Source organism: Hyperolius riggenbachi, chromosome 2, assembly GCF_040937935.1.
Source record: "Hyperolius riggenbachi isolate aHypRig1 chromosome 2, aHypRig1.pri, whole genome shotgun sequence".
NCBI classification, from domain to species: Eukaryota; Metazoa; Chordata; class Amphibia; order Anura; family Hyperoliidae; genus Hyperolius; species Hyperolius riggenbachi.
In genome coordinates, this window is record NC_090647.1 from 322,750,825 (window position 1) to 322,895,003 (window position 144,179).

The 144,179-nt window shown below is 45.5% G+C and overlaps 1 protein-coding gene across 2 annotated transcripts; it reads left to right on the forward strand.

Annotated features, from left to right (window-relative positions):
• Window positions 1-15,155: 15,155 nt before the first annotated feature.
• Window positions 15,156-97,676, forward strand: ARID1A (AT-rich interaction domain 1A). 2 transcript variants are annotated; one of them, XM_068269234.1, is made up of 20 exons: window positions 15,156-16,685; window positions 44,544-44,744; window positions 45,138-45,551; window positions 66,219-66,332; window positions 70,016-70,256; window positions 70,703-70,792; window positions 70,871-71,065; window positions 74,246-74,531; window positions 77,483-77,622; window positions 77,737-77,846; window positions 81,898-82,107; window positions 82,226-82,430; window positions 82,570-82,702; window positions 82,841-82,995; window positions 83,106-83,241; window positions 83,321-83,437; window positions 83,522-83,612; window positions 85,598-86,486; window positions 94,472-94,602; window positions 94,705-97,676. In XM_068269234.1, the coding sequence occupies exons 1-20, from the start codon at window positions 16,020-16,022 to the stop codon at window positions 96,349-96,351; spliced, it is 6,171 nt and encodes a 2,056-aa protein (XP_068125335.1). In that variant the 5' UTR covers window positions 15,156-16,019; the 3' UTR covers window positions 96,352-97,676. The 2 variants fall into 2 exon arrangements, with proteins under 2 accessions (XP_068125335.1, XP_068125336.1); XM_068269235.1 differs by having other exon boundaries at window positions 70,898-71,065.
• The last annotated feature ends 46,503 nt before the right edge of the window (window positions 97,677-144,179 follow it).

Here is a 144,179-nt window from a genome sequence, read left to right on the forward strand (position 1 = left end):
GTGACAGGGAGCCCCTTTAGGGAGTGAGTGAGTGCCAGGGAGCCCCTTTAGGAAGTTAGTGAGTGCCAGGGAGCCCCTTTAGGCAGTGAGTGAGTGACAGGGAGCCCCTTTAGGCAGTGAGTGAGTGACAGGGAGCCCCTTTAGGGAGTGAGTGAGTGACAGGGAGGCCCTTTAGGTAGTGAGTGAGTGACAGGGAGCCCCTTTAGGGAGTGAGTGAGTGCCAGGGAGCCCCTTTAGGGAGTGAGTGAGTGACAGGGAGGCCCTTTAGGTAGTGAGTGAGTGACAGGGAGCCCCTTTAGGGAGTGAGTGAGTGCCAGGGAGCCCCTTTAGGGAGTGAGTGAGTGAGTGACAGGGAGCCCCTTTAGGGAGTGGGTGCGTGCCAGGGAGCCCCTTTGAGTGACAGGGAGCCCCTTTAGGGAGTGAGTGCGTGCCAGGGAGCCCCTTTAGGGAGTGAGTGAGTGCCAGGGGGAGCCCCTTTAGGGAGTGAGTGCGTGCCAGGGAGCCCCTTTAGGGAGTGAGTGCGTGCCAGGGAGCCCCTTTAGGGAGTGAGTGAGTGACAGGGAGGCCCCCCCTCTAGCCGCCGCCGCTCCCCCCCTACCTCTCAGCAGACCTCAGGAACAGCGGCGACCCGACCAGATGTACGAGCGGGCACTGGACGCACCCGCTCGATATGCGGAAGTGATGTCACTTCCGCATATCAGTGCGGGCGCTGGGTCCTAGCGCCCGCACGATTGGTCGCCGGCTCGCCGCCTGATCCTGAGGTCTGAGACTGTCAGTGACGCGGCGGCTGGAGGGAGCCGCTGAGTCTTGACAGAGGGGGCGGCCGGGCGGAGATCCGTGGCACCCCAGGACAGATTGGGGGCACGTGCCCCCCTAAAACAGGGCTAGCGACGCCCCTGTGTACAGGTGCCCCTGACATTATTGGACTTACAAACAGCTATCTACCCTGATGAATCAATACTGTTATAGTTGCAACAACAAAGTTTCTGCTCTTTTTTCCCTGTCTGTAGAACAGAACGGATCAGATCGCTCAGTAGATAGTCAAGCACCATACAACTATGTTTTCCTAAAATGATTCTAAACAACGTTTTCGGATGACAGTCATCTATTGGGTTTTTCCTTCCCATTCTCACAATTTAGTACACTAGAGCTACCAGTGTGTTTTCAACTCCCTCCTCTTTATTATCCTTATTAAGCAACTTAACATAGGCCAGGTCGTATGGAAATACACTAGTCATCTGAGGTTGGTTAATTTTGCATCAACAGAAACCCTTCCCATTGAATTGGAGACTTTATGGCTTCCCTTGAATGTGGAGCATCCGTCTTCTCCAAACCAGGTGTATTTGTGACTTTTAAAAACAAAAGGTTAGATACTTACCTCAGTAGAGAAAAACTGCTGGATAATCCAAAGGTATCCCGCATTTACCTTGGGCTTGCCCCCTCCAGCTCTGGGATCTTCTGAACTTATCCGACAAGGGCTTGTGGAATAGGTTTATGCAGCTGCGCTCCCATCTGTGAACAAGTGTGGCCGCACTCCTCAGGCGCATGATGGCCCATAACTGCTCAGTACTACAGAGCAGTATGTGCACGGCCTTTTCCTTCATGCAAGAGCAGTTATGTGCTACTATGCAGGCTCTCTGACACTGCCCCTGCGTTTATGGACAGAAGCGTGGCTGTTATGAGGAAGAGGGTCCTAGTGACCAGCTGTGGTGTGCAAGATGATCAGAGCAGCAGGATCCAGAGGCTTCCCTCCACTGAGGAAAGAGGTGGAAATATTGAAAGGTACATCATATGAATTTTGCCTGCTAAGACTCTGGAAGAATATTATCGATCAGGAACAATTCCACACATTTGGAACAATGAAATGCAAGGCTAATGACTGTTCTTTGATAACAGAAGGAGTTCTCATTGTAACAACCAAAGATTAAACAGATGGAAGAGGAGTTAAAAAGTTTGATGATTTACACTGGTAAAAAGTGAAGAAAGAGGAATTAAGGGTTTAATGCTGGGAATACACGGTACGTTTGTACCGCACGACTGAGCCATTTAGATGGCTCGATTGATAATTTCCGACATGTCCGATCACCCGCCCGATCGATTTTGTGCTCGATACCGCATGGGGGACAATGGAAGAAGATAAGGAAAACGAGCAGAAGATAAGAGAATCGCCCGCAGGGTCGAGAGGGGAATCGATCGGGCGGCATAATTGAGCCGCGGAAACGCACCATGTATTCCCAGCATAATACATAAGAACAACAAATTTCTTCATCTAATCTTCCATCTGACTGGGCTCAAAAGGAGAGGGCTTGGAGGAGAGAGGCAAAGAATAGGAAAATATATCACAGGAGAATAGCAGGACACATGATATTAAAAGCATAGAGCTGTGTTCCCACTTATGTCAGACCCCATGAGGCCAGCAGGAGCTGACAGTGTAGCGTCCGCTCCAATGGTCTGCCGTGGTCCGGCTATAGTCCAGGGCAGATGTGTTACCCCCACAAGCTATATGGGGGAAGCATCCACCTGGCCCGGGATTATTGCGGACTGCACAGAAGGTCCGCTTACTAAACGTATACCGTGGATCCATTATAGCGTGACAAGTGTGAATGGCTCCTTTTTATAAAATTGGAACCATTCACTGTCCATTTAGCAGTGAGCGGAGAACGGACAAAAAAGTCTGTTCTAAGCTCAAGTGGGAACAGAGCCTTATAGTCAACACTTTCTCTTAGCAGTTGCCTGAGGATGGAGTCAGTAAGGGCTATCATTGCGTTCCCTCTGCCTATTATCCTGGGTTGTTTTTTTTTGTAGGTTTTGATTTTAAGGTTTACATACTCTTCATCTGTTAAACTAAAATACTATTGAAATATTCCTAGGAGAATGACAGTTTGCAAATCTAAGGAATAAAAGTAATTTTCACCTCATTCAAACCTAATATTTTCATGAATAGGGAGGAAAAGGACATCTAATAACTTCATTGTAAAGGTCGGATAGGAAGAACATAAGGGAATTATCAAGAAGTTTTAAATCAGGATGATACCATTTATTGGCTAACTAAAAATGAATAAAAATAAGCAAGCTTTCGGCCTTGCAGCCTTCGTCGGGCTTATATCCTGTTAGTTTGCAGGCTGGTGGTACAGACAGCTATATACATGCAACATCAAAAGGCAAACCAGATATTTTTTCAAGCATAAATACATGTCATTAAGATGCCTTAATTCAAACAGACCATCAAAATGGGGTTAGAGGTTGTTAGCTGAGATAAGGATCCTTGTTTACTCCATGCTCACAGACATGGGATTAGGATTGACCCAGAGGTATCGTAAATTCTTAGTTCACAAGTTCAGCTAGAATGGCTGAGAAAGTTCAAATATCATCAGCCTCATACCAATATAAAAAGTTTTGTCCTTATTCAAACCCTTCTCCACAGCTTTGAACCAATTTATAAATTTTGTTTCTGCTATTAATCGATCATTTGACGTTTTGAAGCCACCCTTCAGGGCAATGACATGAAGATCATCCATGCTGTGTCCGTTGGACCAAAAGTGTGTAGCAACTGGGAGTCCAGATTTGGTATCATTAATAGTGTGCCTGTGTCCATTCATACGTTTGCGCAGAGTTTGTCCAGTTTCTCCCACGTACATAACATTGGGGCATTTAGCACTAGAGATGTAGCGAACGGTTCCAGGCGAACTTTGGGGGTTCGCGTTCGCCTGGAACAAGCGAACTTTTGCGGAAGTTCGATTCGCCCCATAATGCACTATGAGGGTCAACTTTGACCCTCTAACTTTGACCCTCTGCATCACAGTCAGCAGGCACATTGTAGCCATTCAGGCTACACTAAGCCCTGGAGCCCCACCCCCCCTTATATAAGGCAGGTTTGCCGGCCATTACACCCACTCGTGTGCCTGCTAGAGACAGACTAGGGACAGCTGCTGCAGACCTGTTCTCCTAGGGAAAGATTAGTTAGGCTCTTGGCTTGCTCCTGGCTGATTGTTATTGCTAAAATAGCACCCCTCAACAGCTCTTTTGAGAGCTCTAATGTTTTCCTGATGTGTTTTTTTTTGTGTGTGTTTCTCACTGAATTATACAGCCCTATCTGTTGCAGCTGGACCTTGGTAATTGTTATTACTGTGCCAGCCAGGCCCTTCCTAACTATCTATACTGGGACACCTACCTATGCCTACCTAACTACTGGGGCACCTACTTACCTATACGGGGACACCTACCTACCTACCTATACTAGGGGACCTACCTACCTATACTGGGTCTCCTACCTATGCCTAGCTAACTACTGGGTCTCCTACCTATGTCTAGCTAACTACTGAGGCACCTACCTACCTATACTGGGACTTCTACCTATGCCTACCTACCTATACTGGGACTCCTACCTATGCCTAGCTAACTACTGGGACACCTACCTATGCCTACCTACCTATACTGGGTCTCCTACCTATGCCTAGCTAACTACTGGGACACCTACCTATGCCTACCTACCTATACTGGGTATCCTACCTATGCCTAGCTAACTACTGAGGCACCTACCTATCTATACTGGGACTCCTACCTATGCCTACCTACCTATACTGGGTCTCCTACCTATGCCTAGCTAACTACTGGGACACCTACCTATGCCTACCTACCTATACTGGGTCTCCTACCTATGCCTAGCTAATTACTGGGACACCTACCTATGCCTACCTACCTATACTGGGTCTCCTACCTATGCCTAGCTAACTACTGGGACACCTACCTATGCCTACCTACCTATACTGGGTATCCTACCTATGCCTAGCTAACTACTGAGGCACCTACCTATCTATACTGGGACTCCTACCTATGCCTACCTACCTATACTGGGTCTCCTACCTATGCCTAGCTAACTACTGGGACACCTACCTATGCCTACCTACCTATACTGGGTCTCCTACCTATGCCTAGCTAATTACTGGGACACCTACCTATGCCTACCTACCTATACTGGGTCTCCTACCTATGCCTAGCTAACTACTGGGACACCTACCTACCTATACTGGGACTCCTACCTATGCCTACCTACCTATACTGGGACTCCTACCTATGCCTAGCTAACTACTGGGACATCTACCTATTCCTACCTACATACAAGAAGATAATAAAGGTTGTTGCTTCATTGTGGGCAGACCAAATTTGATCAGCTGGACAGTCACTGTTGTTCTATCATTGAGCTACCACAGCCCGGCGACCATATGGGCTTGAAAACCACCACGGCCTACACTCTCGCCATGGTGCGCATCAGTCCAGCATGGCCGTCACTACGTAAACAGCTGTTTGTGGTGCGTTACACAGTGAGTTTGGTGCGTCAGTGTGAAGCAGAACTCTAATTACACTCCCTGATTGATGTATACACATGCAAGATGTTTTAAAGCACTTTAGGCCTGCAATTTAGCATTCAATGTAATTTCTGCCCTTAAAACGCTGCTTTGCGTCACATCCAGATTTTTCCCCGGGACTTTGGGCATGTATCCCACTCCGCCATGCCCCCCTCCAGGTGTTAGACCCCTTGAAACATCTTTTCCATCACTTTTGTGGCCAGCATAATTTTTTCTATTTTTCAAAGTTTGCATCCCCATTGAAGTCTATTGCGGTTCGCTAACATTTTGGCGAACCGAACCTTCCGCGAAGGTTCGCGGACAGGGTTCGGGGAACCGAAAATCGGAGGTTCGCGACATACATGATCAGATATACCAGATTGGTGGAACCACAGGAAAATGTGCCTTGTACTCTGTACTCCTGTTGTGAACCTGGTATCGTTAACCTGTCAGTGGAGTAAATGTGTCTGCAGGTACCACATATTTTTTGTCGGCAGGGTGATGTTCCGTTTTGTTGAGGCCTATTCAAAGAACTCCTGACAATCATCTGTTTTAGATTGTGTGGTTGCCGATATGACAAGAGTGGAGGTTTAGGGAATATCGTTCTCAGTCTGTGATCCTTGTGTAAAATGTGATGAAGTTCCTTAACAATCCTCTTTAAAGGGACACTGAGCTCACCTTAAAAATGAAAATAGTACTCACCTGGGGCTTTCTCCAGCCCAGTGCTGGTCGGGAGGTCCCACGACGGTGTCCTGGCTCCTCTCCTAGTCCCCACTCCGGAATGGCTGCCCGGCGGTAGCCCAGCGACACTCGGCCGAGTGTCGGGCTCCTTCTTCCACGTATGACGCGGCTGATGTCACCACGCCGGCCGCCTCGCGTAATCACGGCAGCCGGCGTGAAAGTACAGCGCATGCTTTCACGTCGGCCGCCGTGATGACGCGAGGCGGCCGGCATGGTGACGTCAGCCGCATCATACGCGGAAGGAGCCCGACACTCGGCCGAGTGTCGCCAGGCTACCGCCGGGCAGCCATTCCGGAGCGGGGACTAGGAGAGGAGCCAGGACGCCGTCGTGGGACCTCCCGACCAGCACTGGGCTGGAGAAAGCCCCGGGTGAGTACTATTTTCATTTTTAAGGTGAGCTCAGTGTCCCTTTAAGATTTTCAGGTGTGGGTTGTAGGTGACAACCAAAGGGAAACGTTCCTCTTTCTGGTTTTGCTTATATTTCAGGAGTTCAGTCCTGGGGATGATGCTGGCTTTCCTGATTCGGGCCTCAGCCATAAGACTGTAACCTTGTTTAATGAAAGTGTTCTTAAGGCAATCCAGATGCTTGTCTCTGTCCATCCTGTCAGAACAAATCCGGTTGTACCTTATAGCTTGGCTGTAAATTATAGAGTTCTTAATGTGCTTGGGATGAAAACTGTCATATCTTAGGTATGTGGGAAGGTCTGTAGGTTTGCGATACACAGAGGTTTGTTGTTACCCCTGATGTATATGGTGGTGTCCAGAAAGTTAATCTCTGTGTGAGAGTAGGTAAGTTTCAATTTCATTGTAGGATGGAAGGCATTGAAGTTCCTGTGGGAATTATGGACAAGTTTAGCTCAGGAGAAAAAAAAAGGCTAAAAGATCATTGGAAGATATCAGGTTAAAGAAGCAGGTATGGGAGAAGCAGTAGTAGTAATGGACGCCCCAAAAATGTTTCAGTAGAGAACAGATCAGGAAGTAGGGGGATTCCACACATCTGTTCAAAAGCAAATAAAATAAACTGATAATGCCTATGGCAGTCGGTATAATTTATGTATTCCTCAACATCAGAATATACAAGAATTATCATGTGCTTCACCCCTCCTTTTTGAGTTTCCTTCCAAAACACATCTGTCACTCTCCAACCTTTGAAATCTTTAAGTGCTCCTTCAAAACTCACTTTTTCCGAAGGCATACAGTCTAAATTAGGCCATTACTCCTCCAACCTCTGTCCCAAGTTGTACTCCTTACAAGATTACATAACAACACACTGCCTCTAGGTATGTATAGTATATACTACCTCACCTCTTGTTATCCCACTATGACTTTAGATTGTAATCTCGCAAAGGCAGGGCTTTCTCCCCCTTTTTAGAATTTGTTATACATTTTATTCTTCATGTTACATTTGTCACTGTAATTACTATGTCTACCAACCTGTATTTAGTACCAGTGTCTATATTTGGTGTATACCATTGCCTGCATTATTATGCATCTCATAGTTGTTTATTATGCTCCACTTCTGTACCCGTTGTGCAACAGATTTTTTCCTGCTCTTTTTGCTTTGGTTTTAAAGGGAACCTAAACTGAGAAGTATATGGATCTTTCCTTTTAAAATAATACCAGTTGCCTGACTCTCCTGCTGATCCTGTGTCTCTATTACTGCTAGCCACAGCCCCTGAACAAGCATGCAGATCAGGTGCTCTGACTATAGTCAGACTGGATTAGCTGCATGCTTGTTTCAGGTGTGTGATTCAACAACTACTGCAGTCAAAGAGATCAGCAGGACTGACAAGCAACTGGTATTGTTTAAAAGGAAACATCCATATCCCTCTCAGTTAAAGAACAAGCGACACCCATGCTAACCTAGAAATAAAAAAACACATATATAAGTAGATAAATACTACTTCTACTGACATAACAGATGTATTGTGCTATTTTATAAAGTGAATTTTATAAAGGAAAAGCAGAAAATCCTATTCTAGGCAGTGGCCATCTTGCCAAGCTAATGCGAACATCATATCCTTCCTGACTCTTGTTTCCCCTCCCCCCTGCCTTCTCTTGCGCATTGGTATTCATTAGCTGCCCTCCTCCCAGAGTCTTCAGACACTCCCACTGAGGTGTATACTAGGACTTGCACTGTCTTTTTTTTTTATTTACACACCAATCACTGAGTCACCTTAAGCAGCCCATACACTCAGCCGATTTTCTGGCCGACCGATCGATCGCGATCGATCGATCGATCGATCGATCGCAAATCGGTTGGCCAATCGACCGATCGACGGCCGATTTCGATCGATTTCGATGGATTTCCATCGAACTAGCAGGGTGGAAAATTTAGGTCGATCTGATGAGATTGCTTATCAGTTTGCATTGGCCTTAATGGAAATCTGATGGCAAAAAAATGCCATCAGATCGAATTTCAACAGATTTCAAACTGAAATCTATTGGAATTCTATCCTGGTAAAAAATGTTCTAAAAACGCATCAGATAGATCATCAGATGCATTTCTTATCTGTCTGCTGCCAATCTGACGAGTGTATGGGCACCTTTAGCCTTGCTTGTAAACACAAGTGATCAGAGAGTGTTTCTGATAAGCAGCTAGGAAGGGAAATAAATGGAAGAGGAGTAATATATTATAGATAAAAAGAACTCCCAGCATTCAACTCTTTGGCACTGTTTGGCACTAGTGCCAGTGCTCCTAAAGTATGTGATAACTCCAAACCATAACAGCAGAAACAGTTTTGCAAGTTTTGAATGCAGAATAACCATCTTTATCACTTAATACACTCAGACTAGTTGCTGTTGAAATTTGATTTTTATGGTGACAATACCGCTTTAAGGTTCCCTTTAACAAAATTGCTTTATTGGTTTGTGCAGCTAACAGTGGAAAAGACTTTCCCCTTGTGAAAATAAAATGGAGCAGTAAGGGGGCTAAGGAAAATGAAGATATATAATATAATTAGTATGGTTCAAGCTTGTTTTATCCTAATGGCGTAAATAAAGATGGGATTTGTAATGTACATACGGTATTTATTTCCCTGTGCTTAACTGCTTATGTGTGGTTCCTACAGTATGTCATGGCATTTACTTTGCTGATGCGATCACTTTAGCATTTGAACATAGAGTACCCATATGTTGCCTTGACTGTGTACCTTTTTAAAAGTGCAACTGAACTGATAGGGATATGCTGCCATATTGATTTTCTTCTAAACAATATCAGTTGCCTGGCATCCTGTTGATCTCCTTGGATGCCGTAGTTTCTGAATCACACACACTCTGCAACAACCAAAAAGCTTATCCAGTCAGATTTAAACGTCAGGGCAGCTGATCTGCATGCTTGTTCAGGGTCTATGGCTAAAAGTATTATGCATAGTACACACCATACAATTTTCTGTTAGATTTCACTGTTAGATTTTCTGTAAGATATTCTGTAATTAGATTATTTTCTGTAAAGTACTGGTAGAGACTGGTCATTGTCTCTGGTGCATTGTCTTTTGGTTATCTCCTGCCGAGTAGAACAATGCTTAAAGGGACTCCGAGCTCAAAATAAAAAACGAAATTGGTACTCACCTGGGGCTTTCTGCAGCCCAGTGTAGGTCGGGAGGTCCCACGGCATCCATCTGGCTCTTCTCCCAGGGCCTGGCCAGAAATGGCTCTCCGGCGGCTCCCGGCGACACTGGGCCCGAGTGTCAGGGCTCCTTCTTCCTGAAACGTCACGTCTGTCGTCACCACACCGGCCGCCTCGCGTCATCACGGCGTCGGGCGTGACAGTATTGTGCATGCGCGATTAGCGCCGTACTGTCATGCCGGCCGCCGTGATGACGCGAGGCAGCCGGCGTGGTGACGACAGATAGATGGTCCAACATGTTGAAAATTATCTATCTGGGAGGTAAATCTAACAGAGAATCTTACAGAAAATTGTATGGTGTGTACTAGGCATGATGCTGGCCATACACTGCGTCGAGGGAGGCTTATCAATGGAGCCCAATGGCTCGATTGATAATATCCGACGTGTCCGATCACCGCGGGGATCGATTCCGCGCTCGATACCCGCGGGCGGATAATAGCGGCGAATAGAGCAGAAGATAAGAAGCACCAGCGGGGACGAGCGGGAATCGATCCAGGTGCACGCGTGGACGAGCGGGGACGCGGCGGGAGTTGTTCCGGCGGCTAATCGGCCGCCGGATCGACCCGTGTATGCCTAGCATAATACACAGAGGATTAGCAGAACAACTGCTTTTGTGACATCAATACCTCCTTCATAAGGAATAGCCATATAATATAGTGACGTGACAATCAGCGTTTTTAATATGTCACCAGAATCAGTTTCATTGGTACTATGTAGTATCCCTGTCTCATACAAAGGAATCCAAGCACCCAACAAGAGGCCTGATGAGTCAATATATGTAATTGCGAGAAGATGATTCTAGAGGAGGAGAAATCAATGGATAGGTAGGAGGCACTCAAGTGGCTTTTAAACTTGTGTTTATCAAATCTCAGCAATACCCCAGTGAATAAATACAATTGTATGTGCACCCTACCCAGTCGTGGGCACACCCTCCTGGTCAGCTGACCAATTACGGCATCCAATCAGTCAAGAGTTTATTTAACTCTTTAACTACTTCACCCCAAAGCGTTTTTTACCCTAACGGACAAGAGCGATTTTCACCTTTCAGTGCTCATCCCTTTCATTTACCAGTAGCTTAATCACTACTAATCACAATGAAATGATCTATATATTGTTTTTTTTTTCACCACCAATTAGGCTTTTTGGGGTTGATATTTGTTTTCAGTAATTACTTTATTTTCTATGCATTTTAAAGGGAAAAAACAAGGAAAAAATGAAAAATACACTATTTCTCCAATTTCATCTCCTATAGTTTTAATATAAAAACTGCTACTGTACATAAAACCCACATATTTTATCTGCCTATTTGTCCTGGTTATCACAACGTTTTCATTATGTCCCTAGTACAAAGTATGGTGACAATATATTATTTGGAAATAAAGGAGTATTTTTACTGTGGTGTTTTTTTCTCTCACTTATCTCACGTACACAGGGACGCACGTGCACGCGCACAGAGGCAGGAGCACTGTTTGACTTATAAAAACGTCCTGGAGCCGTTAAAAGGCTCTAGCAGGAAGTTTTTTATAAGTCTGGTTGTCATTAAGTGGTTAAGGGTACACTTAAAAGGCACTACACATGCATATCTACCTTTTAAGTGTTGTGCACAGCGGAAGTGACTTACGAATCTTTCAAGCACCGGTCTTCTCACCTACAGCTACTAGCAACGTTATGGCATCTTCATACGGCTCCTCAGCGTGTCACCTGACCCGCATCGCCCAGAAGATTTGGAAGTTAATACAGATGTGTGCACCCACTCTGCCTTTCAAATGGGGGGAGGGGAACTTGAGGAACTTTATAAATTAATAATAAGAATAATGAATAATGGAGAGCTTTGTATGATAGAGTTATTAACCACTGAACTTTTATACTATCAAAGACAAACACTTATATTGCGCTTTTCTCCTGGCGGACTCAAAGCACCAGAGCTGCAGCCACTATGACGCGCTCTATAGGCAGTAGCAGTGTTAGGGAGACTTGCCTAAGGTCTCCTTACTGAATAGGTGCTGGCTTACTGAACAGGCAGAGCCGAGATTCGAACCCTGGTCTCCTGTGTCAGAGGCAGAGCCCTTAACCAGTACATCGCTATGCTCCCTCCTTCTCACTGCCTCAGTCACCACTATTGGCAACACCTTCACATAGTTTTCTATTGTAATGCTGGGAATTGTTCTCTGATCTCTATTGTTGTTTCTACTTTGAGTGTAAAGGTGCTCATACACTGTGAGACATTCCCCGGCAGAATTGATCAGTGTGATCGAATTGCAAGTTTGTTTTGCCAAACATGATACTCGATCATATTTTTCAATCAATTTCTAGCAGAAATGGCTGACATTAGCAATCAAGTGGGACTTTTTTAATAGTCGACTGGGGGCCGTGCGGAGAGTAATCTATGCGGAGGACCTAGAGCTGGTGCTAGGCCCCCTAGGTTTCTGCTGTATCCAGAATGTTGGTGCAGTGAAGCGCTTTCACACTCCGCTCTCTAGCTGGCATACTCCTGTGTGCCTCTTTCATCTTTCAGTGCTTGTAGTGACCCTGCCAGAGAGGGATCTATTGGCTGCCCATACACTGCACACAGATTTTGAACCGATTTCAGCATTAAATAGATTCACAACCTGTGGAGCTGCTGCTGCCTCTGCCTGCCTCGCCTCCCCTAGCCAGCAGCAATACATCCTGTCCTGAGCGGAAGTTCAAATAGTAGAGGGCGCTCTACTGTCTAAACTTCCCCTTCTCACAGGACGGGACAGGAAGTGAAGAGAAGTAAGCCAGCTGGAGAAGGGACAGCACGGACCTAGGGACTCGCGCCGGCAGACAGGTGATGTATTGCTGCATCGGTCGTTACCAAATCGAACAACGCTAACGACGCACTCCTGACCCGCTGGCGATAAAAATGTTCCACCTGGACAGATCGACTGAATCTATCTATTTTGGGTGGAAGTTGGTTGATCGGTCAACATTTGCGTTAATGATTTCACAGCAGGCTCGATCACAGTGATCGAATCTGCTGTATATCGACGGGAAATCGACGTAGTGTATGGGCACCTTAACAATTGCCTCTGCTGACAATCGAGCGTGTGCACATTAGCCTGGTGGATACATCTGATCGATGGCCAAGAGCATTGTTCTCCCCACTCATCCACCTCCCGCGTGACATCACTCCTGTGACAGGGTAACCGTGAAACCTGGTCGGATTGGAGAACGTGCAATACTCTATTTCACTGGCATTTGGCTGATTTCACTGACTTTGCAGAAAGCACTTATACAGTGCAGATTTTATTGAAAGCATGTATATGCATTTGAGTCCTGTGTGCAGGGGCCCAAAATGTAAGCAGATTTAAATGAACGTATTTTATTGTGGATATAAATAAATGTTGTGCAATATTTTACTGCAAAAGCTATTAAACTGTTGGTGGTTTGCTGTATTTGTGGTGATGGTCATCTGTAAGTTTGTTTATTGCACGAGGTGACATCAGGTTTTGCAGACATAATAAGAGCACAACGGAATTAATAAAGATACTGTGATGTAACACTATATTGTTTTGTTTTTTTAAACATGCCTATCAAACTTAGAGCCTTCCTGCTTCTGCTACACAAATTTATTTAAAGGACAACTGTAACAAGAGGAATATGGAGGCTGACATATTTATTTCCAGTTGCCTGGCAGCCCTGCTGGTCTATGTGGCTTCAGTCGTATCTGATTAACACTAGAAACAAGCATGCAGCTAATCTTGTCAGATCTGACAATAATGTCAGAAACACCTGATATGTTGCATGCTTGTTCAGGGTCTATGGCAAAAGTATTAGAGGCAGAGGTTCAACAGGATTGGCAGGCAACTGGTATTGTTTAAAACTAAAATATGGTAGCCTCCATGTCACTCTCATTACAGTTGTCCTTTAAACTCCAAAAATTGCAGTGTGGCTGGGCAAGGCAGACAATATTTAATTTTATAAAAAAAAAACAAAAAAAAAACCATTTAACAAAGTTAGATTCTACTTTTGCTCAGGCCTCTTTTCCAGAGGTGGCTAAACTGCAATTACGTGCAGGCAAATGATAGTGTTTGGTGACACAGAGCATCACATTTGACACTTGGCAGCGTTATAAAAACTTTTCCCCCCCTTAACCTCATGAAACGGACTGACCTGGTATGAAACTAATGATGCCAAAAGGTAAACACTGAAAAAAGGCATCCTGCCCACAATAAACAAAATGAGACAAGCACCGAGTACGTTGTCCTATCACATCAAATATTTAGGCCTAATATGTTAGTTACATTTGGCTAAAACAAGTTTTGCATTATAAACAATGCAGCCATGTTATTTATGGAAAATACCAAAAATGAAACTAGTCTACAAAAAGCCATTGTTGTTGCCAGACACTTTTTTTCTGAAAATAAGGTAAATGACATTGCTCCATTTGGCTTACTACTGGGAAATAAAATATTGCATGCTACCATTCCCGAGAGGTTTAATGCACTGCACTGCTTTCAAAAATGTGTTACTTTCAGTGTCTGCAACCTAGCAACTGTTAACTTTATATCAAAATCAGTAGATGAACAAGTATCCCTATTTAAAATCAAACGTCAACGTGCTTTATTGACTTGGTAATATTTGTTGGAAACAAAAAAACAATGTGACATGTAAGCCCATAATTCAGCCGTAAGAAACACAAACACAGTGTACTGCTTCCTTTTAAACACAAGTCAGCAGCAGTGTGTCTGTGTAGAAAAAAAACATGAGAGGACTCGTGTCACTGTCCACTAGTGTCGCTCCCTGCACTCTCCTGGCTGCAGTTGCCTCCTCCCTCCTTTGTCTAGAGACCTATTTACCCGCCCCTTCCCACTCATGTGGGAACGCCACTCCTGGTTTTGTACGCAGCTTCGTCAGCCCCGATGCATTGTGGTCTATCCCGGCCAGTCAGAGCGCTTGAGAATGAGGATCCAGGCGACGCAAGTGCCCCTCCCCCCCGACGCTCTATTTCTCCTTTGTGCCTGCGTCTAGGGTCACAGGAGGAGCTGTGATATATCATCTTTTAGCAGCATAGAGGAAGGTTCTCCACGGCACAATAATGCAATAAATACCCTATGTATACAGAGCTGTTCTTTGTGTATGTACAGTACTTGTTCTGTATATAAACGTGATGCAGCCATTGCTGAGCAGCTTGTTGCCACATAGGACACGGTGTGGTAGGGTTTCCAGGGCTGCTTGTCGCCAGCAATGGCTGCAGAAGGCTCGTTCATACTCTACACATGTGTGACATCCCGATATGGCTTGACCCGTACACACGGCACTGCGAACACACAATGAGCTCAAGCTGGAGGACACACACCTTGTGACGTAGTCGCGTTCTCAGACGCCCTACGACGTCATGTGATCTATCTACCTCCCTCCGGGTTCCCGCGCTCCTCCCCGGGTCTTACTGCCTTAATTTGCCTTTTATGTCGGCCCATAGGAGACAATCGGGAACTCCAGGCCCTAGTTCCACGTCCAGGTCTTAGTGACCAGCCTTGGCTTCGCTTGCGCATGGAGCTCATTCTCCGTGATCCAGCGCCAGCCCTTGCTCCTCTCTCATTGTATTGGGATACCTGTGCTGACTCCGGATCCCGGGCTTTTGCGAAACCGGGGAAGTGCTAGCCTGCCATCTTGAATCCAGCGCCGTGTTTTACCAAACTTCCAGTTCCAGTCTATTTGAAAGCCCTCCAACCCGTAACCCAGCTCCTGTTTCCCGTTCTGCCATTGCTATGTAAGAGAGCGACCAATATCCGTGTCTTGCAGCCTTCGCTGTCGTATGCCTGCTCTATAGGGCTCCACATCATGGAGGCATTCTCCAGCGCCTGGCCAGAATCCAGCTCCCGGGTCTACTGTGACTGTGTGCAAGTACTTAAATAGCTGGCCTATATTCTGCTGCCCGTGGCCCGGCTGCACACCCAGATCCAGTCTGTCTGATCCAGTTCCGGGACTTGCAGCCTCTCACTTTCTTCATTCTGCTCCGGGTCCGGCCTCAACTTCCCGTCCAGTCTTCCAGTCCGAACTTTCCTCAGTGAGTGATTCTTGTGCAGGAAGCTGCCAGCCCGGCTCCCACCTCGTGTTCCACTAGCCGGGTCTTGCGGCCTCATCCTCCCCCCAGTCCAGGACTCCCAGCTCCGCGCTTTGCGGCCTGTCTCTCCTCCTCCTCTCTCGGTAAAATGGCCTCTCCTCCTCCCCTCCACCGCCTCGTGTCCGACTAAGCGGCCCCCCCTCCCCTTCTGTCCGATCCTAGCCCGACATCCGGGGGGGGAAGGCCACCTCCATCCCCACCTTCCTTGCAGCGCTTCATGGCCGCCCAGGTAGCCCCGGCCTCTGGCCCCAGCCTTGGGGGAACCCCGCCCGCCGCCGGTCCCGAATTAAAGAAGAGCCCCGGGGACCCACCTCCGTCTTCGGTTGAGTCTCAGCCCGATGTCCAGGCTCCGGCTTCTACGGACTCAGAGCCGCCCGAGGCGGCCAACGGAACCCGAGCGGCACCGACCTCTTCGCTTCAGGAGCCCGGAGATGCGCCTGCGGCCTCCGCCGCCTCATCGCACCCGCCCGGTGGATTTGGTTTCTCCTCGTATAACCGGGGAGTCTTCCAGCCTGGCCTGGGCCTGGACTATGCGCCCCCCAATGAGGCCTACAACTCTTATCCGGCCTACCCGAATCGGGCCTACCAACCGGGATACCCCCCGCCTCGCCCTACCGCTTCCACAGGCAAACCCCCGGCTCCGGCCTACCCTCCCCCTCCTCGCTTCGGGCCCGCGCAACCAGCAGCTGCTACACCGACTCTGAACCAGCTCCTCACAGCGCCCAGCCCGGGCCGGGGCTACCCGGCCTACCCAGGGGGAGACTACGGCGAGCAGCACAAAGGAGCCGAAGGCTATGCCACTGGCTGGGCCGCCGCTCAGAGAGGAGTACACCCGCCCGGGAGTCCGGGGAGCAGCGGGCAGGCCATGCCCAGGACGTCTCAGGTAATCTGCCATGTGAGGCCTCAGCGCACAATGAGCTCTGCTGCTGCTGCATTGTGTGTCGGGCGGCCTTGTTTTGTCCGAGGACAGAGGCTACATGGGAGGGAGATAAATGTGTCACTGCAGTTCTATCGGCCTGAGCAGTCACACAAGGGGCACATTACACGGGCTGTGGGGGTGATGGTGGTAGGTGGTGAGAGGAAGACTGTGGGGAAGCGAGAGCCAGTATTGTGTATGAGGGGACTGTGTGTAGACAATGACACTGGGTCCTCAACAAAACATTTCTCCTTTGCATTTGAGGAAATAGCAAACTAATTGGCGAATCAGGTTAGGTTTGTTGCTTTCATGTGAGCAGCTTTTTTATTGTTAGGTTTTGATATAGTTCATAAGCTAGATTTTTGATTTGTCTGGAATATCTAATTGAAGAACTGTGTAAGTGGCAAACTGTTAACTTTCAAGATAAAGAAAAAAAAGTACACTTCATCTATTGTCTTGTGGATGGTGTGTCCTGTTGGGTTTGTCATCAGTCTTGTACATACACTGAGCATCCATCCACTGTTGTCATATTTCTGATGTGTTTTTAATACACACAAGGTCTCAGTCATTTAACATTTCAATATATAATACACTGACCCATCATACAGTCTTGATCAATTTACTTTAAGGTAAAAGCCATGGGCTCTTCTTAGTTTGTTTTTGTATTTTATTTAAAAAAAATCTGTTTATACTTGGACTGGTCATACCTGGCCATATTCCTTTTGTAAACAATCTTTGTGTGATTCACGTGGCCTCGCCAAATTGCAGTAGGACGTTCTGCAGTGTTTGATGGATGGGATGTTTTAGCTAGTGTTGCCATCAAAACAGCTAGATATTCTTTGAAGTAAATGGCCTTTTCTAACTTCTGTCATACCTGAAAGACATTTTGGTAAATTGACAGGTTTTTTTTTTCCATTAGAATGAGGATCAAAAGTGGGGTACTTTATACCTATTTTATATGTATAGTTTATCCCAGGAGCCAGGGCACTTTTAAAAAGTATAGTTGACTCCTATCGTTTGAAGTCTTTATCAGTGGTACTGGCTCAAAACAAAAAAAAAAATTCTGGTGGTTGCCTAGCCTTTCTTGAGCATGTACTTTACTTTTCTCAATAGTTGTAGAGGTAGTCAAAGACACCCAAACGCTGTGAGATCGTTAAAAATTTTATGCAGCATAGAAATGATTAAACAAAATCCACTGTGCACTTGCAAGCTGTATGAAAACTGTAATTCTGTGAAAAACGTGTTTCTTGCTGATGTCTCTAATCTAACATTTATTTAATTGGTTTATTATAAACCAGCAAGGGGGCACATTACATCACTCCCTGTTACCCCTGCACACCCGATTGAGCAAGTCGGCCCTACATCTTGCAGCATGTCTGGTTAATTCGACTTATTTTGGCCTGAATTTGGTCGCATTGTTGTTCAGGCATGCACTTGGCGGCACCGATTTTCATCCCATTATAATAAAGGAATCTGATGGTCTATTGGCAGCTAAGTTGCCTGATGTATGGCCACCTTAAGTGTCAGTGGATATGGTAAAACAAAGAACAGTTGTACTGATTCCTTACCTTTCTTGTTGGGGCGAAATTATTCACAGAAAGGCTTGTTTCACACTGGGGCGTTGTGTACCCTGCAAAAACAAGATTGCAGCGGAGGGAAAAAGTCAGTACATAAGTATGCTTCACTGCAACTGTTAACACGAGTAGCATGCCCAGTGTTATTCCAATGGATTTGTTGTACTGCATTAGCACCAGTGTAAACTTTCCATTATAATAGAATTGTTTCCTATGTGATTATATTCTCCGCAACGTGTCAGTGAAAGTAGCCTGGTACACATATTCAGTTAATGATTGGCCAATCACTGATCAATGTTACCACCTCCATGTACTATGAGGGTAAGCAGATATTGAATACTATGAGCAGATTGTGTAGGTAAACCCTCATACTACATGGCGTGGCCACTGTACTCTGAATAGCAGCCATTATTCTAGTGACAGCTTTGATAGGCTGAGGCTTTTTAATCATATTTTTTTTACTGTAATTTTGTACTTTTTGCATGCTAAGAAACTACCTTATCTCATCGAATTTTTCCTATTAATAAAGCAATTGATATCTACATTGCTACCATTTATTTCCTTTTTACACTCATACTACATGGCGGTGGTAAATTTGGTCAATCATTAGTGAAAGTGTGAACCAGGCTTAAGGGTACATCACACATCCAATTTTACCAATTCCATGTAGTGAGAGCTTACCTACACAATCTGTTCAAAGTATTCGAAATCAGGTGGTGCTCATGCTACATGAAGGTAAAATGGAATGTGTGTGCGCTCCATTATGCTTGGGAATACACGGCTCGGATCGCTTTGCCGCTCTATTCCGGATTGAAGTGAATGGAAAAAGATACGAAAAACAAGCGGCAGATAAGAGAATTGACTGCGGAATCGAGCAGCGAAAACGATCGAGTGGCAAAATCGACCCGTGTATTCCCAGCGCTAGATCCAATATATTCACATGTGGGCTATAGTAGATAACGTGATTGGAACAGTTTCCTTAAAACAACATTTCTTTTTGGTTTTTAACCACTTGCCGACCAGGGGTGATTTGCCTGATCTGTGCTGCGTGGGCTCTCCAGCCCGCAGCACAGATCAGTATTATGCCAGGGCGATCAGACTCCCCCCCCCCCCCCCCCTTTTTTTTTTTTTTTTTTTTTCCCCCCACTAGGGGGATGTCCTGCCGGGGGGGGTCTGATCGCCGCCAGCCATCTACGTTTTGCGGGGGGGGGGGGCTCCTCAAAGCCCCCTCCGCAGCCATTTCCGCCCTCTGCCTCCTTACCTCCCTCTCTCCGTAATGCGCAGGACGGAGTTCCGTCCTGCGTGTTGAAGGATAGGCTTCCGCCTATCAGATGCCGGCGATCCCCGGCCAATCAGAGGCCGGGGGTCGCCGATCTGCCCTACAGCGCTGCTACGCAGCAGCGCCGTAAGATGTAAACAGCGGGGATTTCTTCCCCGCGTGTTTACATTTTGCCGGCGAGCCGCGATCGGCGGCTCTCCGGCTGTTCACAGAGACGCCCTCTGTGAACTGACATCCATGGTAACCCGCAGACGACCAGTTTACGCCAATCGGCGTTAGCTGGTCGTCAAGAGGTTAATATGGTCACTCAGTTGTCACTTTTTAGGCACCCATTGCTTAATTTAAAAGAATTTCTAGGAAAGTAGAATTTTTTTTTTTTATTTTTCATTCCTATTCGTTATACTACTTTTCAGTGCTTGTACATTGTCAGCTTTGCATCCATTGCCTATGACAGTCTGCTGACAGCTGATGGCCCTCTTCATGGTAGTAGGCGGGCTTATATGAATTTATTGGTAACTGCTGCCATGACCATTGTATGTTGCTTCTGCTCAACAACTTGCATCAATGCAGTTAGAGCACCATAATCTAAAGTTAGCCATGTATCTAGCGATATTTTTTTTTTTTTTTTTTTCTCTCCCCCTTTCCTTCAATAGACTCTCTGATACTTTATTGGGCTATCAACTTCAGTGTGGTTCATCAAGTGGATTGACTAGTGATCTTATGCGATTCTCCTTCACTATCGATCTGACCAATGTTGTGCCTCCATGCTCTGAATGCAAAAATCGATTCTTAATCGAATGAAATTTGAACAGTAGCCAATTCCTGTGCTATCGACTGATTTCTTCCATCCTGCTCGATTGACAAAGGTGGCTGATTCGACAAATCCGCTAGTTCGATTTGGGGTACTGGAACACACTTTCTTTCAATATGATGAATAAATGGGCGATCATACAGACAAATTGTTAGATATATGCCCACCTTTAGCCATTTGTGAGCACGTTGAATCCAGCGGAGGAGATTTGGGTGCCACCATAGACCGTAATAGGAATTATGGCTTTAGCAGCGCACACTGAGTAACTTCAGCGCCGCCAGAAGACTGAGCTGAAGTTACTTGTTTAAAACGCTGTAATTTGGCCGCCAGCAATGGCTGGAAGCTGAATTACATCATTTCCCACCATCCACGTTGACCTGGATGGGGAATGGTAATTAATGCCGCCCGGACTTGTGCAGGAGCAGACTAAGCCATATATTGGCTGTATCCTGCGCCCAAGTCTCCCAGCGGCGAATTTCATATGTATGCAGCCATTTGGATTTTTAAATCGTGTGAACAAGCCTTTGTAAAGTTTACTTTGTTATATTTGCTATAGTCCTTCTTTTCCTATTATACTTTTAAGCTGGCCAGACTTTCTGATTGAGGAATAGCATCAAATGCAACATTTACTATCCAGATTTTTATATTAATCTTTGGAAATTCATGACATTTCGGCTTGGAGTACAGAAGTACGCACCTGCAGTCTGTCCTGCTACCCTCACTTTTACATCTCTATGTTCATTACAGATCAATAAACCATCAAAACATCTTGAAAGATTTAGTGAAGTGACACTGAAAAGATTTCATGCAGATTTAAGCAGTAGTTGAATCTATTTGAAAAACTGACTTGTGCAGATTGAGGCTGGGAACACACTTGTCTGTGCAGAAAACCATGAGTTTCTGCGTTTGTTTTAGAATTTGTGAGTTTGTTTTAATCTCCCTTGCAATTTGCCCAAGGGAGGTGGGCTTCAGGTGGGTGGGCAATAGAGGACCATGCATTTAGTGTGGTACATCAGATCTTTCGGGCAATGGTGGGACCTGTGGACACACAAATCTCTTTGCAGAGGTGGCCCTGTATTCATTTGGCTTCCTATGGTTACTTAAAGGGAACCAGAGCTGAAGCACCCTCACATAATTTTTTTTTTTTTTTACCATATATATCAGAGGGAACATTAGAGAAAACACCTACCCTGCTGTCTGTTTCATTATTTACTGTTCAGATTTCTTCTTATCAGCCCTAATAAAATCCCAGACTGAGCATTCAGTCTGGCTTTGTTCAGGAATCTTTATAGTGGAGTCTGTCTTCTGTGCTGTTATTGCGCGCGCGACCTGGTGGACAGTGTCGTGCGCAGCGGGTTACGGGGGGAGGGGCTGGGGTGCGGCGGCATCGCTAGCATAGTTGCCTCAGTATAGGGAGTTTAGTTGCCCCAGTATGGCTAGTGTAGTTACCCCAGTGTAGCTAGTATGGGGCCCCAGTATAGCTAGTATTGTGACCAGTATAGCTAGTATAGTCCCAGTATGGGTCGGTAGTGCCCTAGTATAGCGCCCAGTATAGCTGAAATAGTGTCCAGTATGGGTAGGTAGTGCCCCAGTATAGCTAGTAAAGTGCCCAGTATAGTGCCCCAGTATGGCTAGGCTAGTATAGTTACCCCAGTAGAGCTAGTATAGTGCCCCAGTATGGCTAGTAAAGTGCCCAGCATGGCTAGTATGGTTACCCCAGCATGGCTAGTACAGTGCCCAGCTATAGCTGGTATAGTGTCCCAGCATGGCTAGTATAGTGCCCAACTATAGCTAGTATAGTGCTCAGTATGCGTAGGTGGTGCGGCCGCCGCTTCTGTTACCGTATAGGCGGGTGGCTGCTTCCGGATTCCCCCATGTGCCTCTCTCCTTCATGAAGTACTATCTCCTCCTATAACAGCAGCGCGTCTTGCGTCTGCTGTAAGGAGGGAAGGAGGTGGGGCAGCGGCATATCGCAGCTACCATGGGAACCGCTGCCCCGCCTCCTTCCCTCCTTACAGCAGACGCAAGACGCGCTGCTGTTATAGGAGGAGATAGTACTTCATGAAGGAGATCGGCACATGGGGGAATCCGGAAGCGGCCGCCCGCTCATAAAGTAACAGAAGTGGCGGCCGCAGGGGGGAGGGGCAAGATGACAGACCTGCCGCGGCCCAGCTGGACCTGCCAACGGACCGGCAGTGGGCCGCGGCCGGTGGTTGGGGACCCCTGCTGTATATGGTAAAATACATGAGGGTGCTTCGTCTCTGGTTCCCTTTAAAGGACATCCAAGGTGAAAATAAACTGAGAAAAACTGTATTCATTATCCTTCTCTTCTCCTAAAAATTACTCCAAATCTATGAATTATTGACCCTTTCTATCCCTTTCCTGCTCTCAGAAGCCATTTACTGCCTGGAAAGTATTTATTTTATGGCTGTAATTACTAATCAGTAAGGGTTATAGTCTGACCTGATCCTGACCTGGACAGAAACTGTCACTTGCATACCTGATTCTTTCAGGCAGAGAAAGAAGAAAGACAGCCTAGTTATTTGTGTACTTGGCACTGTACATACACATGTTTACCCTGTGTCACATGTGACCTCAGTTGTCCTTTAAAGTGAGCCAAGCACCATCGCAAACTTTTATGAACCTTCTTAACTGAGTATGCACTTAAGGGGGTGGTGGTGGTAGCATCATTACTTATGGGATGCTGCATCTCTGCCCCCTGCCCACCCCATCCTATTGGAATGTGTCATCTTTGCCTTTGACTTGCTGCTGCGATCAGTTTGTATTTTCTCTGTAGCATTGTGTGCACTTGCACTGTAATGCATGCAAGAAGATGGTCACGGCACTACATCTCCTGGCATGCTGTGTAGCGCATGCACAAAGCTACTAGGAACATTAAAACTGTGTTCACTGGGGCAAGTTGATAAGATGGCGCATCCCAAAAGGGAGGTGGGAAAAGAGGAGCAACGCCTCATAGGTAAGTGGTAATGATGCACACCTTTATGGGGAGGTTCATTCTTAAAAAAAAAAAAAAAAGTTTGCGGTGGTTCTGCTTGCCTTAATACTTGGGGTTTGTTTTTGTTTTCCCTCTCGCATGCAAATTCGGAAGCAGCCTCGGCTGCAGTTCCCTGTCTGAATTTGCATCTGGGGAGTTTCTCCAAATCACCCCTAGTGAAAACTTGCCTTAAAGTGTGTAACTGTCGGGCATAAAATCAAAAATCAATTATTTCTTTTTATCTGGTAAACAAGTAATTAGGATACTAACCAGGCAACCCAAAAATTAAAATCACTGTTACTTTTCTTGTTGATGAATGATCATTCCACAGGTTACCTGACTCTTATTTGGTACTCTTAGCTGGACTAGAATACAAGTCGACCTCATGTATAAGTCGACTCCAACATTTGACCCTCTCAAGCAGCTCAAAGCAGTAATCCCGAGTTGGATCCATTGGAGGTGTGGAATATGCAGGGCTGCCGCAGATCTATCCAGCTGTATCATTTTTAGGGTGTGGGGTGTGAAAGCTTGTGAAAAAAAAAAACTGCACCGCTTTTGGAAAAATAATCTGGAAATAATCATTCCGCCAGGGAGGTTAACCTCTCCTGTCCCTTACGTGCAGGCAGTAATTCCTCCAGGCCCCTAAGTGCACAACAGTGTTAATTGTTGTGGCCAGGACTTTCAGATCTGTGCTATCTTGGCATTTCCATTATCAAGAATGTGTCAGTTACCACTGGGTAAATTGCTGCAAATGGGAATGTTACTAATGGTACACACGCTACTCAGTGTGCTTGTGACGCGTGTGTAAGTCGACGCCCCTATACTTAGTGAGTCAGGCCTAAATTTCTTGACTTGTACTTGAGTATATGCAGTAATAGCACTGTTAAAAAAAAAGTTGAGTAAAATTGGCTATAGATATTAATGAAAGCTGGGTCATGAAGCCAGAATTCAACCACCTGGAGATGTTCATTTTGGAATGTTGCAGCAGGAATAGGAGTGTTAGTTTGGTTTCCAATTCTTGTCACTGGATTGGAGTGAGGTTTCAAGCTTTCATATGGATTTTCTGCTGTTTGTCATAGTCAGCAAATCATAACCTGATCTCAAACCAAATTTGAAGAATGTCATCTTATGCTGTGAATAGAGATGGCGTGGGCCATAACTATCTGCAAACTGGCCTCTTGTGGAGCAGAGATGTGATCACCCTAGATGGTAGATGAGTTTTTCAGTCATGAACAAATAGCTTCTGGGTGCACATACCTCATTTTTAAACTTTATAATGTTATACAGTATGCAATACATTACACACAAACACTAGAGAAAGCGTGTGGACCTGCCCCCATGATGTCATATTTCCACCGAATATTCTTAATGGTGGGTTAAGGAGAATAAATTGCTTCAATGAATTGTGTGCTGACCCTTCTTTCTATCTTATGCATGTATTTAATTTTGTATCAACAGTTCCAGCTAGAGATGACTTTAAAATCCATATTTTGCCTGTTTCCTGCTTTACAAAGGCTGGAATTGGAGGCAGTACTGGATATTTGTGCTGATATAAATGACTTATGGAAAATTCTTACCCCACAGTTGATTAACTTATCAAGCCAACAAGTATGAATTGCTAGCCCTCTGAATCTGACTAGCTCTGTACAAAGTTCCGATGAAAAAGAGCCCAACCTGTCTAATCAAATTTCATATCTAATCACAAATACAGTATAATCCTGTTATAGTAAACTGGCATGTGGTAGAACTTCGGTTATAGTAAACAAAATGTCCAGGACTCAGTCAAGCACCATTATAAATGTGTGGGAGTAATGCCGGATATAGTAATCCAGGATAGAATATAACTTTGGTTATACTGAACTTTTTTTTTTTGAGGGGGGGGGGCTCTGGGGTATTCTCTATCTGGCTATAGAGTGGGCGGCGTGTCATGTCAGAGACCTATGAGTCGTGGTGGGCGGGCTGGCAGCCATTTGTAGCCTGCTTACTATCTGGGTACTACTTGGGGCCAGTGCATGGAATACATTAAATGCTCCTGTCAGTGCATGGGCAAAAGACCCCAAGCTGCATCTACTGGTGATGCCTATGCTTTCTGTGTAGGCTGCAGACTGATTTACTGAGTGCATTGCCTATCATCTGTGACTTGCTTGTCTATGGCTGCAACGCTACAGTATCATCCAGGCTGCAAAGACATGTGGACAGAGGAGCGCCTTATTGATATCTGCATTAACTAGTGGGACCTATGCGTCCTGTGCAAGCTCTTACATGATTGTTCCATGCAAATCCCTGAATACTGAGCACTGTGCATTTTGATCTAGCTTAGATGCTGTCTGTATGGAAGCATTGAAAAGACTCCCAATTATTGACTGAATTAAGAGACAGTACTACAGTACGCTTTACGCTCAAGTGACAATTTTTGATATAATAAGCTGCTTGGCCCAGTCCCGTTTTAGTTTACTATAAAAGGAATTCTACTGTAGCCCTTACTGAACAATTTGTGGACTTCTGTTCTTTGAATGCACTTAAAGCGGATCCGAGATGAAAAACTAACTATAACAAGTACAGTGTTCTCCCCAGAAAATGTTTCCAACCGGGTGGCCTGAAAAAGTAGCCGAAAGGCAGGTTCGGCGCTTCTCTGCACAACTCTGCTTACAGCATAGGAGGCAAGCTGATGATAGCCGGGTGGTCACCAAAATTAGCTGGGTGGAGCATTCGGCTAAAAGAGCCTGGGGAGAACACTGAAGTAACTTGTCTATATATCTTATATAGACAAGTCTAGCTGCAAACAGCTTCAACAGAATTATTTCTTCCTGTGATACAATGACAGTGGCCATGTTCTGACAGGCAAGCTGATCTGCATCTCCAGCCCTCAGCCTATGACAACCTAATTCTCCCTCCTCCTCTCTGCCTCTGAAATCTCTGGCTAGTAACACCTCCACCTCCTCCTGCCCAGGCTGAGCTCCCATAAGCCCTTGCTACTGTCTGAAAATGCCATGGCACCCTGAAAAGCTGTGGGCGAGGGTTGTTTAGTTTATAGGGAATTAGAGTATTAAAACACAACCAAAAAAGTATTTTCCCTATAAACTATATGAAAGGAACACAATTATGGAATGAGTAAAAGTTTCTCGGATCCCCTTTAAGGGATCTGAACACCTATCTTATAAAAATGCATAAAACAAATCCTCCCTCAAATGTGAGGTAAATAAAGATTGGTGATGTTGTTGACAGGCATTACTCAAAAGAATCCTAAGGCCCAAAAAAAGCAATTATACTAAGGGCTTCCTTAGGCCTCTTTAGTCTGTAAGGCTGTGACGCCATGTTCCTGGCCTACCCGGGCTCTTCCTCCATTTGTCGCCAGTCCCGCTCTACTGTGCATATGCATCCCGACCACATGCGCTAAAATTGTTGGGAGCAAAAGTCCACGCTTGTACAGTACCTGCCAACTAGGGCAACTGGAGGAGACTGGCCCGACCAGTAGTGGGGGTGTTTCAGAGCTTACTGGGAGGACCTTTAAGGGAGCCCATGGCCTTAAGGGGGTGGGGGGTTTGAATGGAGCCTCAGGTACCGTAAGTAAAAATGCTTTTAATTTTTTTTTATTATGTGTCGTACACTGAGTCCTTGTTCACATTGGAAATCGTCAGCGCTATCGCAAGTGCTGGCGATTTATGGGGGTAATTTTGAAAGCACTGTTTTTTTATTTATTTTTCGCTCAAAAAAGCACTTTTCTAAGCGCTTTTGTGGGGGATTGTTTTTTCACTTCCTTTTTTACCCAGAAATGAATAATTACAATGTATTTATTCATGAAAGCGCTTGGAAAATCATCATACAAAGTGCTTTGCGATTTCCCTATACCTTCCATTGAGCCAAAACGCTCAGAAAATGGTACAAGTACCGCGTTTGCGATTTTAATCGAACACTGTCATAGGAAATAATTGCGCAAGCACTTTTACAGCCATTTCTAAAGTCGCTAGCGCTTAAAACGCTCATAATGTGAACAAGCCCTAAAAGAAACCAGAGATGATAAACCTATAGAGGCTACCATATTTCCTTTTAAACTATATCCGTTGTTGGGCAATCCTGCTGATCCTTCTGGTCAGTAGTGTCTGCATCACACGCCTGAAAGAAGGCAAGCAGCTAGTCTTGTCAGAAACCTCTGATCTGCACGCTTGTGGTCTATTTTGTGTATGGGTATGTGGCTATGTGCATTCAATGTTTGCAACCTCTTTAGTTACCTATCTGGCTCTGTCAGCTCATGCTGAAGTGCGAGTACATTTTCCTTCCCCTCAGTCAAACTAGCAGAGCCATACAAAATGCTGGTGCCCCTGGTTAGCTGCTGAGTAAACTGCCCATATGCCCAGTAACAAGGATCCGGATAAGGGATGTTACTGACCAATGGACCAGTGTGCTGCATCCCAGGCTTACATTTCACACAGGAGATGGAACAGGTAGACAGCAGGTTACCAATTTTTAGAACATGGTAAGGACTGGCACCCACAAGCAGCACTTTTTTTTTTTTTTGTTTTTTTGTTAAGCGCTTGTTGTTTGAAAAACTCTTGCTAATGTAATGCTGTGTGTGTGTAATCTTGCCCGAGGTATGTGTTCAACAAAAAATTGCATACTTCAAGTGGGATCACACAAAATGCATTACATTAGCAAGAGCTTTTCAAATGACATGCCTTTTAAAGCTCTGCGAGTGGGTCCGAGGCATAAAGGTATGCACACTGCAGTGTTAGTGCCATAGTACAAGTTGGACAGAGCCAGACGGGTAAGAACTTGAAGCAGAACTGAACATTTAAAAAAAAAAAAAAAAAAAAAGCTTCACTTACCTGGGGCTTCTGCCAGCCCCCTGCAGCCGACCTGTGCCCATGCAGCTTCAAAGCGCTCATCTGTTCCCTGCCACAGCTCCCTTGTCTTTGTGCAGTGGATACTTGACTTCAAATCTAGGTCCACTGCATCCTGGCCACAGGTATCCTGTTACGCGTTCCAGTAGCTAGGAGCATACGGCGCTGTGGGAGAAAATCTCTACTACGCCTGTGCAGTACGCCCCCCGCAAGGGGAGCATGAATGAGGATGCGTGCGTCCATGGGCCGCGCAGTAGTATCCAACTGCAAAAAGTGAAAGTCCGCGGCGTGGGAACAAAGGATTGTCTACAAGCTGCATGGGCACAGGTCGACTGCAGGGGGCTGGCAGAAGCCCTAGGTAAGTGAAACTTTTTTTTTTTTTTTAAATAGCATGCTCTTGTAGGAAACAAAAAGGCACAGGGAGACCGGGAGCCCAATCTGGTGTATTATCAAACGGCACCAGAGGAAATGTGTGGAAAAAGAAATATACTCAGAAAATTGGGTCACTAACAGCAACCACTCATCTGGCATGTGAGGAAGTACCATCCTCACTCGGCCTTGTGTCCAGCAATGTGGTAGGTTGCAGCTCCAAGGAAAAAAAGGATATCACACCTGGGATGCTTCCAAGCATGCACTCCCCTGGAGATGACTGAGAGAAGGAAGGAGACGCCTGTAGACTTATAATAATTGCAGTATTTGTATAGCGCCTTTCTCCTGTTGGACTCAAAGCGCTTGCGAGGCAGCCACTAGAGCGCACTCAGTAGGCAGTAGCAGTGTTAAGGAGACTTGCCCAAGAAACTCCTTACTGAGTAGGTGCAGGCTTACTGAACAGGTAGAGCCGAGATTTGAACCCAGGTCTCCTCTGTCAGAGCCCTTAACCATTACACTTCCCAGCCACACTTACGACTGTATTTATATAGTATAGGGATAAGTTAAAATAAAGTAAGGTACTTATATTCTTACCTTTTTAAAGGAGTCAGACTCACATGCAAGGTAGCGGTAAAAGCTTCTCAAATTATATTAACTGTCCAGTCCTGGCACTCAAGACTGCACAATTTCCCTGGGCACACCCATAGACCTGAGGAAGCAGCTGTGGCCGTGAAATGTGCTGTCAATTGTGTCAAATTAATAAAATTTGAAAAACTTTTACTGCTACTTTGCATGTGAGTGACACCTTTTAAGGTAGGAATATCAGTACCTTACTTTATTTTAACTTATCCCTATACTATGTAAATGCAGTCATAAGGCTACAGGCGCCTCCTACCTTCTGTCTCATGTTTTAAAAGGTTCTTCAGTTCCGCTTTAAGCGGCTTGCCCCAGATAAACATTTAGGCTTGGTTACCACTTGTTGCAAAATCTACATGTTGGGTATGTGCTCAGGGCAGGAAACGGATCCAAATGGTAAAAATACAATTTACAATGTAAATTTTTACATGTTTAAAAAAACAAAAAAGAAAGTCCTGGCTTACTCCACTTTTCCAGACAAGCAGATGCTTTGCCCTTAGTGACCTCAGATGCAATGCCACCATGTGATAAAATGGAATGGGAAATGAGCCTTTGATGGGACACTTGAGGCCCCATTCACACTTGCGGTTTGAGTCTGCAAGTGTCCGGGGGCCCGCAAAGAAACCGTACGGGTCTCTGCGGTGGCCACAAGTTGCCACCAGTTGCGGATCTGGAATGTATCAGTTCCGGCTACAATAAAGTAGAGAAAGGCACCGGAAGCATGGGGGATACCGGCGTGTAGTCAGGTCCCCCCAAGTGGCATAGGACCGGTGCTGGAAGCATCTGGTCCTATTGCCAGTGTGATGAGAAACATCCGTTTCTCACTGCACAGCATGGCCTCATGTTAGGGTCAGCACCCGGGCCGGATGACCGGACCCGAAAAATAGCGCATGTTGGCAAACTGTCCGGATCTGTTCCGGCTCCGTTCTGTACGGAACGTACACATGTGAATGTCCACATAGACCTTGCATTGCTATGCGGAACGTACGTTCCATTTGTACAGTATACGGCCCGGATCCGATCAGGCGGATCCGGACAGCGAACGCTAATGTGAACCAGGCCTGAGCCAGAAAAAAGTTTTACTCACCTGGGGTTTCTACCAGCCCCCTGCAGCAGTCCTGTGCCCTCGCAGCCCCTCACTAATCCACTAGTCCCCCGCTACCAGCTAGTTTCGTTTTTGCCGACAGGACTGGCAATGCGTAGCTTTCTTTTTAAGCAATGCCAGTTGGCTGGCTATCCTGCTAATCCTTCGCCTCTAATCCTTTTAGCCATAGCCCCTGAATAAGCATGCAGCAGATCAGTTGTTTCTGACAAGGCTAGCTGCATGCTTGTTTCTGATGTTGTTCAAACCCTTCTGCAGCCAAATAGATCAGCAGGACAGGACAAAAATATGGGAGGCTTTAAATTCTCACTGCGGTTGTTTTTTAATGCACACCCCCCTGGGCAAAATGGTCTCTACCACAAATACAAATCGTAAAATAATTAGAAAGCAAGCAGCTAGAAACATACAAATATTTTGAAGCAAGGAAGACTTAATTAGATACTGAACCTGTAGTGACATAAAAGGGACATAGAAAAAACTTCTCAATCCCAGAGAGCTTTCCTGGTCTACTCTGTGTCCTTGTTGCAGCACTTTTCCTCCGATCAAATTATTCAACCTGCAGCTCATAGGGAATCGGCCCTCTCCGGGCATCCTTCGTAAGTACTTGAGTTCTTTCGAGGAAGAGCGGCATGTGTGTGGATGCACTTGTCTTCAGAAGCACTCAGGAATCTTCCAAAGCCTTCCAAGAAGTCCCGAAAGTGTCAAATTTCGAACAGGGAACAGTGGTAGAATAAGGAGACGGGGAGAGGACCAGGAAGGCTCTATGAAATCCAGAGGCTTCCTTAGGTGTGTATTGAAGTCTTTATTTGTATGTATTCAAAAATACAATTTTATAACACTTTTTATACAGTATGTAGTGTGCAAGAGGCCTTATATGACTGCAGGAAGGGCACTTACAGGAGTTGCGAGGTGAAATAAGCTTATTTTTTTTTTTCCAGCCCCTAGAAATAATGGAGTCCCTTGCTGCAGTTGCAGTCTTCTCCAGCGTCCCACTGTCAGCCAGTAATAGATCGCCAACAGGCTTATGCGTGGGGGCGCTCGTTCTCCGCCTGCTTGTCGACGTGAGCACAATTGTGGGCAGTGCATGCGCAGAAGCCACTGACCCCCATTGGGTCGCGTTCCATTACAGGCTGACAGCGGGACGCTGGAGAAGATCGCAGCTGTAGTGAGGGATATATACAATTCTAGGAGCTGGAAGAATCCCCAGGTAAGAAAGCATATGCTTCACCTCGCAACTCCTTTAAGCAAATTTAAAGGCACATACTGTGCTATGACGTCTCCTGCTCAAGTACATCAGAAGCTTAAAGGGGTTCTCTTGTATGTATAAAAAAAAAAGATAGAAAACCCAGGTAAGTGTCAGTTTTATCGGCCCCCTGCAGCTGTAATTTCCCACACTGTCCTCCTCCGATGCTCCATTTCCTGCCGCCGGTAACCTGCTAATTATTCGTCTAACTAGATGAATAGAACTGCGACTGCACAGCCGTGGCTTACTGGAAGCTTACTTCTCATCGGGAGCGTAAGCCACGGCTGCGCAGCCGCTGTTCTATTTGTCTACATAGACTAATAATTAGCAGGTTACTGGTGGCGGGGACCGCAGCATTGGAGGAGGATGGTGTGGGACATTACAGCTGCAGAAGGCCGATAGAAACCTCAGGTACGTGTCCGTTTTTACTATGTGTGTATGTGTGTATGTGTGTATGTGTGTATGTGTGTATATATATATACATATACATATACATATACATATACATATACAAGAGAACCCCTGTAAAACCGAATGCAGAAGCAATTTTGGTTCCACAAATTTAAAATACATGTTAGCAGGGACATTGCATGCAAGATGCACCCTCCCTCAATTGCACAGGTAGGTTTAAAGCAGTGTGTATACAGTCATTCCAAAACTGCATCCCACAATTCATTCTCTCTCTCTGTCTCTCTCTCTGTCTCTCTCTCTCTCTGTCTCTCTCTGTCTGTCTCTGTCTGTCTCTCTCTCTGTCTCTCTCTCTCTCTGTCTCTCTGTCTCTCTCTCTGTCTCTCTCTCTCTGTCTCTCTCTCTCTGTCTCTCTCTGTGTGTGTGGCCTCTCGGTTTTCCAGGCGTTTGTTACAGAAGCTGTTCAGTAACAGCTTTACAGTAACAATATATGAAATCTGCTACACAAAAACGCTCCAAAAAAAACTCTAAACCTGCCTAGAATCGCTCTGAAATCTGCTTCAAAAACCTCTAGCGTTTTTATGGATATGCTAGAGGTTTTTGGTGTGCACTGGCCCTATGTGTGGTATAAAAAAGTGCCTTGTGCAGCATGGGAGGGATGATTTTTATTACTGGTACGCAGAGCTACCCCCCCCCCTTTTCCCCCCTTATATACAGTAGATACCAAACTTTATCCTGATCTCTAATATTTCACTTTGAAAATCGCTGCCAAATGCCTGCTATTTGGCCTCAATTATATTCTTGTTCTCTGAATGAGAATCTCAAATGCATTTGCTGCAATTTACATTGTGAAACCATTTCACTCTGTTTTCTCTGCTCTCCACTAGGCTGCTATGCCAGAGCTGTCGGATCCTGTGTCTGATCATTTGCTCAGTATAAGATTATGGTGCTGATAATTAAAGCCTGATATTTCAGCAATCTTACCTCCTACCCAGTTGTCCTGGTTCCCCGCAGTTCCGCTCTGTTTTATTCAGCCGCTGTGCTCCTCTAAATGCTGGCCGACTGGGTTAATCACAGGCTACTGCGCATGCTCCTTGATGGCCTTTCCCTCACTGGGAGAGTTTGGTGCATGCCCAGTAGCAATTTTTACAAACTGTGCTAGGGCAGACCACTCAAGTCCATGGGAGCACACTTTGGAGGCGCGAGGCACAGGGTTTTGTGTGCTGCTTTCAGCAGGGCTGTGGAGTCTGAGTCGGAGCAATTTTTTGCTCCGACTCAGTAACTGCAGGACAGACTAGCAATTGACATAACTGTGGAAAAAAAAAACTGACGCATAGTAAAGCTATACACTTTTTCAGGATGCCTTTCTTTTTTTTTTTCCCCTCTTACCCTGGTATCAGAATCACTGCATCATTATCCTGGTATCAGAATCGCTTCTATTTCGCCAAGTATGACAGATGACGTACTCTGAATTATTTGTGGTTCACATGGAATAGACAGTGAACATAAGACGGGCATTTATGAATGTACAAGACACACAACACAGGTGTTTACATATGTGCAAGACTGATTTACAGATGTGCAGTTGTACATATGGAATAGTTCTATAGCACCGCACCAACGGGAGGAGCTCGAAGCAACCACTGCCTGGGTGGGAGGAGTTGCGGGATATCCTGGGGGCTCTCTTTCATCTTATTAGAGTGGAGGAGATCGAGAGTTGGTAGGGGAGAACCGATTTTGTCCACCTCTCTAACGACCCTCTGCAGTTTGTCACTGTTATTGATTGTTCTATTGATCATTTTTACCCTGTAATGTTATATGCATTTTCTTTAATTCACCCCCCCCCCCCCCTTTTGTCTATGGTGGACTTAATCCCACCTTAGAAAATTGATTGGACAGAAGGCTGCAATTGAGCATCTCTACGGTCTTTCCACTGCTTAACCACCTGCTGTGCCGTGGGTCTTTTCATACTCCTATTCTGCCAAGTCCCCGACCACACGCTTCTCACAGGGTAGCAGCTTGAGACTAATGGGGTACAGGTAACGTTTACACAGCCCACTGTACCAATGTAGAGGGCTAGTGAACTTTAACATGCAGAAAGTAACTTTTTCATATGAAAGGATATTGGTGTGGTGAGATTACACCAAAAATACATTTGCAGTACTGCAGAGGAGTTTGCAGCAAGACAGTTCATTTTGTTAGAGAGCTGCACTGATAAGTTGGGTCCTGATGATTTTAGAATTACCACAATAAACCAGCATGCCTACGGACTGTTTCGGATTGGTTGATCCTCATTAGTGCATGGCATGGATTAATGTGGCTATATGGAGTAGGACTTGAAACACCCAGAGACTACCCAGCAAGCTACCCCCAGTATAGATGATGCTCAAGGCATGTTCCTAAGTGGTATGCCTAGAGATGACACTGGGGTGTGGTGTAAATAGATCACTGTAGGAAATATCTCATCAGGGTAATGAGTGGCCAGAGCAAGAGGGACAACACCGTGCTTTTATATGGTCAAATAGAAAATGTTTGTAACAACTGCCTCTGAACAGCCTCTTGTAATGAGGGAGATCCCAGTACGTGTTTGTTTGAAATTGGTATATGTTTCCTATTTGTAATGCAACCATATTGGAGTTAGAGCATTAGATGAAGGGCACTGTCAGACTGTTTACTCTTCACAACCCTGAATGCAATGCTGTAATTCAGAGTGAATAGCTTTTTGCTTACACCACTGCATCTTCACAGGCCCCTCATTCTATTGCAACACATTTCAGTGGTTAAAGTAGCCACGTAACTACATTGGCTACAGTGTTCTCCCCAGAATTTTTCTCCTGCCGGGTGGCATGAAAAAGTAGCCGGGTAAGGTTGGATTTCATGGAGGGGAGGGGGGGTTACTGGGAGGGGGGTATCAGCAAGGTGGAGTGAGGGCGACAACTGTGGAGGTCAGCACAGCTGAGTTGGGATTCCCTGCTGCTCTTCGGAGTGGTGAAGGGTGACCTTGGCAGGGCAGAAGTGGCAGGCCTGGCAGCCACCTAATTTAGCGCTTGGATTGCGGCCTAGTCCAGGGCAGCAGAGTGGAGGCTTCGTGGCCCTGGGTTGCTGCAGCGGGATTGTGTGAGGGGCCAAGGGGTCCACACAGACCTGTCTGGTGTCCTGGGCAGCGGTGATTAATGGAGGATCCGGCGGCAGCAGACACAGAAGAACTGGCAGAGGACGACAACCAGAGGGACCTGGTGCAAGGATTTCACCCAGTGGCGGCCTGGAGCAGTTCGGAGCAGTAGTGAGGTGGCAGCTCAGGTCCAGAGATGAGCTGGTAGACCGATCATGCCAGTGATGCTTCCTCGTCAGCGGTTCTGATTACAAGATCGGACGCAGCACGATCATCTGATGCCACTCGTGAGGTGATGTAGCAGCGCCAGGAGGATGTGGAGTAGCAACGGCAGGAGGATCCGGTGTAGCGCAGCATACGTATCCTATGTAGTGGTAGCAGGAGTAGGGGACACAACTTCCAGTTAGCAAGCCACATGGCCGGTGCCGGGGAAGTCTCTGAACACGTGACTTGGCCTGCTGACCACGTGGACCCAATCAACTGGTGGTCGGTAGCCCAGTGACTGCAAACCTGGGCACTGTGGGCATTCTGAAGTCCCTGCATCCTTCCCTGTAAACTAGGGGAGACAAAAAGCTGCCAAAAGAAAAAGTGAAGAAATAGAGCTCAGAGCACTGTGGCTACCGGCACCTTCTTGTTACTATGTAGAGGAAGAGGAAGCACTTCCCTCTCTCATCCCTGCGGGTTGCCGATGATGTGGAGGTCTGACTATACAGACGGGCAGTGCAGCTGAACTAGGGACGGCTATGCGAAGGGAGACCCGCTCTGTGCAAGCGAACGGGGAGCAGCACATATTAACGCAATGGCAGAGCAGTACTGTATGCATGCAGGCGGGGCTTTAACCACCCTGGTGGTATTGACGAGCTCAGCTCGTCCAGGAAAAACTTGCTGAAAGCGGTATTGACGAGCTGAGCTCGTCAATACTGCCAGGGAGATTTCTTGTGTCTCTGCCCCGCCGGCTGCACTTTTCCCTCATCAGAGGGATTCCCCAGGATGGCTGGATGCCTGTCAGCACGCTGTGGGTAGCGATCTGTGCTACCCACAGCGTGCAGAACTAGCATCCAGCCACCCTGGGGAATCCCTGTGCAGCCATCGGAGCAGAGAATGTGCTCAGCAGCGTGCGGGATTCCCCTTTTGTGCTGCGGGTGGCTGGTGCGGGGATCCCCTCTGTGGGGGGAGGGGGGGTGTCCCCTGCTGTGCTGCGGGTGGCTGGTGCGGGGATCCCCTCTGTGGGGGGGGGGGGGTGTCCCCTGCTGTGCTGCGGGTGGCTGGTGCGGGGATCCCCTCTGTGCGGCGGGGGGTGTCCCCTTTTGTGCTGGCTGGTAGTGGCCGGTACCGGCGGGGATCCTCTCTGTGGGAGGGGGGGGCATCCCCGTACTGTGCGTGCGGGTGACCCTGTAGTGTGTGTGGGGGGCGGGTATCCCCCCTATGGGGCTGGTCTTGGCCGGTCGGGGACACCCCCTTCTGTGCGGGGGGGGGGGGAGGTGGGTGTCCCCTTCTATGAGAGCTGTGGGTGGCCTCTCCCTCCTCCCTCTCTGTCCCCCGTGCCCCCCTCACCCTCGATCCTGTGTCTCCCCCCCCCCCCCCCCCCTCGAGTCTCCCCCCTGTCAGTCAGAAGCCCTGCTTTACTCACCTGAGGGCTTTCTCCTGCGCTGGCCGAGATGGACACCCTCCATCTCCATCGCCGAAGTCCCGGTCTCTGTAATTACAGTACGCGGCTTGGTGACGTCACCAAGCCGCGTACAGTAATTACAGAGAACACGAGACTTGGCGATGGAGGAGGAAGTGCGCCGCTTCCGCCGCAGGAGCAAGCCCTCAGGTGAGTAGTAGATCAGGGCTTCTGACAGGGGGGAGACACGGGACTGGGGGGGGGGGGCACGGGGGATCGGAAGGGATGGGGGGAAGAGGAGGGAGAGGCCACCCACAGCCCTCATAGATGGGGACACTCACCTCCCCCCCACCACAGAAGGGGGTGTCCCCGACCGACCATGACTAGCCCCCATAGAAGGGGATACCCCCCCCCCCCCCCACACACACACACACACAGAAGGGCCACCCAGCCACCTGCACGCACAGTATGGGGATTCTCCCCCCCCCCCCCCCCCACAGAGGGGATCCCCACCGGCCACTACCAGCCAGCACAGAAGGGGAGCCTCCCCACAGAAGGGACACCCGGCCAGAGTCAGGGAGCATCGGGGACAATGGGGGGGGGCAGAGGCACCCGCAAACCTGGCTCCCTAGACATATGACTCCCTACACCTGGCTGCACATCTGCCTCCTATACACCTGGCTGCACATCTGTCTCCTATATACACCTGGCTGCACATCTGTCTTCTATACACCTGGCAAACATCTTGCTCCCTATATACTGTACCTGGCAAAACATCTGGCTAAACTATTCCTGGCTAACTATACCTGGCTGCACATCTGGCTAACTATACCTGGCTATACATCTGGCTAACTATACCTGGCTATACATCTGGCTAACTACACCTGGCTGCACATCTGGCTAACTACACCTGGCTATACATCTGGCTAACTATACCTGGCTATACATCTGGCTATACATCTGGGTCTTATACTCACCATTGGCATGCTGATCCCTCGTCGCGTACCTCTGATAGCTTCCCCAGTGCCTTCTTCCATGTCCCTTGGCGGATTTTGCTTCTCCCATGGAGATCACATGTCCCCCGTCGATCGGCGTTGATGGAACCAGTGTCACACAGCATCATCAAAATCTCGCAGCAAACACTTTTTTTTTTTTTTTTTAAATTTAATTCAATACAATAACCTGTATTGAATTCAATATAAAAAAAAAGATTGCAAAAAAAAATTGGTTGAAAATTATGGGAAATTAATTGAACCACTTTTTTGCACGGAAATCCTGGGGAAATAGAACGCCAGGGTGGCTACTAGCACCCGGGGATTCAAAACAGCCGGGCAGCCCGCCCGCCCACCTAATTTAGCCCTTGGGAGAACACTGGGCTATTGATCTGCTCACATGATCTTTCCCTGTTCATCATTCAGCTGATGCAACTTATGAAATGGCTTTGTGTGCAAGTAAACAGGCAAACCCTGCATTTAATTCAGGCTGCTGTAGACTAGAAATTGCCAACAAAACTACTAATTACAAATTGCAGCTTCCAATCGGGCCAGTGAAAAGCACTTCATTCAGATTTTTACTGGCCCAGTTCCAAGTTGCCTGCAGTTTGTATTAAACCTGCATGCAAGCATTAGTTGCTGAGATTGTGCTCTATAGGTAATTCTGGTCAGGGCTGTGTAGTTGGTACAAAAATCTTCCGACTCCAGGTACCCAAAATGACTCTGACTCCCTAGTCTAATACCAGGGCTGTGTAATTTGTACAAAATTATTAGACTACTCAGTTTATGAAATCACTGACCCAAAATTGCTCCAACTCCGACTCCACAGCCCTGGTTATAGTAAGTGATGTGCTAATAATTTTGATTTTCTGTAGTATTTGTTTGGTCTGTTTCCACTTTTCAGCGCTTTGCTGATCGCCGGTGATCAGCAAAGCACTGCTGCTAATGTATCCCTATGGTACTATTCTCATTGCAGCAGATTGCGATTTGCATAGATTGCAGTGCTTTGGGGGCACTTGCGATGTGATTCTCATTCTATTGAATGGGAACCACAATGCAAATAGTGGCAAAATTGCGTATTGCGTTCCGAGTCTGAAATAGCCCTTAGTCTAGTACCTAGATTCTCAATGTGCGGTACACATACCCCAGGGGCTACTTCTGATGGTTCCAGGGTGTACTCTGGCTTGATATACTTAACTAAGAATAACCATTTTAGAGGTGTTTTTTTTTTTTTTTTTTTTTTTTTTGAAAATGATAAATCTTATTTAAACAACTCCAAATTAGTGTTTTAACTGATTAAAAGCAATAGTAAATGCTTGGAAATGGTTTAGAACCAATTATCATTACTATGATTAAATATTTATTTTTCAAGGGGTACTTGTGATAATGTTTACTATTCTGGGGGTACTTGGTGAGTGCAGGGTTTTAAAAGGGGTACATGCATACAACATATTGAGAAACACTAATCTAGTAATCCTACTTCCTATGAAAAGAGCCCTAGGGTCCGTTGATCTACCGCTATTCTTGTCCCGCCACTGTGCCTTAAAGCAACTCTAGCACCTTTTTAATGTAAAAATATCAGAAACCAACTTGCCCCCTAAGGAAGTTTCGTAAATAGGTGCTGCATGGGAAATTGTGTTAAATTAACTTTACTCCCCATGCTTCTAACAGAGCAAGCATCCATCTTGCCACAGTTTAGAGTGCCTGCAATGTTCCTCATGTCCCCGGCTGGAGCATGCAAGGAGATATCGTGTTCCTGACCACTGGTGCATGCAGTCATTGTCTTTATATCTCCCGTCTGGGACATGCTTGCACCAGCAGTCAGGGATACAATGGAAATCGTGGCTACTTTGAACTGCGGCATTGATGGCTCCAAGATGCATGCCCTGGTAGAGAGATGTCGGCTACGGAGCAGCCCATGCAGGCAAGTTAATTTTAACGCTGTATGAAACAGGCCTATAGGTGTCTGCCTACCATACTTGTTAAAGTAAACTAAGCAGCTCCTGGCTTCAAATAGCTGCAAGGGCTGCCATTGTTCAGAAGCTCAACCCCTGCTGTTTTACAACTAGCATTGTCCAGGCTAGGTGTGAAATTCAACTGTAACTGATGTTTTCTGTTTGAAGTACAATGGGGGTTTGTTTGTGGTCAGTTAAGTCAAAGGTGATTTCTTATCTGTGTTCCACAATCTCCTGCTCAGCGACCCGCAGGTCCTTGACGGACAAAGTGGCTATTTTAACCCTTAGATGTAAAAAAATGAGGTAAATTGAAAGTTTTTTTTTTTTTCTAATAATAAACCACATTTTTAGAATGCATTTTTAATTTGCTATAGAGCTGCCCTGGGTGTTAAAAATGATGCTCGGTTCACTTTAACTATTGCAGTAGATAAAGGGGTGTTGGGTGCCTAAGCATTTTCTTTATTACATGCTTGGAATAAGAACTGGCACTGTGGTGTAGTGCTAAGGTTTCTAGGTTAAATCTGGACCAGGACTCTAGCTGCATCAGTTTGTATGTTTTCTCTCCGTGTGTGTGTTTTTGGTTCTTGTGGTTACTCAGGTCCCCCACATACCCCAAAAAATATGTTCCGATTGTAGTCTAAGGCCAATATGTAAGGGTACAATTAACCTACTCCAATGACTGACTATTGTGTGGATTAGACTGAGCTGCTCTGAGAAACACTATGTACACTATTTAAAAGTGCTGTGGAAGATGTTAGTGCAATATAAATACACAAGCCTTTTATTAAAAATGTTGCTAATTCCTCAGCATGCTTAGGCCTGGTTCACATCTGCAAAATGAGCCAAAAGGATCCGGTCTCCGCTTCACCGGATCTGGATGGCTCAGTCCGTGGCTCGGTTCACATATGAAAACTGATCTGATCATTGATCGGATCCTTTTTCGTTCAGCAAAACATACCTAATTTTCTGCAGCAGCCGGCAGTAGAGGGTTCCTCCTCTTCCGCTGTGACTGCACAGCGCATCATGTGACTAGTCACATGACGCGGAACAAGACGGAAGCATCTACCGCCGGCTGCGACGGAAGATTAGGTGTGTGTATAAACCCTCCCTAGCCCATCCGCCCCACCTGCACCCTCCCGTCACTAGATTTGCATCGGCCCATGCCCCCATCCCCCATGGAACAGTCAGTTTCTTCACTAGTGTGAAGAAACGTTCCGTTTCCCATTGCCCCCAATGCTGCAGCATTTTTGTCCGGATCCGTTCCGCTAAACAGAACAGTCCGGAAAATTAGGGCCTTCAGAAGTTTTTAGGTCCGGGGACCAGAACATATCCGTACCAACGGATGCATGTGAATGGATCCATAGGTTAACATTGGATCCATTCACTTCCTTTCCGTTTGTACAGTATACGTTCCGGTTACGTTCCGGTAAAACACGGGCCTTACAACCAGGCATAGAATAAGACAAAACACAACACACAAGTGTGGACACAAGTGTCCAACCGCCAAAGATATTTTATTCTTTATTAAAATTTGAAGTCACATACACATGAATAAAGTACCTCAATTCTGATATGAAATGTTACATATAATCTGATATGTACATCAAAAGGACCAATTGTCCCCTAAAACTGCCAATAAGCCTCCAATTTCCTCAACCCACCTAATCATGAGGGGACCGTACCGCTGTTAATCCACTCCAATAATTGGTTCATCTCATAATCAAAGCAATAAACTCTTGTCCATCTGTCAAATGGTGAAACGGGGACACAGGGTGTACAACCACAATGGGATATTGATGAACTGTATCACCCCACAACAATGGATAACCATAACCCTGCAAAAAACCCTGCGCTGCCCCCCCCCCCCCCATCCCCCTGCAATCACAACAGCCACGTAACACATTCACTATAAAAGCCTGAGGTCGTCACCCCAGCAGTCAAAGTTGGTGTAAACTAAAGCTGGTAGTCATAGGTGGCATAAATTGAGTCTATAGGCTCTGAGATTATTTCAAAATCCTTTCCTCCGCTGATACTTGGAAGTTACTGTGACTATATAAATGCATAGTCTCATCAGATGATGTGAATAAAGTTCCAGATCAGTGTCCTAATACAGATACACCACTCCGAGAACTTGCTAAATGTGAAGTAATCAGATGCAATAATGAGGACTCAGATGTTTAAATCACTTATGCATATCGGTGTTCTCCCCAGAATTTTTTTTCCAGCCGGGTGGCATGAAAAATTAGCCGGGTGGGGCAAGATGAGAGAATGCAGGGCTGGTACTTCTGTAAGCAACTCTTCTTACAGCATAGGAGGAGGTGAGCCGATGACAGCCGGGTGCTCACCAAAACTAGCTGGCTAAAAGAGCCTGGGGAGAACACTGCATATACTCAATTTGTCCACAAGAACAACTTCTTATAGTAAAATCTGTTCCTTTTTTTTAGTTTTGAAAACCGTTCTTCTGGGGAAACAATGCTGAGATTAGCATATTGGAGATGATGCATAAGACCAGATATCTCTTGCGCATGTCCATATGGGGAACTAAATGTCACATCATCTAAACGTCATAAGTTGCAATAAGCGTGACAGCCCACTCCCATAAGCCATGCATAAACTGCGGTACACCCCTTTTATAGTTACCAACTCCTGAAGAACTGTAAATTGACAGCAGGGTTATTGTGATCCATTGTTGTGGGGTGATACAGTGGCACAGTTCATCAATATCCCATTGTGGTTCTACACCCAATCATGAGTTTATTGCTTTGATTAGGAGATGAACCAATTATTGGATTAACAGCGGTACAGTCCCCTCATGATTAGGTGGGTTGAGGCAATTGGAGGCTTATTGGCCTTTTAGGGGACAATTGATCCTTTTGATGAACTATTATTATTATTATTATTATTATTATTATTATTATTATTATTAACCTTTCATATCAGAATTAAGGTACTTTATTCATATGTTACTTCAAATAATTTTAATAACTGAGAATAATATCTTTGTCGGTTGAACGACATATACTGGTAGTGGTGGTTTGTCTTCTATTGTATTGACCAGTGCTAGTACCCGCCTATGTTGCATACGACTATATGTTTACAGGTTAACGTTGCAATTCTGATTTTCCCTGGATGCTATCAAAACAAAAAAATACGCCGCATGCAGTACCAAATCAAAATTGCAAATCGGAATTTGCATGTAGTGTGCAAGAGGCCTCTGAGATGGACAAACTCCCAGCATTCCCCAGCTGGCTGCAACCATTCCTGTATCTTATTGTCGTAAAAGTCGGTTGCATGTTCAAGCCTTGAGAGAACCACTCCTATGTCACCCATAGTCCTACCAGACATGTTATTTTTGATAACCGGTCTGATTCACACTTTATGCTGTTTGTCCACTAGCCAGTCTGTCAAACTAGACTGTTCAAGAATGCTATGATTTTCTATGTCCCTTTTTTATAGACCTATCCTGTTTGCTGGAGCAGTACTGTATATGATTTGTACAGATGCACTGGACTCATGTACACAACTTAAGGCTCAGTTAACAGTTATGTACCAATTTATGCTGGCATCCGGGCTGAGCTCGATCCTGCAGGGAGACCATGGGGAGTGAGCATTGTAGTCTCTATAGAGATGGGAAGAGGGATGTGGTGTGGTGTGCTGTGGAGCAATTTCCGATGGGCAGTGTAAGAGGTAGTGTTGGCGTTCGAATCGAGGTTTCCTAGTTTGGTCTGTCCACCAGTTTAGTGTGGTGTGCAGTGTAATTCGGGTTTCCAAATTCTGAAACCCAGATTCGAATGCCAATGCTAGTGAGGTAAACTGTATGCTCACCGCTGTCCTGAAGACCTGGCATGCCGGATCTGTAAGGGACTACAGGAAACACCTGTACATGCTATATCCTTAGATGAGATGGTTCCCTCGGCCAGGTTCTGGCTACTGTGTATATAAGGATTGGATGATCCATATCTTAAAAGCAGAGCCATCAGAGTATACAGTTGAAACTTGTATATTTATAGGATAAACGATATACTTTATGGCATACGTATGTAGTTAATTTGTATAATAGTTTGCCTTGAAGCTGCTTGAACTTTGTTTTATTATTTTCATGCTTTCCCTGAGCATTTACTTCTACATTTTTGGTTTGAGCAGTGGACTGGTCATTTCAGCTTCCCATGTGACTCTTTAAAGATCTGAGCCTGTTTCCTAACTATTATCTTTCACTTTGAATCCATTCTTGGCAGAAATGCTAATTAGCCATGTGTCCAAATAGCAATGCCAGAACCTGCCTCCTCCTGTTTTCTTTCTTTTGTGCATGGCAGGAGCTTGGTTAGGTGTGGCTAGTTCAGGAGGGCAGATTTAGAGCTTGCAATAAACGACCCCCCCCTCCTCTTACCTCATGTCCCCGGAGCACAGATCCTGTCATTCATTGCCTGCCAATGTTCAACACCAGACAGCCGGCTCTTGGCCGCACTTCAGATGGGTGTACAGCTGGGACCTGTTACACTTCGGCTGTTTGCCCTTCCAGTTATAAATAGCTCTTACCGCCAGCCTTCATCAGAATAGTCCCAGAAGTAATAAGCAGGTTAATTACTGTGGGAACACGGGCCGTTCGTGTAGTCTCCCTTCAACACCGCCTGCACTAAATTCTACAGCAGATAGCGCTAGCTGACTGCAGCTGTCGGATTACTGACTGAGCATCATCCTGTTTCTTAGAAAGCAGAATTCAATGGGGTTCTGTGATGCTGAGCATAATTTAAAGTATGATTTATAAACTGGATGAAGTATGTAAGAGTGTTTTTAATTGGATCTGTAATTTATCAGTTTTGAAATACAATTTGGCAGATGAAATGTAAATGTTAAGGTGCAGATTTATGAGTACACAGTATGAGAAATTTTCAATTGTCTTAACAGCCTTCCAGTCCCATGGATCAAATGGGAAAGATGCGACCCCAACCATATGGCTCCACTAATCCTTACAGCCAGCAGCCAGGACCTCAACAAGGGCACTCTGGTTACCCAGTGCAGCCTTATTCTTCACAGACTCCACAAAGATATCCAATGTCCATGCAGGGTCGGCCTCAAGGGACAATGAGCATGCAGTATGGACAACAGGTACAATTTTGTGTTTTTTTTTTTTTTTTTTTTTATGCCATAGCTCCATAGCCTCCCTTGTCTATATGGATGCCTCCATTTTCAATAGCCACATGCTGCAGGTGTTAAAATTCCTGCTCAACTATCCATTCTCCCTGTCCACCGCGAAGTAAGCCGGGTATGCGAGATGCATGTCGGGCGCTGTAGTTCATTGATGTGGTTACATCTCCTGGTCGAGAAATGTAACCACATCAATGTACTTTATATCCCGGCATGCATCGCAGCTGGTTTAGGTTTTTTTTTTTTTTTTTTTTTTCCCCCCAGATCTCTTTACATGGTAAGCAGAGTTCTGGCACATGAAGCATGCATTATTCATGGATTGCTAAGATTTTTTTTTTTTCTTTCCCTCTCCAGATTTCTTCATATGGTCAGCAGGGCCCAGGGTCTTACACTCAGCAAAGCCAGTCTCCATACTACAACCAACAAGGTCTCCACCCTCCACAGCAACAAACGCCACCACAGTCCCAGTATTCTCAGCAGCAGCCAGCTCCACAGTCTTACAGCCAACAGCAAGCAACTTCTTCTCAGCCACCCTCCAACCAGCCTGTGCAGCCCAGTTTCACCCAGCAGCAGCAGCAGCAGTCACCATCTCCTTCACCCTACACACAGCAACAGCAGCAGGGTCCCCCCTCTAGTTCACAAAGCCAGTCACCATATACCCAGCAAGCTGCTCAATATCCATCGTCTCAACAGCAAGGGTCATCCTATTCATCATCCCAGACACAGCAGGGGAATACCTATTCCCAGCAACGCTTCCCTCCACCACAGGTAAGAAAACCTAGTTCTTTTTGGTGGTTTTATTGTGTTTTGGTTTTGTAGTTTTTGATTTAGCACTATTCCCTTCTATGGTGGCATGCACAGATGACCGACATGGTCGCATAACATAAAGTTTGTAGACAAGGGATGTGTTGGTGACCAATAAAATGCACAGCAAGTTTATAAACCGAAAATGAACCCTTCCCTCGTGGGATTACAGTACCGGAGTGGGGAGGAAATTAAGGCTATTCCATAAGGTGTTTATATGGAGGGTGCCTTTTTAAATCTAATTATGCAAGAAGCAGAGCTAGGTCATAGCCTGAATGGCCTAGGTTATATTGTAGGTGGTTTATCAAAGGCAGGCTTTTTTTTTTTTTTTTTTTTTTTCTTTGGGGTATGCTGAAAAGTTTTAAGGATTGAAGAATGACTGATGTGTTTTTTTTAAGGAAATTTTAGAAAAGTGGAGCGTTTTTGTAAACGGGTGGTGATTTTTAGGGGAGAACTGAAAAGGTTTGTGTGTGTGGACAGCAGTGAGAGGATGTATAGTGGAGAAGAGATGTATAGTAGAGAATTTTGTAGGTTAAACTTGATGCACGTGCTGGTTTAGACTTAGTCGAGTTTGGCTATTGAGGACTGAGACTCTAGTGTGTTTTTGGAGCCCTGTCCCAAAATGATGCCTCCTAAAGATCCAGAGAGGCCAACTCCCAAATGCAGTATTCTCACCCTGGCCACCGGAAGCTGCTCTGTCGTGCATTGCTCCTTTTCCCCCTTCCATAGCAAGAGATGCATCTGTTTGACACTCAGCCCCAAGCTGCCACCTAAGAGTTTAAAGCTAGTTGTAAAGTTGCAACACATTATAATGCAACAAAAAAGTGGTAACGCACATTAACGCTGCGTTACCATTGCGTGAAGTAAAGCATACAGGGTCACACCCCTAAAAAACGTCATCACGTTGGCCTTTTGGAAAATTGTTGGCGGTGTGGAGAACCTGGAGGCGACTTGCTTCACATTCTATGGTCTTGCCCCAAAATTCAACATTATTGTGAGAGGGTCCATTTTTGGGTGGGAAGAATTTCTTCCATTTCGCTGCCTTTTACACCTGAAACTTTCCTCCATGATGTCCCCTTATCCTTTAAATCCTATAAACTATGCATACTTGTCCACTTGATTGATGCGGCTAAAGCAACCATTTCTTTCTCTGGAAATCCACAAATACCCCCCCCCCCCCCCACACACACACGATTAAGCAATGGTGGGAAAAGGTTCTCTTTATTGCCGAAATGGAAGAAATTGTTCTCACAGCACAAATGGGTCTGATCAATATGTTAAAACCTTGGCCCTATGGTATGATTTTAGAGATTCCCCAGAGTACAAAGTGTTTCCCAACACCTTGAACTTACAGGTTTCTGCCCTTATTCCTAAACTGTTAATCCTTACGCTACAATTGCTTAAGAGAATTTGTTTCGGCCTTTTTCTAAACCATATAATCTTGAATCTGCTTGTCATAATAATCTCCATTTTGAATTCTATACCCTGCAGATATTGAAAATATTGCACCTTTGTTTGTGTTATAAGCACAATAATATTTCTTGTATGTACCGAGTACTGCTTTTTTTTTTTTTTTTTTTTTTTTTTTTTTTTTGTGTGTGTGTGTGATCTCAATAAAAGCTTGAAAAGTTAACAAAGCATACAGGGTCAGTTACCATAACGCTACGCATTACAATGCGATGTGCACGCCCCATAGGCTTAGCATTGCAGTTCGGTAAGCTGAGTTATAAGTCTATAACGTGGCACTGCAGTGTCCCACTGTGAACCTAGCCCAAGTCCTGATCCCTGCGGGCAACCGTATTCTTACATGTGTCTCTAGAATTAGGAGTTTGATGTGGATCCTCTGGTTAACTAGCAGCCAGTGAACAACTTATCAAAGAGCAGAAGCATTTTAGTGACCAAGTTAAGTGTAAAATGTAGGGATGCTGGTTTGTTGACCACAGAACAGGATTTTGCAGTAGTTGAGGTAGAATAATTTTAGGGCATGCACTTGCATGTTTGTAGTGTTAAAGGGACACTTAAGTCAAACAAAAAAAATGAGTTTTACTCACCTAGGGCTTCCAATAGCCCCCTGCAGCTGTCCGGTGCCGTCGCCGTCTCCCTCCGATCCTCCTGGCCCCGCCAGCAGCCACTTCCTGTTTCGGTGACAGGAGCTGACAGGCTGGGGACGTGAGTGATTCTTCGCGTTCCCAGACACATTAGCACCCTCTATTCTGCTATATGGTATATGATATATGCTATAGCAGTATAGATGGTGCTATTGTGGCCAGGAACGCGAAGAATCACTCGCGTCCCCAGCCTGTCAGCTCCTGTCACCGAAACAGGAAGTGGCTGCTGGCGGGGCCAGGAGGATCGGAGGGAGACGGCGACGGCACCGGACAGCTGCAGGGGGCTATTGGAAGCCCTAGGTGAGTAAAACTCATTTTTTTTTGTTTGACTTAAGTGTCCCTTTAACCACTTTGTCCTCCTTGACGTATAAAAACGTCAGGGAGGACAGGCGCGCTCCCGCGGCCGATCGCGCGCGTGCACACGCACTCCTGGCCGCGGATTCGGTAGCCATGGAATCAATGTATCGGGCTATGGAGCCCGATCACTGATTCCTCTCCCCCGCTGAAAAAGCGACAGCTTCTCTCGGAAGCTTCACTCTTTCTGAAGCTGTGTCCCTCTAAGCGTACATTGTACGCTTAGAGTGACGTCATGTAAACAAACTCGAGATTGCCATCTTGTGGCCAAAAAGTAAAACTACAAGTAAATGTAATAAATTACAATACACAAATATTACCCCAAATAAAACACTTTTATATCCCACCCTCCCAAAAATGCCCACATAAAATGTTTAATTAAAAAAAACAAAACATTACTATAAAAAATAAAAAAATAAAAACACATAAATATTTACGTAAGGGTCTAAACTTTTTAAATATCTATGTAAAGATGAAATATTTCTCTCTATTTTTTTTTTTTATAAGCTTGTAAATAGTGATGTATGCAAAACGGAAAAAATGCTCTTATTTCCAAATAAAATATTGTCGCGATACATTGTGATAGGGACATAATTTAAATGGTGAAATAACCGTGACAAATGGGCAATTACAATACGTGGGTTTTAATTATGGAGGCATGTATTATTTTAAAACTATAATGGCCGAAAACTGACAATGAATGTTTTCATTTTTTTTCTTATTCTTCCTGTTAAAATGCATTTACAGTAAAGTGGCTCTTAGCAAAATGTACCCCCCAAAGAAAGCCTAATTGGTGGCGGAAAAACAAGATATAGATCAGTTCATTGTGATAAGTAGTGGTAAAGTTATAGGCTAATGAATGGGAGGCGAACATTGCTCGGATGCATAAGCTGAAAACGACTGATTTTTTGAAGATTTTGGTGCAGACTCCACAGCCCTGATGGAAACCGTGGAAAATGATCAGTTCTGCTTTATTCATGTTGAGTTGTAGTAAGCAAGAGATTATAAAAGCAGGTACAGCAGAAAGGGGAACTCAAAATTAGAGGGAATTAAGTTCGGGAGTCAATGAGGTAGAGTTGTATATTGACTGCAAATAATTAAAGCCAAATTAACTTCCTGATACTGTGTTTTGAATGGAGAAAAGATGGGCTAAGTAGCTCGAAGGTTCCCCTACAGAGGTTGTGTAGAGGAGATGTGGTTCAAATATGTCAGTGAAATAGTCCAGAAAGTGAATGCCATTTGCTCCTCCAAAAACGTAACTGTGGGTTTAGGGCCTGTTTCCACTATTGCGAATTCGCATGCGTTTTTCGCATGCGAATTTGCATAGCCAATACAAGTGGATGGGACTGTTTCCACTTGTCAGGATTCCTTTGCATTTTTCTGAGCAGAAAAAAATCTGCACGGCAGAGCCATCAGAATTCGCATACCAGTATGCGAATCACATACAATGTATTTAATAGGGAATTTGCATGCGGTTTTGGTATGCAAATTTTCATGCGCATTTGCATGGAATCAATGGGAAAGCACACAGGCACTGCCATGGTTAAATCCGCATACATCGTCATCCATGCGAATTCGCATAAAAATTTGCAAACAGCATGCGCAATTCGCATCCGCATGCAAATGTTTACCGCGGCGATTCGCACCGCACAAGTTGAAACGGGCCCTGAGTGTTGTCCAACCAAACTTAGAAGACCAAGGAGATCGATGGTCTTTGGATGTAGCTGTTACATCGTTGGCTTCTGTGGAAAGTGCTGCTTCTGTGGAGTGGTTGGAGCAGAAGCCAGACTGGAGTTGACCAAACGGGGACTTTGAAAGAGACTCTATGTCCCCCTGGGTGGGTACCTTCCTTGGGAGGGGGGAGCCTTGGTGGTCCCAATTGGGCTTTCCCCATCCCTGTAGCTGCAGGCAATCCAGCCCTGGCTCCCCCAAAGCCTCCTGCTATCCTCCCTCGACAAGGCTTGATGTATTTACCTTCCCTGGCTCCAGCGGGTGGCACTGTTGCAGCTCTCGGCACGGAAATAGGTGTTTCCGTGGGATTCCAGTTGGGTCCACTCTACTGCGCAGGTGTCTTACGCCTGCACAGTAGAGCGGACCCCACTGGAATTGGCTACTTCCGTCTATTTCTGAGACCAGAGCGGCGCCTGCGCAGAAGCTGGAAAGGTAAATATTTACGTACTCTCCGTTTCTGGACCCTCAGTAAGACCACCGTGGGACAAAGGAGGATGGGGGAAGCCTCGATAGGATCCAGGGGCATACAATTTTTTATGTATGCATGTATGTATGTGTATATGTAATTTTTTTTTTTTTTTTATAGATTCTCTTTAAGAGAAATTACTAGCTAAAACCATATGAAGAATGTTGTTCCAGTAATCAGGATGTGAAGGGAGAACAGAAATGGGCAGTAGTTGGGGTTTTATTCTTCTGCATGCCTTTTTTATTTAAAGAGAATCTGTACTCTAAATTTTTTACAGCAAAAAGCATACCATTCTATTCATTATGTTCTCCTGGGCCCCTTTGTGCTGTTTCTGCCACTTTCTGCTGCAAACCTGGCTTGTAATTGCTAGTTTTAGGCAGTGTTTACAAACAAACTAGCCAGCTTGTGATAGGCTCACATAAGCAGAGTGTGTGAGTCATACAGAGACTGCAGGGGGCCTAGAGGGGGGGGGGGGGGTGTATAGCTTCTACCAATCACAAGCAGCCCTGCACATTCAACACATTCCAGCCTTAGCCCGACTGTGCGGACAGAAGAAAACAGATTAGATCAAATAACAGAGATAACACAGCCACTGTGCAATTAGGAAAAGCTGCAGTAATGCTGGGTACACACTATGAGATTTTCTGGTCGATTTACTGTCAGATCAATTATTTCCAACATGTTCGATTTGCTTTTCGGTCGATTTCCAAGCATTTTTCGATCGATTTCCGTGCACTTTAACCAGTTCACCCCCAAGGGTTTTTATCCTAATGGACCAGAGCAATTTTCAGTTGTCAGTGCTCCTCCCTTTTATTCCCTAATAACTTTATTACTACTTATCACAATAAAATGATCTATACCCCGTTTTTTCCGCCACCAATTAGGCTTTCTGTGGATAGTACATTTTGCTAAGAATTTTTTTTATTCTAAATACATTTTAATGAGAAAAACAGAAAAAAAAGAAGAAAAAATCATTTTCTCAGTTTTCAGCCATTATAGTTTTAAAATTAAACATTCTCCTGTGGATAAAACAAACACGTTTTTATTTGCCCAGTTGTCCCGATTATTAAACAGTTTAAATTATGTCCCTATCACAATGTATGGCGACAGTATATTATTTTGAAATAGAAGTGTTATTTTTCTGTTCTTTTTTTTTTTTTTTTTCTGGCCATAATTACAAGCCCCTATGTAATAAATTAAAATTAATTTCCCCCCATAAAATATAGAATAAAAAAAGCGGAGTCCCTAAGGCAACTTTTTTTTTGGGGGGGGGGGGGGGGGGTGGTAGTGTAATTTTATTGATGTGTATATACTTGAAAATTCATGTATTTTGTAGGTGTAATATACTTTTTGGCCACAAGACGTTATAGGAAGTGTTCACTTTTTTTTTTTTTTTTTTTTTTTTTTTTTTACTATACTTGATTTAATTGTTACGTTTCCTGTTTTTGTGAATGGACGTAGCTGCTGTTCGCGGTCACGTCCATTCACTCCAGGCACTGCGATTGGGTAGAGGACCGTTCGGTCTTCTTCCCCAATCACCCAGCACGGGATCCCGACGGGAACAGCGGCGGTAGCGGCGCGCACACGGCGGTAGCAGCGGCGGGAATGCGCGACGTATTAAAACGTCATGTTGCCGTTTAATAGCGGTAAGCATGACGTTTTAATACGATAGGATGCCGTTAAATGGTTAATAGGAAATAGATCGGAAAATGCTCGGAAAACTATCGGAAAGCAAATCGAACATGTTGGAAATAATCGATCTGACAGTAAATCGACCAGTAAATCTGTGTGTACCCAGCATAAGACAGAGCACATTAGAACAGGCAAAGGAACTTATAGGATAGAAGAACTAAGGCTGAAAATTTTGATACAGAGTCTCTTTGAGTATGTATGCTTTAGGGCCTTTACACACTGAAAATCGCACTACTTTTATAGTTTGCTAGCGTGTGTTTTGCCACCATCGTGGGTTTGATTGCAGTGTGATTATGATTCCCTATGAGGGGGGAAAAGCCGCAGGAAGGTGTGTTTTTTTTTTTTTTTTTGGTTTTTTTTTTTTGTGTTGTTTTTTTATGGGAGATTGCTAAACAAATTGCATAGAACTGTGCTTGCTATGCAATTTGCATGCACCCTATCTGTTTAACCCAATTGCAAATGCAGGAAAAATGCAGCAAAGCACTACATTTGTGATAAGGGGTTGAGCAACAGAAAAGGGGATGGTATTGAATTTGTTCTAGTTTCAAACCACTTTACAAAACCTAATGTGACATGCTGAGGCTCAAATCTGTCGAGGGTAGAACTGAAAAATCTGTGTGGTGACAGTTGGCCAATGAAATGCAAATCTATTGATGCAGCTTTATACCACATTTTTATGGGAGATTATGTAGCTTGAAAATGGACCTGTTGAATCTCATCTCTGCTTTGTTTGGTCTATATTTCAAGCTGCTAAGTACATAATTTGCTACCAAATCTGCCAGGGATGGTCAGTAACCTGCAGAGAAGCCAAAAAGATGCTAATAGTTTTGTTTAGTGTGCAGAATTAATTGGTAGGCTGGAATTAGGCCAGTTGAAAGGCCGGTCCTGCATTGCATTCCTACCACGTGATCACCATTAAGGGGCCCATACAACTACCGATTTTCCCGCCGATATACAGCCGTTTCAATCAGTGATCGAAATGGCTGTGAAATCGCCGTGCACACCGCTGACAGAACGATCGATTTCCGTCCGAAAACAATCATTCACGTCGACCCATCCATGCAGAAGATTTTTCTCGGTCGCCGGCGGCTCTGGAGTGCGTCGTTAGCGGCGTTCTAATGCCTGACGACCGACGCAATCCAAACGTGTGTCCAGGAGCACCCACACCAGGCTCAAAGATTTCAATGAGGCGTGCCCAAATCCTCACCCTTGTACCGAAGGGTCCACAGATCAGACTTCCACAAAGATAGGCACCGCACTCCAGAAGTATTTATCAGCTCTTATGCTTTATTGCATGAAAAAGTGACAGGCAGCGACAGCCCGCTGTTTCAACCCATATGGCCTTTATCAAGTTGCCAAAGTGTCATATACACAAACCTTAATCAAACACCGTTTATATACCCCCTGTTCCGCCCCTAAGGCGGAACCCCCAAGTGATATGCAGATAGGGAAGGTAGCGCGGACCTGATGGGGAACTTAGGATACATTCAAATCCTCCAATCAAATCATATGCCAAACGCACACCTACCAGGTATCCAATCCCATAGGGGAACCGCTGGTGTCCTTCCATTGGCTCAATAGACAGTAATGCTCGCATCACGCTCCCAGCACTTCCGCAATCTAAGCGGAAATACGTCATCGCCGGTCATGTGATCCAACCACATGACCGGGCACTGGAGCCTATCATCTGCGCTGAACGTCCCGGCCAATAGAAGCAGCCAGCCTCGGCTCTAAACAGTAGGAGGCGTGTGTAGTAAAGGGGATGCGCTCACAGCCAATCACGGCAGCGCCATCACCTAGCAACCATAAACCTAAATAAAACCACGCCATACTCACAACTGCAGCCGAGTTAAAGGTACCTCCATGTGGATAGGATGTTTCACACTCACACTTCCCTCTGCATCTGTAAAAGTTAAAAAACAAATACAATACATAAGTAACCTATAAATACAGATATGATAAAAAGCGCAAGCAGCAGAGACCAACACCTTATTATTCAATAATGTTAAATACAGAAGCTTAGATCATATTCTTTATTTAAACCTGCTGGTCCAGTGGCATTTAATCTTTTGATCCACCCCGCCTCCCTGCGTAGTAATTCCTTCTGTCTATTGCCCCCTTTCCATGTATGGGGCACCCCATCAATTGCCATAACACGTAACTGGGAAACATTATGGTTACATCTCGTAAAGTGCTCTGCAACAGTATGCTCAGCCGATTTACCCCTGATAGTGGATTTATGTGAAGAGATGCGGTCCTTTAAACGTTGTGTTGTCATCCCAACATAAACAAACCCACAGGGACACTTAAGAAGATAAATAACATGACTGGAATCGCATGTATAATGATTGCGAATTTCATATGTGGTCCCTGTGGTGGGATGACAAAACTGCCTACCCCTGATCACACTACCACACATGTGGCAAGATAAGCAAGGATACATCCCTCTGTTATTAGGAAGTTTACCCGGTACATCACTCTTTTTAGGCCGCAACTTATCACGCAATGTTGGTGCCCGGCGAAACGACATAAGCGGGGGATATCTCAACTCAGGTACCCTTGGGAAACCATCCCGCAGGATATTCCAATGGCGACGAATACAGCGTGCGATCACATCGCTGCATGTATTGTAAGTCGATATGAAGGGTAAACGAGGTATGTTCACCCTCCTATGTAGTAACCTCTTCCTCTGTTCACAAGGATTCGGGTAACCCCGTACTCTAAATTTCTCCGTCAGTTCCCGCCTACGTTGAGCTGATGTATCGGGATCACTTACAATTCTCTCGATTCTTTTAACCTGACTAGATGGAATACTAAGTTTGGTACCCACAGGATGGAAACTCTGAAAATGCAAGACAGAGTTCCGATCCGTTGGTTTTGTATATAGATCTGTAACTATCTGAGAACCCTCTCTTTTTATCCAAACATCCAAAAAAGAAACCTGAATTGGATCAGCGTGAGTTGTAAATCGGATGTATGGACACTGTTCATGGACATCTTCGACAAAGGCATGTAGGCTCTCACGTGACCCCCTCCACACGCAAAACACATCATCTAAATACCTCCACCAGCATAATGCATGCCGGCGGAACATGGGATTGAGATATACAAATGTCTCCTCATATAAGCCCATATAGAGGTTAGCGTAGGAGGGGGCCAAGTTCGAGCCCATAGCAGTGCCCTGCCGCTGTCCATAAAATTTGTCCTTAAATGAAAAGTAATTGTACTTCAAAACAATTTCAAGAAGTCTGATCAAAAATTTCCGCTGAGCAACTGTGCAGTCAGTCTGCATCATCAAAAACCAATCGATTGCCTCTACACCTCCATCATGAGGGACGACCGACCGACGCAATACAGCGGTAATACATTACCTGCTCCTGCCGGCGCGTGTCCCCTAGTCTTCTTCTCCGCTTCGGGCTCCAGAGCCACACAGAACTTCCTGTCCCGGCAGGAAGTTTAAACAGTAGAGCGCCCTCTACTGTTTAAACTTCCCCTGGACAGGAAGTTCAGTAGCCGGAGCGGAGAAGACAGCGGGGACTCGCGCCAGCCGGAACAGGTAATGTATGCGGGGGGGGGGGGGGGGGAGGGACAGCAGTGGCAGCTCCACAGATTGTGATCGGTTTCAGGCTGAAATCTATTCACAATCTGTTTGCAGTAAAGGTGGCCATACGATCCCTCTCTGATCAGATTCGATCAGAGAGGGATCGATCTGTTGGCCGAATCTGATGGCAAATCTAACAGTGTATGGTCACCTTTATTTTTATGATGGCTTGTGCATGCCTCTGCTGCAAACCTCACAAGTTGAGCTAGTCTCACATGCTACATGACCCTTCGCTTTTACAGGTGTCCCCCCTGATGTTGCATAAAGATCTGGCACGCAGGCTGTATTTCCTTCCTTACCCCACTCGTTAGAAACTGCTCAACTGATTGTTGTGCCACTGTTCCTCCCTCCCCTCAGTAGAAAGATGCATCCCTTGTCCGTACCCATGGGATGTGCATATATACACTGCTAATACTCGCAGTGTTGCCTAATGGGATAGAGCTTGATCCTGATGGGTGAAACTGACTAGCTTTAAAGCGGTACACGATCTGGTTATATATGTTCATAGGGCATTCTCTGTAAAGGCTGTGCTCACCCCACCCGGAGCAGATAGTGCCGTGTTCTCTCCGATGGTGCATTGTGGTTCCCTTCGAGTGCGGATCGTGTGTGCGTGTGTCTTTCTCTCGATTCCCTTCCCCCCCCCCCCCCTAGGTTTTTATGGGAGAACCCATCCACCTGTCCCAAAACAAATTGTGCAGGTGCAACTCAGTTCCCACTTGTACAAGTGTGAATGGATCCTACTGATGACATAGGATCTGTTCTGTTAAAAAGAAATCTAAAATGTTGATTGCTGTATACATCCAACGGCCCATTCTTCATGTCTCCTTGGGCCCCTCATATTCTCCTTCTAACAATACATACTGTAATTTGGTATCACCTTTGCTTTGGCATGGGCACCCACTGCTACCTTAGTAATGCAATTTGGAAGGTTCAAAGTCTTGCTCCCATTGGCAAATAGGAGAGTTGCCTTTATGGGAGGAGCTTCTATTTATCTTTGGCTTTGAAAGTAATATCTCTTTAGAGAGAGGATTAGTATTACACATTTTCTCAAAGGGCCTTTTATGTAGTTGGGAAGTAACTCGGAGGAATTGAACTGTCCCTGTTCACTGCTTGCCCTCCACCCGTCCACTAGTAAAGCATGTTGATGGGGAAGCCACCATGTGTTTTCTCTATAGGTGTATATTAATGGTGTTTGGCCTTAAAGGAGTTATCTGGCAATTGTAAGCAAAATAAGTGCTACTTACCCGGGGCTTCGTCCATCCCCCAAGCTCCCAGCATGTTCCTTGCTGCAGCTCCGCCGTCTGCAGTAGTTCTGCGCCTGCTCAGTCGGCCGGACGTCCTCGCCGGGGACTGGGAGGCGGGAGCTGCAGCGAGGGACATGCTGGGAGCTTGGGGCTGGACGAAGCCCCGGGTAAGTTGCGCTTATTTTGCTTATAAATGCCTGATAACTCCTTTAGAGGAACTGTTGCAAAAATCTTAAAATTTAAAACGCATACAAATAAGTACATTTCTCCCAGAGTAAAATAAGCCATAAATTACTTTTCCTATGTTGCTGTCACGTACAGTAGGTAGTAGATCTGTCATTACTGACAGATTTTGGACTAGCCCATCTTCTTATAGGGGGGTTCTCATGGTTTTATTTATTTTTAAAAACACTTAATGAATGGTAGTTTCTCCGTCCAACTGCCAAAATAGTGTGCAGCGAACAGGGAGGCTGGCCAGCATCTTCGTATAAATAATTTTCAGGGAATGTCTTTATAAGGAATAAAGGCCATGCTAAGAATCTCCCATGGACAGATGGACTAACCCAAAACCTGTCGGTAATGTCAGAATTCTACCACCTACTGTAAGTGACAGCAACATAGGAGAAAAGTAATTTATGGCTCATTTTACTCTGGGAGAAATGTACTAATTTGTATGCGTTTTAAATTAAGATTTTCGTGACCGTTCCTCTTTAAGCATAATGGTTTTTATGCCTTGTAAAATTGCATAATTTTAGACAGTAGCAGTAAAGGGCATTGATGGTTACAGTGTTAGTTACATAGTTAGTTTGATTAAAAAAAAAGACATCCATTCATCAAGTCCAACCAGAAAAAAAACTAAAATAATAAAAAAAAATCTTGAACCTGCACATATCCCAGTTGATCCAGGGGAAGTCAAAATACCTTACAAGGCCTGGGCCAATTAAGGCAGCCATACACTGGTCGATGTGCCATCAGATCGACCAGCTGACAGATCCCTATCTGATCGAATCTGATCAGAGAGGGATCGTATGGCTGCCTTTCCTGCAAACAGATTGTGAATCGATTTCAGCCTGAAACCGATCACAATCTGTTGTGGTGGTGCTGCCGCCGCTCCCCCCGCCGGTATACATTACCTGAGGCTGGCTCCCGGGCGTGATGTCCCCGTCATGTGGCACCTCCGGCTCCGGCATCCGCATAGAACTTAAGCTATCACACCAGTGACAGCGGAAGTTCAAATAGAGCGCCCTCTAGTTGTACTTCCGCTGTCACTGGCATGACAGCGGAAGTTATACGAGGATGCCAGAGGTGCCATGACGGGAGCAGTGACGGACGGGATGCCCGGGAGCCAGCCTCAGGTAATGTATACCTGATCGGATCGGCCGCCGCTAGCGACGCGCTCCCTACCCGCGGGCGATCGAGGGTAATTTCCCGCACGGCGCGATCGACGGACCGATCCGATTTCGGGAGGAAATCGGATCGGCGGGTGCGTGTTGCGCGAACGATTGGCAGCAGATTCGATCCCAGTGATCGAATCTGCTGTCGAAACTGCCGCAAATCGGGCCAGTGTATGGCCACCTTTAGCCTTAAAAGGGAAAATTCGGTCCCAACTCCAGATGGCAGTCAGATAAATCCCTGGATCAACTCTTCTGGGACTTGCCTAATTATAGCCGTGGATGCCCTTTAATGCAAGAAAAGCGTCCAAGCCCTCTTTAAATGCAGATATATAGTTTGCCATAAGAGGGAACTGCAGCCTTCTTAAATATTCAGTTATGCCTGTTCAAGGGTGTTTAAAATTAGAAACTGTATAAAAGAGTCTGAAGCCTTAAAAATTACCACTTTATTTCAGAATGCTCTTTAGCCTTAAGAGCAAAGATGATTTGCTGCATTCCTGTGGTCATACACTGACTTTTACTCGTGATTCAAATGAGGTTTAATTACAGCAGGTGTGCGCCGGGGGATGAAAGGGTTATTTACCCATAAATCAGCGTTCTCCCTGCGCTCTAAAAGCGGTCCATGTATCCACCTTCCGGCATAAAGGAGGAAGTGACTGCAGCGTAGCTTGGACACGACTAATAGGACGCTTGGAGCGCACGGAGGACGCTGATTTATGGATAAACAGCCCTTTTATCCCCTGCCGCACACCCAGGGCTGTGGAGTCGGTACAAAAATCAACCGACTCCTCGACTCCGACCCCTCTAATTTGCATATTACTATCCTGTTGATTGAAAGTATGTAACATGAAATTTGTCTCTTAACTGCCAACGCTTTGGAATTTTAAAAGACAACTGAAGTGAGGATATGTAGACTGCCATATTTATTCCCTTTAGTTACGAGTTAACATTCATTATCCTTGCCATGTTGTCTCCTAGGCTAGATACGTAGGATTTCAATTGGGCGAAATATAGGAAGTGTGACTTGGGGATACTGTATAACGCTCTCAGTTCTAGGAAGTTATAAAAACTTTTTTCTTTTCATCCTTCTCAGGTATCCTTTCATTCGTAGTCACCAAACCAAATTTTAACGTATCAAATTATTTGATTTCATGAGCAATAAAATCAACTGTACTGCCGCAGTTGATTTATGTACATTTGCATAAATCAGAATACACGCAGAATTATTTCCATCTCATTGACCATCTCTATTAGTGACACGGCTACACATCAGGCTTTATTCTTACAGCATAGACGTTATTTAGTGTATATATGAGATTCCTCTGTACACATCATATATACAGTCACAATCAGATGTGTATATCTGACTTTAAGAATACGGGGACTGCTTTATTGAAGCAGCACAAGTAACTAATTTTGATTGGTTTATTTCATTTTGTGGACTAAGCACAGCTATTACTGTATGTATAAATTATTTATAATAACTATTATCTGAGAAATAGAACATTTTATCATATTTTCTATTTTAATTAGTTTAAATTCATTCGGAGTCGGTGCATTTTTTTTCCCGACTCCAGGCACCCAAAATTGCTCCGACTCCACAGAACTGCACACACCTGCTGTAATTAAACCTCATTTGAATCACGAGTAATTACTCGTGACTGAGGTCGGAGAGCATCCCTGCTTCAGACTCTTAAGGTGGGTATACATGTCAGATAAAAGTCTTTGGAAAATGAAAGATCACAGACCAATTTTACCCCCTTCCATGTAGTATGAGAGCCATACTCCACACAGTCTTTTCTATGGAGCTGAACTCTACATCAGAAAAAAATCTTTGCAAGATGCTGCACACAAAGATGCTGTACAGACACAAAAGATCAGTATCTGCAAAAGATCTGTTCCTGCCAAAAATCCATTCCTGCAAATTGCAATGATAGTCTATGAGGTCTGCAGATCATCATACACACATGATTTAACTGACATTCATCTGCAGATCAAGCAATCATCCGCAGATCTGAAAATCCATCTTGGTGGATCTGATCTGCAGATGAATGTCAGTTAAATCATGTGTGTATGATGATCTGCAGATCTCAAAGACTATCATTGCAATTTGCAGGAATGGATCTTTGGCAGATACAGATCTTTTGCAGATACTGCTCTTTTGTGTCTGTACAGCATCTGTGTGTGCAGCATCCTGCAAAGATTTCTGTCTGATGGGGAGTTCAGTTCCATAGAATAGCACGTGTAGGTATGGCTCTCATACTACATGGAAGGGGGTAAAATTGGTCTGTGATCTTTCATTTTCCAAAGACTATAGTCTGATGTGTGCATGCACCTTAAGTCTATGATCTCTGCAGATCTCATACACACCTTGTTTAACGGACAATTATCTGCAGATCAGATCCACCAGGATGGATCTTCAGATCGGCAGATAATTGTCTGATCTGCAGATGAATGTCCGTTAAACAAGGTGTGTATGAGATCTGCAGATATTATAGACTATGCATGCATTTTGCTGGAACGGATCTTTTGCAGATACTGATCTTTTGAATGTGTACAGCATCTTGCAAAGGTTTTTATCTGATGGGGAGTTCAGCTCCATAGAATAGACTGTGTAGAGTATGGCTCTTATACTACATGGAAGGGGGTAAAATTGGTCTGTGGTCTGTCATTTTCCAAAGACTTTTATCATCTGATGTGTGTACCCACCTTTAGTCTTTTCGAATTCCTAACTTTGAATTCTTAACCCATTTGCGTTCCGTCGTTTTTTACTTGAGAAATGTTCACCTCCCATTCATTAGCCTATAACTTTATCACTACTTATCACAATGAACTGATCTATATCTTGTTTTTTCCGCCACCAATTAGGCTTTCTTTGGGGGTACATTTTGCTAAGAGCCACTTTACTGTAAATGTATTTTAACAGGAAGAATAAGAAAAAAATTGAAAAAATTCATTATTTCTCAGTTTTCAGCCATTATAGTTTTAAAATAATACATGCCTCACGTATTGTATTTGCCCATATGTCCCAGTTATTACACCGTTAAAATTATGTCCCTATCACAATGTATGGCGACAATATTTTATTTGGAAATAAAGGTGCATTTTTTCCGTTTTGCATCTATCACGATTTACAAGTTTAAAATAAAAAAAATATAGAAGTATTTCATCTTTACATTGATATTTAAAAAGTTTAGACCATTATGTAAATATTTACATGTTTTTTATTGTAATTTTTTTTTTTTTTTATTTGGGTAGTTTTGGGAGGGTGGGATGTAAACATGTGATTTATAATGTAAATGTGTGTTTGAATTTAATTTTTTTTACTTTTAGTTGTAGTTTTACTTTTTGGCCACAAGATGGCGGCCATGAGTTTGTTTACATGACGTCACTCTAAGCGTAACATGCTTAGAGCGACGTATGGGGTACGATACAGCCAGAAAAAGCGAAGCTTCCGAGAGAAGCTGACGCTTTTTCAGCGGGGGAGAGGAATCAGTGATCGGGCACCATAGCCCGATACACTGATTGCCTGGCTAACGAACCACGGGCCGGGAGCGCGCATGTGATCGGGAGCGCGCGCGCGTGATCGGCCGCGGGAGCGATCATGGTTCCTGGACGTAGTTTCTACGTCCAGGAACCAAAATAGGTTAAAGTACTCCTGAAAATCAGGGCTGTGGAGTCGGTCCAAAAATCCACCGACTCCGACTCCTCAGTTTAGGATTCCTCCGACTCCACGACTCCGACTCCTCTAATTTGCATATTACAATTTTGTTGATTAAAAGTATGTAACATGAAATTCGTCTCTTAACTGCCAACGCTTAGGAATTTTACAAAACTGAAGTGAGGATATGTAGACTACTATATTTATTCCCTTTAGACTAAAACTAGTCCTTGGTAAGAGTACTTGTAAAAGGTACAAACCGGAACAAAGAACATCTATCAGGCCCTAGGCAATGTAGGTGTGGGTACATGTAAGTATGATGTGCAGGTACTCTGCAGGGGAATGAGGAGATTGTAAACAGACAACACCTCTGTGTTCAATGTGCACAGCATTCTCAGTGGATTCCCTGCAGCTCTGTGGGGAGTGCATATGTAGAGTATAGTACTACTGTGTAACAAAGTAAACCTGAGACAGATGAAATTAAAGTTTTATACATACCTGGGGCTTCCTCCAGCCGCCTTCAGGATAATCAGTCCCTCGTTGTCCTCCTCCACCACCTGGATCTTCTGCTAAGAGTCCAGGTACTTGAGCCAGTCAGGCGTAGTGCGCATGCACACACTCCGCCGCCAGGAGCATACTACACCTGTGCAGCAGTATTGCGCAGGTGCAGAATGTTCCTGGCTGTGGGAGCGGCATGCGGCCGGACAGCGCTGACTGGCTGAATTACCAGGACTCATAGCAGAAGATCCGGGTGGTGGAGGACAGTGAGGGACTGATTAGCCTGAAGGGGGCTGGAGGAAGCCCCAGGTATGTATAAAACTTTACTTTTCATCCGTCTCAGTTACCCTTTAATTTGTAGTCACCAAACCAAAATTTTAATAACATATCAAATTATTTGATTTCATCAGCAAAGGGAGTGCATACATTTGCATAAATCAGCATCAATGCAGAATTATTTCCATCTCATTGACCATCTCTATTAGTGACACAGCTACACATCAGGCTTTATTCTTACAGCATAGATGTTATTTAGTATATATAAGAGGTTCCTGTGTACACATCATATATACAGTCACAATCAGATATGTATATCTGTCCTTAAAAATACGGGGACTGCTTTTTTGAAGCAGCACAAGTAACTAATTTTGATTGGTTTATTTCATTTTTGTGGACTAAGCACAGCTATTACTGTATATATACTGTGTATATATACATTATTTTTAATGACTATTATCTGAGAAATAGAACATTTTATCATATTTTCTATTTTAATTACAGTTACAAATTCATTAGGAGTCGGTGCATTTTTTCCCGACTCCGACTCCAGGCACCCAAAATTGCCCGACTCCACGACTCCGACTCCGACTCCACAGCCCTGCTGAAAATTAAAAACAAAGTCAGAAAGGGGAAGCTGTAGTCACAACAGTAGACATTCACAGTCTGCTTAAACTAATACCACACAAATGTTTTTATTGAACACACCATATAAACATTCACCGTACAGGTGGAAAAGGTATGTGAGTCTAATCAATAAGATGAGATTGGAGGTGTTGGTTACAGCTGCCCCGTCCTATTAAAAAAACGCACACAACAGTTTTGGGTTTGCTTTTCCCAAGAAGAAAAGAGCTCTCGGAAATGATTAAAGGGGCACTACAGCGAAAAACTGTAAAATTTAAAATATGTGCAAACAGTACATTTTTTTTTTTTTTTCCAGAGTAAAATGAGCCATAAATTACTTTTCTCCTATGTTGCTGTCACTTACAGTAGGTTGTAGAAAGTGACAGGTTTTGGACTAGTCCATCTCTTCATAGGGGATTCTCAGGGATATATTTATTTTCAAAAGCACTTAGTGAATGGCAGTTTCTCTGTCCAACTGCCAAAAAAACTGTGTAGCAAGCAGGGAAACTGACCAGCATCTTTGTATAAATCCCTTTTAGGGAATATCTTTATAAAGAATAAAAGCCTTGCTGAGAATCCCCCATGAAGAGATGGACTAGCCCAAAACCTAGCACTTGTGTCAGATTTCTACTGCCTACTGTAAGTGACAGCAACATAGGAGAAAAGTAATTCATGGCTCATTTTACTCTGGGAAAAAAACATACTACTTATTTGTCTGTTTGCACATATATTAAAGCGGAATATAACCCTGCATTTCAACTTTGCTCTAAAACATTATTTACAGTATATTCTATGCAACCAGCTTTTTTTTTTTTTACTAGACCACCATTGAAAGGGTTACACAGAGCTTTAAAGTTCCTGGAGAGAACTGCAGATGCATCCGAAGCTTACATAGATACATTTATGTAAACAAAATGTATCTAAGTGTTGAATGTGACTCACTCTCTCTGACTGAGGAGCTGGAGGACAGCCAAAGTGTGTAACATTTATCACTTGTTACATTCTATTTAGTTAAATGTATCTATCTGAACTTCTGCATATCTCTCCACTGAACTTTAAACCTCTGTGTTTAACCCTTCCAATGCTGGTCTAGCTTGCCGTAGTGCCCCTTTAAGAATTGATGACTTGCATAAAGCTGGAAAGGGTTATAAAAGTATCTCCAAAACCCTTGCAGTTTCAGTCCACTGTAAGACAAATTGTCTATATTTGGAGAAAGTTCAGCACTACTGCTACCCCCTCCCTAGGAGTGGCTGTCCTGTAAAGATGACAGACTACAGCGCGGAATGCTCAATGAGGTGGTGAAGAATCCTTAAGTGTCAGCTAAAGTTTGCTATCATCAAAGGAATAAATGAAGTTTTTGTTTTTGTTTTTTTTATCAAGACATTTTGCTGGAGAATTTGAGGCCATCTGTCCACCAGCTGAAGCTCCACAGAAGACGGGTGTTGCAACAGCACAACTATTCAAAGCGTAGAAGCAAATCAACAAATTGGCCTAAACAGAAGAAAATACACCTTCTGGAGTGGCCCAGTCAAAGTCCTAACCTCAGCCCGATTGAGATGCTTTGGCTTGACCTAAAAGTTATTTACACCAGGCATCCCAACAATATTGCTAAACTGAAACAGTTCTGTAGACCGTTGTGCATATCTGATCTGCAACTACGGGAATTGCTGCCAAAGGAGGTTCAACCAGTTAATAAATCCAAGGGTTCATATACTTTTTCCACCTGCACTGTGAATGTTTACATGGTGTGTTGAATAAAAACATGGAAACATTAAGAAACCTTAAATTATTTCTGTGCTATTAGTTTAAGCAGACTGTAATTGTCTATTGTGACTTGGATGAAGATCAGATCACATTTTATGACCAACTAGTGACTTAGCCCGTTTCAAAACGGGCTAGGTCTGTCACGAATACCGCCGCGCGCATGCACGCGCCCATTGCACGCAAACCTGACGCACGCGCCCACCCGCCTCTTCTGGCCCCGCCCTCTGGCACTCTGCAGTGTCTCTGCGTCTGTCCCTGCACATGCGCAGTGCAAAAAAGCACTGACGCAGGGACATTAGGGTTGTATTATATAGGATTTGTGCAAAAACCCATATAATTCCAAAGGGTTCACATACTTTTTTTTTTTTTTTTTCTTGCTACTGTAGATTATCTGACTAGAAAAAAAGTACATGTTAAGGTGTCATAATTAGTTTTTTTTTTTTTTTTTTTTTTTTTAGCTGTGGGAAAAATCTTTTAGCTTACAGCAAGCAACTCTATTTGAAAATTGGTTGTCCAAAATGTACAAGTTTGGTACTAATTTTTCAACTCTTATTTTTAACTACCTAACTGCTGCGTCAAGCCAATGGTCGTGATCGCCGTGGCAGCCCCAGGACCGCCTAACGCCCATTGGCATCAAGTCCTAGAGCTGCAGTTTAGCAGGGAAACGCATGCGCGATCGCTCCCTGCCGGTTTGCGGAGCTCCGTGATCAGCCCATCACGGCTAGCAGGCAGTTTTCTGCTGAAAGGGGAAATAATTCCCCTTTGTTTACCTTTGTACAGCGCTGCACGGCTGACACTCCGCTGTCCCCCGGATTGGCTGGCAAATGGAGCCCTCTCATAGGCTGATGCCTATGAGAGGCGGAGATGAGTGCCGATCGCCTCCCTAAGGCGATTAGGACGGCACAGGGGGGAAGGGAGGAAGGAAGGAAAAGCTTCTCCTTATTTAGGATATAAAAAAATTGCAGCAGCGATCAGATACCTCCGGCAGAGTGTCCTATTAAGCACAACAAAAGGAGGTAAAAATCGTGTGCGCGAAGTTGCAGGGCTGTGCAGCAACCTGACCAAGCTGCACAGCCCTGTATTGTGAAAAATAGCCTGGTCTTTAGGGGGGTGTAAGCCTATGGTTAACCTATTCTGTAAATGTGCGATACTCATACGTGAAATGGATTTCATTGTGCTTTATATACCTTTTCAATACATTTTTTTTTTTCTCCTCTCTAGGAGCACTCTCAGGATTCCTTTACATCCCAGGCTTCATCAACACCATCTCTGGGTTCCAGCAAAGGACAAGATGAACTTGGTATGGGGATGCAGCCAAGGCCCTCTAGCCTTCCAGTGAGTAAACCACCTTCTACTAATATTGAGGTATTTTTCCCAGCAAAACTTTCACTCCATTTTCACAAAAGTGTTTGTACAATATATCGCTCTGGAACAATACTTGTGGCTGACAAAGCATCTGTGTTTTGGTACTCCAAGATGTTCAGTTGCAGTGATTTTACACTAATTTCCTTAGTTGGGTTTGCAGTTATTTTCTTTCTTGTTCATTGGAGGACACAGCAGAACCATCGTGATTATAGCTTGGCCTATAGCAGGTTGAACCCAAGTAGGTACAGTTCAGACCCTAGGCCAGTAATGGCTAACCTCGGCACTCCAGCTGTGGTGGAACTACAAGTCCCATGAGGCATTGCAATACTCTGACAGCTCTAAGCATAACTCGGGGAGGCAGAGGCATGATGGGATTTGTAGTTTTGTCACAGCCGGAGTGCTAAGGTTAGCCATCACTGCCCTAGGCTATACCCAGCAGCATGGACACTAAGTTAGAAGTTCAGCTTGTTAGATGATTTTTTTTTCTTTTGTGTGTGTGTGTGTGTGGGGGGGGGGGGGGGGGGGTTAAATGTCTTCATCTTTTTATTTTTGTGCTTTCGAAGCTGCACTTCTGTCTTCTACCTCCGGAGGACAGAATGTCTGCTTCAGAGGTAGAAGATAGAAGTGCAGCTTTGAAAGTCTATTAGCTGTGTGGTGAAAAAAACGTAACAACGGAAGCCATGGTACAAATGGTAAAGGTTTTGACTTCAGACCACATCATAGGCTCTAATCTAACTTGGTTGATGACATGCAGTTGCCTGTAAATGTATTTAAGAACAATTGTATACACTACCCAGTACTGGAGTTTCCTAAAAATGAGCTGCGTTGTCAGCTGAGGGATCCCTCAAACCCTCACAAATAACAAATCAAATCGTATAACAATTCTGACACGCGCTCTGGTTCTATAGCTCAATTAATATTTATTTTGCATCTCATATACTAAAATCCACAAGAAAGATAAAAATAAGCCAATACTACAAACAGATCTGTAATAAGACACCCCAAACATCCAAGCTCACCCCTTACACACGTTCACACCATGTAGAAGGGCCCTTCTATCTCAACCCTGCCTCTCAGTATATATAAAAGGGGGCGGGGTAGATGAATGTTAAGGATGGCACAAAAAATCTATGTATATATAAAAATTGCATTAATATAATAAGAAAGAGATGAAAAAAACCTATGACAAACCCTCCTGAAGAAGGCCAACGTTAATTGGCAGAAACGCGTAGAGGTTTCTTTTTTATTGTCATTTTTTGGCTTGGATCGTGGACAGGTGGCGAGCCGCAGTAGCGCGCAGCGGCCGCCTATGAGCAGAAGTTCAACGGATCCTTGAGCGGTGACGTCACCCGTAACAGCCAAGATTCAAACTGCAGCCAGCCCGGAGGAAGTGTGACGAGCGGACCCGTGAGTTTGACACACGGAAGTGACGTATGCGCACTCTAATCTTACGGCGTGCAGAGCAGTAAGGAGACGGTTCACCAAGAGGCAGACTTGAGTCTGCGGTGGAAACTATCGTGGGGTTTAGCAGATCCATCTTGCAATAGGACCTGTTGCGGAACTGTAAGTTGGATTACATGACTTTAAGCTGGAGAAAGAATATATGATCGTACAGCCTTGGGAAACAGACACTTGTTGAAAAACGGGACAGGTTCCCTATGAAGTTGTTTGAAGATACAACCCCCCCCCCCCCCTTTTTTTCATCTCCTCTTTCTTATTATATTAATGCAATTTTTATATATACATAGATTTTTTGTGCCATCCTTAACATTCATCTACCCCGCCCCCTTTTATATATACTGAGAGGCAGGGTTGAGATAGAAGGGCCCTTCTACATGGTGTGAACGTGTGTAAGGGGTGAGCTTGGATGTTTGGGGTGTCTTTTATTACAGATCTGTTTGTAGTATTGTCTTATTTTTATCTTTCTTGTGGATTTTAGTATACGAGATGCAAAATAAATATTGAGCTATAGAACCAGAGCGCGTGTCAGAATTGTTATACGATTTGTAAATGTATTTAGCTGCATGCGAGAAGCCTGCAGAAACACTTCTCTGAAGTGTGTGAGCCGAGTTATAAATCGGCTGTGGGCAGAGAGAGGGAGGCTGATGTCAATTAGTGATGGGCTGGCTGTTCCCTGCTCTCTATTAAATAGAAACTCCAACCAAGAATTGAACTTTATCCCAATCAGTAGCTGATACCCCCTTTTACATGAGAAGTCTATTCCTTTTCACAAACAGACTATCAGGGGGCTTTGTATGGCTGGTACTGTGGTGAAACCCCTCCCACAAAGAAATTCTGAGTACGTACTCTTGGCAATTTCCTGTCTGTGAACCCTGTTGCATTGTGGGAAATAGCTGTTTAAAGCTGTTTCCAACTGCCAAAACAGCAAGCAGCAGCTACATCGCTTGCCAGCAGTAAAAATGTCACCATGTGAAAAATGTCAAAATATAAATTGGGGATTTAAAATATTTTACAATGGGCAAACACTGACTAAATTATTTATACATAATTATTGTAAAAATGAAGCACTTTTTTTATTACATTATTTTCACTGGAGTTCCTCTTTAACAGCTTAGTTACTTCACTAACCCTTCAGAAACGGCTGATTCACTGACACAGATCAGCTGTTTAGAAGATAAAAATGGTGTTGAGTCGTCACCCCCCCGCCCCCCCCCGTAAGGCAGATCGGCGATCCCCGGCCAATCAGCGGCCGGGGATCGCCGCCATGTGACAGGGGACCGCCGCCATGTGACAGGGGACGTCCTGTCACTGGCTGCACAGGACGGATAGCGTCCTGTGCAGCCCCGATCACCGGGGATGACAGGTAGGAGAGGGAGGGGGGAATTTCGCCGCGGAGGGGGGGCTTTGAGGTGCCCCCCCCCCCCCCGCAACATGCCAGCCAAGAGGAGCGATCAGACCCCCCCCTGCACACCATCCCCATAGGGGGGAAAAAAGGGGGGCGATCTGATCGCTCTGCGTGCTGCCTGATCTGTGCTGGGGGCTGCAGAGCCCACCCAGCACAGATCACAGAATACTGCGCTGGTCCTTAAGGGGGGGTAAAGGGTGGGTCCTCAAGTGGTTAAAGGGAAGGTCCAAGCAAAATAAAAAAAAATTAGTTTCACTTACCTGGGGCTTCTACCAGCCCCATGCAGCCATCCTGTGCCCTTGTAGTCACTCACTGCTGCTCCAGTCCCCCGCTGGCAGCTTGCCGACCTTGGAGGTCGGCGGGCAGCATTGCGTACATTTTTTACGCATTCCCGCTAGTGCAGGAACAGTAACACATACATTTTTACGCATTACTGGTTTAATGCGTAAATTTTTTCACAAATTGAACCAGTATTGCGTAAAAATGCATATGTTAATGTTCCTGCACTAGCGGGAATGCGTAAAAATGTACGCAATGCGTCCCGCAAGCTGCCAGCGGGAGACTGGAGCAGCAGTGAGTGACTACGAGGGCACAGGATGGCTGCATGGGGCTGATAGAAGCCCCAGGTAAGTGAAACTAATTTTTTTTTTTATTTTGCTTGGACCTTCCCTTTAATGGGTCATGTTAATGCATGTGAACTGATTTCACATGACTTGCGGAATTGCAGAAAATGTCAGCACCATATAAATGGCATATCATTAAATACTGCTTGTCTGTGAATTCTCAGGATCTCTCTGGTTCCATTGATGACCTCCCAATGGGTGTTGAGGGTGCTCTGAGTCCAGGTGTCAGCACTTCAGGTATTTCCAGCAGTCAGGGTGAGCAGAGCAACCCAGCCCAGTCTCCATTCTCTCCTCATACATCACCCCACTTGCCTGGCATCAGAGGACCTTCACCTTCACCTGTAGGTTCTCCAGCGAGTGTGGCACCTTCTCGGTCAGGTCCACTCTCCCCAACATCTGTTCCAGGTTAGTATGTAAATGTATTGAAATTTTTAAAATGTACTTTTGTGAAGCAGGCAATGGCAACTGTTAAAGCTAGTGCTGAGTAGTTCAGCAATGCCGTTCAATGCTTACCACTCCCTTTTGCCTTTTCCCATTGTATAGAGGAGACTGCAGCATCCTCCCTCTGCGAATTGTTGTCCCACCACTTTGCTGTAAACGCAGTGCTGTTATCCATGTCCAGTGGTCCTGGCTTATAACGAGCCTGCACTATTTAGGGGTAGGTTAGCCTGGACCACTGCATGTAGGATACCACCACAGTTAGCAGGGAGGAGAGGCAGGGTGAGAAAGACCGCACACCTTACTACTGTACAGAAAATGCCAACCGGGAAGCGATAAGCAATGGAGGCCAGTTTTTTAATTTTGATAAATTATGGTTGCATTCTGACATTTTTTAAATTCACTACCATCAGGAACACAAATGCCTCCACGTCCTCCTAGTGGCCATTCTGATGGCTTAATTCACTCTGCCATGAACCAGGCTGGCCTTGGACAAGAGAGGGGTAAGTAGTTGGTTTGTTGTTTGTTTATTTAGCTTCCATTTGCAACGTGTTAAATGTCACTGATTATTTCTATTAAAGCTGTCACGATTTGCCTATCTTCAACAGGGTACATGCAGAGGAATGCACAAATAACTCAGTATGGATCCCCACAGCCTGGCCCAGCACTTTCTCCAAGACAGTCGACAGGGACACAAATGCATGCTGGAATGGGACCCTATCAACAAAACTCTATGGGGAGTTATGGGCCTCAAGGCGGACAGTATGGTCCCCAAGGTGCGTATTGCTTCACTACAAAATGGATTTGCTCAAAAAGTGTTCTCCTACATTGTTTTGCTTAAAGAATGCATGAGGCAAAATAAATTACTGCAGATTTACTTACCTGGGGCTTCCTCCAGCCCCTAAAAATCTCTCTCTCACCGCTGTCGGCCACTCTTCTGAGGACCACTCCATAGTGGGTTGGCGGCTTCTGCACATGCCCGAGTGCACGCACTCACAGTCTCACTCCTGTGGCCAGGATCTTTTTGCGCAGTTGCTACTGCTCCTGCACAGAATGCTTCCGGCTATAGGAGCTTGACGGCAAGTGGTAAATGCGCAGATGCTGCCAGCTCGGCCGGGTCTTTACCTGCTACGGAGGAGACCTCAGAAGAGTGGAATTGTGGCGAGGGACAGACTCCTAGGAGCTGGAGGAAGCCCCAGGTAAGTATTTATAATTTATAATTTTGCCTTATGTATAATGGGAGCCTGTGCTAATGTTTCATCCACTACTGACTTCAAATCTCTCTCACTTCAAGTGTCCTTTAAAGGAACACTGTAGGGGGGTCGGGGGAAAATGAGTTGAACTAAACCGGGGCTTCTAATGCTCCCTGCGGACATCCTGTGCCTGCGCAGCCACTTACCGATGCTTCGACCCCGCCTCCGGTTCACCTCCTGGAATTTCAGATTTTAAAGTCTGAAAACCACTGTGCCTCACTCCCGCTGATGTCACCAGGAGCGTACTGCGTGGGTACAGACCATACTAGGCCTGCGCAGTACGCTCCTGGTGACATCAGCAGGAGCGAGGACACGGCAATGCAGGCGCATTGGTTTTCAGAAGTGAACCGGAGGCTGGGTCGGAGCATCGGTAAGTGGCTGCGTTGGCACAGGATGTCTGCGGGGAGCATTAGAAGCCCCGGGGAAGGTCCACTCATTTCCGCCCGCCCCCCCCAGTATTTAAGTAAAGCGTTTTATATGCAGTCAGTTACGTATATTTATTTATAAAGTAACTTGCTACTAGATGCTTCCAGGAAAAAAGGATCCCAAACTGCTGCTTCATAAACTCCTTCACAAAGGTGCCAGTGCATGAACCATATTGCAAAGTAGCATGGTCTTATTTGAAGGTGAGCAAGAGTTTCGAAGGTCACTGAAAGTAGAGTGTATGGGAGCATTGTCTGTTTCTAAAAACATATTGAATAGGGTGATCCAACTGTAATTGGTACAGACATGCAGATGAGTTAAATTATTTTGTAGTATTAGAAATAAACACTACATTTCTTTTTTCTTTCTGGTAAATATATACATGTTACAAATTAAAACATGGCTTGTTTAGCACTCCACCCACCAGTGAGAAGGGAAAACTTTTTTTTTTTTTTGGGTTGGTAAATTCAAGACTGGCCTCATTTTGATGCTGTGTAGTAAAGATAGTCAGGCACAGTAGAGAATAGTACCTACTCCCTGGAAGCTTTGCTATTCTGTTAGAAACTAGAGATAATTTACTGCAGCAATAAAGCAGCTGCTTTCTGCCCATCAGCAAACGTAAAATTAATGTATGGTTTTTCCTTTTTAAAAATTAAATTTTTTTGTGTTAAATGAATACTTAAGTCATAAAAAAAAATGACATTTACTCACCCGTGGCATCCCTCAGCCCCCTGAAGCTGGATGGTGCCCTCGCAGCCCCGCTCCGATCGTCCTGTCCCCGCCGGCGGCTACTTCCGGGTTCGGCGACAGCCGCTGACAGGCATTGTCAATTTTTTTTTTTTTTTTTTATGACTTAAGTATTCCTTTAAGAACGGATACAAATGTACTCAAATGCTACCATAGCAGAGCCCCGTTATCCGGGAAATCAGGCAACCAAGTCTTAACTAACAGGCATGCTTGACAACTTGGACCCCCCCTTTTTTTTTTTTTTTTTTTTTTTTTTTTTTTCCCTTCCCTGTGTGTTCTGGGGAGTTTGCCTGGCATAGAATACTTGCTAATCTTCCAGCAACGTTCTGCACCACCTGGGGGTGGTCATTGCGGCGTCCGTGCACGCAAGTCTGCATATCACATGGTCCCATTCGAACACCGTGAATCCAGCGCAGGAGACTTGGGCGCAGCTGGCGCCACCATAGGCTGTAATAGGAATTACGGCTATAGCAGCGCACAGGGAGTAACTTTGGCGCCGCCAGAAGACGGAGCTGAATTTACTTTTAAAACACAATAATTCTGCTTCCAGGAGGCCAAATTTCATTCCCCACCATCCATGGCGGCCTGAAGGGGGAATGGTATTTTACACGGCCGGGAACTTGTGCAGCAGCAGGGTCAGCCATATACCGGCTGTATCCTGCGCCCAAGTCTCCCGGCGCCGATTCCTCTCGTACGCAACCCCATTCGGGTAAGCTGACACTCCGGCTTGCCATCGGAAATCAGCTAGGAGCCTGCCAGGTGATGCAAGAGGTCGCTGGAGGATCTGTGGCAGCTTGCTGAGTATTCTGCATGCTCCTCGGGGGAGACCAGTGCTTTTTTTTTTGGCTGGTTGCTCAAGCAATCGGCAAGCACATGTATGCGGCATCAGGCAATCCCTGCCAGCGTCTGATACCGGGGACTATGCTGCATGCTGCCTTGAAGTCAGTAATGCCATCTAAATATGCTAGAAATGTTGCCAATATTGATTATTTAGCACATTTAGATTGTAAGTGGTTGAAGCAAATCTGAAGTGTGGAAACTCATACATAAGTAGAGGGAAGGCTCTGGATACAATAGAGCCTTCCTGGTCCTCTCTGTCCCGCTGTTTCATGCTATTGAAGGTTAAACAACTTCATTCCCTGGTTAAAGTTATTTGGCCTGCTAAGTCTTCTGTACTCTTCTGGTAGTCTTTGAAACTACTTGCTTCCAGATTAGTTCTAAATAGGGGTGCATTTGAACTGCACATGTATGAGCCAAGTACAGATGCACTGGGCACGTGCATGCATAGTATGGATGCACTCTTTGGAAAGCTAGTAGTTCTGAAGACTGCCTGAGGAGTACCGAAGAGCTCTGCGACCTAGTAGGTCAAATAGCTTCAGGAACAACGGATGGGCATAATACTGGGAAGGCTCTGTGGTATCTACTTGGGTATGTATCAAACCTGAAGTAGGTTTCCTCACCTCAGGTTCCCTTTGATTGAAAACTTTTGTGAAGCCTTATGGTAACTGTCCACTTATTTCCTCTTCCATGCAGGAGGGTATCCACGACAGCCAAATTACAATGCTATGCCTAATGCAGGTTATTCTGGAGGTGGAATGACTCCACTTGTTACAGGTGGGCAGATGCATGGTCAGGGAGGGATGCCACAGTACGGAGGACGTATGGGCCACTCTGCAATGGGCAACCGCCCATATGGGCCAAACATGGGAAGCATGCCACCCCAAGTAGGATCTGGGATGTGTCCTCCACCTGGTGGTATGAATCGCAAAGCACAAGATTCTACTGGTATGCATGGCACTGCAAATTCCATACAAAATAGGTAAGAGGCTGAAGCAGTATTTAATGGTGAATATTATTATTTAGCAACCAAACTACCTCTTACGCTAACCTGTAACAAAGTAATTCTATTTTTTTTTTCTTTCACTGTGGTGTGATGGAGTAGCCTTGTGGATTAAAAAGACAGAGGGGATACAGAAAATACATAAACCGCTCAGTTTGTGTGTGTACTGCCTATTGTACAGTGCTACACAAGATGTTAATGCTTTTTAAATCGGTATTTTTCTCCACCTCAAGAAAACCAGTTCTTGTGTGTTCCACAAGTTTCCCTTTTTTATGGCTTAAGTTTGTAGTGCAATGCTGATTTGTGATATATGAAAGACTTGTGTAACCAGGGTTTACGGTGCAGGATGTACTTGTACTTCTCAAGTTTTTGCCAGGCCAGCTTTTCAGTCTGCAGTGTAGTTTCTCTTTGCTTATATTTTCTTCTGATCTCTAGTGTAGAAGTGATTTGTCCTGTCTGCTCTACATGCTGATTTTTTTTTAAATTACTTCATAACTAGTGCCCAATTTGAGGTTATGTACAGTGAGTGTATTATCAGTGATGATCCATCTGAGATCTTCTGTTCAGCATCCTTTACTAACCAATAGATTAATGCTTGGTACACACCATGCAATTTCCTGTTAGATCGATGGGTCAAATTGATAATTTCCAACTGCTCTTATGTTTCCGATTTTTTCCAATATTTGTGCAGAAATTATCAGAAAACTGATTGGACCTGTCGGAAATTATCGATTCAGATCGTCGATCGGATGGGAAATTGCATGGTGTGTACCATAATGGTTGTCTCAGGCGAGATTTCAATACCAGAGCATAGGTTAACTATAGAAAAATCAATGTGCAGTGTGTAACATTTACAGTGTTCTCCCCAGAAATATTTTTCCAGCTGGGTGGCCTGAAAAAGTACCGGGGGGGGTGGGTTAGAGAGATGCAAGGCCTGCATTTCTCTGCACAAATCTGCTTACAGCATAGGATGATGACTAGGCAAGCCGATGACAGCTGGGTGCTCGCCAAAATTAGCCAGGTGAAGCACCAAGCTAAAAGAGCCTGGGGAGAACACCGATTTACCTTGTAAATTTTAAATTTTGAAAGGAGTATTAGGTGGAATCCAGTAAAAATTATGTATGTATATATGTCACTTCACCCGATAGGATCTTTACCACCTGAGCGTTACGATGCTCAGAAGGTTTTGCATTGTGACTAACCCCACCTCCGTGCTTATTTACTAGCCAGCACTAGGCTAGCTACTATTGTTTGCCGGCACCTCCGTAACCTCCCCGATTGCCTGCTGGATACCATACCATGCCGGGATCGATAGGCGCAGCCTCCCCGCTCAGCTCCAGTCTTCACAATGGGGAGGATCAAACATGTCTTGATGTCATGCGCAGTCCCGATCCTCCCCATAGTGAGGACCGCAGCTGAGTAGGAGGCTGCTCGATCGCTGGATCCAGGCATGGTAATGTATCCAACGGGCAATCGGGGGGTGCCGGCAGACAATACTAGCTAGCCTAGTGCTAGCTAGTATCTAAATTACACATTTAAATAAATAAAATCATTCCGGCGATCCCTGATGTGCAGCAAAACCTCTGCAGCGGCATGCCTGACAGTGTTGGGCGTACCGCTAAGGAGGTTAATGGTTGTTATAACTGCCAGCATCTTTGGTAGCCAGATGGCTTTTGAGAATGGCAGTTTGTGTGGAGGAAAAAAAAATAGCCAGAGCAATTCTTTCAAGGACCTTAAAACCCAGTTCCAGGAGTTTAGCGTGAGTTTGACTTTTTTTTTTTTTCCTCCTTCCCTCCACACAACCTACCATAGACTAACACTGGAGAGGGACAAATGGCAGTCCAGACTGCACTACTTCCCTACTTATAACCATAACTCTTTTGTGTGTGGAAGGTTGAATAGGGGAGGGTTAGTGGCTGCAGCAATCATGCTTCTCCACCAGTAGAGTGAAAGGGACAGTGTGTGGCTAACAGTGTTGTCCCCTGGTTCTTTTAAACTGGTGCTCACCCGGCTAATTTTGGTGAGTACCCAGCTGTCATTGGTTCACCTCCTCTTCCTCCTATACTGTAAGCAGAGTGGTGCTGGCCCATTATGCCCTACCTAGCTACATTTTTCATGCCACCTGGCGGGAGAAAATTTTTGGGGAGAACACTGGACTAAACGTGCCACACCCCCAGGTAGTGCATGATACCTCCCTCGAGTGCATATAATTCTTAACGAGTGGAAGTCCAGTAAAATGGCCATTAACCAGCTGGGCGGTATGGACGAGCTCAGCTCGTCCATTACTGCCGGAGGCTGCCGCTCAGGCCCTGCTGGGCCGATTTTAATGAAATAGAAAGGAGCACACGCAGCCGGCACTTTGCCAGCCGCGTGTGCTACCTGATCGCCGCCGCAGCGCGGCGATCCGAGGTTCCCCCCAGCCGCCCGAGCCCAGCGCAGCCGGACCAAACAGTTCCGGCCAGCGCTAAGGGCTGGATCGGAGGCGGCTGACGTCAGGACGTCGGCTGACATCCATGACTTCACTCCGAAAGCATAACAAGAAGGGCTGCTCATCGCGGCCTTTCTTGTTACTTCTGATCGCCGGAGGCTTTCATGCAGCCAACTTTCAGTTTGCTGCATGCAATAGTTTTTTTTTTTTTTTTTTTATTAAAAAAAAAGTCTGGTCGCCAGCCTGGCGATCTTAATAGAACGCCAGGCTGGTTAAAAAGAATTACTGGCCCATCAGCTTTGACGTTCATTCGACAGCTTGGATATGTATTATTTTTATATGTTGCAAACCAAACTGTTAACATGAGAAAATAGTATTTTTTATGTTTGTTTGTTTTTAACATCTAGTCAACTGCTAGAATTGATCTTCCTTCTGTGGAAATGTATTTTAGTTTAAAAAAATGCAATGTCCTACTTGAGAATGTGTGCATTTTGAATTATAGGTCTCCAGGTTATCCAAACATGAACCAGGGTAGCATGATGGGAGCAGGGCCACCTTATGGCCAAGGAATGAACAGCATGGCAGCAATGATGAACACACAGGGACCTCCCTACATGGGAGGCAATATGGCCAACAACTCAGGTAACCTTCGTCTTGTTGATTAAATGAGATAACTTTACATACTAGTTCTTTTTTTACCTAAACTGTTAACTCTGTTAACAACTGTAAGGTTCATTAAATGCACATGTTTTTCAGGCATGGCTGGCAGCCCAGAGCTGATGGGACTGTCTGATGTTAAATTATCACAGACTCCCAAAATGAATAACAAAGCAGACGGGACGCCTAAAGCAGAGACCAAATCAAAGGTACCTGGCTTGTTATGGTGGTTGTGGTAGTTTTTTTTGCAGAAAAAGCTTTAACAGAAAGCTGTCCTGTTATCCACTTCACATCCAGTGGTTGTGTACACTTTATGGACCAGACCTGCCATTGCAGCTACCATACATACGCTAATCTATAAACAGATTTATACACGCAAAAGGACAGGTTACGGTTGACTCTATGATAAACCGAGAGAACATTTTATTCTACCACAATTACTCCTCCCAAGCATACTGGTTTCCCCCCATTGGTCCATTTGACTAATTTAAAAAACTAAAAATAAGCTTTACTCACCTAGGACTTTCTCCAGCCCCTTGCAGCCGACTGTCCCACGCTGTCACCTCCGCTCCTCACCGCTGTACCGCTCTCGGCGATCGGTATTCAGGCCGACCGCGGGGTCGGCCTTACTGCGGCTGCGCAGTTCGCCACAGCTCATGTGGCCATGATTGACAGCAGCGATTCGTGCAGCCGCAGTAAGGCCGCCTCCGCGGTCAGCCTGAATACTGAGCGGTGAGAGCGGCACAGCGGAGGTGACAGCGTGGGACAGTCAGCTGCAAGGGGCTGGAGAAAGCCCCAGGTGAGTAAAGCTTATTTTTTGTTTTTTCCCTGAGAACTATGCCCTGTAATAGTGCCACCCAGTCTGTTGCATGCATTATTATATTCATGCATTCAGGAACCAATGCACCCAGTTGTCTCCCTCCTGATTCCTGTTGGCCACTTCTGGTCTTCACCTTTATGCTACTGAATGGCTCATATCATACTGTCATTTTTCTTGCTTCATGTAATAATCCAACTGGAGAATGGTGGTGGAAGATTAAAGGGGGCCCAAACCTGAATCTAAACGCACAGGGTACATGGCAAGGCAATATTTTCACGCTATAGTAACAAGAATAAGGAGACCTAGGGAAGGAGAGGGGATAATGGACGTAAGGGAGGGGACATTCTTGGGTACTCTCTTCAGAATTCCCCAGGGCTGTGGAGTCGGAGTCGTGGAGTCGGAGTCGTGGAGTCGGGCAATTTTGGGTGCCTGGAGTCGGAGTCGGGAAAAAATGCACCGACTCCGACTCCGACTCCTAATGAATTTGTAACTGTAATTAAAATAGAAAATATGATAAAATGTTCTATTTCTCAGATAATAGTCATTAAAAATAATGTATATATACAGTAATAGCTGTGCTTAGTCTACAAAAATGAAATAAACCAATCAAAATTAGTTACTTGTGCTGCTTCAATAAAGCAGTCCCTGTATTTTTAAAGTCAGATATACATATCTGATTGTGACTGTATATATGATGTGTACACAGGAATCTCTTATATACACTAAATAACATCTATGCTGTAAGTATAAAGCCTGATGGTTAGCCATGTCACTAATAGAGATGGTCAACGAGATGGAAATAATTCTGCATTGATGCTGATTTATGCAAATGTATGCACTCCCTTTGCTGATGAAATCAAATAATTTGATATGTTATTAAAATTTGGTTTGGTGACTACAAATTAAAGGTAAACTGAGACGGGTGAAAAGTAAAGTTTTATACATACCTGGGGCTTCCTCCAGCCCCCTTCAGGCTAATCAGTCCCTCGCTGTCTTCCACCACCCGGATCTTCTGCTATGAGTCCTGGTAATTCAGCCAGTCAGCGCTGTCCGGCCGCATGCCGCTCACAGCCAGGAACATTCTGCACCTGCGCAATAGTGCTGCACAGGTGTAGTATGCTCCTGGCGGCGCAGTGTGTGCATGTGCACTACGCCTGACTGGCTCAAGTACTTGGACTCATAGGCCTCAATTCACTAACCTTTATCAAACACTTTATCAAACGTTTGATAATTTACCTCATGGATAAAATCTAATTTTGAATTCACTAAGGTATTATAGATTTATTGAACATTTTATCGATAACACATTCGATAATTCTATAACACCTTAGTGAATTCAAAATTAGATTTTACTTATGAGGTAATTTATCAAACGTTTGATAAAGCTTAGTGAATTGAGGCCATAGCAGAAGATCCAGGTGGTGGAGGACAACGAGGGACTGATTATCCTGAAGGCGGCTGGAGGAAGCCCCAGTTATGTATAAAACTTTAATTTCATCTGTCTCAGGTTTACTTTGTTACACAGTAGTACTATAATCTACATATGCACTCCCCACAGAGCTGCAGGGAATCCACTGAGAATGCTGTGCACATTGAACACAGAGGTGTTGTCTGTTTACAATCCCCTCATTCCCCTGCAGAATACCTGCACATCATTCTTACATGTACCCTTACTTACATTGCCTAGGGCCTGATAGATGTTCTTTGTTCCGGTTTGTACCTTTTACAAGTACTCTTACCAAGGACTAGTTTTAGTCTAAAGGGAATAAATATAGTAGTCTACATATCCTTCTCACTTCAGTTGTCTTGTAAAATTCCTAAGCGTTGGCAGTTAAGAGACGAATTTCATGTTACATACTTTTAATCAACAAAATTGTAATATGCAAATTAGAGGAGTCGGAGTCGGTGGAATCCTAAACTGAGGAGTCGGAGTCGGTGGATTTTTGGACCGACTCCACTGGAATTCCCAGTGTAAGTAAGCAGTGGTGTTAATACATGTTTAGTGCGCTAACTGACCGCTATAGACTTATATTTAAGTCAGTTTTTCCAGTGGTCTAATGAAATATACTATAATAGTCTCCACTCTACTTATCAGAATACTGCACCAAATAAGGGCGCTCCAAACCATTTATTTTTAAGGTATGGTTATTTCTGTCACTGAAATGGCAAATACAGTATAAACTTGGATTGAGAGTAGAGCGCTTTGCTTTTTTTTACATTTTTTTTTATTTCATAAACAAGCAATGCCTGGATATACAAGCACAGACCCTTTGCACGTGTCACATCTTTATAAATGGGCCAATGGTTCCCTCACCCTTTCATGCTGCAGAATTGTACTTACTTGTACTTGGTCTAAATGTAGAAACTGTACAATGTCACTTTTTTCTGAGAAATCCTCAAAAGTACCGTAAGCAAAAGCAATTCATTGAATAATATTATTATTTATAAATCTCCAACATATTATTCAGCACTGGACAATAAATACATACAATGATGCAAAGGATTTCAGTCATGAGATCATACAACATAGGACAGTTTCACAAGGCAAACTGGTACAAAATAAATGGTCATGCAATTTTGTGCTGGTTAGGTAGGCCCAGTAATACTAGGACGAGGCAGTCATAGGAAAAGAGCACATGATCATGTAGAATGCACTAGGGAAGGTAGGGCCCTGCTTAAGGCTTACAATTAAAGATGGGGAGGAGGGGGGTGCCTCCTGGTTAAAGGACAACTGAAATTAGGGATATGGAGGCTGCCATATTTATTTATTTTTAAGCAATACCAGTTGCCTGGCTGTCCTGCTGATCTTCCTCTAATACTTTTAGCCATAGACCCTGAACAAGCATTATTGTCAGATCTGACAGTATTAGCTTGCATGCTTGTTTCTGGTGTGATTTAGAAACTACAGCAGCCAAATAGATCAGCAGGGCTGCCCAACAACTGGAATTGTTTAAAAGGAAATAAATATGGCCTCCATATCCTTCCTGTTAGTTGTCCTTTAAAACCATACAAAGGAAAAAGGTTGGTGTGAGCCAACCTATATAGTGAAAGTCTTTATTTACTTTATACTGTGCAGTATTTAATATTAAATATTTTTCTATAAATGTTTTTGGATTGAGGAACGAATCATCTGAGTTTGTTTCCTTTGATTCTTATGGGGACATTTTGTGTTGTAAGAGTGCTTTGGATTACAAGCATGTTTCCAGAATGAATAATGCTTGTAAACCAAGGTTCCACTGCATTGATTTGGAATGCTGTCAGTCAGCGAATTCAGGTTTGTGAGGAAATGGCATCCAAACGCAGTAATACAGTCTTCAGAAATAAGCAACTTGATTTGCACTAGAGTAGCACCTTTTATTGTCAGTGTTGAAAACTATTAGGCTTCATTTTCTCATCCTCTGATCAGTTTCCGTTTCATGACTTAACTTTTCTGTTCATAGAAATCCAATTCCTCTACTACTACCAATGAGAAAATAACAAAACTGTATGAGCTCGGTGGTGAGCCAGAGAGAAAAATGTGGGTGGATCGTTACTTATCGTTCACAGAAGAGAAGGCAATGGGCATGACCAACCTACCAGCTGTAGGCAGGAAGCCTCTTGATTTGTTCCGTCTCTACATGTCTGTGAAAGATATCGGCGGACTCACCCAGGTCAGATATATACATTTCCTCACTCCTGCAGTTTCTTTTTTTTTTTTTTTTTTTTTTTTTTTTTTTTCCTTTTCTTCCTGTGGTTCGGACTCCTTACTGACCTCATGGTTCTTTACAGGTTAATAAGAACAAAAAGTGGAGAGAGCTTGCAACAAACTTAAATGTGGGTACATCAAGCAGTGCAGCTAGCTCCCTAAAGAAGCAATACATACAGTGTCTGTATGCATTTGAATGCAAAATTGAAAGGGGAGAAGACCCACCACCTGATATTTTTGCTTCGGCAGAAGCAAAGAAACAGGCTAAAATCCAACCACCATCTCCAGGTAAGGGGATGGAGAGGCAGCAGCGCACATTTCAAACAAAACTTAATTTGTTCCCATTCTTTTTTTTGTTTTGTTTTTTTGTTTCTAAGAGAATGTTTTCTTCAAATCTTGACAATTAAGATGATATTTTTTCATTCAGCTGGCTCAGGCTCCATGCAGGGACCACAAACGCCTCAGTCCACTAGCAGCTCTATGGCAGAAGGAGGGGATTTGAAGCCCCCAACACCAGCATCCACCCCACATAGTCAAATGCCTCCCATGCCGGGCATGAGGTGAGCTTATTAATAATTTGAAAGCTACTTTTTCAGTTATCTGAAATTGGGAATTTTCCAATTATCCTCTGCCATTATTTTTGCTATAACAATTGTCCAAGTTTTGATTTTCTTTGGGGTTTCTCTTTCTCAACAAAGGAATAATTCTGTGGGTCTCCAGGATGCCTATGACGGTTCAGATCCTTCTTATCAGAAGCGAAACTCCATGACTCCTAACCCTGGATATCAGGCAGACATGATGGGTAGGATGCCCTATGAGGCAAGCAAGGACCCTTATGGTGGAATGAGGAAAGGTGGGACTACGGATATTCCTCTTCTGCAATGCGTTTTAGAGCCTGGTTCTCTATGCGGTTGTTGGCTGTTGCTTGCTTCCTTGCCAATTTTTTTTCCCTCTCCCCTATAGGAACAGATCCTTTCATGTCATCTGGCCAGGGGCCAAGTGGAGCCATGGGAGATCCATACAGTCGGGCGCCAGGTCCTGCTATGTCAAACATGGGTCAGCGTCAGCATTATCCTTATAGCGGTTATGACAGAGTGAGGTGAGCTTAGTCATTTTATTGGTGAAAGTGGTGGTTGTTTTGCATGACCATCTGTTAACGGTTTTGTTTTTTATTGTAGGCCAGAGCCTGGCCTGGGTCCTGAAGGTAATATGACCAGTGGGGGTGCTCAGCCAAATATGATGCCTTCAAACACAGACAGTGGCATGTACTCTCCTGGGCGTTACCCACAACAGAGGTAAGGAAAATATGTCTAACAGAAGGCAGTAGAGAGATGCACAAGATGACAGATAACATTACGTTTCTGTTTTCTCCTCTACAGGCATGATTCTTATAGTAACCAATATCCATCACAAGGCACATCATCTGGAAGCCCCTACCCAAGTCAGCAAAATCCAATGTATCAGCAGCAAGTAAGTTTGTGTATTTTATTTACCACCCTGCAACCTTTGTACTGTATAGTCTTAAACATACAATTCAATTCGTGGTTCAGTTTTGAAAAAATAGAAAAAAATATTTTCTGTATGGAGCATAAATCAGTATGGTAGTAGCCAAAAGTGTTGTCTGCTCCCTGTGTACTTCCTGACACTAGTTTTTTTAAAAATCTGTGTAGCAGCTGACTGGGAAAACTGTGTTTCTTATTTTTGCACTCCATTTTTCTGGCTTGACTAGTAAAGTATCTTCATGTTGATGTGAACATGTTTCAGCATGGCAACATTTACAAAAAAATGTCTGTAGACTTACTAATATCTAGTCCCTTATGGTTAATCTGGAGCAGTATACTCTTTATTACACCGATGGCAAGCAAGATCTTTATAGAAATTACTAAACTTCTCAGTTAAACCAGAATGTGGAGCTCTAGACGCATCATTTTTAATTGTGATATTTCCCTCACTTTTTTTAAGTGCAAAACTCTCAAATGTTTAAAACCATTCCTTCCTTTCATTACGAGTGTGTTCCATCCTTGATCTGTTGTCTCCTAGATCTTGGATAGCCTCTTCCTCCCCTTTCCATTGGTATAAAAAGTAATTTTAAATGAGCAGTTCATGAATTGGCTTGTGTTCTGACCATTCTACAGCCACATACTGAATTTGTTCTAATGAGGGTTTTTTTCCCCCCCAAACAAAAATGATCATGGCTTAAAGTGACCCTATAATGCAGGGCATATAGGGGCTGCTATATTTTCTTTTAAAATCATTGTTGCCTTGCTGTCCTGCTGATCTTTTTATGGCATTAGTAATATCTGCAACACATACCTAGAACAAGCATGAGATTAGTCATAGTACCCGATCTGCATATTCATTCCAGATTTGTGGCTTAGGCTGAGCTCACACTTTCTATGGTTCTCGATGTGAATGGTCACCACAGATCTGATGTAAGATCCGATGTATCCACCCACATCCATTGGTTTCCATTGTAACAGACCTGTCATATCTTTATATGTATGTATTCAATATGTTGTCCATAAAAGTCTGTTGTGGAGATGTAAGCCCTGATAGTGCATGACGTGTGAACAGATCCTATGGTTAACATAGGATCCATCTAAATATCTTTTGCGGAAAACTGTCAGGTTTGCAGGTGTGTGTAAACCTAGCCTTAGTGTTGGGTCAGAGAATTAGCAGGACAGCCAGGCAGTATTCTTTGATTTAAATAAATATAGCAACCTACAAATCCTTTCAATATATAGGGTCACTTTAAAGTTTCATAACAAAACTAGTGCTGCAGATAAATGCCCCCTCCCCCCCCCCCCCCCTCCCCAATGCAGTTAAAAATGCAAATATGTACTTAGTAGGGGTTTTTTTTTTTTTTTTTTAACCCTGTGTAATCATTGTTTTAAAGCTGGTTTTTTCCTACTGTGCCACCGTTTTGCAGTAAGCTCTAATAAATGACTAGAAGGGGCAGTGTGAGTAAAGTTATTGCTTTTCAGTGCTGGCGACATAGTGTCTGAAAAAAGTCAATTTTGATGAATTCCCACTGCAACACACAATTATTTAAATTCAGGTTCAAAACTACCAGCTTTCTTTTTTTGTAAAGATGTGCAAATCTATTGAGGGTAAAAAAGGCAACTGCAGCAAGAAGGATATGGAGGCTGCCATATTTATTCCCTTTTAATCAATACCTGTTGCCTGGCAGCCCTGCTGATTTAACTACGGTGTAGTATCTGTATCACACCAGAAACAAGTATGCAGCTAACCTTATCATATCTGACAGTGTCAGAAACACCTGAACTGCTGCGTGCTTGTTCAGGGTCTATTGCTAAAAGTATTAGAGGCAGAGGATTAGCAAGATAGCCAGGCAACTGGTATTGCTTACAAGGAAATAAATATGGCAGCGTCCATATCCCCCCGCCACTGTAGTTCATATTTACATGTTTGGGGTTTTTTTTGTCTGTTTTCAGAACTACAAGAGGCAGATGGATGGCACTTACGGACCATCGTCAAAGCGTCATGAGGGAGAGATCTATAGTGCTCCATATACTGGGCCACAGAGTGGGCAAGGTCAACCACAGTCACAACCACAGCAGCAGACGCCTGGAACGGTGGTGCCACCACCTTCTGGACAGCCCTCTCCTGCTCCAAATTCACAGCAGACACAGGATCCCTATGGACAGTATGGGAGCAATTATCCTCAAGGCTCTGGGGAACGCAGACCACCACCCTCTGGGCAAAATCAGTTTCCTTTTCAGTTTGGTCGTGAAAGAGTGCCTGCAGCACCAGGAAACAACTCTCAGTCTCCTTTGCCTCCTAGTGGAATGGGAGGGTCTGCAGAGACAACACAACCTGGGGCCATGTGGCAAAGCAGGGGAGAGATGGGTTATAATTACCAGGGTAGGCCTGGTCCACCTACAGCCAGTTCACAAGGACCACCTTATCATTCTGGACCACCTCGCGGAGAAGATATGCTGCTTCCAGACCAACGTTTAAGTCACGAGGGTCAGTGGCAACCTCATGTTAACAGGCAGCAGCCACCTTATGTGCCTGCCCCTGGCCCTCCTCTTACTCGACCTCCACCACAATCTGGTTACCAGGCCTCCCCAAGCATGCCTAACCATCTTCCTCAGGTAGCAAGTCCAGCCACCCCTCGGCCTCTGGAAGCCCACACTTCGCCCAGCAAATCTCCTTTCCTGAAGATGCAGAAAGCTGGGCCACCTGTGCCTGCATCCCACATTGTGCCCACCCCTCCTCAGCCACCTCTCATTCGCAGGGACATAACTTTCCCTCCTGGTTCTGTGGAAGCCACGCAGCCATTATTAAAGCCAAGGAGGAGGCTGACTGCAAAAGAAATAGGTAAGCAAGCCAAATTGTGCAGAAGCTTTAGGTCATGATTTGACAACTGCAGTTGTCTCTAGCCACCTATCAGTGTACTATCCTGTATGAAGAATATTATAACCCAAAAGCTAGTTTTGATACTTCTGATATAGTAAACTAATTTTTCTTGGATCCCTTGGAGTTTACTGTAGGATTCTGTTGTATTTCAAATTCCTTACCTTGGGGTTTACCTGCAGTGACAGCCAAAACTAAAGTTTAACTTTCCTGCTAACGTGATGGGTACTGGGTTTGTCAGTTTATCATTTGTGCAGTTGATACCCCTTTACTACTTCCTTTTCTGTGTGGTCAGTTGAACATGCACTAAGAGGGGGGAGTTGCTCACCAGTCAGCATCCTTCAGAGTATTACATTAAGGTGTAGTTGTTTATTTGGGGAAGGGGGGGTGTTTGATGTGGAACTTTACTATAAGATCGACTGACCCTTTCACTACATCTGAGCCCTGATGTGTAGGGGGAAACCGTGAGGTGACTATAAAAATTGATGTATTAAATCATGTAAATGTATACATGTATTTAAAATTAACATTTGCCAAAGTGGTAGTTTAAAATGGGTTACATTGCTGCATATATTTCCCCTATCGGTTTTTTCTGAGATGACACAAGTGACCATCCCAAAAGCTTAAACTGAACCGGACTAGTAGTCCGGAAAAATAAATGCTTACTGGCCAGTACAGATGGGAGATGAAATGTTTCACGTTTTTCATGCAAATTACAGCTAGTTATTCAACCAAATAGTCACTGGCTAAATTCAAAAGGTGGTCGTACATCAGAAGGTTATGGGCAGAATTGACAGACAAATTTATCTCTAATCTGATTAGAGATAAATGTCTCTTGATCGAATCTGCCCATACACTACAGGCCGATTCCGGTCCGATTTCAGCAGGGAATCAGCTGAGCCCGCCGCATCCACCAAACGTGTAAATGTATGTAGTGTGCATTTATACATTACCTGTCCTGTAGCAGCTTCCGCACGGTATCGTCCATCTCGTCGGGTAATAGCTGCATAGACGCTAGTGGCGCATAGCGTCAGACATGCGGAACCTGGCAAGATGGACGCAAACCGCGTGGAGGCTGACACCGGACAGGTAATATATAAATGCACACACTACATACATTTTATACATTGCAGCGGGGGTTTCGTCTCGTCACTCGTTCGCAAATCGGCCACCATACCGCCGCGCACCCAACCAACTTCGGCCCGACCTCTTACAGCATGCGCGATCGACCGTGCGGCCAATTTCTGTCCCGAAATTGGTTGCTTTGTCGGCCGGGCGTGCACTTGGCAGCACCAATTTTCATCTAATTCGATTTCAATAATCCAATTGGATGGTCAATTGGTTGGTCGGCTGATGTATGGCCACCTTAAGGGTGCATGCGCACATGCCAATATTGCCACCTCCATGTAGTATGAGAGCCAACAGATTTTGAATACTATAAACAGATTATGGTAAAATTGGCCAATCATTTGCCAATCAAAATTGGATGTATGTACACAGCCTAAGCTGCAAGCAAAACCAGAATAGTTTAATGTTATCACTTAGCTCAACTTAAGTCTGACTGCTGCTTTCAACTCCTATTTTTCTACTTGAATCCTTAAAGTACAACTGAAGTGAGAAAAACCTTGAGGGCCTGTTTCCACTAAACGCAGATTCTGCATGCAGAAAACGGACTCCAATGAATGCCTATGGGAAATCTGCATCAGAAAAATCGCGTTCAGTGGAAACAGGCCCATAGGCATTCATTGGAGTCAGTTTTCTGCATGCAGAATCTGCGTGTAGTGGAAACAGGCCCTAAAGCTCACAGTTTATAAAAAGACCAGGGCTCAAACAAGTTAGTGCTGTAATCGCATGGGGATTAACTTTAATTCATTAGCATAGTAACAACCAGAACACCGGCACGACGTTTTGGGCTGGTACGCACTTTCTCAAGTGTATGGTGGCTGCCATATTTATTTCCTCTTTAAAGTGAACCTGAGGTGAGTGATATGTAGGCTGCCATATTTATTTCCTTCTAAACAATACCAGTTGCCTGGCAGCCCTGCTGATCTATTTTGCTGCAGTAGTGGCTGAATTACACCAGAAACAAGCATTAGTTCTGATATTGTCTGTAACATCTGGTCTGCATATGCTTGCTCAGGGTTTATGGCTGAAGGTATTAGAGCAGAGGCTAAGCAGGATAGCCAGGCAACTGGTATTGCAGAAAAGGAAATAAATATGGCAGCCTCCATATTGCTCTCACCTTAAGTTCATTTTAACCGCCAGTTGCCTGGAACCCCTGCTGATCTGTTTGACTGCAGTAGTGGCTGAATTACACCAGAAACAAGCTTGCAGCAGAAACACCCGATCTGCATATTCTTCGGCTTAAGAGTATTAAGCTCAACACACACCATACAATCTTAGTTGTACAGATTTACCAAATCTATGTAGTATAAGGGCCAACAGATTGAAAATACCTTGAATGATTGATTGGATAGGCTCTTATACTACATGGAAGTGGTAAGATTGAACAACTAAGATTGTATGGTGTGTGTTGAGCCTTAAGGTGGCCACACACCATACAATTTTTTTAAATATCTGTTCAATTTAAGAAATTGCAATCAATTTTTCTGACTGATTGTAATATTTCAAAAATATGACCAATGTACCACACACGTATGTTCAATTTTCCCCCAATTATGATGATAATGATTGGAAACTCTGAGAAAATGGCTTGGGTGTGTATATTAATAAACTGACAATCTAACACACACCATACAATCTTTAGAGAAATGGAAGAAAAATATCTGGCATTCCGGATAGATAAAAATCGAAAAAAACGGGAAATCCGATCGGATTTTTCAGTCGAATGAAAAAAAGCTTTCGTTTTTTTTCCAGGAGATACGATCGTTTTTATCGAATTGCTGTAAAATCGGATCATTTTAGTGTGTGTGTGTGTGTGGCCACCTTTTAGACTGAGGCCGTAGGTCAGCCATGCAATCTACATTATTTAAAAGAAAATAAACATGACTGTCTCCATATCACTCAGTTCAGGTATGCTTTAAAGACTTAAAGGGACTCCGAGCAGTGCCTGTGGGTATGCCTTTAAGCATACCCACAACTAATTAATTATATCCTCACACCTACCAGCACGATGTTTGTAACTATATCCCCCTGGGTTCCTTGTATTTGATTGCATTGTGCTGGATGGAGCTGCCGACACTGGGGAAAGTGTCGTCCTGTGTAATACAATGCTGGACTCCAAAAAGTGCAGAGAATATGGAAAGATGCATATCATTTTGGTTTCAATATTTTTATTGATTTTTAAGAAATACAACATTAGAAACAAAAAGAACAGTTGTACATACACGGTATAAGCAATACACCCTGGCCCACGAACCTTCCGGCAGCCATCTGCATCATATACCGGGAAGGGCAAACCAAGATATAAAGCACGCACAACCTTTAAACAGTAAACACAGAACATAACATAATGTACGATCCTTAGGAGCCCCACGGTGACCAGAACCGGGGGCCCGCCTTCGCAGACAGGGCTAAAAGTGAGGGAGAAAGGGGCTGGACTGCCCATTCACCCTCTGTTTCCCATCTCCTGACCAAGAGCAGGAAAGGAAAGATACCGAGAAAAATGGAGAAAGAAGAAGAGGAGAAAGGGGAGAGAGAAGAGGGTAGAGTCCAAGGGAGTCCAGTGGAACCTAATATGTTGTGAACAGGTTTGCGTCTATATCCGGGTACTCCAGGTCGATCCAGGGTTGCCATATCTGAAGGAATTTATTGTGTGTTACGCAGTATGCTTGTTAGCTTTTCGTTTACCATGAATTCTGACATACGTGCTTTGACCTCCAAGAAGTTTGAAGGTGTTTTCTTCCAGTTCTTTGCTATTGTCATTTTAGCAGATAGGAAAAGGAAGGAGGCAAGTTTATTTTGGTTAGTCGTAAGGCTATCAATTTTACCGTGGAAGAGGGCTAGCCACGGGTCTTTACGTATGGTGATATGGAAGAGAGACTGCATGAGGCCAAAAATCCTACTCCAGAAACGTATGATACGTGGGCATTGCCACCAAATATGGTACATGGTGCCCTCCCTTCCACAGCCTCTGAAACATTTAGAGTCAATAGCTGATGAGAGTTTGTGTAGCCTTGAAGGGACAAGGTACCACCTAGTTAACACTTTATATGCAGATTCTATAGCGTATACATTTGTGGAGCAGCTAGAAATACGGGACCAACAGTCAGCCCAGTCCTCGCTTTCCTTGTGCAACCCCAGTTCCCTTTCCCAGCCTGTAATGTAAGGATGCAATCTGGTAGATTCTAGTCGGGAAAGTTTAGAATAAATTACACATTTTGAAGATCTTTCTCCTCTTTTCAATGATATATAAACCACCGCGTTACGCCTTTTAGTTTGGCCACGATTTCGATTGCGAAAATAGCAAACTAAAAGGCTTAGGGCAGCGATTGATCTATCATTGGAAAGAGAAGAAAGAGGGCATCAAAATTATATGCATCTTTCCATAGTTAATGCACTGCTCGGAGTCCCTTTAATGCTAGTTACATGAAAACACAATTTTGTTGTTGTTTGCCCACTTATACTAAGGCTTGGTTTACAGTGGACTTAAAAGGTTAGTTTAGGTGAACAGATCCTGTGGTAATCAGTAGGATCCGTCCACGTTCTTCCATTAGAACAGATCTGTTTCCCCGAACTGACCACAAGTTTGGGTCTGCAGTGATTTTTCTAGATCAATGTGTCTGCCCATTGACCATGCGCTAACGGAACGGAGGGTCTAAAAATAAAATCACCAAAGATGTGCTAAGCTTAGAATGTCATCTTCTGCTTTGCCTGGCAAGTTTTTTTTTTTTGTTTTTTTTTTTCCCCTTCAGTAGCTTAGAAAGGATATTGTGCTTTGTGTCCCATTGCAGATGTTTTGACATTTCCTTTCTCTGAACCACCAAGGATTTTCATGGTTCTAGTGGTTCCTGGAGCAGGACATGACATCAATACACCTTGTCGTGGAGTTTTAAAGGGAACCTAAACTGATGATATGGATTTTTCCTTTTTAAAAATACCAGTTGCCTGACTCTCCTGTTGAACCTGTGTCTCTAATACTTTTAGCCACAGCCCCTCAACAAGCATGTAGATCAGGTGCTCTGACTGAAGACAGACTGCATTAGCTGCATGCTTGTTTCAGGTGTGTGATTCAGTCACTACTGCAGCCAAAGATCAGCAGGACAGCCAGGCAACTGGTATTGTTTAAAAGGAAACATTCGTATCCCTTCTCAGTTAAGGTTCCCTTTAACCGTTCTTTGGGTAATAGTTTTTTTTCCCCCTTGTCTATCATTCACTTGTGTGGATATTTCTGTCTAGACAGGAAGATTCTTGCAGTTAGGGGACACAGGAAAACCATAAAAATCCAAAAGACAAGTCTACTTTCCAAGATATTAAAAATTTCAAAACAATTTGTGGAAATGAGTCTTAAATATTTCTAGATTGCAAAAAGTCATTTGAAAAATGCTTTAAACTTTATAACCTTTCAAAAGAAACTGTGGAGCTGCACTTGCAACAAATCCTGTTTGCATTGTATCTCTTGCATTGCTTATAGCCTAGGTTCTCAATGTGTGGTACGCGTACCCCAGGGGGTACTTCTGATGGGTCCAGGGGATACCTGGGCTTGATGTATTTAAGTTTAATAAATTGATGGTTTCAGAAAAGAACTCCTGTGTAAACAGCCAAACTAGTATTTCAGTGAATTAAAAAACAATAGCAAATGCTTGGAAACAGTTTAGAAACAATTATTAAAGGGAGCCTAAACTGAGAGGCATATGGATGTTTCCATTTAAACAATACCACAATACCAGTTGCCTGGCATCCTGCTGATGTCTTTGGCAGCAGTAGTTGCTGAATCACACAAACTTTAAATTAAACTTTAATTAAACAAGCATGCAGCAATCCAGTCTGACTTCAGTTAAGCACCTGATCTGCATGCTTGTTCAGGGGCTGTGGCTAAAAGTATTAGACGCAGGAGAGTCGGGCAACTGGTAGTATTTTAACCACTTTACCCCCAGCGGTACGAATTTCTCCGCCCCTTTTTTCCCTCCTAAAAAACCAGGGACGGAGAAATCCGTACCTTCCGCGCTACCGCCGCTGTCCGCGCTCCCGCCGCTCGTGCGCGCGCACCCGCCGCTCGTGCACGCCGCCGCCCGCTCGCCCGGAGATCAATGAACGGGAAAATCCATTCCCGTTCGTTGATCTAGCCCCCGCAATGATCTGCTGCTTCTTTCAGAAACAGCGAGATCATTGTGCGTCTCCCAGCCTCCTACTGCTTCCTGTAAGCGTCCTTCCGGACGCTTACAGGTCACATGGAAACAAACACTCTGTGGCCATCTTGTGGCCAAATGGTAAACTACACCCTAAAAGCATTTTACATATACAAACATTACATTTACACAATAAATTAACTCATTACCTCCCACACTCCCCAATTTTTTTTTTTTGTAATTAAAAAAAAAAAAAAAAAAATACAATAAAAAAAAAAAAACAGTTACCTTAGGGACTGAACTTTTTAAATATTTATGTCAAGAGGGTATAACACTGTTACTTTATAAACTGCGGGCTTGTAATTAGGGATGGATGCAAAACTGAAAAAAATGCACCTTTATTTCCAAATAAAATATTGGCGCCAAACATTGTGATAGGGACATAATTTAAATGGTTTTATAACCGGGACAAATGGGTTAATACATTTCATGGGTTTTAATTACAGTAGCATGCTTTATTTAAAAACTATAATGGCCGAAAACTGAAAAATAATTTTTTTCCCACATTTTTTCCTATTTCCCCATTAAAACACATTTAGAATAAAATAATTCTTGGCATAATGTCCCACCTAAAAGTCTAATTGGTGGCAAAAAAAACAAGATATAGTTCATTTCATTGGGATAAGTAATAATAAAGTTATAGTCGAATGAATGGAAGGAGCGCTGAAAGGTGAAAATTGCTCTGGTGGTCAGGGGGTAAAACCCCTCAGTGGTGAAGTGGTTAAAAGGTAAAATCCATATCCTTCTCAGTTTCGGTTCCCTTTAAGTACTACTGTTAAGTGTATCTGTATCAAGGGGAACTTGGCCAGCACAAGCTTTCAATAGGAGTACATACCCATAAAATGTCGAAACACTGGCCTATAGCATAAATTAAAATGTTAGGGATTTGTTTCTGAGCTTAAAAGGCCTTTCCTCTCCTTTGGTCAAGTGATAATGCCTGTAGGATGCAACCTGCATATTCTGAGAAAGATCCAAAACGTCTTAATGCCAAATCATTGCCAACATTCTTCCTTTAAAGTGTAACTGAGATGAAATGCATCTTGCCATGTCCCTGGGCCACTTCTGTCCATTACCATGTCCCTGGTCTGCACCTGTTTCCCGCAGGACGGCATGGTACTGTTTCTGAGTCGTGGTGCCTGGCCACACTCCCGTAGCCTGGAGCGATGTGCTCCTGCGCAATAACTACTGTGCAGGCATGGAATACTCCCGGCTTCGAGAGCACAAGAGGGCGTGCGGCCAGGCCAGTGCAACAAAATGCGACTCTGACAGTACTGGGCCGTCGTGTGGTGGGACAGGAGTGGCCCGGGGACACGGCGTGGGACCCTGAGCAGGCTCGGGGAAGCCTCGACTAAGTATAAAACCTGAGATGTATTTAATTTCGGGTTTCCTTTAAGCATAATAAGTGACTACAGCTTAGAAAAGTTTTCTAAATTTATTTTATTTTTTTAAACCATATAACTTTAGCAATGCTATTTTCATGCTACAGGAATTGCAGGGGGTCAATTTCAGATGTTGCGTTTGTGATGACTGTGTAGTTCTGCTTTGGGTCTTTGAGGGGTAATTCTGTCTCAAATACCTACGTTGCTATACATTAGATTTTGTTAGTGTGGTACTAGCTTTTACAAATCCTCTTCGTTTCAGGTACACCTGAGGCTTGGCGTGTGATGATGTCTCTGAAGTCTGGCTTACTTGCTGAAAGTACTTGGGCACTGGACACTATTAACATTCTTCTGTATGATGACAACAGCATCATGACCTTTAACCTTAGCCAGGTGAGTTTACATGTCTGCAGATTGTGAAGTTCGTTTTTCAAGTGCACACCTCACGCACCTGTTCAAATGTTGCATTCTAATTCTCCCCTTCATTTCTTGTAGCTTCCAGGGCTATTGGAGCTTTTGGTGGAATATTTCCGACGCTGCCTGATTGAAATCTTTGGGATCCTTCGGGAGTATGAGGTTGGAGAGCCTGGGCAAAAGAACCTTCTCAATCCTTCCACTCGAAATTCTCATAGCCCACTTGTTTGTAATGCTGAATATAGTGATGGGGAAGACTGCCATTCACTGACGGATGATGGTTTCCAAAGTGAAGATGAAGGAGATGAGGAGAGAAAAGCCTACTCTGCTCCTTGCATAGGCAATGAGGATACTCAGCGGCATGCCAGCAAGTTTGACAAACTCCCAATTAAGGTTATACAACGGGAAGATGCCTTTGTGCTAGACTGTTCCCACAAGCTGGGTCGTCGGCAGGAATTTGATAGTGGCCTCTTACACTGGCGAATAGGAGGGGGTGATACAACAGAACACATCCAAACTCACTTTGAGAGGCGACCTGATCCCCCTGTCCGCAAACGCTTCCAGACAAAGCGCAGAGTGCGGGAACAGCAAGTAAATGGAACAGAGGACACTGCTCCTACAATAGATGATGTCCTATGTTGCAGATCAAGCTCTTTGCCATCAGAGGATGGAGATGCCGCTGAGGAGGATTCTGACTTTGCATTGGGTGGTAGCCCCCCACCACGTAACAGGCATGGTCTTAAAATTCTGGAGGATGAACCACGTAGCAAAGATGAAACCCCACTGTGCACACTGGAAGATTGGCAAGATGCTCTTTCGCGGCGTTGTGTGTGCATATCTAATATCTTGCGCAGCTTGTCTTTTGTGCCAGGAAATGACTTGGAAATGTCCAAGCATCCAGGTTTGCTGCTGATTCTTGGAAAACTAGTGTTGCTTCATCATAAGCACCCAGAAAGGAAACAAGCCCCTCTTACTTATGAAAAGGAGGAAGAGCGAGATCAAGGAGTTAGCAGCAACAAGGCTGAATGGTGGTGGGACTGTTTGGAAATGCTGCGTGAGAATACGCTAGTCACTCTTGCCAACATCTCTGGTCAGCTGGACCTTTCCCCTTTCCCAGAGAGCATTTGTCTACCCATCCTTGATGGTTTGCTACACTGGGCGGTTTGTCCATCAGCAGAGGCTCAGGATCCATTTGTAACGTTGGGTCCCAATGCAGTACTTTCGCCCCAGAGACTGGTACTGGAAGCACTGAGCAAACTGAGCATTCAAGACAGCAATGTGGACCTAATATTGGCTACACCCCCTTTCACACGTCTTGAGAAGCTCCATGGAACCTTAGTGAGGTTCTTAAGTGACAGAAAAAACCATGTGTGCAGGGAAATGGCAGTGGTGCTTTTAGCAAACTTAGCACAGGGAGATAGCTTATCAGCAAGGGCTATTGCCATACAGAAAGGCAGCATTGGTAACCTGTTAGGTTTTCTTGAAGATAGTCTGGCAGCCACCCAGGCTGCCCACTTACATGGACCCTCTGCTTCTTTCGAGCCCACCAGTACGGACATGATGAGACGGGCCTCACGTGCCCTGCTGGCTTTGGCCAAGGTTGAGGAAAATCACTCAGAGTTCACGCTGTACGAGTCCCGTCTGCTGGACATCTCAGTATCTCCACTAATGAACTGCTCTGTGTCACAGGTCATCTGCGACGTCCTCTTTTTGATTGGTCAGTCATGACGGCTACAGTGGACATCTTCCCAGATAGTTTCCTCCTCTCATCACGGTAGAATGGAATCCTCCCTGACTGTTTTATTCCCCTCCTTTATGTTCCCCTCCCTCCCTTTTTTATTTATGCAAAAACGACGTCTCAATCCACTGTCCGCCCCAGAGAGGAGGCATGGCCACCCTTGTGGACCTCCCCTTCCCTTTCTCTTCCTCTCTGTGTTTTGGTGATAACCAAAGCTACTGTATTTCAGTGATTTTTTTTTTCTTTTTTTAATTGAGGGAATGGGTTCCACTGTACTTAACTACCCTCCCACTTCTACTGTTAGACCCCTGCGACAGCCAAGGGATGGGCTCCATATTCAAAGGAGTTAAGACTTCTGAACCACCAAGAAGGGAGAAGGAATCCCTTCTATAATTCTAAAAAAGAAAAAAAAAACTTGCCCTCCTCCTCACCCTGCAATCTTTAGACTAGAATTTGTGTGCCCTGTACCTTTAAACAGAGAAGAAAACATAAAAAGAAAAAAAAAAAAGTCCCAAAAAGACATTACCTTTTTAACTGTGCTGAGAAACCCTGCAGAATCCAATCGGAGCTGGAAAAACCCACAACCTCAGAGACTCCAGATGTAGGTTTTTAAATGGAGAGTGACAAAGGTCACTTTTAGTTTCCGGAGGAGAGAGACACACAAAAAAGTCGCTTTTCCCCCAAAGTTTCATGTGAAGCAACACCCTTACCTCTTTAAACTTAGATTGTAATAATCGGAGATCGCCTCTTATAACTGGTTTTAACCTTTAGCTTGTAGGTTGCAAGCTGCGATGTCTGTATATATATGATGATGTACATTAAAGACACCTCTTGTATTTCCCTCAACTTTTTTCCCTCACTTAACCCTTCACCACTTTCACAAGATTTCCCCTGAATCTGAAGAAAAAGGGGGCCACGGTTACTTATTCCCAGTCCCCCTTTATCTACTCTCCAGAAGGAGAAATATTTTACAGATTGTTTGATCCAAAGAGCAACAGGCTCTGCACCACCTTCCCCTCCCTTTGACCCTTTGTATATCCAGCAATTGTTTCAACTTACTTTACCTTTTCATTTCCAATCAAGGTGTGAGGTTTTTTTTTTTTTCCTTTTTTTGGTTTCAGTTCCAGAAACAATTTGACATTTTTTTTCCAGCGATTTCTGCATATTTGTAGCTCTGAAGAAAATGTAAATTTCAGCCTATTCCTTTTATTTGTTTTATTTTTATTTTGCTTAATGAATATATCATTTATTCAGTATGAAATCTTTATACTCTATGTTCCCGTGTTAAGAATAAATGTACATTAAATCTTGTTAATAGAGTTGTGAAGAGCTTTATTGTAAATAAGCCATGGCAATTGGACTCCTGTAAAGTCCAGACTGCTTGACCCAGTTTTACCAGTGTTTCTTTATATGTGTATTCCTATGCTCTCAGACTTCTGAGGTACATGGTCCGTTACCCCTGTTAGAATTTAGAGCCCTTTCACACAGTCCTGTTGTGATGAGACTGCAATGCAACATAGCTGAAAAGTTGCATTACGCGGTAGTTGCGGTGCGACTATAGCACCGTATATAGTTAGGCATACAGTAGGATGGAAGTATGCCTCACTGCAGCTGTAAATGCTCATGGAACTCACTGCATTTAGTGTGAAAGCCCACAGACCATATCGCATTGCAACATAAAACATTGATATTTAACACAACAAACGGTGTGAACGGGCCGTTATAGGTCATGGTTAGAGCAGTTTTTCTGAAAATACAGGCCATGTAGTTTCACCCGTTACAAGAAAGTCAACACTGCAATTGGCCACTCATTTTGAAAGTCTTAATGCTCTGTTTATGATCCTGTCGTCAGCCGTAACATCAGGTTTCATAATTCTGTTTCTCGAGACTAATACATTATATATTTTCATTTGTGCGAAAATCTTCAGTCCTCCTTAAAACTGCCATGTAATGTAGCTCTGTACATTGGATGGATTTATGGCAACTCATTTCAGCAAGCTTGAATTTTGTATTTTCTAGGCATACAAAACTCAGCCAATTGACCGTGTTACTAGCAGAAACTTGAGGAAATGAGCTTCAAAGCCTATTTCAAATTGTTAAACTGAAAATGTGTAGCATGGGCTTTTGCCCTCTACAGCTTATTGTTAATGTGGTAAAGCAGAAATTTCGATGCAGCCAGTGCTTCCCATTTTTATTATAGTAAAGCACTCGGACAAGGAAATCTTATGGCCTATTTCACACCAAATCACTATAAAATCGCTCCAAAAGTGTAACAGGCCATAAGATTACAAACATCAGTGCAGCACTGATGACGATGAGATTTTTTTTTTTTTCTTCCACAACCAGAATTTTTAGTTTAAAGTGGATCTGAGGTAAATTTTACTCATTGCATAATCGTGTTCCTTTCATATAGTTTATAGGGCATTCCGTAAGCCAAATACTTTTTTGTTTTAATACTCTAATTCCCTATAAACTAAACAAGCCTCACCCACAGCTCCAGAGCCTTAGCACTTTGAGACATATGTAGCAAGAGCTTATGGGAGCTCCGTCTGGGCAGGAGGAGGAGGAGGTGGTGTTACTAGCCAAAGATTTCAGAGGCAGAGGGCAGTGAAATTTCACAGGCTGAGGGCTAAAGATGCACAGCAGCTTGCTTGTGTAATGTAACAAACAGAACATGGCCTCTCTCATTGTATCACAGGAAGAAATAATCATACTGTTGAAGCTGTTTGGAGCTAGGTTTGCTCTGTAAACTATATAAACTTTATATAAGATAAATATAGACAAGTTACTTGTTATAGTTAGTTTTTTCATCTTGGATCCACTTTAACACAGACATGCATGACTTAATTATAACATTTCAAAGAAATGGCAAAAGTAGTTGTTCCTGTTGATTCTTTGGAGGAAACGTAATGCATGATAGTTTTCCCAAGCCTGTCCTCGTACCACCAACATAGCCATACTATACCAGGGGGAAAAAAGCATATAGAACTACTGTAGATAAATACTTGATCTACTTGCATAACACATGTATTGTACTGCCCACATTTAGATTTCAGTGAATGTTATAAAGTAAATGAAGAGAATTCTGTTCCTGGTGGGAACCATGTATTTTGCCCACCGTTTATGCTAAATCCTAATGTAATTTCTGCCCTTTACTTTTTTTTTCCTCCTTCAATTGCTGAGTCACCTCAGCCTTGCTTGTAAACACAAGTGAGCAGGGGATCGTGTTTCAGATAAGCAGCTAGGCAGGGAAATGGAAGAGGAAAAATATTTTATAGATTAAAAAAAAAACCCAGCGTGCAACTGTTTGGCACTGACTACTAAAGGGCCAGTACTCCTTAAATATGTGATAACTCCAAATCATAACAGCAGAAAAAGTTTTGAATGCAGGATTAGCATCTTTTTCACTTAATACACTCAGACCAGTTGCTGTTGAAATTTGGGTTTTTTTTATGGTGACAATCCTGCTTTAACACCCTGCTCCTATAAAAAACCTCCGGCACTATCTGCTGCAGCACTAATTGGTAAAAGGGAATATATGTTCCCTGAGCCAATGAGATAGATTTTTGCCATTAAAAATACTTTTATTTTCTCACCATAAATTGTGACAGGAAGTTTTGTGATCAGTAGAAATGGCCAAACAAAATTTGTTTGTTTTAATCTACAATAGCGTTTTTGTTTTTTTAAACTGGAATTGCTAAAACTTCCTATTAAAATGCTTAGAAAAGAAAATTATTCGAGAGGGAAAAAAAATACCATACAATGAAAGTCTAGTTAGTCTTGAAGAAAACTATATACCGTATTTTTCAGACCATAAGGGACCATAAGTAAAATGTTGGTGCATCTTATGGTCCGAATGTGCAAATGCAGACCTGCCTCCCCTAAATCAGTGACAGTGGAGCATGCCGATCTGCTTGTCGGCAATGTCCCCAGGCTAAGCTAGACTCCCCTCCCTCCGACTCAAGCTGTGCCTAAAGGATTAAAGTGCTGCTTTCTCCTCCGCAATTTCTGCCTGCATCCCGCATATCTCATCATCGGAGAGGGCAATCATCAGGTTACATGCTAACCCGGTGCTAGTAATGATGTCCTACTGCCAATAGCTACCGATATATACTGTCACTTTCTCACTCCGCAGCGATTGAATCGTCAAGCAGCTTCCTCATCTTAGTCTCTGCCCCGTACTTGGAGCGGCGGATCCGCTTGCTCTACACCCAGATATCTAGATCTGAGAAGCGGTAATGTTCGCTGTAAAGCCGCAGTGCTGAGAGGTCTGTGCTCGCAGGCAAAGTATTTCCCTCTTTACTTCCGCATACGTCACTAACGCGGAAGTGAAAAGGGAAATGCTTTGCCTGCGAGCACTGACCTGTCAGCGACTTTAACACAAGGATTGCCGCTTGTCATAGTCGCACTGTGGCGACGTCATGGGGGTAAGCCTCACACTCTCTACACAATCCTTAACAATGCCTTAGGATGCCCTAGAGGAGGCAGATTGGGCAGAGTGGATTAGGGACAGGACTTGGGAAAGGGCACATGAGACAGATGTGATTAGGGACAGAGGAGGACAGGAGACAGAGGGAGGCAGGATGAAGAGCACAGGAGGCAGGGAGAAGGACATAGGGGGCACAAATAAGAACAGGGGGCACATATAAGGACATGGACAGTGAAGGACGTGGGGCAGAAGAGGATACAAGTGACCTAACAAGTACAAAGGGGACATAATGGGGGAGGAGAAGATGCCCCTGCACCATGGATGCACCAGGTTTAGTATTTTTTTTTTTTTTCCCCTGGATTTTGTCATCTAAACCTAGGTGCGTCTTATGGTCTGAAAAATACGGTATATTTGATTTAGGTGTCAAAAGTAAGGATAATGTTATTGCTGATTAAATAGTGACATAGCTAAAATGTTAAAACTGCTCTGGTCCATAAGGGGGAAACGAGGTCTGGATGCAAAGTGTTAACTACATAACGACAGCGTCACGCCAACGGGCGTGACTGCGTCGGCAGCCCCAAGACCACCTAACGCCAATTGGCGTCAAGTCCTGGGGCCGGCTTTTGCTGGAGATCGCATACGCATCTCCGCTTGGAAGGTGGCGCTCCGCCTTCAGTCTCCCAGCGGCGATTGCCGCACGGAAACTGTTAGACAGCGAAACAACCGTCTATTAAGTTAGTAAACCGCTGCGCAGCGCTGTACTGGGGACGGCTGTCCCCCTGGGGCACAAGAGAGCGATCGGCTCTCATAGGCTAAAACCTATGGCAGCGGATTGCTGTGATTTGCTGGCTGGGGGGAGGGAAGGAAACAAAATGAATAAGCAACTTTCGGGTTGGCAATGAAGGTGATCGGACCCTACCAACAGCGAGCTCTGTTGGTGGGGAGAAATTGGGGGGGGGATCACTTGTGTGCTGTGTTGTATGGCCCTGCAGCGAGGCTTTAAAGCTGCAGTGACCAATTAAGCAACACATGGCCTGTCTTTAGGGGGGTTTAGCACTGTGGTCTTCAAGTGGTTAAAGCGTACATTTGGGCATGTCACTAAAAAAAAAATCACCTGTAGGGAGAAAAGTGCATTCATCCCTGGAAGGTTTCTGCTTGTCTAATATTTTCAATCTAGGTGTCTAGTTCAACGTTCTACTGTGACAGTGGTGAAGAACATCCAGTCTAATCTTCCAAGATGGCTACCCACATACACCACTTTTGGTAACTGGCACTAATAGACTTTACATGAATGGCTTTGATAAATTGTTTAAAGAGAACCCGAGGTGGGTTCTAAGAATCCTATTGGCACACAGAGGCTGGGTCTGCATATTATGCTTGGCCTCTGTTGCTATACTGTCTCCCCAGCCCCCCCCCATCCTGCGCTCTGCTGTCCCCCAAAAATGAAACGCCGTGCTAATGACATCGCTAGCAGGCTGTTTACATCTGTACTGTGACTCGCCGCTCCCCGCCTGTCCTTCACTCCCCACTGATTGGAGGGAAGGGACGCAGACGGGGAGCGGCGAGAGTGACTGCAGAGGTCAAAAGCATGCTATTGACACGCTGCGTGTCACTAGCACGTTGTTTGATTTATGGGGGGACTGGGAGGAAACAGTATAGCAACAGAGGCTGGGCATTATATGCAGACCCAGCCTCTGTGTGCTAGTAGGATTCTTAGAACCTACCTCTGGTTCTTGTTAAGGTACTGTGGAGGATGTCCGCACTATACAAGCACATTCTAATTCTAAAAATACATTCCAAAATGCGTATTTAATTTAACAATGATTGTTGGCCAAAACAATCATTTATTGTTCATTGTTAATGGTCATTGGTGAAAATATTTTAAACTATTGTCATGCGATTGTAATGTGATGATGAATGTGGTTATTGTTCTTTTTAAGCTCTATAGATCTGACATGTATATAGGGTTTAGCCTCTGTTGGAGGGCAAGGCAAACATACCTATGTACATCACTATATAGCTATAGGAAGTGGCCATTTAAAAGACCACTCCAGTTAAAAAAACTAAGAAATTAAAATCTGACGGGGTCTGGACTAGTCCATCTCCTCACAGGGGATTCTCATGGTTTTCTTAGTTTTCAAAAGCATTTCCTGAAGGTTGGTTTAACTGCCAAAATAGTAAGGTGCCAACCTATCTACTTGATTGCACACTAGTTTGGCAGTTAGGACTTGGCAACTGGTAAGGGAATGCTTTTGAAAACTAAGAAAACCCTGAGACTTCTCCACGAGGAGATGGGCCAGTCAAAATCTTTACGATCTGAACTGCTTACTTTTTTGTGAAATGGTAAAAGTGGGTAAATTGAATAATTTACTGTATTCTACTGTGTCCTTATGGTTCCCCTATTAAGACGCACTTTTATTCTTAGTGCGTGCATGCGTGCTATTACTATTTATATAGTGCCAACATTTTCCACAGTGCTGTACAGAGTTTAGTCTTGTCACTTCACTGTCCGTCAGAGGGGCTCACAACCCCCCACACTTAGTATAGGGACAATTTCTAGAGAGAAATCAGCTGACATATGTTGTGTTTTTTTTATTTGGGGGGGGGGGGGGGACTGGAGTGCCCGGAGGAAACACATGCAGACACAGTGAGAACATTTTAAACTTGGTGACCTGGCTTGGATTTGAACCAGGGAACCAGTGCTGCAAGAGTACTATTTACTACGTCACTGTGCTGCCATTTCTATCTGTGTCCTACACTGCCGTTTAGTGGGGTTTGTTTACTGAGGTTGAACAACACTGACCGTATGATTGAACAATTGAAAGTCTAAATGATTCAGTAAACAGTCAATAAAAGTAATGTCCAACAAATAAAGAGAAAACTTGAATAAATCCAAGCTGCCCTTGGTTTACTAAACCAATTGCAGAGGGTGTAGTAGTGCAAACATTAATGCATTATCCTCTCAGAAATTATCACTGTACTCTGATATGACCCAGGTGAGGGCCCCTCAGACTTCGGCCACCTGATAGACAAATCCACCATTTCTGTTAGTAAATCAACCCCAGTGTGTGCTACTATAGATTCCAATGAAGGCTTGCATGATATAATTTGCTTGAAAGATATCTTAAGTGACCCTCCGTGAGAGGAATATTTATTTTTTAATTAAACAATATAAGTGACCGATCAAACTTACCATGTAGTGAGAGGTAAACTTATCACAGTATCTGCCTGTTAGGGGTGTCAAACTCAAATACAGAGTGGGCTGAAATTGAACACGGGGACCAAGTCATATGCCAACTTCCCATGTCTATTAGTCCTCTCCCACCTCTTATAAAGCTCCATGGTGTCTAGTGGCCCTCCTCCCTCCCCATAGAGTTCTCTGGTGTCTAGTGGCTTGCTCTTTTCTGTATGAATAGTAGACAGTCTGCAACAGATCTGTTGTGGTAAGCAGACACTGTCGGTGCCATCTGCAATAATCCTGGACAGGTGTGATCCCTGGTGGCTAGTGGTCCCTCCTCGCACCCTTAAAAGGTTTTTCTCCTGTCTAGTACTTTCCTCCTAGTCCCAGCCCCCCCCCCCCCCCCCCCCCCAATATGGCTTTCCTGATGACCTAGGGATTCACCTGCAACATAGCTTCCATGGTGGCCTAGATCAGTGTTCCCCAATCCTGTTCTCAAGGCCCACCAACAGTGCATGTTTTGTGGAAATCCACACAGGTAATTAATCAGCTCTACTGAGACACTAATTACCTCCACTGTGCATGTCTGTAGTGTTCTGCAAAATGTACTGTTGGTGGGCCTTGAGGACAGGGTTGGGGAACTCTGGATGAAAAAAAAAATTGTACAATGTATGGGCACTATTAGCCAATCTTACCATTTCTATGTAATATAAGGGAACTGCCTAAATTATCCTTTCAGTATATTCACTCAAATTACCCCTATACTACATAGAAATGGTAAGATAGGATGAAAAAAATTGTACCATGTATGGGTACCATTAGAGGGAGTCAGACAATGCAAAGTGGGGAAACCATGTGGGATGAATTTGGCATATATGGTCAAAGTGCTTGTTGAGTTGTTTTAAAAAATGATAAATATGATTTATTCCATACTTTGGCGAGGGACGGAGTAGGGGGAAAAAATTGTCCTTAGGCTGATTTTTATCCAGCACTCCAGATCTCTCGGCATGGCACTGAGGCTGCTGTACATACTAGATTTTTGTGATAGCCAGGCAACTGGTATTGCTTAAAAGGAAATAAATATGGCAGCCTCTATCTCCCTCTCACTTCAGTTGTCCTTTAACCCCCTTGGCGGTATGAAAAATACCACCAGAGGGCAGCGCAGCAGTTTTTTTTTTTTTAATTTTTTTTTTTTTTTTAAATCATGTAGCGAGCCCAGGGCTCGCTACATGATAGCCGCTGCTCAGCGGCATCCCCCCAGCCCCGCCGATCGCCTCCGGCGATAGGCGATCAGGAAATCCCGTTCAAAGAACGGGATTTCCTGGAGGGCTTCCCCCGTCGCCATGGCGACGGGGCAGGATGACGTCAGCGACGTCGGGACATCATTGGGAGACCCGATCCACCCCTTGGCGCTGCCTGGCACTGATTGGCCAGGCAGCGCAGGGGGTCTGGGGGGGGGCCGCGCGCCGCACCGGATAGCGGCGATCGGGCGCGCGGCGGCGGCGATCGGGGTGCTGGCGCAGCTAGCAAAGTGCTAGCTGCGTCCAGCAAAAAAAAAATTATTTAAATCGGCCCAGCAGGGCCTGAGCGGCACCCTCCGGCGGCTTACCCCGTGTCACACACGGGGTTACCGCTAAGGAGGTTAATTAGCCTTCTTCCCCAAGGCATTCTGGGAGACCAGGTGTTAATGCTCGCTTCGGAACACACAGCAAATGTACAGTTAGGCCCATAAATTGGACGGAGTACTTTTTTCTTCTAATTTTGGTTCTGTTCATTACCACAATGAATTTTAAATGAAACCATGATGCAGTTGAAGTGTTGACATTTAACTTTAATTCAGTGGGGTGAAGAAAATGATTGTATAAAAATCTGAGGCAATTAAAGGTGCCCATACATCAGGCGGCTTTGAGGTCGGTACAAAATTGGTCATTCTCCTCGATTGTGCCTGGTGCAATATGCCGGGCTGAAGTTGGTCGATCGGGTGTGCGTTGGTATGGTGACTGATTTTGGAATGATGAAATAAAACCGCCGCTGCCACCGTAATGTATAAATATCCTCTGTCCTGTGTCAGCCTCCGCACGGTGTCTAACCTCGGGACAGCCCTCCGTACACGCCACTGGTGCATAGCGTCTGTCAGACGCCATGCGCCAGTGGAATGTACGGAGAGCCTCCTGGAGGTTGGACACTAAGCGGAGGCTGACACAGGACAGGTAATGTATAAATGCACACACTGGGGGGGGGCACGCTCAGCCGATTCCTTGACGGTGTCATGCTAAAATCTGATGCGAATCGGCCTGCAGTACCTGGGCAACTTCGACGACGAGACAAATTTATATCTAAGCAGATTCGATTAGAGATACATTTATTTGTCAAATCTGCCCATATTATTTGTCAAATCTGCCCATAATCTTCTGATGTATTGGCAACACTTAACGACCGCCTAACGCCGGTAGGCGTCGGCGGGTCGTTAGTGGTATAGCATGGAAGGGTGTCTCCGTGAACAGTGTGCGAGCCGCTGATCGCGGCTCGCACACTTAATGTAAACACGCGGGGAAGAAATCCCCGCTGTTTACGTCATACGGTACTGCTGCTCAGCAGCGCCGTAAGGCAGATCGGCGATCCCCGGCCTCTGATTGGCCGGGGATCGCCGGCATATGATAGGCTGATGGGGGGGGGGGGGGGTGGTATGGTGGCAACTTCATTTCATATCCAATTCACCGGTAAAGGAAGTGTGGGTGGCTGTGCATCAGGCGTCTTCATTCGTATTCTACTTGCTGGTGTAGAAAGACCTGGGTAGATGGATGCTGCAGGAAACTTCGGCTGTTCTGCGGGAGGATCGAGGGCTCGATCCTCCCGCAGCACAGCCAGGTCCTCCCGCAGCACAGCCAAAGTGTCATTGCAGCACAGCCGTCAGTCCACGCTTCTTTCACTGGCGAGTAGAATATGAATGATTGTGGATACCATGTGATGCTGCTCACTGTTAGGAAGAAGCGAGATAATCACATAACAGCCCACCATAAAATTACATACATTTGATGACAAATGCCTGCTGGATAGCTGTTTGTATATAACAAGTTTGGATGGAGCTGTAATCTACTTTAGGACTCTTTTCTAGGACTGTTGAGCTGTGTGCTCAGCAAGCAGTTGAAAGGCAGCAGTGAGCAGTTACCAGGCAGCAACAAGCAGTTACCAGGCAGCAGTTGTAAGAGTTTGAGAGGCATTTCACTGCCTATCAACAGTTCATGGAAAAGAGGCCTTACTCAGAGGCAATTGTCATTTCACAGGCAAGGGGGAGGAGAGGGGTGGAGATATATGCTAATAATGAGAAGCAGAATATTGCTGCTCTGATTTTGTAACGAGATGAAACTATAAAATACTAATAAAGCTGTTTGCAATTGCATTTACTATGTACATTGCATAAACTTTATTTTATATGTAAAGACCAATTGCTTGGTATAGTTTGTTTTTCATCTCGGAGCCACTTTAAAGAGACACTGAAGCAAAACAATTTTTTATGACATAATGAATTGGTTGTGTAGTACGGATAATTACTAGAACATTAGTAGCAAAGAAAATATACTCCTATTTTTATTTTCAGTTACGGTATATACACTGTAGTGGTTTTTTTTTTATAACACTGCATCATTCTCTAATATTTTCAGTTTGCACACTGCTCAGCATTCTAAATGATTTTACAGAGCAGCCCAGTGAACTTTTGACCTGTCCTCTGCAGAGAAAAAGTGTCTGACAGTTGAGAGAACAAGCTTCAGAAGACAGAGCTCTCTGCGACTTTGAAAGTCTTGGAGCTCATTGGCTCTTTTGCATAGATAACTGGAGTTTAACGCTTTATAAATACAATAAATAAATACTCTTCCTGTACTGGAAACAATATTAGACGTATGTCTCTACTCCTAATGTTTTATTTCTTAGCTGTACTACACATACAAATCATTATATCATAATTTTTTTTTTCACTTCAGTGTCTAAGAGCTTGTTCACACTACATGAGCTTTTTAAGTGCTAGTGATTTTGAAAAGCTTGCTAATGCAGTGCTGTGGGGGAATTTTACAAAATCACATCGCTCCAGTGAGAACACACACATAGGAGAACATTAAAGCGGAATGAAACCCAGCAATTCTTCTTTGCTCTAATAGATTATTTACAGCATATTATATGCAACCAGCATTTTTTTTTTTTTTTTACTAGAACCGCATTCAAAGGGTTACACACAGGACTCAAGCGGCCCATACACTAACACGATTTCCTGCCGATATACAGCAAATTTGATCACTGTGATCAAATCTTCTGTGAAATCGTAGTGCAAACGTTGACCCGAACGATCGATTTCAGTCTGAAATCGATCGTTTCCGTCGATCTGTCTGCGTGGAAGATTTCGCTCGGTTGCTGGCGGGGTCGGGAGTGCGTTGATAGCGGTGTTCGATTGTCCGACCGATCCCCTCCACGAATGTCCAACCGATCCACTTGGGGCTTCCTCCAGCCTGTGGCAGGCAGGAAGTGCCCTCGACGCCGCTCCAGAGGCTCCCGGTCTTCTCTGGGGGCTCACCCGACCTGGCCAGGTCGGGCTCTTGTGCGTCTCACGTGGTCGCGCTGCTGTCATTGGACGTCCTCCAGGCTGTACGGCGCAGGCGCAGTACAGTCCATAGGATGTCCGCGCGACCACGTGAGACGCATGTTGGAGCGCAAGGAGCAGCCCGACCAGGAAGCCGGCCAGGTCTGGTGAGCCACTGGAGCAGACCGGGAGCCTATGGAGTGGCGTCGAGGGTTCTTCCTGCCTGCCACGGGCTGGAGGAAGCCCCAGGTAAGTGGATTAGTATTTTTATTTTTTTTAACCAACTCCGTGAACCCTCCCTTTTAAAAAGGAGGAAACCCAGCATCTGGTGCTGTTCAAGACTTCAGGCTATGATTGCCAGCAATGGGGTTTGAACCAAGTTTTAAAAATGAATGTTTTTTTTTTATTTTTTTGTCATATTTATGGACCTAACTGTTCATACTTCAGTGATGCACCTTGCCAGCTGTAAAGCGGACGCCACCTGTGATGAATTGAAATTGAGGAGAGGAAAAGCTTGTACAATGGGCTAAATAAGTAATATTGAAAGATAAGCAATTTTATTCATGAAGTTACATTTAGTAAAGTTCCTCTTTAATGTGACACTTGTCTTCCTATCACCTTTTTAAGATCCTGTAGCTTTCATAATAAAGCAAAGAGGAAGTAGTGGTGACTGATTATATGCTGTCACACCTCAATGGCTTGTTCCTAGTCTATAATTCCAGTTTTCTTACACTTGTCCTTAGAGGGTTCCAGGTTTTTTCAATGCATATTTTTCTATGAGTGTTTAACCCAGCGCTGCTACAGCCCACAAGCGCTGTTAATCGGGCCATTTTTTTCCCCTCCCTGCAGAGTCACAAACTGGCGATATGAGTTGGTTAACACTTGCCTAATCTCCTCTTCCAGCGACACACCTCCATGACAACAGGGCATCCCGTGATGCGGTCAGGAAATGCCAAGCTATTACATGCTGGTGACACGTTGTGGCCATGGAGGTTTGACGCTGGAATTAGGATATATATATTTTGTGTATATACCTGGGATGTTTGGAGATTTGGACACCTATGTATTTAAATCTCATGAAATCTGCCCGTTGTTAATCCCTGGTTGGCGGGGTAAGTGCAATGCAAAACTAGACTATTAACCTGCACTCAAGGCTGTCAAGCTGGAACACTGCGGTTGCAGAAAGGGGACATTTGCTTCCAAAAATGGATTGCATGCAAGAGTTGTGTACCAGCTCTTTTCACCAGCAATGGGGTTTTCCCTTAAAGGGAACCTAAACCCAATGAAAAAGTTTCTTACCTGGGGCTTTTACCAGCCCCCTGCAGCCATCCTGTGTCCTCAATGTCACTCCTGGATCCTCTGGTCCCACTGCCCCCGCCAGCTAGTTTTGTTTTTGACGACTGAGTTGGCGGGCTGCCACGCAGATCATTGCACGCGTTACTGCAGTAACAGGATGCTATAGTGGGTGTCAATGTGTACAAAGGTATGTGTTGTAACCCGCTATAGCGTCCTGTTACCGCGGTAACACATGCAATGATGTGCGTGGTGGCCCGCCAAGTCAGTCGTCAAAAACAAAACTAGCTGGCGGGGAACAGAGGATCCAGGATTGATGTCGAGGGCACAGGATGGCTGCAGGGGGCTGGTTAAAGGGAAGTGTGAAACTTTTTTTTTTTTCTTTTTTTTTAAATTGGGTTTAGGTTCACTTTAATGGAAAGGGTCCCTACTCATACCAGTCAGCAAGAAAACATTCCATGCTAATACCCTGGGATTCACACAGAGGCACTGTCAGGTTCTACCATTCAAGGGAGCACATGCATACACATAAATCAGTTTAAGATCTTCAGGGAGCAACAAACTGCACAACTTACACTATCAAATAAGTGGCATAGGGGGACAGGAGAGCTATATCTTTCATCCAGACCACAATGTCCGTTAAGACACATACAAAGAAGGGGGAGCTATGTTAATCTGACCTGGTTCACATAATTCACAAGTGCTAAGCACTTTTGTGAGCGCTTTTCAAAGCGATTTTGCTGGCAATTTTAGAGTGATTAGCAATTTTACTAAGCACTTTTGTAAGCGCTTTTGTGTGGCAATTAGCGGGGGGGGGGGGGGGGGGGTTTCCAAGTTAATAAGGAAGTGAACTCAGTGACCTGGAACTGAATTTTTTCAAGTGCTTAGCTATTTTCCAATACTTTGTATTGAAGCGCAAACGCTCAGGAAATGGTGCAGAAGCCGCAATTGCGATTAGAAAGATCGTTCATGTGAGAAACTCGCATAGGAAATCATTCAAGTGCTTATAGGGTGGAACAAGCCCTTAAGGACTATGATTTTTAAACAAAAAAGCAGTGGACCGATTCCCTTGGCACCTGATTTTTCGTGGAGAGCCTGCAGCAGCCCCTGCATATTACCTTCCTGGGACCTAACGCTGCAATTCTCCCTCCTGTCTTCTAGGCAGTGCTCTATGTTGAGATCACAGTCTATTGTCATGTGACAATTTTTGATCTCACCCGAGGGATTGAGAGCCTCCAAGGATCTGAAGTAGATTGAGAGCAAGCATCTAGATCCCTGGGGGGGGGGAGAAACTGGCACTGTGCTGCGTCCCCATACCCTTCCCGTGACTACCCCGAACCAGGCTCCGCATTACTGCTCATGGCTTCTTAACTGCCAAGGAGGTTAAGGCTAGGAACACACTTCTGTTTTTTTTTTTTCCCCAGCATTTTTTATATTTACATTCAACAAGTAAAAAAAAAATAATGAGATTTTTGTTTGTTTTTTTTCAAAACGCATGCAATTTGCATGCATTTCCTCTCTTACATAGGATAGGCAGGTGATTCACATAGAATTCTTATACTTCAGCCATAGACCCTGAACAAGCATGCAGTTCAGATGTTTCTTGGCCACATGCTTGTTTCAGGCATATGAGTCAAATACTACTGCAGATTAGTTGAATGCCAGGCAACTGGTATTGGTTAAAATGAAATCCATGTCAGCCTCCATATGCCTCTCACTGTTATGGGGTAATGGCCATTTTTAAAATGGAGGACGGAGAATTCCATTGATCACAGTGGACAAATGGGACACAGGAAAGGAGAAAGCGATTGAAGAGTAGCCTACATGGGAAGTATGACCAGTGTATGGCTATTTTGACTTTTTATTTCCAGTTCAGGTTCTCTTTAAGCAGAGACCTTTCTTTCCCACATACACACACTGAACCAGGTCAGCGGAAAGCAATCGAAACGCGCAGATGTGAACATTCTCATAGGGAATCATTGCATATGCCCTTTTAGGGAGATATTCAAAATCGCTGGCGCTTAAAAAAAATAAAAAAACAAAAACCTGAAAACACCCTAGGTGTGAAGAAGCCCTAAAAGCTTGTGATTTGTAAAGCTTTTGCTAATGTAATGCTAGGGGATTAAAAAAATAAAATCACATCTCTCAAGTGGGATAATACTTAGCATTGCAATAGCAAGAGCTTTGCAAATCACAAGCACTTAGGCCTAGTGCACACCAGAGCGGTTCTGCTGCGGTTTGCGATCCGCTTGCGGGTGCGGATCCACTAGGGCAGCTGTGCCCAACCTACGGCCCGCAGGCCATTTGTGGCCCGCGAGGCCAGTTTCTGTGGCCCGCGCGGCGGTGTCCTGCGGAGGGGGAGGCTGGGGGAGACTGAGGAGGCTGCCCGCGGAGGGGTAGAGGATTGGGTGGTATTGCGTAGTAAAGTATCGGCGTAGTCCCGCGCATACACGCTGGTATTCAGCCCCGGGTAGCGCTGGGATAGTTAGAAAGCCTCGCTCATTGGTTAGTGCAGGAACCTTCCTCCAATAGGAATTAGGCTGATTCCTATTGGAGGAAGGTTCCTGCACTAACCAATGAGCGAGGCTTTCTAACTATCCCAGCGCTACCCGCGGCTGAATACCAGCACATTCTCAAGTATGCGCGGGACTACGCCGATACTTAACTACGCAATACCACCCGATCCTCTCCTCCTCGGGCAGCCTCCTCAGCCCCACACAGACAGGGAAGCCCACTCAGCCCCACACAGACAGGGAAGCCCACTCAGCCCCACACAGACAGGGCAGCCTCCTCAGCCCCACACAGACAGGGCAGCCTCCTCAGCCCCACACAGACGGGGCAGCCTCCTCAGCCCCACACAGACGGGGCAGCCTCCTCAGCCCCACACAGACGGGGCAGCCTCCTCAGCCCCACACAGACGGGGCAGCCTCCTCAGCCCCACACAGACGGGGCAGCCTCCTCAGCCCCACACAGACGGGGCAGCCTCCTCAGCCCCACACAGACGGGGCAGCCTCCTCAGCCCCACACAGACGGGGCAGCCTCCTCAGCCCCACACAGACGGGGCAGCCTCCTCAGCCCCACACAGACGGGGCAGCCTCCTCAGCCCCACACAGACGGGGCAGCCTCCTCAGCCCCACACAGACGGGGCAGCCTCCTCAGCCCCACACAGACGGGGCAGCCTCCTCAGCCCCACACAGACGGGTCAGCCCCACACAGACGGGGCAGCCCACTCAGCCCCACACAGACGGGGCAGCCCACTCAGCCCCACACAGACGGGGCAGCCCACTCAGCCCCACACAGACGGGGCAGCCCACTCAGCCCCACACAGACGGGGCAGCCCACTCAGCCCCACACAGACGGGGCAGCCCACTCAGCCCCACACAGACGGGGCAGCCCACTCAGCCCCACACAGACGGGGCAGCCCACTCAGCCCCACACAGACGGGGCAGCCCACTCAGCCCCACACAGACGGGGCAGCCCACTCAGCCCCACACAGACGGGGCAGCCCACTCAGCCCCACACAGACGGGGCAGCCCACTCAGCCCCACACAGACGGGGCAGCCTCCTCAGCCCCACACAGACGGGGCAGCCCCACACAGACAGGGCAGCCTCCTCAGCCCCACACAGACAGGGCAGCCCACTCAGCCCCACACAGACAGGGCAGCCCACTCAGCCCCACACAGACAGGGCAGCCCACTCAGCCCCACACAGACAGGGCAGCCCACTCAGCCCCACACAGACAGGGCAGCCCACTCAGCCCCACACAGACAGGGCAGCCCCACACAGACAGGGCAGCCCACTCAGCCCCACACAGACAGGGCAGCCCACTCAGCCCCACACAGACAGGGCAGCCCACTCAGCCCCACACAGACAGGGCAGCCCACTCAGCCCCACACAGACAGGGCAGCCCACTCAGCCCCACACAGACAGGGCAGCCCACTCAGCCCCACACAGACAGGGCAGCCCACTCAGCCCCACACAGACAGGGCAGCCCACTCAGCCCCACACAGACAGGGCAGCCCACTCAGCCCCACACAGACAGGGCAGCCCCCTCAGCCCCACACAGACAGGGCAGCCCCCTCAGCCCCACACAGACAGGGCAGCCTCCTCAGCCCCACACAGACAGGGCAGCCCACTCAGCCCCACACAGACAGGGCAGCCCCCTCAGCCCCACACAGACAGGGCAGCCCCCTCAGCCCCACACAGACAGGGCAGCCCCCTCAGCCCCACACAGACAGGGCAGCCCCCTCAGCCCCACACAGACAGGGCAGCCCCCTCAGCCCCACACAGACAGGGCAGCCCCACTCAGCCCCACACAGACAGGGCAGCCCACTCAGCCCCACACAGACAGGGCAGCCCACTCAGCCCCACACAGACAGGGCAGCCCACTCAGCCCCACACAGACAGGGCAGCCCCCTCAGCCCCACACAGACAGGGCAGCCCCCTCAGCCCCACACAGACAGGGCAGCCTCCTCAGCCCCACACAGACAGGGCAGCCTCCTCAGCCCCACACAGACAGGGCAGCCCCACACAGACAGGGCAGCCTCCTCAGCCCCACACAGACAGGGCAGCCCACTCAGCCCCACACAGACAGGGCAGCCCACTCAGCCCCACACAGACAGGGCAGCCCACTCAGCCCCACACAGACAGGGCAGCCCACTCAGCCCCACACAGACAGGGCAGCCCCCTCAGCCCCACACAGACAGGGCAGCCTCCTCAGCCCCACACAGACAGGGCAGCCTCCTCAGCCCCACACAGACAGGGCAGCCTCCTCAGCCCCACACAGACAGGGCAGCCTCCTCAGCCCCACACAGACAGGGCAGCCTCCTCAGCCCCACACAGACAGGGCAGCCTCCTCAGCCCCACACAGACAGGGAAGCCCACTCAGCCCCACACAGACAGGGAAGCCCACTCAGCCCCACACAGACAGGGAAGCCCACTCAGCCCCACACAGACAGGGCAGCCTCCTCAGCCCCACACAGACAGGGCAGCCCCACACAGACAGGGCAGCCTCCTCAGCCCCACACAGACAGGGCAGCCCCCTCAGCCCCACACAGACAGGGCAGCCCACTCAGCCCCACACAGACAGGGCAGCCCACTCAGCCCCACACAGACAGGGCAGCCCACTCAGCCCCACACAGACAGGGCAGCCCACTCAGCCCCACACAGACAGGGCAGCCCACTCAGCCCCACACAGACAGGGCAGCCCACTCAGCCCCACACAGACAGGGCAGCCCACTCAGCCCCACACAGACAGGGCAGCCCACTCAGCCCCACACAGACAGGGCAGCCCACTCAGCCCCACACAGACAGGGCAGCCCACTCAGCCCCACACAGACAGGGCAGCCCACTCAGCCCCACACAGACAGGGCAGCCCACTCAGCCCCACACAGACAGGGCAGCCCCCTCAGCCCCACACAGACAGGGCAGCCCCCTCAGCCCCACACAGACAGGGCAGCCCCACACAGACAGGGCAGCGTCCTCAGCCCCACACAGACAGGGCAGCCCACTCAGCCCCAGACAGAGCTGACAGCCCCCTCAGCCCCACACAGAGCAGACAGCCCCCTCAGCCCCACACAGAGCAGACAGCCCCCTCAGCCCCACACAGAGCAGACAGCCCCCTCAGCCCCACACAGAGCAGACAGCCCCCTCAGCCCCACACAGAGCAGACAGCCCCCTCAGCCCCACACAGAGCAGACAGCCCCCTCAGCCCCACACAGAGCAGACAGCCCCCTCAGCCCCACACAGAGCAGACAGCCCCCTCAGCCCCACACAGAGCAGACAGCCCCCTCAGCCCCACACAGAGCAGACAGCCCCCTCAGCCCCACAGAGAGCTGACAGCCTTCTCAGCCCCACACAGAGCTGACAGCCCCCTCAGCCCTACACAGAGCGGGCAGCCCCACACAGAAACTGGCCCATGTTCTCGCATCACAGATGATCATCTTCACTCTGTATTAAGAATAAATGTTACAAATTTGGAGCCAAATATCCAGAAATTGGTTTCTGAAAAACAGCCGCAAACTTCTCATTAACCTCCCTAGCGGTATGGACAGAAATGTCCGTTCAAAAAAACATGCTGTGAACAGTATAAACATGCATACACATCAATACTCTCCTGCACTGTATACTAGACCCTTGCTTGACACATTTTGGCAAGTTACAGAGAAAAAAAAGTTTTAAAAATACATTTTATCACTGTTTGCACAGAAATCCTGGGGAAATTGAACGCTGGGTAGGTTAAGAAAATGTGCTTCAAATGGTGAGTACAGCAATTCTTATATTGTCGTTTTCTTTCCATTTCCAACACCATGTTAACTGTTACTAGAAAAACGTTTAAAGTTTTACATCGAAAATTTGTATGCATGTGTTCTGGCCCTCGAGATTTTTCTTGATTTAAAGTTCGGCCCTCGGGCCAAAAAAGGTTGGGCACCACTGCACTAGGGTAATGTATTTCAATGGGCTGGTGCACACCAGAGCGGGAGGCGTTTTGCAGAAACGCATATTCCCGGGCTGCTGCAGATTTCGGATTGCGGATGCGTTTCTGCCTCAATGTTAAGTATAGGAAAAACGCAAACCGCTCTGAAAAAATGCACTTCAGAGCGGTTTGCCAGGCGTCTTTTGTTGCAGTAGCTGTTCAGTAACAGCTTTACTGTAACAATACATGAAATCTACTACACCAAAAACGCTTCACAAAACCGCAAAATGCTAGCTGAAACGCTACAGAAAAAGAAGAAAAAGCGTTTAAAAATCTGCTAGCATTTTGCGGATCTGCTAGCGGTTTTTGGTGTGCACCGGGCCTCTGAACAGTGCTGCTAGTGGATCCTTGGCCTTACTGAGCTTGCTCAGTTTAAAGGGAACCTTAACTGAGAGGGATATAGATGTTTCCTTTAAACCTCCTTAGCGGTAACCCCGTGTGTGACATGGGGTAAGCCGCCGGAGGGTGCCGCTCAGGCCCTGCTGGGCCGATTTAAATTTTTTTTTTGTTGGACGCAGCTAGCACTTTGCTAGCTGCGCCAGCACCCCGATCGCCGCCGCCGCGCGCCCGATCGCCGCTATCCGGTGCGGCGCGCGCCCCCCCCCCCAGACCCCTGCGCTGCCTGGCCAATCAGTGCCAGGCAGCGCCAAGGGGTGGATCGGGTCTCCCAATGACGTCCTGACGTCGGTGACGTCATCCCGCCCTGTCGCCATGGCGACGGGGGAAGCCCTCCAGGAAATCCCGTTCTTTGAACGGGATTTCCTGATCGCCTATCGCCGGAGGCGATCGGCGGGGCTGGGGAGATGCCGCTGAGCAGCGGCTATCATGTAGAGAGCCCTGGGCTCGCTACATGATTTAAAAAAAATAAAAAACTGCTGCGCTGCCCCCTGGCGGTATTTTTCATACCGCCAAGGGGGTTAAACAATACCAGTTGCCTAACTATCCTGCTGATCTCTTTGGCTGCAGTAGTGGCTAAATCACACACCTAAAACAAGCATGCAGCTAATCCAGTCTGAGGCCCAGTGCACACCAAAACGGCTAGCATATCCACAAAACGCTAGCGGTTTTGGGTGCGGATGACAGAGATTAGTCCCAGTGCACACCGGGCGGATTTGCATGCGATCAGCCGGCCGCATCCGCGTGGCTAATGTATTTCAATGGGCTGGTGCACACTGGCGGTTTGAGGTTTTTAGCAAACCGCAAATGTGCAGCAAGAGGCACGTTTGCGGTTTGCTAAAAACCTCAAACTGCCGGTGTGCACCAGCCCATTGAAATACCATTACCCAAGCGGATTTACAGGCGGATGCGGCCAGCGGATCGCATCAAGATCCGCTCGGTTTGCACTGGGCCTGACTTCAGTCAGAGCGCCTGATCTGCATGCTTGTTCAGGGGCTGTGGCTAAACGAATTAGAGACACCAATTTAGCAGTAGAGTCAGGCAACTGGTATTTTAAAAGGTAAAATCCATATCCTCAGTTTAGGTTCCCTTTAACCACTTCCCGACCGCCGTATATACAGTTGGCGGCCGGGAAGTGCACCCCGCAAGGACCGCCGTATAGACAAATGGCGGTGGTCCTTGTAGGGGCATGGGCGGAGCGATCGCGTCATCCGTGACGCGATCCTCCGCCTGGCGCCGCTCACCCGCCGCAACATCCCGCCGGCCATACGGAAGCGCCGGCGGGATGTTAACCCGACGATCGCCACATACAAAGTGTATAATACACTTTGTAATGTTTACAAAGTGTATTATACAGGCTGCCTCCTGCCCTGGTGGTCCCAGTGTCCGAGGGACCACCAGGGCAGGCTGCAGCCACCCTAGTCTGCACCAAGCACACTGATTTTCCCCCCCCCCCCTGCCCCAGATCGCCCACAGCACCCATCAGACCCCCCCCCCTGCCCACCCCCCAGACCCCTGTTTGCACCCAATCACCCCCCTAATCACCCATCAATCACTCCCTGTCACTATCTGTCAACGCTATTTTTTTTTTATTCCCCCCCCCCCCCCGCCCCCTCCTGATCACCCCCCCCATGTACTGTATGCATCTATCCCCCCTGATCACCTGTCAATCACCTGTCAATCACCCATCAATCACCCCCTGTCACTGCCACCCATCAATCAGCCCCTAACCTGCCCCTTGCGGGCAATCTGATCACCCCCCCCCCACACACACACACACCAATAGATCGCCCGCAGATCCGACATCAGATCACCTCCCAAATCCATTGTTTACATCTATTCTCTCCTCTAAACACCCACTAATTACCCATCAATCACCCATCAATCACCCCCTATCACCACCTGTCACTTTTACCTATCAGATCAGACCCTAATCTGCCCCTTGCGGGCACCCAATCACCCGCCCACACGCTCAGATTGCCCTCTGACCCCCCCTTATCAATTCACCAGTGCATTAATTACATCTGTTCTTCCCTGTAATAACCCACTGATCACCTGTCAATCACCCATCAATCACCCATCAATCACCCCCTGTCACTGCCACCCATCAATCAGCCCCTAATCTGCCCCTTGCGGGCAATCTGATCACCCACCCACACCATTAGATCGCCCGCAAACCCGCCGTCAGATTACCTCCCAAATGTATTGTTTACATCTGTTATCTTCTCTAAACACCCACTAATTACCCATCAATCACCCATCAATAACCCCCTATCACCACCTGTCACTGTTACCTATCAGATCAGACCCTAATCTGCCCCTTGCGTGCACCCAATCACCCGCCCACATGCTCAGATTGCCCTCAGACCCCCCCCCCCCCCCCCCCCCCCTTATCAATTCGCCAGTGCATTAATTACATCTGTCCTTCCCTGTAATAATCCACTGATCACCTGTCAATCACCTGCCAATCACCTATCACCCATCAATCACCCCGTCACTGCCACCCAACAATCAGCCCCTAACCTGCCCCTTGCGGGCAATCTGATCACCCACCCACACCAATAGATCGCCCGCAGATCCGACATCAGATCACCACCCAAGCGCAGCGTTTACATCTATTCTCTCCTCTAAACACCCACTAATTACCCATCAATCACCCCCTATCACCACCTGTCACTGTTACCCATCAGATCAGACCCTAATCTGCCCCTTTGCGGGCACGCAATCACCCGCCTACACGCTCAGATTGCCCTCAGACCCCCCCCTTATTAATTCGCCAGGGCATTATTTACATCTGTCCTTCCCTGTAATAACCCACTGATCACCTGTCAATCACCCATCAATCACCCCCCTGTCACTGCCACCCATCAATCACCCCCTGTCACTGCCACCCATCAATCAGCCCCTAACCTGCCCCTTGCGGGCAAACTGATCACCCACCCACACCAATAGATCGCCCGCAGATCCGACATCAGATCACCACCCAAGCGCAGTGTTTCCATCTATTCTCTCCTCTAAACACCCACTAATTACCCATCAATCACCCATCAATCACCCCCTATCACCACCTGTCACTGTTACCCATCAGATCAGACCCTAATCTGCCCCTTGCGGGCACCCAATCACCCACCTACACGCTCAGATTGCCCTCAGACCCCCCCTTATCAATTCGCCAGTGCAATATTTACATCTGTTCTCCCCTGTAATAACCCACTGATCACCTATCAATCACCCATCAATCACCCGCTGTCACTGCCACCCATCAATCAGCCCCTAACCTGCCCCTTGCGGGCAATCTGATCACCCACCCACACCAATAGATCACCCGCAGATCCGACGTCCGATCACCTCCCAAGTGCAGTGTTTACATCTGTTCTCTACCCTAAACACCCACTAATTACCCATCAATCACCCCCTGTCACTGCTACCTATCAGATTAGACCCCTATCTGCCCCTAGGGCACTCAATCACCCGCCCACACCCTCAGAATGCCCTCAGACCCCAGCCCTGATCACCTCGCCAGTGCATTGCTTGCATCTATTCCCCCCTCTAATCACACCTTGAGACACCCATCAATCACCTCCTGTCACCCCCTAGCATACCTACCCATCAGATCAGGCCCTAATTTGCCCCGTGTGGGCTCCTGATCACTCGGTCAAACCCTCAGACCCCCTTCCGATCACCTCCCCAGTGCATTGATTGCATCTATTTTCCCCTCTAACCACCCCCTGAGACACCCATCAATCACCTCCTGTCACCCCCCTAGCACTCCTATCCATCAGATCAGGCCCAATACAACCTGTCATCTAAAAGGCCACCCTGCTTATGACCGGTTCCACAAAATTCGCCCCCTCATAGACCACCTGTCATCAAAATTTGCAGATGCTTATACCCCTGAACAGTCATTTTGAGACATTTGGTTTCCAGACTACTCACGGTTTTGGGCCCGTAAAATGCCAGGGCGGTATAGGAACCCCACAAGTGACCCCATTTTAGAAAAAAAGACACCCCAAGGTATTCTGTTAGGTGTATGACGAGTTCATAGAAGATTTTATTTTTTGTCAAAAGTTAGCGGAAATTGATTTTTATTTTTTTTTTTCACAAAGTGTCATTTTTCACTAACTTGTGACAAAAAATAAAATCTATGAACTCGCCATACACCTAACGGAATACCTTGGGGTGTCTTCTTTCTAAAATGGGGTCACTTGTGGGGTTCCTATACTGCCCTGGCATTTTAGGGGCCCTAAACCGCGAGGAGTAGTCTAGAAAACAAATGCCTCAAAATGACCTGTGAATAGGACGTTGGGCCCCTTAGCGCACCTAGGCTGCAAAAAGTGTCACACGTGGTACCGCCGTACTCAGGAAAAGTAGTATAATGTGTGTTTGGGGTGTATTTTTACACATACCCATGCTGGGTGGGAGAAATTTCTATGTAAATGGACAATTGTGTGTAAAAAAAATCAAACAATTGTCATTTACAGAGATATTTCTCCCACTTAGCATGGGTATGTGTAAAAATACACCCCAAAACGCATTATACTACTTCTCCTGAGTACGGCGGTACCACGTGTGGCACTTTTTTACACCCTAAGTACGCTAAGGGGCCTAAAGTCCAATGAGTACCTTTAGGATTTCACAGGTCATTTTGCGACATTTGGTTTCAAGACTACTCCTCACGGTTTAGGGCCCCTAAAATGCCAGGGCAGTATAGGAACCCCACAAATGACCCCATTCTAGAAAGAAGACACCCAAAGGTATTCCGTACGGAGTATGGTGAGTTCATAGAAGATTTTATTTTTTGTCACAAGTTAGCGGAAAATGACACTTTGTGAAAAAAAACAATTAAAATCAATTTCCGCTAACTTGTGACAAAAAAATAAAAACTTCTATGAACTCACCATACTCCTAACGGAATACCTTGGGGTGTCTTCTTTCTAAAATTGGGTCATTAGTGGGGTTCCTATACTGCCCTGGCATTTTAGGGGCCCTAAACCGTGAGGAGTAGTCTTGAAACAACAATGACCTGTGAAATCCTAAAGGTACTCATTGGACTTTGGGCCCCTTAGTGCAGTTAGGGTGCAAAAAAGTGCCACACATGTGGTATCGCCGTACTCGGGAGAAGTAGTATAATGTGTTTTGGGGTGTATTTTTACACATACCCATGCTGGGTGGGAGAAATACCTCTGTAAAGGACAATCTTTTGATTTTTTTACACACAATTGTCCATTTACAGAGGTATTTCTCCCACCCAGCATGGGTATGTGTAAAAATACACCCCAAAACGCATTGTACTACTTCTCCCGAGTACGGCGATACCACATGTGTGGCACTTTTTTGCACCCTAACTGCGCTAAAGGGTCCAAAGTCCAATGAGTACCTTTAGGATTTCACAGGTCATTTTGAGAAATTTCGTTTCAAGACTACTCCTCACGGTTTAGGGCCCCTAAAATGCCAAGGCAGTATAGGAACCCCACAAATGACCCCATTTTAGAAAGAAGACACCCCAAGGTATTCCGTTAGTAGTATAGCGAGTTCATAGAAGATTTTATTTTGTCACAAGTTAGCGTAAATTGATTTTAATTGTGTCTTCACAAAGTGTAATTTTCCGCTAACTTGTGACAAAAAGTAAAATCTTCTATGAACTCACCATACTCCTAACGGAATACCTTGGGGTGTCTTCTTTCTAAAATGGGGTCATTTGTGGGGTTCCTATAATGCCCTGGAATTTTAGGGGCCCTAAACCGTGAGGAGTAGTCTTGAAATTTCTCAAAATGACCTGTGAAATCCTAAAGGTACTCATTGGACTTTGGGCCCTTTAGTGCAGTTAGGGTGCAAAAAAGTGCCACACATGTGGTATCGCCGTACTCAGGAGAAGTAGTATAATGTGTTTTGGGGTGTATTTTTACACATACCCATGCTGAGTGGGAGAAAGATCTCTGTAAATGGACAATTGTGTGTAAAAAAAAAATTAAAAAATTGTCATTTACAGAGATATTTCTCCCACCCAGCATGGGAATGTGTAAAAATACACCCCAAAACACATTATACTACTTCTCCTGAGTATGGCAATACCACATGTGTGGCACTTTTTTGCAGCCTAACTGCGCTAAGGGGTCCAAAGTCCAATGAGCACCTTTAGGCTTTACAGGGGTGCTTACAATTTAGCACCCCCCAAAATGTCAGGACAGTAAACACCCCACAAATGACCCATTTTGGAAAGTAGACCCTTCAAGGTATTCAGAGAGGGGCATGGTGAGTCCGTGGCAGATTTCATTTTTTTTTTGTCGCAAGTTAGAAGAAATGGAAACTTCTTTTTTTTTGTCACAAAGTGTCATTTTCCGCTTACTTGTGACAAAAAATAATATCTTCTATGAACTCATTATGCTTCTCAGTGAATACTTTGGGATGTCTTCTTTCCAAAATGGGGTCATTTGGGGGGTATTTATACTATCCTGGAATTCTAGCCCCTCATGAAACATGACAGGGGGTCAGAAAAGTCATAGATGCTTGAAAATGGGAAAATTCACTTTTTGCACCATAGTTTGTAAATGCTATAACTTTTACCCAAACCAATAAATATACACTGAATGGGGTTTTTTTTATCCAAAACATGTTTGTCCACATTTTTCGCACTGCATGTATACAGAAATTTTACTTTATTTGAAAAATGTCAGCACAGAAAGTTAAAAAAATCATTTTTTTGCCAAAATTCATGTCTTTTTTGATGAATATAATAAAAAGTAAAAATCGCAGGAGCAATCAAATAGCACCAAAAGAAAGCTTTATTAGTGACAAGAAAAGGAGCCAAAATTCATTTAGGTGGTAGGTTGTATGAGCGAGCAATAAACCGTGAAAGCTGCAGTGGTCTGAATGGAAAAAAAGTGGCCGGTCCTTAAGGGGTAGAAAGCCCTAGGTCCTCAAGTGGTTAAAGGCGAAAGGTGGGAAGTTAGCGCTACCTGTCTTGTTAGTGACTGGGGATATTTGATAGGGCAAGAGATTGCCATGAGCATGCCTACCTAAAGGGAACGGCATATGGAGGCTGACATGGATTTCATTTTAAACAATACCAGTTGCCTGGCATCCAGCTAATCTGCAGTAGTATTTGACTCGTATGCCTGAAACAAGCATAGACTAACTAGCAAGCTCATGGTGACCCAGAACTCATTGGAGTGTGTAAGGGACTACAATGGTCCTAAAAGCTCCCTTACTAAGATGTTAAGAAAAACAAAAGTTGCTTTCCTAAAACAGAAAGAATTTGCGATAATTCAGGTTGGAGTAAGCTTGAGATGTCTCCCAGTGCAACACTGCTGAATATATGCAAATTAACCATTGTACCCTTAGACGCTAAACACACCTCCAGAACCGCTGGAATGCAATGTGTCAGCTTGTTAATTTGTACAGAGCCATAATAATCCAACATGCATGTGGCCAAGAGACCCTGAACAAGCATGCAGTTCAGATGTTTATGGCTGAAGTATAAGAATTCAATGTGAATCACCTGCCTATCCTATGGAAAATAAGAAATGCATGCAGATTGCATGCGTTTAGAAATAAACAAACAAACATCTCATTGTGGCCCTGACGTTTAATGGAAACGGGCACATAGGCATTCATTGGAGTCAGATTGGATGCAGAATGGATGCAGAAAAACTGACTTCAATGAATGCCTATGTGCCCGTTTCCACTAAATGCGATTTTCTGGTGCAGATTTTCCCATAGGCATTCATTGGAGTCAGGGCCTGTTTCCACTACACATAGATTGGATGCAGAAAAACTATGTGTAGTGGAAACAGGCCCTGACTCCAATGAATGCCTATGGGAAAATCTGCACCAGAAAATCGCATTTAGTGGAAACGGGCACATAGGCATTCATTGAAGTCATTTTTTCTGCATCCATTCTGTGTGTAGTGGATTAAGGAAATGACATCAGGATTGACCTCGGTCAGAGCCAGTAAAAATGAAAAATGCCTGGAACAGTTTATACTCTTTATTTACTATATAAAATTCACTGAAATCAAATGTGGACAGTACAATACAAATGTTATGTAAGTAGAACAAGTATTTTATCTAAGTATATGTTTCTTTTTTTTTCCTGGGCTATTATGTCTGTACCTGCTGCTTTAACCATTTCAGCCCGTGGGGATTTTTCACCTTATGCATTAGAGCAATTTTCACCTCCCATCCATTCGCTAATAACTTTATCACTACTTACCACAATTTATTAATCTATATCTTGTTTTTTTCCGCCACTAATTAGGCTTTCTTTGGGTGGTACATTTTTTTTTTTTTTTCTTGCAGACATCAGCCTTAATAATTGAGTAGACTGGCCAGTTGAATCGATAACGTCAACCCCTTTCCAGGCTACAAGTTTGTACTTTGCATCATGGTCTGCTTCAAGAAAACTATTTTTCCTCCTTTATTTCCATCTTATTCACTGATTTTTATACAAAAATTTAAGATACAAGCATGTGTCCCCAGCCCCTCCCCCTCCCCGAGCCCACCTCCCTCACCCCTCACTTTTTATTCATAAATAAGGTATATCGTAAAATTAAGCCTATTAGATCAATTTGCTTTCATCAAAACATGCCAATATTAGAAAAAGGGAGCGAGGAAAAGTGAACAAAAAACTGGACAAGAAAAAACAAACAAACAAAAAAAAACCAAAAAAAAAACACAAAACAATATAATAATGTTCAGTCCGGTCCACCGAGCAGGTACACGAGAGGGGGACACCAGCCCACCGTAGTATCGGAGCACTTGCGAACAGAGCGTTTATTATGCACAACGCCAGGGGTCGAACCCCCCCCCCCCCATAGCTTCGACAGTACCCTATTTATCTAGCGGAAGGGTCGGGGCCATTTCCCCACCATAGGATGTAGTCCGTTTAAACTCCATCCACCCGGTCCAAGTGCTATAGTATTGTTGTTCTACCCCTGCTAGAGAGGGTTAAATCCTCCATCTGCTGAGTGACATCTATCTCCGCAAACCAATCCCTAATAGTCGGAGGTTGAGTCTTCTTCCAACACACTGCAATAAGAGACTTTGCAGCATTCAAGAGATGTCTAACCAGAGAGTTTTTATACTTCTTCAAAGGCCACTCATTATTATGCAACAAGAAAAAGTAGGGTCCTCTGGAGGACAAACACCTGTTATTTCTTTTATGTACTTCCCAACCTCTATCCAAAATTTCCCCAACTTCCTACAATGCCAATAAATATGTAGTAGAGTACCTCTCTCCTCCCCACATCTCCAACAAAGTGGGGAAAGGGTTGGGAACATTTTATTAAGTCTGTCCGGCGTATAATACCACCTTGTAAAAACCTTATAGTTTGACTCCTGAATTCTGGAGGAAATTGATGTTTTATGTGCCAAAGCCTTAATTTTCTGCCATTGTCCGTCCAAAAAGGTGGTCCCGAGCTCTTGTTCCCACTTACTACGAATATGTTGGGCTGGGTCCTCCTCCTCTCTCAAAAGGGAATAGATAAGGGAAATGGTTCCCCGTATAGGGCCCTTTCCCTGACAGATCTTCTCAAACTGCGTTAAGGATCTATCTATAACCTGTCTTTTCCCTATTGATTGTATATAGTGTTTAAACTGGTTGTGACTCCAGACATCCAATCTTATGGCTTCCTTACCCAAATTCATAGCTACTTGTGGCAAAGAGGCCCATCCGCCCTCACTAAAGAAATATCTAGCTTGCAACATCTTAGTAGTTCTCCATTGACCAAAGCTAGAGTGGCTTAACCCCAGAGGAAAGTGTGGATTTCCCAGGAGAGGCAATAGTGGTGTGGGCCATGGAGAAATTCTTTCCCTATTCCTATATTTAGAGAAAATATATATTGTATGGTTAATCAAGGCTGCAGCAGGGTGGGCTATACTATGCTTCTCTGCTATCCATGGAATATTCTCCATGGAGCAACCAGCAATCTCTTGCTCCATCGCCACCCACCCCTTACTCTGTGGGTGCCTGTGCCAATCCACCACATGAGTGAGCACTGCTGCCACATAATATAACTTTGGGTCCGGTACAGCCATACCACCTTTCTCCTTTGAGGCTGTCTGAAGATTATATCGTAACCTAGATCTCTTCCTCCTCCAGATAAACAGCGTAAATTCACGCACCACCTGTTTAAAAAAAACTGGCAGGCACTGGAATTGGCAGTGCCTGAAAGAGGTAAAGAAGCCTAGGCATCACTGACATTTTAACTATACTCGATCTTCCAAACCAAGAGAAGGAAGGACGATCCCAATTCACAAAGTCCTTTCTAATCCGCTCTAGAGCAGGCTTAAAATTTTGGGTAAATAGATCTTGGGGGTTAGAGGTAATGTTCACCCCTAAGTACTTTAACCCTCCTGGCGGTAAGCCCGAGCTGAGCTCGGGGTAAGCCGCCGGAAGGCACCGCTCAGGCCCCGCTGGGCCGATTTGCATAATTTTTTTTTTTGCTGCACGCAGCTAGCACTTTGCTAGCTGCGTGCAGTGCCCGATCGCCGCCGCTACCCGCCGATCCGTCGCTATCCGTCGCGCCGCAGCCGCCCCCCCCCCCAGACCCTGTGCGCTGCCTGGCCAATCAGTGCCAGGCAGCTCTATGGGGTGGATCGGAATCCCCTTTGACGTCACGACGTCGATGACGTCGGTGACGTCATCCCGCCCCGTCTCAATGGCGACGGGGGAAGCCCTCCGGGAGATCCCGTTCTTTGAACGGGATCTCCGGATCTCCGATCGCCGGCGGCGATCGGAGGGGCTGGGGGGATGCCGCTGAGCAGCGGCTATCATGTAGCGAGACTTTGTCTCGCTACATGAAAAAAAAAAAAAAAAAAAAAAGATTTGCTGCCCCCTGGCGATTTTTTTAGCAAACCGCCAGGAGGGTTAAGGCCTTAGCTGGCCATTTGAAGGAGAAACTTTCCTTAATTCCCGCGCGAACCTGAGGAGGCAGCTGGATTCCAAGAGCTTGACTCTTCTCATAGTTTATTTTAAAATTAGATAGTTGCCCGTATTTCTCGAATTCACTCATTAAATTTGGAAGGGTGATGTCCGGATTAGATATGAAAAAGAGCAGGTCGTCCGCATACGCGGCTAACTTATGTATTGATCTTGGGAATGAGAGTCCCGTGATTCCAGGGTTAGCCCTTACGCTGCACAAAAAGGGCTCCACTGAAAGTGCAAAAATTAATGGGGATAAGGGACACCCCTGGCGTGTCCCGTTTTTAATCCAGATTTGATCCGACACTACTCCGTTGGCCCTAACCCTAGCACTAGGCCTAGTGTATAGGGCCATTACACATGACCACATCTTTTCAGCCAGGCCGATGTACCTAAGGGTCTCTGAAATGAAGTCCCAGTCCACCCGGTCAAATGCCTTCTCAGCATCCGTTGACAGTAACATGACCGGAAGGGACTGGGACCTCGCCCAATTGAGTTCAGGACCCGAATCGTGTTGTCTCTAGCCTCACGCCCCAGAATAAAGCCTGTCTGGTCTACATGTATAAGTTTTTGAAGCAGAGGGGCCATCCTATCTGCCAAAACCTTAGCATATAATTTAGTGTCTACGTTCAACAAAGCTATGGGACGGTAGCTCTGACACTGAGTTGGATCCTTTCCTTCTTTGGGAATTACTGATATGAAAGCTTCTAACATTGAAGCTGGGGTAGAAGTCCTACTCTGCTTTAACTCACACATTTCATTGAATACTGACACCATATAAGGGAGCAGGACGTCAGACCAAGTCTTGTAATATTCTACGTTAAACCCATCGGGTCCTGGAGCTTTTCCAGAGGGTGTCCGGGAAAGAGCTACCTTAAGTTCAGATATTGTAATTGGTTCTTCCAACCGCATAATTTCTTCACTTGTCAATCTCGGCATCCCAGATTGTCTAAGATATTCCTGAATTCTTGTGGTCTTAGCCACTTTATCTTCTTCGCTTATGGGTACAGATATATTGTAAAGGGCATCATAATAATCTTTAAAAGCGTTTATCTCCTCAAATCTATTATATCTAGTAGCATTCTTCCCCACTATACATGGGATATAACCTAAACCTTGTTGTTTTTTCAGAGCTCTTGCCAGACAAGCACCACTCTTGTTCCTGTGCTCATAATAGACACGCTTATATTTAAGGGCCATGTATTTCACCTTATTGAATAACAATGCTTTAAGTTCTTCTCTCTTATTAAACAATTCAAGGCGCGCCGAGTTCGAGAGCGAAACCTTATGGGCAGACTCCAAACCATCAATATCTTTTAGTAGTTCTTGAATTTTACCTTCTCTCTTTTTCTTAATCCTAGCTCCCTCCTTTATTAGAATCTCCCTGATATAACACTTGTGGGCTTCCCACAGCGTAGTAGAGGGTATTTCTTCACTCACATTATATTTAAAGTAATCCTTAATTTCCTGTGTGACAGTTTCTACCACTGAAACATCTTTCAGTAGTGAACTATTTAGTCTCCACATATGGGAGCCTTTCCCACCTAGTGCTAGATCAAAGGTGATAATGACTGGTGCGTGGTCTGATAATGTCATATTCCCGATCTGCACCGCAGTGGATGAAGAAAGAAGACTGTGACACAAAAAAATAATCTATCCTACTATATACGTTATGGGGGTGTGAGTAAAACGTATAGTCTCGTCCCTTAGGATTATAGGCTCTCCATGCGTCCACTAGTTGATATTTTTGTATAAGTGCCTTACATTTTCTGACCATGCTCAGAGGCTGCCTAGAGCAACCTGATGACGTGTCCATATGTGGGTCTACTGCAAAGTTTAGGTCTCCTCCCATTATGAGGCCTCCTTCTGCAAATTCTCCCATCTTACTCAAAAAGGATCCCAAAAAACTAACCTGTCCCTTATTGGGCGCATAGAATGTACCGATTGTGAACATGCGACCCATATATTTACCTTTAATAACATATCGCCCCAAAGGATCTCGTAGTTCTTGAATGTCTGAGAATAGGGTACCTCTAGAAATCAAAATTGCGGTTCCTCTTACTTTAGTAGGTTGAGGATCACTGTAAAAGGCAGTAGGGAAATCTCTATTTATTAACTTGGGCATCTTGGTGTGCTTGAAGTGTGTTTCTTGCAAGCATATAATATTTACACCTTCCTTCCGCAGCAATCTCAAGAGGGCTGACCTTTTTTCGGGGATGTTGAGACCCCTGGCGTTTAATGTCAACACCCTGAGTGACACCTCCTCCAACCCAGCAGGCCACTGCCCCCCCCCCACTCACCCCGGCACTGCGGACCTTGACCAGCAAACAAAAACAAAAAAAAAGAAAAAAGCAAAAAAAAGAATTATAAAAAAAAAAAAAAAAAATTCAGTACAACAAGAACAAGATACCACTCCCAGTGGTTAGCACTAGAGTGAAAATTCACTCTGTGCTGAAAAAAAGACATTCCAGTCGAGGCCAAAACAATTGGCCTCATCATCCCCTCCTGGAGTTGTCGTGGGGAACAAAGACATGGCACTCCTTGATGGACTAACAGAGCGCGCCACCTCCCCCCGTCCGGATCCCTGCCATCCATGGGTCATATCAAAACAGATTCCCCCCCCCCCCCCCCCCCCCAAAAAAAAAAAAAGTTAGAGTAGCTAAGAACTGGGTCAGAGAGAAAAAAATAAAGTTATATATATTCCTGATGAAGTCCTGCTTCCATTAGACCACCCCAACTCTCAATCCCCCCCCCCTGCGCTGCACCCCAATGCGCAACCACCTTCCACAGCGCACTCTACACCAAAAATGCTAATCACCAGCATCGCCCATTACATAATGTAGCTAATTACCTCGCACTAACTCGTGTCTCCCGGTGTACTCACACTCCCCAATCACCCACCCCTTCAAATTCCCCCGAACTGGTCGACATCGTGAGCATATATCATTACAAACTTTCTCCGTATATCCCTGGTATCTTTACTCCCCTCCCCCGCCCACACCAACATGTGTTCACACTTTAAAAAAAATAAATAAATAAATAAATTCTCTTTTTTTTCTTCACAATTTCACTATTTTAGTGCTTACATTATATCTTTACCACGTTCCTAAAATACCACACTTATCTCATATCGGACTTCTCAACTCAATTCCTAGTTACACTCGGTGAACCCCTACCACCCCTTACATAGGGAAGGAAGGAGAGGCCCACAAGGGACAGGGAGGCCACCCCACAAGGGAGGGCAGTATCTCCAATCCCACATGGGCCCCCCCCACCGACCCTAATTATGTTTTATACCTTAACCACACTAGTGACCTAGTGAACAGTTTCATAGTAGACAATCCCCACTAATTCCCTCTCCTCTTTCTTCTCAATCACCCCCACCCACAATTATGTGTTCAAAATTTAACCTACACCAAGGAAAATACAAGAGAGAGAAAAAGGGCTCTATTTATCCTCACTATAATCCTATTACAATCCGTAAACACATACACCCCCCTAAATAAGGAGGGGAAAAAAAAAAAAAGGGGGCCCCCGAGAGGCAAGGCAGGCGGCCCCAGCGCCAAGGCCCGCGTACCCTGGCCCCACGTGCCCCCCCTCCCAAACCCCCAATAAACTGTGCTCCTACCATCTGTTCCAAAGAAAAGGGGGAGGAGAGAAAAAAAAAAAAGAACACAGAAGGAACCCCCACAAAAAAAACTAAGTTATCTGACCCATATTTTCCAACCCAGCTACCTTATCCCATCCTAGGCTGTTTTAACCACATAGATCTCCCCGTGCCCCCCTTTATTATTGCCATTTAATTTTTCTCTCCTTTTATATCTCGCAGGCTGTGTGACACCTTAATGTCAAGAGAGGCAGTCCACTCGGTCCATTATCGATTCTGTAGGCTTTCTAGACCTTTTTCCTTTCCTCCCCCTCTTCCTCCCCTGCCTCCCCCATCTCTCTCCTCAGACTCTCTTCCTTCCTCGGGGTTCATATATCAAGATTGAATCAGGGTCCCAGTCTGGGACTTCCACTGAGGGGATACTCATTGAACTGAAGAGGGCCTGTAACTCCCTGGGATGTCGCAGGGTAAATGAATGCGGGCCCTTTTTGACTTCCAAAGCGAATGGAAATCGCCATCGGTACGCTATGCCCTCCGCTTGCAACACTTGCAGCAAAGGGCGTAAAGCCCTCCTTTGTATAAGAGTTGATGGCGCTAAGTCTTGGAACAAAGTTACTGTAGAACCCTCATATGATATTGCTGCCTGTTGTCTTGCTGCCTTCATAATTGCTTCTTTCTCGCTGAAATAATGGACCCTACATATAATGTCACGTGGAAGCTCCGTTCCTTTTGGAGCTGAGCCGAGTGCCCTGTGAAAGCGATCCAAAGTTATTTGTTGTTCAGGAGGTCTATTCAGCAAAGCATTAAAGATATGTTGTAAAACGTCCTGCAGCTCCTCTGGCTTTACCATTTCTGAGAGACCCCTAACTCTAATATTATGCCTTCTGGAGCGGTTTTGTATGTCTTCACGCTGCAATCTCAGGGTTTCATTTATCTTGCTCTGCCTTACCCCTGCTTCTTTCAGCAGTTGAACTTCCCTTCTTATTTCCTTCAAATCTGTTTCTACCCGCTCGACTCTATTACTCACTGCCCCAATTTCTGTTTTCAAGTCAGATAGCTCAGCTTTTGTGGCAGTGAGAATCCTATCTGTCTGCAGGTCAAGATCCTGCTTTGTAGGCATAGTTTTAAGAAACTTCCAAACCTCCTCCATACTAGCACTGCATTTTTTTGGTCTGCTGAGGTTGGGGGGACGCCATCTGGGATGCTGTTTTAAAAGCTTCCTTGTCCCCCTGAGTCCCCCTATCCGAGGGAAGGAAGAAATCCGAAGCTGCACGCTGCGGGGTTTTTGAATTATCCTCCGCAGCAACTTTCTTTTTACTCCCCCCCCCCCCCCCCCCCCGCCATCAGGTGTGGGTCACACTCCAGCTCTGGACCCTCCTCAATATTGATCTACTGCCAGGGCCGGCCCGCCCATGAGGCGGGGTGAAACTTTTGCCTCAGGCGGCACTTCTGGAGGGGTGGCACCCGCCCGTCTGTGTGTGTGGGGGGCCGCCCGAGCTGGAGGGGATAGCGGGCAGGAAGGGGGTATTGGGCCTAGCGGCGGGGAGGGGGGTCGGACCCCCCCCCCCTCCCTCGCCTGGGTCCCCCGTCCTCCGCTCCCCTCCAGCTTTAAAAGTGAGGTCGCTGGCTGCAGCTATATTGTAAGAGGCAACGGGCGGGGATCACTCACCTCTTCCTCGTTCCAGCCCGAGCCTGCGCTCCACTGACGTCACTTCCTGCTACGCCGCAGGAAGTGACGTCAGTGGAGCGCAGGCTCGGGCTGGAACGAGGAAGAGGTGAGTGATCCCCGCCCGTTGCCTCTTACAATATAGCTGCAGCCAGCGACCTCACTTTTAAAGCTGGAGGGGAGCGGAGGACAGGGGACCCAGGCGAGGGAGGGGGGGTCCGACCCCCCTCCCCGCCGCTAGGCCCAATACCCCCTTCCTGCCCGCTATCCCCTCCAGCTCGGGCGCCCCCCCCCCACACACACACGGCTTGGGGGGGGGTTGGAGGGGCGGCGATTTTTTTGAATTTTGCCTCAGGCGGCAAAAAGTCTAGGGCCGGGCCTGTCTACTGCACCTTATTGACCTTTCTTCACCCACCGTATAGACAGGTAAACTGACCGCAAGATTCCTCAGTATGGGGTCACAGGATGAGTTAGCATGCAGTAATTTTACAGTACCTTACCCTCCGTGGTCCCAAGATGGGCTTTCAGCAGAGCTGCTGCAGTATACAATACCTCCTTCAATGTTTATGGGATAGTGGAATGTAGGAAAGGTTTCTCGCAGAGTTCCCTAGCCACACACAAGCTCCGCTGCCTCTCCTCCACACCTCCACTGCCGAGATCACTTCGCAGACAGCAGACAGACTCCGTGATTCACTGCCACTCTGTGACAGGCTCCGTGATTCACTGCCAGAGCGAACTTCTCATTAGCGCAGCTCGGATAGGCTTCACAGGACACCAGCTAACACTGCCTCCTCCTCACTTCCGCCAGGGGACAGCTCGCAACAAATACATCTGAACCAGGCTCACAGAGAGGAACGACGAGGTTTCACAGCACCAGCATCTCCGGAAATCCTCTCCAACCAAGCCGCACGAGGGGGAGACCTCAGGTCAGGCTACTCTCTGGAAGAGAACGCCAGCGTGCAGGGATCCCGGTGTAGTGAAAAATTTTGCTACCCATCATATTTTGCAACTTGCCATAGAGGACAGTGTATGACTGTGTAGGCGTGGCTTCTCTCTGTTAACACGCCTGTAATTTTTTGCAACCACAGATCCCATTGGGCTAGAAGAGGGATTGTTCCCTCCAGGGGGGGTTATTAGTTGAGCAAGAGGGGGGGGGGGTTGTTCCCTGGGGGGGGGGGTATTAGTTGAGGAAGAGGGGGGATTGTTCCCTCCAGGGGGGGTTATTAGTTGAGCAAGAGGGGAGGGTTCTGTGTGAGAGTAGGGTTTGGTTGGGTTGCATTTTCTGATACAGTTAGGTTAAAGTCAATGGTTAGGTTGCACTTTCTGATAGCTATACGTATAAATAAATGCAACCGGTTGCAAAATCTGATAAAGTTGCAAAAAATTTCACCACACCGGATCGGAGGTATACACAGCGCGCTACCTCACGCCGCCATGTCTTGACTCCTCCCCTTCTGGGTGGTACATTTTTGCTAAGAATTTTTTTATAAATGCATTTTAACAGGATTAAAAAGAAAAAAAAAATGGAAAAAATTCATTTCTCAGTTTTCGTCCATTATAGCTTTAAAATAATCCACGCTACCATAATTAAAACCTATGTATTTTATATGCCTGTTTGTCTCGGTTATGACACCATTTAAATTTAGTCCCTATCACAATGTATGGCGCCGATATTTTATTTGGAAATAAAGGTGCATTTTTTCCATTTGCGTCCATCACTATTTACAAGTTTATAATTTAAAAAATGTTCGTAGTATACCCCCTTCAAATGCATATTGAAAAAGTTCAGACCCTTAGGTAACTATTTATGGGCCGGCATGCTTTGCGGCCCCCCTCTGTCAGCAGCCCACCGGCGGGCTGTGATCTTTCAAACAGGCCAATGGAAAGAGTATAATACACATTGTAATGTAAACAACGTGTATTATACTGGCTGCCTTCTCCTCCCGTGGTCACAGCGGACGACCACCAGAGAGGACGGCAGCTCTGATCCTGCTTGTTTTCCCTCCCGATCGCCACTGATCACCCCCCACTGCCCCCCTCACTGCCCTGACAGGCGTCTGACTGAGGTCTGAGTGACATCTGGTCGCCTGTCACCACTCTGATCGAGGTCCGAGTGAGATCTGAGTGACATCTATTGCCTGTGCACTGTTTTTTGACATCTGATTGATTGCATTGTGATTGGTTTTTGATCATCTGTGATTGCCCTGTGATTTCAATTGCTGTTTACATTGGTTGGCATCTGACAGCTGCACTGTGATTGACATCCGATTGCCTGTTTTCCCTCTGACTGGCATCTCATCGACCTCTTGATTGGCTCTGATTGACCTCTGTCTGTTTGTAATTGCGTTTGATTGTATTTGATTGCTTCTGATTGCATTTGATTGTTTTCAATTGCTATCTGATTGCCTCAGATTGCATCTGATCACACCCCCCTCGTCACTATCTTAGTGATTTAAAAACAGGCCAGTGAGTTAGCTAGGCCCCTTTGTTAGGTAGTTAGCGCCCAGACCACTACACTGCAGTCACTAATTAGTCGCTGATTAGCGTCATCACTGTCGCTAATCAGTATTGTCACTATATAGTATCTGTAAGTGATCAGTACTGATCGCAGTCAGATCTATATAAGTACATTAGGGTCACCTTAGCGTAGGCTCCGCTAAAAACGCAGTGTTTGCCCAATCAGGCTTGATCGTTCGACCGCACTTGCATTCAGCCCGCCCCACCGCAGTGACAGAAATTGTTTTTTTCTGATCACTGCAAAAACCACAACAGAATAGCTGCGGCGCTCTAAGATCATTTTTTATTTTTTTATTTTTTTTTTTAATCAAAACTGAGCGACCGCAGCTTTTTAGTTCACAAGCACTCCTTTTTGCTAGGTAGGTGTGCTCTCTTTCCTGGGTAGTTTCAGAGGAATACCCCTAAATTTAGCATCCCAAAATGGCAAGAAAGGGGTATTCCCTGCAAGCGGCCTACATTATTCTGGCCGAGTCAGGTGAGAGTGATTGGGACTTCTCATCCGATTAATCATCCGGCTCAGAATACGAACCTGTAGATAGCAGTGGCTCTCTGACTGATAGCGATGATGAGGTTGGGGTCCCTGCTAGCACTAGGCGTACCCGACCCCATGTCAGTGGACTGCAGGTGGCGCAGACTAGCTACATGATAAAAAAAAATTAGGTGAAAAAACACATGCGGCAGCGGGAATTTAACCACTTGAGGACCCACCCTTTACCCCCCTTTAAGGACCAGCGCTGTTTGTTGTGATCTGTGCTGGGTGGGCTCTGCAGCCCCCAGCACAGATCAGGGTGCACGCAGAGCGATCAGATCGCCCCCCCTTTTTCCCCCCTATGGGGATGATGTGCAGGGGGGGGGGGTCTGATCGCTCCTGCCTGCAGGCATGTTGCGGGTGGGGCACCTCAAAGCCCCCCTCCGCGGTGACATTCTTCCCCTCCCTCTCCTACCTTTCCCCCCCGGTGATCCGGGCTGCACAGGACGCTATCCGTCCTGTGCAGCCAGTGACAGGACGTCCCCTGTCACATGGCGGCGATCCCCGGCCGCTGATTGGCCGGGGATCGCCGATCTGCCTTACGGCGCTGCTACGCAGCAGCGCCGTACAATGTAAACAAAGCGGATTATTTCCGCTTGTGTTTACATTTAGCCTGCGAGCTGCCATCGGCTATTCAGGGAGCCCCCCGCCGTGAATTGACAGGAAGCAGCCGCTTGCGCGAGCTTCCTGATTAATCAGCCTGCAGCTGGCGACGCAGAACTGCGTCGCTGGTCCTGCAGCTGCCACTTTGCCGACGCACGGTATAAGCGTGCGGTCGGCAAGTGGTTAAAACGCCAGGGAGGTTAGTCGTGGCAGAGACCAACCGTAAGGCCACACAATTTATCACCACCAATCCGAGCAGCTTCCATGCCCAGCCGTTTCGGTGGAAGCCAGTCACAGTTTCCGAATTTAAAACCTTTTTGGGCCTTCTCCTCAACATGGGTCTCACAAAAAAAATGTATTGCGGTCCTATTGGTCTACGCACCTAATACATCACATGCCCATGTACTCTGCTGCCATGTCCAGGGCACATTTTGAGGACATCCTGCACTTCAATGACAATACAACCTGTCTTAAGAGACCACCCTGACTATGACCGGCTCCACAAAATTGAGCCCCTCATAGACCACCTGTCATCCAAATTTGCAGATGCTTACACCCCTGAACAGAACATCTGCATAGACGAGTCCCGTGTACATTTTACCTGGCGCCTTGGCATTAAGCAGTACATCTCAAGCAAGCGAGTCCGGTATAGGGGTCAAGCTGTATAAGCTCTGTGACAGGGCCACAGGCTATACATATCGTTTTAGGGTCTGAGGGAAAAGACTCAAAATTGGAGCGGTCGGATGCCCTGACTACCTGGGGAGCAGTGGGAAGATTGTTTGGGACTTGGTGTCACCCTTGTTCCAGAAGGGGTACCATCTTTACGTGGACAATTACTACTCAAGCGTGGCCCTCTATCAGCACTTACAGATAGTCGGAATTCGCTGCCGTGGCACCGTGCCGCCTAGTCGCCGGGGCTTCCCCCAACGGCTCAATAGTACCCGACTTGCACGGGGGGAGAGGGATGCCTTGTGTAATGAAAAGCTGGCTGCAGTGAAATGGAAGGACAAGAGGGATGTTTACCTTCTGTCCACCATTCACGCAGACACGACAGTCCAAATTCAACGAACAACTGAGGTCACTGAAAAACCCCTCGCCGTCCACGAATATAACCTTAGCATGGGAGAGGTGGACTTCAACGACCAGATGTTGGCTCCCTATTTGGTTTCCCACAGAACCAGATGCTGGTATAAGAAAGTGTCTGTTTATTTGATTCAGTTGACAATTTACAACAGTTTTGTTCTCTACAGTATGGCTGGGAGAACTAAAGGATCCTTTCTTAAATTTCAGGAAGAGATAGTTTCGGAACTCCTGTATCCAGAAGGAGCCGTGGCCCAACCCCAAAATGTAGTTAGCCGGCTACATGAAAGACACTACCCGTATGTCTTTCCAGGTACCCCATCTCACCGTTTCCCAAGAAAACGTTGTCGTGTCTGCATGCAGCAGGGCTGGAATAAGGCGTGACACCACTTTTTATTGTCCCTACTGTCCTGACCAGCCTGTCCTATGCGCTATTAGAGTAGGAAACGTGAGACACAGAGTAGGCACACAAAGGTCTCTCAAGGCTCGTTCACACTGGCGCGATGCGTTGCGGCAAGTTGCCTAGCGAAAGTCCCACTTTGCGGTCCCCACTACATCGGAAGTGTGTGACTTAACGCTAGTTCATACCTACGCTACTGTGCAACTCCTGCGGCTCCTGAAGGTCTGTTTTTGGCGATGCGGTGCGGCGGGCGCGACCCACCGGATACGCCAATATGTAGTGTGAAACCACACATCAGCTTTGGAGAGACCCAAATACACAGGGCTGCCAGAAACCTCTCCTTCCACTTGGGACAAAGTGCATAGTGTACTTCGCCACATCTCTCTGCAATTTGCGATTTCCACACTGTCCCATGGGGAAGGAGAAGTTTGTCCTCAGAAGGTAAGTAAAAAAAAACAAAACAGGTAAGCAAAAAAGTTAAAAGTTCCAAATGTTATTGTTTGGTTAAAAAGTTTTAATAAAGTTTATGAAAGTTAATGTTAATAAATTCCTTGCATTGCTGCTTGCTGTTTTTATTTTGTCTCTCTCCTTCCCCCCCCTGCAGTAAGATACGTTTGCCAAGGCATATGAACTGAGGGGCAGTGTTAGAGTTCCTATGCTATGGCAAGCACTTTGTATCAAAAAAGAACTCTGGCACTGATTTGTTCATCCACATCGATCGATGTGAATGGAGAAATCGGGTTTGTCAGGGCATAGGAGCAAAATGGGTTTGGAAAATTTTGTGGGCGGTGCTCCTATGTCCTGGCAAACACCATGCTCCCCTCTTTTTTTTTTTTTTTCACATATTTCAGCAGATATTTTTTCATCCACATTAATCAATGCGAATGCGAGAATCTTTGCCGTTCATTTTTCCTTTTATGGGAAAAAAAGTGCATCACCCGTATGCCCAATATAAGGAGTATAGCAGAAACTCCTAATACTGGCCATACATGTAATGATTGCGGAGATGCTAAAATGCCAGGACAGACCCCACAAGTTACCCCATTTTGGAAAGAAGACACCCCAAAGTTAACATGGATTTTTATATTTATCACAAAGTGTCAATTTCCGCTGACTTGTGACAAAAATACACTTTTATATGAACTCACTATGCCACTCGTGGAATACCTTGGGGTCTCTTCTTTCCAAAATGGGGTAATTTCTGGGGTGATTTTACTGTCCTGGCATTGTTTGGGGCCTAAATTGTGAGCACCCCTGTAAAGCGTAAAGGTGCTCATTGGACTTTGGGCAACTTTGCACAGCTAGCCTGTAAAAAAGTCTCACATGTGGTATTGCTATTCTCAGGAGGAGTAGTATGTGTTTTGGGGTGTCTTTCCACACATACCCATGCTGGGTGGGAGATGTATCTCTGTAAATGACAATTTAGTGTAAAAAAAAATGAAAAAATTGTAATTTACAGAGATTTCTCACACACAGGATTGGTTATGTGTGAAAATACACCCCCAAACACATTATATTACTTTTCCGAAGTACAGCGATACCACACGTGTGACACTTTTTTGCAGCCTAGCTGTGCAAAGGGGCCCAAAGTCCAATGAGTACCTTTAGGATTTCACAGGTCAATTTTACTCATTTGGTTTCCAGACTACTCCTTACGGTTTAGGGCGCCTAAAATGCCAAATCAGTATAGGAACCCCACAAGTGACCCCATTTTGAAAAGAAGACACAAGTTAGTGGAAAATGACACTTAGTGGAAATTGATTTTTTTTTTTTTAGTTTTTGAGTTGAACTTGAGTTCATAGATTTTATTTTTTGACACATCATACCCCTCACGGAATACCTTGGGGTGTCTTCTTTCCAAAATGGGGTCACTTGTGGGGTTCCTATGCTTCCCTTGCATTTTAGGGGCCCTAAACAGTGAGGAGTAGTCTGGAAAACAAATGAGTAAAATTGACCTGTGAAATCCCAAAGGTACTCCATTAGACCCTTTGCACAGCTAGGCTGCAAAAAAGTGTCACACGTGGTATCGCCGTACTCAGGAGAAGTAGTATGTGTTTTGGGGTGTATTGTTACACATGCCCATGCTAGGTGGGAGAAATATCTCTGTAAATAGACAATTTAGTGTGAAAAAATGGAAAAAGTTGTCATTTACAGAGATTTCTCCCACCCAGCATGGGTATGTGTGGAAAGACACCCCAAAACACATTATACTATTTCTCCTGAGTACGGCAATACCACATGTGCGAAACTTTTTTTTTTTTTTTTTTTTTTGCTGCCTAGCTGCGCAAAGGGGCCCAAAGTCCAATGAGCACCTTCAGAGGTACTCACAATTTACCCACCCAAAATGCCAGGGCAGTATAAGTACCCCACAAGTGACTCAATTTTGGAAAGTAGACACCCCAAGGTATTCACTGAGGGGCATGGTGAGTCCGTGGAAGATTTTATTTTTTTTGTCACAAGTTAGCAGAAATGGAAACACTTAAAAAAAAATTGTCAGTGTCATTTTCTGCTAAGTGTTTCCATTTCTGCTAACTAGTGACAAAAAAATAAAATCTGTTATGAACTCACAATGCCCCTCAGCAAATAACTTGGGGTGTCTTCTTTCCAAAATGGGGTAATTTGGGGGGTATTTATACTATCCTGGCATTCTAGCACCTCAAGAAACATGAAAGGTGCTCAGAAAAGTCAGAGCTGCTTCAAACTGCGCAAATTCATTTTTTTGTACCATAGTTTTTAAACGCTTTAACTTTTACCCAAACCAATAAATATACACTTATTGGATTTTTATCAAAAATACATTTGGACAAAAACTTGTATAAAAATTTTACTTGGAAACATTTTACCACAGAAAGTTCAAAATATAATTTTTTTGACAAAATTCCTGTCTTTTTTTTTATGAATATAATAAAAACTAAAAATCGCAGCAGCAATCAAATGGCATCAAAAGAAAGCTGTGTTATTGAGAAGAAAAGGAGGTAAAATTCATTTGGGTGGTAAGTTGTATGAGCAGTAAACAGTTATAGCTGCAGTGGTCTGAACTGCAGTGGTCTTTAGGGGGGGGGGGGGGTTAGCACTGCAGTCCTCATGTGGTTAAACATAAAATAACAAGGTCACGGGCGGATCGCTCAGAAACAGCCGTATCAATCCGCCGACAGACTGTACACACGCCGGACTGTCGCTGGAACGCCCACCCAGCGGGAGGTGACGACGGACTCGTCGTTGCCTGCAGTCCGGCGTGTGTACGGACCTTAACCACTTGAGGACCCACCCTTTACCCCCCCCTTAAGGACCAGCGCTGTTTTAGCTGATCTGTGCTGGGTGGGCTGTGCAGCCCCCAGCACAGATCAGGGTGCAGGCAGAGCGACTAGATCGCCCCCCTTTTTTCCCCACTAGGGGGATGATGTGCTGGGGGGTCTGATCGCTCCTGCCTGCCTGGGTGTTGCGGGGGGGGCACCTCAAAGCCCCCCTCCGCGGCAAAATTCCCCCCCTCCCTCTCCTCCCTCCCTCCCTTCCCCGGAGATCCGAGGCTGCACAGGAACGGATCTGTCCTGTGCAGCCTCTAACAGGCTCCTGCCTGTCATGTGACAGAGATCCCCGGCCGCTGATTGGCCGGGGATCGCTGATCTGGTACAATGCTGCTACTGTTAGCAGCGTTGTACGAATGTAAACAAAGTGGATTATTTCCGCTTGTGTTTACATTTAGCCTGTGAGCCGCGATCGGCGGCCCGCAGGCTATTCACGGAGCCCCCCGCCGTGAATTGACAGGAAGCAGCCGCTCGCGCGAGCGGCTGCTTCCTGATTAATTAGCCTGCAGCCGGCGACGCAGAACTGCGTCGCTGGTCCTGCAGCTGCCACTTTGCCGACGCGCGGTAGGCAAGTGGTTAAAGCTGGCCATGTGCTGGTCAATGTGGCCAAAAGATAGATCATAATCTGATCAGAGAGGAATCTATCTGATCCTTTTTAATAGATTGCAGCATTGCATTGTAGTGGCTGGATAGTGTACTGGTTAAAGGTGGCCATACACTGGTCGATGTGCCATTAGATCGACCAGCTGACAGATCCCTATCTGATCGAATCTGATCAGATAGGGATCGTATGGCTGCCTTTACTGCAAACAGATTGTGAATCGATTTCAGCCTGAAACCGATCACAATCTGTTCAGCTGCTCCTGCCGCCTGTCCCCCCCCCCCCCCCCCGTATACATTACCTGAGGCTGGCTCCCGGGCGTCTTCTCCGCACTGCACCGCACCGCTGTTCTTGCTCCATCCCGGCGCTTCCTGTGTTACTCCGTGACCAGGAAGTTCAAATAGAGCGCCCTCTATTTCAACTTCCTGGTCACCGGAGTGACACAGGAAGTATAAGCGGACACAGGAAGTATAAGCGTACACTGGGACATGCGGAAATGCGGTGCAGCGAGGAGAAGAGGACCCCGGAGCCAGCTTCAGGTAATGTATACATGCTCGGGGGCCCGAATCGTACGCCGCAAGCGACGCGCTCCTACCGCCGGGCGATCGAGGGTAATTTCCCGCACGGTGCGATCGACGGACCGATCCGATTTCGGGAGGGAATCTGATCGGCGGGTGCGTTTAGCGCAAGCGATTGGCAGCAGATTCGATCCCAGGATCGGATCTGCTGTCGAAACGGCCGTGAATCGAGCCAGTGTATGGCCTGCTTAAGGGCTCTGCCTTGGCTGGGGTCAGTACCTATTCAGTAAAACGTCCTTGGGCAAGACTTCCTAGCACTGCAGGGTGGCCCCTTCAGCTCGTCCTTAGGGCTCTTTCACATCAGAGCTTGCGTTTTGTTGTATGCGTTTTCAATGCGTTTTGATATGCGTTGCACTGCAGTGAGTGTGCGTTTTTAATCCGTTTTCAATGCTTTACAGCACATAGGAAAACGCAGGTAATTTTTTTTTCTTTTAGTTTTCAACTTTCTACATTGTTCCTCTGTTGCATTCTGGGACTGATTGCCTGCGTTAACGGATTAAAAACATTGACTAACATTGTAACGCATAAAGCTAGCGTCGGCCAAAAAACTGCGCCTGGGTGCAGTGCAACGCAACGCACAAAAAGGCTGCGTTATATGTGAAAGCTAAAATAAAGTCTATAGACTTTCATTTCACCTTGGGTAACGCAAACTTTACCCGTTGCGTTGAAACGCAGAAAATCTGCCCTAATGTGAAAGAGCCCTTAGTGGCTGCAGCTCTTGAGTGCTTTGTCTAAGAGGAGAAAAGTACTACAGAAATTTTAGGATTATTATAATATGAAGGCTGACATTATTATTGTACGATACAGTGCAACACTATAGGCTGTCAGTCTGCATCTGCTCCCTGCCTGCCTATCTATCAAAAATTGATTGGGATGGCATGTTGGTTTCATTGATTTTTCTAGCAGATTCAGTTGAATAAGATGGATATCGACTTTATGGGCACCTTTAGTCTGCTCAAAGTCTCTTGAAATTTGTGACCTTGTTCGGCTCTTTAAAACAACCTGATTATTTTTGCACTGCAAAGACACATGCCTGATTGCACTTTCAATCTTCAAAATCAAAAGATGATTACCAATAATACTGTATTTGAGTGTCACGTTTTAGGCAAATACAATCAAAATTGAGTCTGTTGGACATCGATCAAAACGGTGTATGGCCACATTTACCCTTATAATAAGTTTTATGTTTTGTCTTTTTCTTTGAGCGGGCTGCACTCTCATGCTTCTGTTAAAATGTCACTGCATGAGAGTGCGTGAAAAATGGATGATTGTGTGTTTGTTTTTCCCTCTCTACGTACCTCGGATTTATCAGTTGGCATTTCCTTTTACAAGCTCATACATTAATGGTCTATATATGCATATGAGAACAGGATAACAGTCTCAATGTGTACATATAAAGTATCTCACGTAACTGAGTACGCCTCTCATGTTTGTAACCATTTTATCTTTTCATGGGATGTGAACATATGACATTTTTACATTGTATCAATGTAAAGCTTGTGTAAATTTGCTGTACATCAAAATAACTGAACACACAGCCATTAACTACTTCGGCCGACAGTGTTGTTCACCTTATGCATCTGAGTAACTTTCACCTCCCATTCATTTGCCAATAACTTTATCACTACGTATCACAATGAAATGATCTACATCTTTTTTCCGCCACTAAT

What these genes read in the sequence shown, in the direction of transcription:
- ARID1A (XM_068269234.1), top strand. Translation starts at nt 16,020, where the DNA reads ATGGCCGCCCAGGTAGCCCCGGCCTCTGGCCCCAGCCTTGGGGGAACC. An exon ending in CGGACAGTATGGTCCCCAAG is followed by an intron (nt 71,066 to 74,245) that starts GTGCGTATTGCT and finishes TCTTCCATGCAG; the next exon opens with GAGGGTATCCACGACAGCCA. An exon ending in CCTCCCATGCCGGGCATGAG is followed by an intron (nt 82,703 to 82,840) that starts GTGAGCTTATTA and finishes TTCTCAACAAAG; the next exon opens with GAATAATTCTGTGGGTCTCC.